The sequence below is a fragment of the Sminthopsis crassicaudata genome, chromosome 2 (assembly GCF_048593235.1).
Source record: "Sminthopsis crassicaudata isolate SCR6 chromosome 2, ASM4859323v1, whole genome shotgun sequence".
Taxonomy (NCBI): domain Eukaryota; kingdom Metazoa; phylum Chordata; class Mammalia; order Dasyuromorphia; family Dasyuridae; genus Sminthopsis; species Sminthopsis crassicaudata.
Window position 1 is genome coordinate 59832275 of NC_133618.1, and position 137530 is coordinate 59969804.

The window sequence follows — 137530 nt, forward strand, 5'->3', positions numbered from 1 at the left end:
TGTGTATAGTTCCATTTTTAAAATTAATTTTTATAATTATAACATTTTCTTTGACAGTACATATACATAGGTAATTTTTTTTTTACAACATTATCCCTTGTACTCCCTTCTGTTCCAAAATTTTCCCCTCCTTCCCTCCACTCCCTCCCCTAGATGGCAGGCATTCCCATACATATTAAATATCTTATAGTACATCCTAGGTACAACATATATGTGCAGAACCGAATTTTGTTGTTGTTGTTGCAAAGAAAGGATTGTATTCCCAAGGTAAAAATAATCTGGGAAGAGAAACAAAACAAAACAAAACAATGCTCACAGTTTACACTCATTTCCCAGTGTTCCTTTTCTGGATGTAGCTGATTCTGTCCAAGGAATGAGTTTTTTTTTTTTTGTTTTTTTTTTTTTTTTAAGGAAAACTGGCCAGGCAGCATCCCACACTCAGGCCAAGGGTCACCACTCTTGACCCTCTGATTTTTGGCCCCATCATCATGAAAAGGGGCTGATTCCATCCTACCACAAAACATCATGAATCTTCCAGAAATCTAGACAAAATCATACACCCTAAATATCTATACACAGATTGATAAACACGGATTCTAAACCAGCCCTTTTTTAGGACTGAAAAGGACCTTAGAGATCATCTACTCCAACCCTTTTATTTTAACGAGGAAGAAAACTGAAGTGACACAGGTAGACTGATGACATCGGAGACGAGATTTGAACTCCAGTACTTGGACATCAGCCAATGCTCTTCCACCTCCCGGTTAGCATCTGCAATTAGCTTGGTACTCAACATTTTTCTGCCCACAGCCTATATCTCCAATGAGACTGAGAATCCTTTAGAACAGATACTATAGCTAATGCTTCTTGATGATCCCTACCCTTAATACATTCTTCTGTACAATGCTCTATTGTAGTAGACCATCGGTAAAGTTTATGAACAAATTCCCCTTCTTCAGGAAGAGAGAGGTTACAATTCCTTTCTCCTATTACTCCACAGACTAAAAAGACAATCTGTTTGCTGTTCTGATACTCTCAGGATGCTAATCCCTCCCCAAATTCCAGGGAAGATTAGTACAAGGATCAGAAGCCCTAGATCTGGAAGACTGTTAGATCATCTCTCAACTCCCTATTTTACAGACAGAAAAACTGAGGCTCAGGAAGTGTTAGGTTGAAAGACATGTGGTAGTAACTGGTAGTGTCAGGATTCAAACTCAGGGCTTCTGACTCCAAACCCATCATCTTTTCTCTCTTCAATGCTATCTCTAAAAAGAGGGGAAGAAGAAACTAGGGATGTCTCTGCTTAGCCTGTGTGTCTGTCCCCAGTGGATAAACAGCGGTCTTTTGGATTAAGAACCCCATGATGGAAGGCAGATGTATGTCTGTGTTTCCTCAGAAGAAAGGCCTCTTTCTCCCATCTCCCATCATTTCTTCTAAGTGAGAAGCATCATGATTTATGGGGGAAACTGCAGAAATTTCAGAGCTTAAATTGTGCACCTAAAAGTGCCCCTGGCCACTCATTAGCAATACAGATTCTGGGCCATCGAATCCCAAGGGCATCTCCTGCTGCCTTCCTCTGCCTGCTTCTTGGCCCCGTCATAGCTCTTCCCACGTTGATTCTGACAGTCTGATAGATCAGCCTTCCCCTTACCTCTTTCCCCTCCTCCCACCTCCTCCCAGGCACCAGGCACTCCCCACCCCCCTACTTCTATCTGCCTCCCGTGACCCTGGATGCTCAGAGCTTCCCTTCCCAAAGACCAGAGCACTCCTACGTCCTGTGACAGGGAAATAATCCCTCTGATCTCCAGGGCCGTTTCTGAACCACTCTCCGTGGTTAGCCTGCTGCAGCAGAAGGGAACAGTCGTTTTCCACCTCTGGCAAAGTTCCAATCAGCCTGAGCTGTCTCCCTGGGTTTCCCTTGGATTCTAGGTTACAGAATTTATCCATGAAGGCTGCACAGTGCTGAGGTTAGGGTACAGGCAGTGCCAGTCAGCAGTCATGGGGAAAGAACAACAATTATCAGCTGTAATCAGCTACATACACACATCTTGTGGAGACACAAACACCACAGAGGGAAGGAAAGGGATCTCGAGTGTGTGTGTGTGTGTGTGTGTGTGTGTGTGTGAGGGGGGGGTAATGTATCACACTGGCTAATTTACTGAAAATGAAGAAGGGGCAGTGATATCTCAGGGAAGCAGCTGTAATTCAGAGGAATCAAATCGAGTAGTATCAGGAGGGGAGAAGAGACCAAGGATTCAATCCCAACAGCAATAAATATTTATTACATGTAAACTCCATGAAAGGTACAGTTCTGGGGGCAAGGGATGCAAAGACAGAAAACAAACAGTACAATCACCTGCCCTCAAGGGGCTTACATTCTAGGGGTGAGAAGCACGAGATTTGTACACACACACACACACATACACACACACACACACACACACACACACACACACACACACACTGTGATTTCATGAGTACAGGAGACTGTTTATAAGGAAATTTTCTCTACCAATGCATATTAGCAACTGCCTGGCAACTTATAGTTAGTATATAACTATAGCAACTTATAGTTGCTTAGAGCAGAAAGATTTTAAACCCAGGTCTTGGTGGATTCAAAGCCAGTTCTGCATCATACTACTGCCTCTCAGAGCTAAGGTTAAGTATGAGAGAGCAAAAGGAGAGGGTCAGAGAAAACCTGCTCAGAGACAATCGTTTCAGCTGAGGGGGGAAGGTTTTATGGGAGAGAGGGCTCCGTAGCTGAACCTTAGAGGACCAAGGATGCTGAAAGGCCCATGTCTGGGCTACCCACACATCTGGGAGCTTGCCTGGGAGAGGAACAGGTTACCGTGAGCTATACAGCACTGGGCAGCCAGCCAGCTTGGAAGCACCCAGAGTAGAGGACAGCAGGGGGAGAGCTGGGGGGGATACAAAGTAGACAGCTACCTAGGACGCCATGATGAAGGGTTGCAAGGAGAAGCACTTAAATGGTTTTTCTGATAGACATATTTAGGTATCAAAGTTTTTTGTTTTGTTTTGTTTTGTTTTTATTATTATTCTTTTTTGGCCAACAGGGATTTATACCGTGCTAAGCCAAATCAAATATGTTATAGTGAAGGCTAAAGGACCCCAGGGGGAGATGGTCTATGGAAGACTTGCTTAACTTGCCCGGGACTCGGTTAGGCAGAAACATCCAGTTAGCACGATGCCATCCCAGGTCCTGATTAGCTGAGTTCCAGAGGCGGCCCCACCGCTAAATCCCCACGGCACAGGGCTAACTCCGCTATCCCACTCCTAGTGCCTCACTGTCCCTGTTGTTGCAGAACGGGAAACTAAGTCTCTGCAAAGTGAGAGCCGAGACCTGGAGGGGCAAGGGTGTGGGGGGAGGGGGCATCGCCGTGGAAGCAGGCACAGGGGGAGCCTGAGAGACAGGGCGCTGAGGGGGGGGGGGAATGAGGCAGGATGGAGCTTGAGACAAGAGCCGGGGGGCTTGGCAGAGGAGGGGCCGGGGAGCCAGAGCCCTGAGAGAAACCAAGGCAGCAGAGAGGGAGAGGAAGTAAGGGGGGACAGGGAGGTGCCACTTTCAGGTGTCGCATGCAGGGGACAGAGGGGATGGGGGGGGGAGATGGACGACGGCGTGCGCTGCGGGGGCCGAAGGGGGCCAGGCGGGCCGACACTGAGCCTCGGGCTGGGACGGGCAAGCTCTGGCGCACTCACCGATCTTGGCCAAGCTGGCCACCAGGATCCACACGGCCACCAGGTAGGGCGCCTCCACCTCGTGCCACTGCCAGCGCAGCAGCGCCAAGCCCGCCGGGGGCAAGACGGACTCTCCGGAGCCCCCGTCCGCCACTCCCGCCCCTGCGCCGGGCAGGGGCATCCCCAGAAGGGGCAGCGTGACCGGCAGCATCTTCCCCCGGCCTGGCCCGGCCCGCTCGGCGGCCGACAGCCCCGTCCCCACGCCTGCCTCAGCCGCCGCCACAGCCGCTGCCGCCGCCTCCCGGGCGCCCCCGCGTCACAGGCACGTGGCGCTCGCTCCCCCCAATCCCAGTCCCGATCCCCCCCCAACCTTGAGCTCGCACCCCCAAACCAGCCCTACCCGACTTCGGCAATCCCGGCCCTCCTGGCTCACTCGGAACTCCCTCCCTCCAGTGCTGAACAGCTCCCCGCCTCACCCCATCCCTTTCTCCCCACATCCCAAGTCGGGGCTGACTCCTCGGAACCCACATGGTGACATTCGCCCAAACCCGGATGCTCAGACCCTCCCTCTCAGTTAAATGGTACCCCCCCCATCAAACTGTCAAACCTCTCCAGCCCTCCAACATCACCCCAACCCTCCTGTGCTCTTAAGCCCGTCTTCTCCCCAGGACGTTGAAGCCAGAGCATCTTCAGTGCTTCCCCCATAGGGGTCGGTAAAGGTAGAAACCAAAGGGAAAATTGAGGCAGAGTCAGACAGAGAGACAGACAGACACACACACACACACACAAACACACACACACACACACACACACACACCCTCCACACACAACTAGCATTCTGTGAAATTAGCATCCTTAAATCCTGAAGCTCTCTAGAGCTGCTACTAAACCAGGAGGGAGAAGGGTACTTCTCTGCAACAGAAGTACAGTAAGAGAGCCCAAGACTAGCCCAGATTTTAGTTCTTTTCCCATATCTTCGTGCTACTATGGGCAGAAAGGGCAGATTCTAATGCCTGCCCATTTGTAACATGAAGATGTGGACAACTGTTTTGAACATGATCTAGAAAGTCCTTCCTGGGGTAGTATCCCTCTAGTCAATCCTCAAGGGAGGAGTTAGATCCTTAAAATATATGCTTGGATTAACCACTTGGATGACTGGACGGCCCAGAGGGAGACGATTCTCACAGAAGGCAGCAGGGAGCAGCACAACACTAAATCTACTCCTCTCTGTCCACAATTCAATTCAAGTCCACTAACATTAAAGCACCCACATTGGGCAAGAGCCACTGCTTGATTATTTGGGACCAAATTAGCAACATAAAGGAGACCTGGATCCTATTTCCTCTCCCTTCTCCTCAGCCTTTCTTCTATGCCAGGTGCCAGTCACTAAACCCTGAAGGTCCTCAGTTTCCACACAGAAAATGATGGATAACTTTGCTGATTCTAGAGCCAGAGTTAAAGATTTTAGAGTTAAAGCACCCCCCAGATCTACCCACTTTCAATCTCATTTTGAGATGAGGACACTGGAGAACAGAGGTTAGGTGCTTTGATCTAGGTGGAATGCATGGGACAGAGAATATGAACCCAGGTTTAATTGACAAAATGTTTTTTGAGTTCTTACAAGTGCTTTACTTAGCAAATTGCTTCACATTCCTGTCAAAACAGCCTGGAGATATTTGTCCTGATCTCAATTCTAAAAACAGTGACAGGGATTTGACTGTTTTAGGAATCTGTCTTAGCTTCCTCCTCCTTTCAGACTCTCCTCAAATCAGTGGCATCCCCTTCCCCTATCTTTTCAATAGAGATCTCATCTTTTATAGGGAAAACAGGTCATTTGCCTGGAGCTCCCCCTTCTTTCCTTCCATTCATCGAACATGCCCGCTATTTCAACCACCAATTGTGATGTTCTCTTCTCTAAATTCTGATCGTTCTCTGGGAGCAGGTTTCTTGGGGAGCTTCTGGAGGCAGCCTTAGTTTCAGTTCAGTTCAATCATCCCAAAATGCATCCAGGAGTTAAAGTCCAGATCCTTTATTGTCTCTTCCAAAATCTTATTTCCTTCACTTGGGGCTCAGCTAGTTTTCTGGAGGCCTTCCTCTCTCCTTGGTTCCCGAGAGCTCTTATCAGAATATCTCCAGCCAGCACAAACATGGAAGTTGGAATGACTCTTCGCTCTGAATCTCCCCAGAAGTTTTCCCAAAGTCCTCTTTGACTCTGAGAGCTTCCTGCTTATATGGTGCACACTGAATATATACCAATCATTTCATCACTAGGAAACCATTATTTGTTGTAGGATTAAATCAATGTTAAATCAGATTTAATCATTGTCTCAATTCCACTCAGTACCTTGTTTCAAGTTCTGGCCCATAACATCTCCTTGTAGGGTCAATCATACTGAACCATTAAATAATTACATCCATTCCAGTGATTTAACACTTTGTAAGAATCCTAACAACCAATAGAGAGGTGAGCCCTCCATAGCCAGCCCCTCTATCTGTACCTTTCATCCCACTCAAATCTTCATATCTTTTCCAACAAATTGCTCCCGCTACCATCCCTCCTTCTATTCTTCAATCTCCCCCAAACTAATTATACCTTCCCTGTTGCCTACAAATATTTATCTTTCTTTCATTCTCTATGAAAGGTCCCATCCTGGGGCCACTCATCTACCCAGTTTTACTGACAGAATAGGTTCTCCAGTAGATAATATTGTTGCTCCCTTTACAATTCTAAGAGGTCTGGGGGTTTCTAATACTATTCTTGGCAGCCCCTATCTATCATCCACCACTATCAATAAACTAATTTTATGAAAGAATATTTGCTAAAAAGGAAAAGTAATAACAGAAATTGTAAAACAAAAAAACCCCATTCTACTCTTGTACACACATAAAGTACCTGGGGAGAGTGGATTTAAACTTAAAGTAACAAGCAGATAAGTGGATATTAGAACACTGGGCTTGGAGTCACGAAGATCTGAGTTCAAATCCAGCAGCAGATACTGGCTGTGTGACTCTGGGAGTCACTTTATCCCACTTGCCTCCGTTTTCTCGTTGTAAAGTGAGCCGGAGCAAAACTCTCCAGTGTCTTTGCCAAGAAAATTTCAAACAGGGTCCCGAAGAATGGGACACGGCTGAACATCAATACATGTACATACACATATGCTCTGTGTGCGTGTAAATGTGTGTACATACGTATCTACACACGTCTTACATTTATCTGTGAGTACGTAATCTTCCCCTAGAGAATATAAACTCCTGGAGGATGCTCGCGCACTCACCCTCTGGAAGAGGAACCTACCCGACTCCACCCATTATAGAGGGAGAATTAGTTCCCTTCTCCCTTCCCCCAAATTGAGAACCATCGCCCTCCTCACCCCCCCCCACGCCCCAGGCAGAGGAAGAAGATGCCCCGCCCCATCTCCGCGAGGAAACAGCCAATCCCAGAGCTGGCTGCCGAGCTCATTTTTCCGTACTCCGCCCCCTCTTCCCCTTCCAGCCCGGCTAGCTAACGGATCGTTAGTTTAGCGATGCTTGGGGGCTCCGGTTGGCAGAGACGTGGCCCCGCCCCTCAGCTCTGATCGTAGCCGCCGCGTTCCGGGACTTCGCCTCCTCGCCCCGCCCACTGCCCCGCCCCGCCCCCTTCTCGCCCCTCCCCTCTTCCCCTAGGCTCAGTCCAGTTCTGCCGGCCCCAGCTGCAGAGCGGATCCGCCACCCCGGGTCCGGGAGGGAGGTGCCGAGCCGAGCCGAGCCGATCGAGCTGGCGGCGGGGGCCATGGCGGGTGGGGACGGCCGGGAAGACGGCGAGGCGGCTGTAGTAACGGTGAGGGTGCAGTACTTGGAGGACGCTGACCCCTTCGCCTGTGCCAACTTCCCGGAGCCCCGCCGGGCCCCCACCTGCACCCTGGACGGGTCCCTGCCGCTGGGTGCCCAGATCCCCGCTCTGCACCGACTGCTGGCGGCGCCGCTCAAGGTGAGCAGGGTCCGGGAGGGCTCGGGACTGGGGCCGCCGGGAGCACCGTCGGAGGTGGAGGTTGGGGAAGCCCCCTTCGCCTGGGGCTGAGGACCCTGGAGCCCCCTGCAGGGTCGGGGACTGTGCACCTGTGCTCCAGGTGAGCGAGGCTGAGGGGCGGGACCAAAGGGAGGGGAGGGAGAAGCAGGGTTGGCGGACCGGGTTCCGAGACCGTCCCAGCCACGTTGCTTCTCCTGAAAAGCTGGGACTAGATGGTCCTGGGAGGCTGGAGAGGGCCACTCGGCCTCGGAAAGCCGAGCAGACTAGAACCGTAGGACTTTAGAGCTGGAAGGATGCTCTGTCCCGAGCCCGACGCTTTCGTTTTAAAGTTGGAAAAACGTGGCTCAGGGTGACTTAGTGCCCAAGGTCACCCGGGTACCTAAGAGCGGTGCTGGATAGCCAGGACTGGCCTGGGAGTCAGACGGGCTCAGACTTAGTCTCCGACTTTCGGCGGGACGGCCCGGGACAAGTCACTCCAACTCCAGGCTTCCGGGGACTGTCACGTTCGCACTTACCGCCTCCCGTAAGGGAGGACCTCGGGAAAGCAGAGCCGGGTAGAGGCTGAGCTCGCGCGCCCGAACGGGGTTATGAGTAAACAGTTAGCAAGCCTGGAAGCATTATGTAAATGAGCGATTATTATCATCAGTAGTATTCGGATTCCTAACCCGGGCTTTGGCCGCTTCCACGCGCAGCCCCCGGGAATGGGGCCGGGGCTTGCCTCGCTCTGTGGAAGGTCCTGACTAGTCCTCCCCGCCTCGCTGGGAGGGCCGGGACGGAGACCCGGGCTCGGCCGTGCCGGGAAGGGAAAAGCAGGCCCCGGGCTTTCCTGAGGGGGCGGACCTGCCTTGGAGTCCCAGGCCGAGCGGACCGCGGCGGGGGGACTTCCCCCAGGAAGGATGACAGGGATTGAGATGCTGGGGAGTGTGGAACCGAGCGAAGGGTGGAAAAGACCTGATGAGTCACCTCCTCCCTCCCCCCGCCCCCCACCTTTGGCTGGGAGCTCCGAGTTCCCTCCCTGCCCGCCCTGGGGGGACTCGGGCGGGGAGGGGGAGCAAAGGGGCGTGCTCGGGCTAATTTTAAAAGTCTAGAGTGATGGAGTTTGCTGAGCAACCGGGCCGGAGCCGGGGCGGGCACGAGGAAGGGACTTTTGCAGATGTCCAGCGCCTGCTTCCTCCCCTCCTCTCCGGGCCCCGGGTGAGCGGCCCCCGGCCGGGCTTCGCCTCTCTGTTTACGGCTCAGGAATGCCTGGCGCTGCGGCCAGGAGGCCGAGCCCAAGCAGCTTTTATCAGGACCTGGACAGTGGCTTGGCTCTGCCCCCAGCTCCCCTCCTTCCCTGCTGGGCTCCCCGCCCGCAGGCCCCCCCACCCCGGGAAGTAAAGGAAGAGGCAGCTGCATTTCCCCCTCCGCCCCTCGGCTGGGGGTGGGGGAGGATGGGTCGGCCAAGGCCTCCCGCGCAGCAGCATTGCACAAACTTGCCCCCGACCCCGGGGTCTCCCCTGGAATGTGCTTCCAGGCGCTAGCCTGCATTCCTAGTGGGCCCAGAGCCTGCCTGGCTCCGGTGAGGGGGAGGGGAGGGAGGAGGAGGACGATGGCCCTTTGGAAAAGGGAAAGAAGCTGGCCCTGATGGGCTAAGGGACTGAGAGAAGGTAGCGCCGCAGGGATCCCAGAGGCCGCCTCATTCACGGCTCTCTCCCCGGGAGAGACCCCAAATCCTACTGAGGGAAGCGGTGAATAGGGCAACTCCCCAATCTGTCCTCCAGGGGAGAGGAACCCTGGGCTTCTATAGAAAAGTCGCTCATCAAAATGCCAGTTTCTGTTGTGGCCGCCGCTTGCTAGCTGTGTGGCCTTGGGCAAGTTACATCTCCTCTAAGGGCCTCAGTTTTCCCATCTGTAATATGAGGGGTTGGAGCAGAAGGGATTGGATCCTACAAACCCTATGGAAGGAGTAAGCTTGATCCCCGCTCTGCTTTTTCATGCGGTTTCCCCCAAAATTCAGCGTTTCTTCAGCTTCTTCCCCAGATTGCCTCCCTGACAACCATCCCACCCCAAGGTGGTGTGGAAAACCCCTTTGTTCTGGTTGGAAGACATGCAAAAGCTAGATAAGATCTGGGTCCGGCTCTTATGGAAAACAATTTAGTAAAGGCAGTAAAATACACAATGTCACATGATAAATATATCAGTAGCAAAACCAGGTATTTGTGAGATGTATTGGAATACCAGGAAGATGGGCAGAGCTTCTTACTCTGTGGCCTCTTAGAATCCCCCTCCTGTCCTTCCTAAATGGGTCAGCCTTCTCCAATCTAAAAAGCAATTATTAAGTTACCTCATACTAGGCACTAGAGACATAAAGAAAAAAAAGAAAAAAAACAGCCTCTGCTTTCAAGGAACTTATTTTCTAGCAGCAGTTATAAGATTTGGAGGAGAGCCTCCATCTTCTTGTACAAGGAAAGTCCTGGAATATACTGAGGAGATTCTGGAATCAGAACAGCTCCTAGGGGTTGAGGTAGAAGAATAACCATCCTTGAGGGGGGAGGAGGGAGGCGCCACATAGCCAGTTCTCTGTGGTCACCTTTTCTTCCTGATGAAATTTTCTTCCTTGGGAGCTTTGCTGATTGCTTCTTCTCTGTCATCTCATATATGATGGCTCAGTTCCCTCCGTCCCCACTGAGTGGCTCCTGCCCTGTAGGAGGGATAAAGGCACATATTCCTGAGCATGACATTCCTACTTACACCTCCCCTCCAACACACACACACACACACACGCGCACACACACACACACACACACACACACACACACACACACACACACACACACCTAGCGGATTACAAAGTTCTGAATTTGAGTTGGGACCAGGGTTGAAATTCCAGCTTAATGATAACTATTGTCTAACCTGGAAAAAGACGTTTCTCTCTGGCACTCAGTTGCTGCCTAGGTCAGAGGAAGAGCATAGATGAATATATAAGGACTTTCCTGATCCAAGGTCCAGTTCTTAACATTATTCCTTTCGTGCTGCATCAGAAGAGGCCACTGGTGAATGGGAATTGAATCCTCCAGGAGAGGATGGGGCGCCCATAAAATGATGATCTGATTTTGTAATCTAGACTAAGTGGGTATGGACAGTCCTGACACATAACTGTCTAGGCAGCTGAGGCATTCAGGGCCACATAAAGAACTCTGAGTTTTCAGAGGATTTAGAGGTGAAAAGGCCTTTGGAAATCTATTATTTCTTTTTTTTTTTTTTAGCTTTTTATTTTCAAAATGCATATATAAGTCTTAATAGTCACCCTTGCAAAACCTTGTGATCCAAATTTCCCTCCCTTAGGCAGCAAGTAATCTAATATATGTTAAATATGTATAATTCCTCTATACACATTTCCACAATTATCAGATCAAAAAAGGAAAAAAAATTGAGAAAGAAAACAAAAAGCAAGTAAATAACAAAAAAGGTGAAAATACTATGTTGTGATCCACACAGTTCCCACAGTCCTCTCTCTGGATATAGATAGCTTTCTCCATCACAAGTCCTTGGAACTGGCTTGAATCACCTCATTGTTGAAAAGAGCCATATCCATCAGAATTGGAATCTTCTATTTAAATGTGGCCCTCATATTCTCATTTTACAGATGGGAAAACTGAGGCTTAGAGAGGTCAGGTTTGTTAAAGCCAGGGAACACCTCCAAATTTCTCTCCCCTCCCCCCTTTGAGCCGGAAGCACCCTAGGCTTAAGCTCTTTATGACAGGGACACTAGAACCTGAGGGTCTATCTCCCCAAACCCCACTCCAGTTCCCCAGCCTCCCCTCAGCAATGCCCCCGGGAATCTCAGTGCTAAGTGTGGCTGGGTTACCATAGTGATAGGCACAGGAGGCTGGCTCCCTGTGGCTGACAACTCTGCCAGGAATGGTCAGATGCACCAAGACATTCCCATCCCAAATATAAACCATGACCACAGCCCCAGAATAGAAGTCTGGAGGAAAAGTAGGACTGAAAACAGGCCCCTATGGCAGGGCTTGGGTTGCAAAGGGACAGTAGGTGGGTGGGAGGGAAGGGGGTTGCTCTCAAGCCCCCCAGACTCAGTGTTCCTTCTACAGCAGAGCTTTCTCTTGCCAATGGAGACTCTTCTAGGGTTGATCAGGGCACAGAGCATGGTTTAGGATAATCCGGTTGTGCAGTGATCCAAATTCTGGAGCCCCAACCCAGGGCTGTTTGTCATTGGCAAGGCCAAACAGATGGCATTGTTATCCTCTGCTTCCAAGAGACCCAGCTTAGCCTGGGACAGAGTTTATGCCCTGGGACCTTTAACTTGTCTATCCTAAAAGAAACCTGGTGCAGCCGCCAGGCTGATGGCCAGCAGCTCACTTCCTAGAGCCTCTTGGGGAAGGTGCCTGTGGGGAGGCTGGACCCTCCCCTTCCTTGGGGGCAATGAGCTTCCTCATGCAGCCTGCGAGGCCTCACTTCCCCTCCAGTCTGGGAGGAAGCTGCTGGGCCACAGTCTCTGACTCATCTCCTACTAGGAGGCCGGGCCTGGTACCCGGGGCTAGAACTTGGCCAGCCGGGGGGAGGCGTGCCATCTGGGGGCATCCAGAGTGAGCTTCCTGGGGGGGGGGTTGGACACCCAGACTTGGAGCTAGCTTCTGACCGATGCTTCTTGTCTACGGCACTGGGTCCTACTTCCCTACTTAATTGAACAAATTAATCTCAAAATCCTGTGACCAGTTATTTTCTCCCAAATGCTAGGATTTTCCTCCTTTCCTCCCCTCCTGCCTTAGCACTAGATGAATAAGGGACCAGATCCATGGGATCCAGAGCCCACCAAGCCCTCAGAGCTGGAGGGGAGCTAGAGCAATATCTGCAGGAGCCCAGAGAGCCACAAAGACGTGATTGTCATGGGACTCCCCTTTGCCAGTCACTACCGCCTCTCCACAATGCTAGGAGGTACCTTGGAAGCAGACCGAGGCCTAGGACTTGGTATATTGGAAGATGGCACTGGCTTCTCCCGGCCAGGGTGTGGGCCCTTTGCTGGCACAGATGAGGAGGTCGAAAGGCTCTCAGCCCAAGGACCTTTCCCCTCCCACCAGCCAGACCGGCAGTGAAGTGTTTTAGCAAAGTCATGGCTGGAAACTGTGAGCTGTACAGCTGAGATCAGGAGAGGCCTTCCGAGGCACTGGGCCCTCTCCAGAGCGGTTTATGAGCCTATGGCCTGCTTGCTCTGGCCTCAGTTTATCCACTCAGAGCAGGGTCATTGGAGGAAGGGAGAGGCCAGCCCAGGGCTTTGGGAAAAAGTGTGATCTGGGGCCTGAGACCCAGCATGAGGTCTGTCTTATTTACCTAAGTTATCTGTGAGCCTAAGGAGGAAATGAGAGCCCCATAGGAAACTGGAGCAGGGGAGGCCACAGGGTGTGGTGGGTCTGAAATCTGGGGACTTGATGGCTTGGGCTAGGTCCTTAATCTGGGCCTCCGTGTTCCCCTCTGTAAAATGTGAGGCTGGGTGATCTCTACAAGGTCTCCTGCAGGTCTCTGTCCTGTTACCCAGGCCCTCTGCAGGTCTCTCTGCACTAGGCCCAGGGTCCTCCACAAGGTCTCCTGCAGGTCTCTGTCCTGTTACCCAGGCCCTCTGTAAGGTCTCCTGCACTAGGCCCAGGGTCCTCCACAAGGTCTCCTGCAGGTCTCTGTCCTGTTACCCAGACCCTCTGTAAGGTCTCCTGCACTAGGCCCAGGGTCCTCCACAAGGTCTCCTGCAGGTCTCTGTCCTGTTACCCAGACCCTCTGTAAGGTCTCCTGCACTAGGCCTGGGGCCCAGGCTGGGGAGGCAGGGTGGAGCCCTCAGGGAGCCGGAGTGGGGTACAGGGAGCAGAGGATGACAAGGAGGTGAGGACTCATTTCCACAAGCCACATCTCAGCGAAGCTGGTCCTGAATCAGAGCAGGAGCTGCCTCCAGACCAGGGAGGGAGTGAGATTATGGAGCTATGACTCACTCCTCCCTCTTCTCTGCCCCAAGCTGCTTTTTCCCACAGAAGGCTTTGGGGGAGGGTTGGGTCGCCCATTCTATCTGCTGTCCTGGCCCCTGCTGGCCTCTCCATTTCTCTTCCCACAGCCCCTCTTAGGTCTAAGGGCCTGCTTTAAGGGCCTTGGGGAAGCCAGGCTTTGCTTTTTATGGAAGATGGAAGCTTAGATCTTGTATAGAGCCTGTTACCTTTTATTGAATCTGTCTTGACAAGGCCCTTCCTGGGACACCAGAAAAGTACAAAGCATTTCACAAATCCCTCCTTTGATCTCCACAACTGCTCTGGGAGGGAGGGTCCAGTCCCTGCTGCGGCCTTCTCCCCATCTTGGACCAGATTGCCCTGTCTTGGTCTCCCGTGTCACTGTGTGGCTCTGTGCCCCTGTACTCACTCTGTGTGCCTTCTGAAACTGGGAGGACCAGTTTGGGGTTATTTACAGAGACTAGAGGGCCTGCTTGTCCATAGGGGGATGGGGATGGGGGAGGCTGCTTGGAGTTGTGCTGGAGGAGCCAGACGATCCTAACCCTTGGTCCTTCTAAGAGAGTCCTAACTCTCAGATCTGCCCTGATCCTCAAACACAGCTCTGCAGTTGTCTCTTATGTGTTAGGTTCCTTTCCTGGGCAATCAATTTATCTACTCCTGTTAGTATTTACCAATCGCTATAGAGGCCTGACTTCATTAAGACTTTGCCAGAGGTAATAACCATTTCCACTTAGAAAGGCTTTCCTCCCCACCATTCTTGGAAGTAATGTACGCATCGCTGAGAGCCATTTTACTGGTGAAGTGAAGGGACTGGTAAGTGTCTGTAGCAGACTGTAAGTAGAGGACTCTTTCATTACCCCTAGTGAGTGGGAGATCCTGGAAGGAACCAGCTCACTGGGATTTCATTGTCCATGAGTTGTTACTATTTTTTTTTTGAAAGTTTGATGTATCAGATTTATTTTAAAGTCATTTTTTATAAAATATAAAGCTTTTGATTTTCATAACAGTCAGTTTTGAACATTCATCCTTGCAAAATTTTGTGTTCCAAATTTTTTCTCCCTTCCCTAGATAGCAAGTAATTCAATAAATGTTAAATATGTGCAATTCTTCTCTATATATTTCTACAATTATCTTGGAGCTGTCACTATTAATGAAGAGTTTAAGTTGCATTATCCTGAGGGTTTGAGGCCTAGTGGGGAAAAGGGAGGTCATATTGACTCTGAGATTCTTGCTATATGGCCAGGATTAGTCAGCTATGGATAGATAACCTTTCTGGGGTGGATCAAAGACCAAAAAAGAAGGAAAGGAGATGGCAGATTAGAATGGAGAGGAGGAAGCCCAGGAAGTGAATTAATTCAGCTACAGCTTGGTGATCCTGCCCACAGAGCTCTAGATTTGAACTCAAGATCAGGGTTAAAACTCTGCCTTGTTTAGACGCGTAGCCATGTGACTTGACCCTGGGCAAATTTCTGATCCTCGGTTCCTTCATCTGGAAAAGAGGTTGGACTTCTGAATTACAGAATTCTATTTCTAAGTCCATGACCCTATGCAATGACTTGCTGTGTACAGAGTCCAACGTTAAGTGCTAGAAAAGATGCAGATTAAATAAGACAGAGCTTACAGGGTAGTGAGAGCCGTGATCTTCCCTGATCACTGTAACACAATAGTATACGTGTAGAATGCACCCAAAATGGACATCCAAAGTGGTCCAAGAAGGGAAGATCAGTGAGAGCTTCACAGAGGGAGGAGGGCCAGTTGGAAGACCGAGGAGAAGGAGTGAGGATGGAAGGGCAGGATTTTGTTGGAACCAACCTCCAAGCTCCGGCTGAAGACCACCCCCACGGTCTGACAGTCGGAACCTACAATGATGAGGTCTTTCAGTACATAAAACAACAGGGAGAGAAAGGGGGAGCCTGGCGTGGCCCCAGGGTACTAGGAATGCAACCGGAGCCTTGGTTCAGGGCCAAGTGACCCAGAATGGAGAGCAGGTGACCCCAGGAAGGGGCCCTAGGACTAGAGCGGAAATATCTCAGGCTAGTTGGGGCCAGGGTGTGGGGAACAGGCACCATCCTGCTGTCCTGGAATTCACCCTGTCCAGCTGTTTTCCTGGCCCCGACAGCACCCCCATCAGCCAGCCAGACCACAGGAGTGGCGATCCGAGGGTGGGAGTCTGGGTGGGAGCTCCAGGAGAAACTAGCCCGGTAAAGCGCAGGGTGCTAATAATCCCAGCAACAAGGCTAATGGTTAGCATTTGTAGTTTTTAAACCATTTAGAAGTTTGTAGAGCACTTTATAGATCCTTGTAACAACCCCAGGAGGCTGGTGCTATTATCACCCCCACTTTACACTGAGGAAATTGAGATTAAGTGACTTGCCTAGGGTCACACAACTAGTAAGGATGAGGAAGGACTTGAATTCAGGTCTCCTTGACTCCCTTCAGTCTCTTCCTATAATTAAGGGTCTGGCTGCTGAATGAGTGGGTACCTTGAAGTTCATCCACTGGTAGCTCCTCACTCCCAGTCTAAAGAATCCATGAATCAGACAGAGATTGGTTCCTGGAGCGATCCCTCAGGCTAGGAAAGGGGTAACGGTATAAAGGACAGAACATTGGAGTCCGAAAGACCTAGTTTCAAATACCTGGTCACATTCTCGCTAGCTCTGACCAACCCCGATCAGCAAAATCACTTTAATCCCTCAAACCTCCGTTTCATCATCTGTAAAAAGGAGCCAGTAGCACCTTAGGAAACGTTTTGAGGCTATATAAAGTCATCTGCTGCTGCCTTACCTGAGTGGCAAGCATCTCCTAGAGATGTAGCTGGGGAAGAAGTCAGACCAAGAAGGCTGAGAAGGGAAGAGATTTGGGGTGGCTGCTGCTGCCGCCAGATAGAAGGGATGAATATTGCCTAAATGAGAAGGTTAGAGGTAGGATTGGAGGGGGAGGGGGAAGGCTTGGTCAAAGGTTAGAAAGGAAAAAGCCCTGAGCCTTGGCCAGCACAGTATTCTGATGCTCCAGATAAGATATCTCCAGATAAGCTCTGGTAGCCCCAGACATCTAGAATTCAAACTCCAGTCCTCCAACTGGAACCCTACTGTTCCTAACACAAAAGCGAGTCAGAGACCTAGAGCTTGAAAGCCCTTGAATACAACCCTTTCATCTTACAGAGGAGCCCAGGTGGCCCCAGATTAGGTGTGATTTACTCATGATAAAGTAGAAAAAAAAATTGGCTGTTTCTTGTGGCTCCAGAGCCAATGCCCTTTAGCTTAGGCTTGAATTCTGAGCCAGACTGGAAAGGAGCTTAGAAGTGAGAGAATTGAGACCCCAAGAGTGTGGGGTGACCTCCTCAAGCTCACCTAAAGAACTGGGGTGACTAGAATTTACTTCTTTTCCACTACTCCCTGAGATGAAACCTGGAGGAGTATGGGGTAAGAAGAGGTTAGAAGAGGTCTTGGGCTAGAGGGAGGGCAGTGAAAGTCCAGCCCCCTAGAGCCTATTTAACTGGGGAAAGTGAGATAGGTGGCCTTGCCCCTCTCTCATTTAAATCCACTTCGCTTACTGGGTCCTCTTGGAGAACAAAGGACCAACTTTAATGCCACTGGATGAGTTACAGGTTGGATCATTTGTAATATAGAAAACATGGAGGATTTTCCACTTCATTTTGCATTTATATATCAAAATTAGGATTCTGAGCTAGAAAGGACCTTTGTGTTTATCTCATCTAATCTCATCATTTTGAGATAAAGAAACTGGTCCCTGTTTTACATATAATGGAGTATCTAGGGGAGGGAGTGGGGGGAAGGGAGATAAAAAATCTGGAACACAAGGTTTTATAAGGGTGAATGTTGAAAATTATCTATCTATTTATTTTGAAAATAAAAAGCTTTAATTAAAAAAGAAAAACTATGGCATAGAGTATGACTCAGGGCCGCCTAGATTGTTTAAAAAAAAAAAAAAAACAAAAAAACAGGGATTTGAATGAGGTCTTTGAATTTGAGAGATAGTTTTGGTGGATCTGCATGGATGGGTCTCTGAAGGTCTGGGATACTGTGTGGGGAAGAGAGTTTGGTGTACCTCGCTGTGTCATTAGGAGTACTTGCTCAGTACTTTTAGTCATATCTGACTCATTATGACCCATTTTCTTGGCAAAGATACTGCAGTGGTTTACCATTTTCTCCAGCTCATTTGACAGGAGGAAACTGAGGCAAAGAGGATGAAGTGACTTGTCCGGAGTCACACAGCTAGGAAGTGTCTTTGACTGGATTTGAACTTCCTAACTCTGGATCTGGTATTCTATCCTCAGTGCCAACCAGCCGCCCAGGGGTGCTGGGGCATCTACTATAAATGAGTTGTTGGGAACTCAGGGGTGAGAGTGGGTGCAGGTGGCAGCTGGCTGGGCAGCTGCTTTGTCTGAGGCTTGGGAGGAAGAAGTTACCCTGGACAGGAAATGCTCAATGCCCTTGTCTTGTACAGAATATTAAAAATGGAAAGGACCTCAGAGATCCTCCAGATCCTCCTTTTTCAGAGCAGTGTGATTTGTCCAAGGTCACACTAGGGAAACCCCTCGGGGTGTAGTAGCAAGAGGGCAAGGGAAGACATACGAATTGATGCTGCATGAAGTGAGCAGAACCAAGGGAACATTGTACATAGTAACAACAGGATTATGTGACGATCAACTGGGATGGACTTGGCTCTCGTCAGGTGATTCCATGCAATTTCAGTAGATTTGGAGTAGAAAGTGCCATCCACATCCAGAAGGAGAACTATGGGGACTGAATGTGGGTCAAAGGATATTTTCACCTTTTTTTGTTGTTAGTGTTTGTTTTCCTTTTTTTTTTTTTTCCTTGTGTTTTTTTCTCTTTTAATCTGTTTTTGTTGTTGTTCAGCATGATGAATATGAAAATATGTTTAGAAGAATTGCACGTGTTTAACCTGTATTGAACTGCTTGCTGTCTTGGGGAAATAGGAGGGGAAAAGTGGAAAGAGGGAGAAAATTTTGGAACACAAAGTTTTGCAAGAGTGAATGTTGAAAACTATCTTCGCATGTATTTGGAAATGTGAAATATTATTAGAATAAAAGTTTTAAAAGACTAAAAATGTAAAAGAAAGAGAGGGTGGGGGGAGAAAGTGAGAGCTAGAAAGAGAGGAGAGGAGAGAGAAGGAGAAGGAGGGAAGGGGTTGGGTGCAGAATCCAGAAATCTGAATTTGAATCCTGAATCTGACTTTTGAGCCAATTTCTGAGCCTTAGCTTCCTCATCCATAAAATGAAGGTAATCATGAAAGACAGAGGGCACCTCAAAGGTTGGCCCCTGCATTTTACAGATGAGGCAACTGAGGCGGGAAAGGCTAAGTGGCTGGCCGAAAGTTCCCACAGAGCAGAGCTGGGCCTGGAACTCCCCGGGGTTTCTTATTCTAATTCAGTGCTGCACCAGAGTCTGTCAGATTATCCTCGGGCAGGAAACTGCCCGATCCCTGACTTCCCTTCCCTTCTGACTCTGTCCCTCTTCCTCCCTCCTTCCCCAGCTTTCCTTTGGGGGTGGGGGTGGAAGGGTCCCTGCCCCTCGCTCGGGACTGCTCCTAAAATAGCCCGAGAGAGAGGATGACTGTGTTCCTATTCCCTTCCCTTCCCTTCCCTAAGAAGGGAGGGCTAAGGGCTGGGAGCCAGGCAGGAAGTGGGACCGGGCTTTGAGTGTTTGTCCCAAGGGGGGAGGGAGGTGCATTACCTCAGACAACCCCTCCTTCTGGTGATGGACATGGCTCCTTGTCCATCCTCTACAAGAACCCTCTTTTACTGCTCCCCTGGAAATAACAGAACCCCTTGTACTTGGAGGGATCCATATGTCCATAAATATATTCACATATACTGTATAATACCCATGTATCATATATAGATGTGTTTATATATTACATTACGCATGTGTGTTAAGGTTCATATATACATAACCATCTGTACAGGAGGAGAGGGTGTGTGTGTGTTCCTTAAACACATAGAATATCAGGTTTAGAAGGGACCTCAGAGATTAACTAATCGAATCCCCTCACTTCATCAGTGAAAAAACTGAGAGCTCAAATCACTTTCATTTCTGCGCCTTGATTTCCCTATCTGTCAAATGACAAAGAGTTGATTTATAAGATCCCTTCCAGATCTAAATGTTATGATCTGGTGATCACAAGATCTTAAGAGGCAGAGACAGGATTTGAACCCGGGTCTCATTTTTCTAGCACTTTGCAGTTTGCAAAGCTCCCTCTCCTTAATATTCCCCTTTGAGCCTCACAACAAACCTGTGACTGTCCAGGAAAGTGTAGTAGACAAAAATCTGGAGCACAGAAGATCTGGTTTCAAATCCTGGCTCTGCCACTTATCTGTATGTCCTTGGACAAGTATCTTAACATCCTGAGTCTCAGTTTCCTGATCTGAAACAAGATTAGACAAAAGGATCTTTAATTCTCTTTCTAGCTCTATATCTATACTCTAGGATTTGGTGGGACCTTTCTGTTATGGTAACCCTTGGCTCAGAATTGGAAACTCAGATTTATTCTGGTAATTTATTCTGTTAACATCTGAATATAGCTCCTTGGAAGCCTTTCCCAAAGGGCCCTCAATTCCTAGACAAGCTTTATTCTTCTAAAGCATGAAGCAGAATAACTATCATGCAACAAAGAATGCAGAAGGGAGGGCTACCCTCGTCTTTAATAAAACGTTTCCCTTTTGTGGGCCCACATCCTTCAAGGATATTTACATACTCACACTGAGGTACCATCCTGAGGGTGAGGCTTTTTCTTACCAGAAAATAATTAATTAAAAGTTGTAAGGGAGTTAAATAGCTGATGCTTTTGGGAAACTCTGCTTTCCCTGGGGAAACTGTGTGTCCTTCCAGACTCATAACACAGCTCTGGAAGAGAAGCTTCCCAAAAGTAGGGGGGAAAGAAATAAGGGGGCAGAAAGGGGAGGCATCCAACTCCGGATGAAGAGGAAACCAGACTAGAGAGGAGACAGAGGCTGGATATGGGCCAAGAATCCATCAGCAGCTAAGTGCTACCTGGGAAACAGGTTGGGCTAATCTGAGAGAGGCTGAATGACCACTCGCTTGAGATGCCATGGGTTAAGAATAGTGTTTTGTAAGCCATAAAATAGTATATAAATCTGAGTTATTTACTGAGCTCCTACCTTGTGTGAGCAGCATAGAGAGAAACTCAATCATTGGGGAGTTCCCACATAAGGCCTTGAGAGGGAGGAAGAACGGTCTCTGAAAGCAGTTTTCTCTCTTTTTTTTTTTTTTTCACTTAAAAGTATTTTTCCAGTTACATGGAAAGATAGTTTTCAGCTTTCACTTTTGTAAGATTTTGAGTTGCAAATTTTTTTTTTCTCCCTCCCTCCATTCTCCCCTTCCCAAGATAGCAAGCAATCTGATATAAGTTATGCATATTAGTCATGCTGTGAAAGAAAATCAAAACAAAAAGGGAAAAACACAAGAAAGAAAAAAGTGAAAATAGTGGGACTGCATTCTCTGGATGCGGATGGCATTTTCTGTTGAGCTTCTCTTGGATCACCATATTGTTGAGAAGAGCTAAGTCCGTCACAGTTGATCTCACACAATCATGTTGTTGCTGTATACCTTGTTCTCTTGGTTCTGCTCACTTCATTCAGCAAGCATTCATGTAAGTCTTTCCAGGCTTTTCTGAAGTCAGTCTGATCATTATTTCTTATAGAACAATAGTATTCCATTACATTCGGGTACCACAGATTATTCAGTCATTCCCCAACTGATGGGCATCCACTCAATTGCCAATTCTCTGCCAGCACAAAAAGAGCTACTGCAAAGGATGCTTCTCCCTCTTTTACAATTTCTTTGGGATACAGGCCCAGTAGCTGGGTCCAAGGATATATACAGTTGTGTTTTTTTTTTTTTAAATCATGCCATTTTAAAAAATAGTATTGTATTTTTCGAAATACATGCAAAAATAGATTTCAACCTTCACTTTTGCCAAACCTTGTGTTCCAGATTTTTCTCCCTGTTCCCCAAGATAGCAAGCCATCCAATATGGGTTCAACATCTGTAATTCTTCTAAATATATTTCACATTTGTCTTTCTGCACAAGAAAAATCAGACCAAAGGGGGAAAAAACATGAGAAAGGAAAAAAAAAAAAGCAAACAACAAAAAAAGTTGGGAATAGTATGTTTGGATTTGTATTCAGCCTCCCTAGTCCTTTCTGTGGATGCAGATGGTTCTCTCCATCCCAAGTCTGTTGGAATTACCTTGAATCACCTCAATGCTAAAAAGAGCCAAGTCGTTACTGTTGATCATCACATAATCTTGTTACTATGTACAATGTTCTGTCGTCACAGTTTTATAGCCTTGGGGCGTAGTTCCAGATTGATCTCCTGGATCAGTTCACAACTCCACCACCAATGCAACTTTCTGTCTTAATATCTAGCTAGAAGATTGTGCCCTGCAAGTGTCCCCATCTGGATATTATCTGGACCCAGATTTGTCCCTAGAAGAGCAGCGTGAGATGCTGGAAGACTTCTACGAAGAGATTGGGTGGGTATTTATCCTTTCCCTTTGGTTGGGGGGAGAAGGAATGAGAGGCTTTGGAGAATATCAATCTCATCCCTGCTACTTGCTGCCTCCAAGATTACCCATCCTTTCTCAGCCTCTCCTCTCTATCTCCCACCCCAGACTCTCTCCCCTCTCTTCCCACTCCACTAATTCTCATCGTTCCCTTTCTCTCTGTTCTTCCCTGGGTGAAACTAGGGGCATGAGCTCTGCCTCCTAATCAGTGTGAGTTCTGGGAAGATATTTAAGATTTTCTCTCTCTTTCTCCCTCCATCCCTCTCTCTCCTCCCTTTCTCTCCATCCCTCCCTCTCCTCTCTCTCCCCCCCGCCCCTTTCTCTCGACTCTGTCTGTCTTTCTGTCTCTGTCTGTCACACACTCACATACACACCCCACTAAGCCAGGCTAAGGTTTCTTAGCCTGGACATCTGATCTCTCTGGCCTGTGGGCCTGCTCCTTCGCTCCTTCCTGAGGCCCAGGGAGAGGCTCATTCCTCTCCTCTCCTGCCCCCTCCTAAGGAAACAGTGCTTACCCACAAACATAAATACACAGATAAAGAGTAATGACTTCACATTTCTTAGCGCCTTGAAGTTTACAGAGCACCAAGGCGGTGGAAGTCGTCCCATTCCCATCTTAAGATGAAGAAACTAATTCCCAGTCATTAAGTGGTTTTCTTGGGATCACACAGCTAATGAATCAGAATCAGAAGAGTCTGTTAAACTAACTGGGTTCAAGCCCCTCCTTTTTACAGAAAAGGAAACAGGCCCAGGGAAGAGTGGCTCCCGTAGCAAGTTAATGGTAGAACTAGAAATCCATTCAGGATTCCACTCCCCCATTCCCCAGTACACACTAGGGCCTGAAATTCCCTCCCTGCTTCGTCCCCAGAGACTCTAGGGCCGGGAGAAGGGCCTGATTCATTCCTCAGGGATCCTTCACACCTCCTCCCCCCACCTGGGAACTGCCCTGAGCCCTAGACATTTCTCACCTGGCCGGCTCACCTTTCTGCTCACCCACCCCCTTCCTAACACTCTGGGTATATGGATAGATGGAGGGGGAGGGAGGGAAAGATAAAGGAGGCCGGAGGATGGGTGTCTTGGAGGCAGAGGGAGCTGGGGTGGAAGCCTAATATCCTGTCCCCACGGCTCTCTCCAAGTACAAGGCCCAGCCTGTCCAGGGCAGAGTTAATGTGCGGGGACCCTTGTTAGGGAGGGTCAGGGATTGGAATGCCTGGTATACCCGTGTTTACCCAAACCCTCCACCTTCCTCTGGGGATAAGGGGCCCTTATCTCTCATCCCACCTCTCCCCCAGAACAGGGGCATGAGGGGAGAAAGAGCTGAATAAGCCTTCTCCTTCCTGGGGTTTGGGTTGGAATGTGGAAGTCCTTGTGTGAGAATGTCGGGAGGGACAGGCGGGAATGTCTGTGATATGGTGAAAAGCCCTGCATTTATTCCGAGGCCCTAGCCCTGGCATAAGCCTCAGCTCCCCCATCCTTAACACGAGGTTGGCTCAAGGGACCTCTCGGGGCCCCTTGCAACTTTTCATTGACGCTCTTCACCTAGCAAAGGGAGGAAGCCCACCCTCATCCTTCGTACCCAGCTCTCCATCCGGGTCCATGCCATCCTAGGTAAGTTCCAGGCCTCACCTCTGGCCACCCCCTCAGTTCTCCTGGCTGCTCTCCCTTTCCCTGGAAGGGGGAGCGGGGAGCCTGCACCGCAGAGATAAGGGGCAGGATGTGTGGCCCCGGATCCCCAGCTATGGCTCTGTCCTTCCCCAGCATGGCTGACCTGAGTTGGGGGTAGAAGGCCAGTGCAGGAGTCAGTCAGAGAGAGTGAAGACAGTGGGTCTGGGGGGGATAGATACAGGGGTGGGGGAGTGTAACCCTGAGTGACTGTGCTCTGAGAGGGCCGGGGGGTCTGAGCCGGACTCCCTCTTCTCCTGGGAGGGGGCGGGCGTAGCTGAGCAGCATCCCGCTTGGCGGTCTGTCCCCACAGAGAAGCTCTACCGATCCAGCGGCCCCGAGCTCCGGCGCTCGCTCTTCTCCCTGAAGCAGATCTTTCAGGTGAGGGCTCCCGGGGGGCCCTGGGAGGGGAGAGGGAGGGGGGAGCTCCTGGAGGGGCTCCCCCTGAGCTCCTCCTCACGCCCCTGTAGGAGGACAAGGACCTGGTCCCCGAGTTTGTGCACTCCGAGGGCCTGAGCTGCCTGATCCGGGTGGGGGCCGCTGCGGACCACAACTACCAGAGCTACATCCTCCGAGGTCAGTCTGGTCCTCCCGGCCCTGTCCCTCCACGGCCCAGCCCATGCTGCATCTCCGGGCTTCCTGAGCCTTTAGGACTCGCCCCCTCCTCTGCTTCCGGCCTTCTCCCACTTTACCCTCCTCCTCACAGTCCTAGTCCAGCCCACCGACCTCCTGGCTGGCCCATCTCCCACCTCCAGGCCTTTGCCTTGTGCTCTGCCCTGGCTTTTTAATACTCAATGGCCCTTCTGCAGAAGGCCTTTCCTCCCCTCCCCATGCCTCAGGTGGTCACCTCCACTTTGCCTGTATGTATCACGTTCTCTCCCATTAGACTCCTTGGGGGCAGGGAATTTCCCCTTTCTTTGTGTCTCCAGGGCTCAGTGCCTGGCCCCTAGTAAATGCTTAACAAATCCTTGCTGGTGCCTGGCTGGCTGGCTCCGGGGACTGGCCCTTGTCAGGCTGACCAGCCCCCGCCCTCCCCCAGCCCTAGGCCAGGTGATGCTGTTCGTGGATGGGATGCTGGGAGTGGTGGAACACAGTGAGACCGTTCAGTGGCTCTACACGCTCTGTGCCAGCATGGTGAGTAACCTGCCTCCATCACTTCTGCTTGTACGGGCAGCCAACACTGAACACTGCAGTAAAAAAGAGAGGGAGGAGGTGGTGAGGGCCGTCAGGAGTTCTGAGTTCTAATTCAGCTTCTGGCACTAACTCTGGGACCTTGAACAACTCACTACTGCATCTCTGCCTCAGTTTCCTCATCAGTAAAGTCAGCCCACAAAGATTGAAGCAAAGATTATATATAAATAAAAGCAAAAAGAAAATCCCTCTTCCTCCAGAAGCTTAGTTTTCATGGGGGAAGAGGTACCAAAAGGGGGATGGTAGTGAAGGAAGAATGAGAAGCAGGTGGCCAGCTTTTCTGAGGACCTCCTCCCTTACATCCAAGGCGCTCCCCCTCCCTCCAGCCGATGAATGCCATCTGGTTTGGAAGTACTGGGCTTCTCCGTATCACATCCCTCCAGTCCTGCTCCCTCCGAGCATGGCCCAAGTACCCCAGAAGTCCACAAGCACATCCATGAGCATCACTGATTTGGGGGCAGGAAAGTGGTCCGAACAGGAGCCATTCCTTCCTCTTCACTCGTCCCCCAAAGGAGAGAAGGTCCTCATAAAGGCACGCCTCTGGCTCAGGTCCTGTCCGTGTAACTCCCCAGTGTTCCATGGAGTTCCCAGACTACCAGCCCCGACATCCCATCTTCAGTTTAAGACAGCAAAGATAATGTGAAATTAGTCACTCTGCTCACTTACAGGGAACATGTGGATTCCAGTCATTTGTGTAAAAGCAGAAGGTAACAGGAGAAAAAGAGAAGTCTAAGCAAAGGGCTGTAAAAATCTTTAGAGCAAATGACAAGCACTTTTAGGGGGGAAATGGAGGAAAACTTCCTGAGGCAGCACCCGACGGAGCCTCAGAGCAAGAGAAGGATTTCAGCAGGTGGAGAAGAGGAGGAGATATCCGGGCAGGCGATTGTGGAGCAGACGAGAGCAGGGGCAGCTAGCGGCCCAGGTGCAAGGAGTGTGTGAAGGAGAAGAGTAGGAAATAAAGCTGGGGTGGGTAATTGGGTCGGAGTTGTCAGGATGAAGAGCTCACATTTTATTCTGAAGGCAGTAGGAAGCTTCTCAGTCAGAGGAAGGACATGGCCATGCTTATAGATTAGGAAAGTTATTTTGGTTGTTGGGTGGAGGATTTCTGGCAAGGAGGGAAACACATCGGGAGACGAGTAATCCAGGAGAGAGATGGCGAGGGCCAGATCTAGGATGATGGGCGAAGGGAGGAGCGAAGGAGAAGTCTGCAAGGCTAGTGTGGAATCTCTCTGCTTACATTCCCAACTCCAAAAGTATTAGAATCACCCATGAACACCTAGAACACTGAGTACCCAGCGATTCTGTAGGGGACGTTGTCAGCCCTTTCTTCCAGCAACATTTAAATAGGTCCTGGCTAGTGGCAACATTAGACACAAACTGATTATAACTTTTGCGTGTGAATTTTTAAAAATCTCTCAGCATGAAGCAGAAATGCTAAAAGAAAAAAAAAAAGATACATTTTTAATCAACATCTTAGGTATTTGAATTCAAAAAACATTGTTGTAGTTCAGATATTTTTATTTTTATCTGACTCTTCATGAGCCCATTGGAGTTTTCTTGGCAAAGATAATAAAGTGGTTGGACATTTCCTTCTCCAGCTCATTTTATAGATGAGAAAACTGAGGCAAACTGGGTAAAGTGACTTGCCCAGGTCACACAGCTAGGAATTAGCTGGATTTGAACTCAGAAAGATGAGTTTCTACCCATTCTTCCACCTAGCGGCCTGAGGTCAAAATCTTAGTTTAAGAATAACAGTAGAAAAGACAGATGATAAATGGGAAAGGAGGAGATGACTAGGATTGAGGATTAGTAGTCCAAAACTAAGGGAGATGGGGAGTTCAAGGTGAAGGACAGTGAACTTTATTGAGCTGGTTAATTCTAAATGACAAATATAAAGGAAGGAAAATGAACAGTAGCCTGGGAATACAGAGAAAGATGGTGGGATTGAAGGTTGCAGGGAAGAGTATGAATCCAGGACGAGTGAGGAAAAGAGGTTAGGGTCAGAAGGGAATTTCAGGGATCAAAATCTTGGGATGTACAATCGTTTCAGATGCTGGCAACCCTTCTGCTGCGTACGACCTTGCTGTCTACCCTTTCCTGGATACTCTTTCCTTGTATTGTTTCCTCCTGGTTCTTTCCTTACCTGTCTAACTACCCCCTTCATTATTTTATTGTCCAGATCATCCCCCCTAAACATGAATGTTGCCGAGTCTCTATTCTAAACCCCTGGTTCTTTGTTTTGATTCCTCATCACTCCCACGACCTTGATTATTATCCTTATGCCAGTGGCTCCTGACGCTGCTTTTCCAGCCCCAAGCATCAGTCCAACATCATCAGCTGTCCCTTGGACAAACTCAGCCTTTCCAGCCCCTTACTCCCCCTCCTGCATTCTTCAATCCATCAAAGGGATTTTCTCGATGTTCCTCACATGGGACACTCCATGTCTTGCCTCTTTGCCTTTGCACTGGCTGTCCCCTGTGCCCAGCATGCCGTCCCTCTTTACCTTCAGCTCCTCCAAGACACCGCCTTTTATCTGAAGGCTTCCCTGACCCCACCAACTTCTTTTTGCGTCCATGAATTCTTCTACCTGCTCTTTCTGTTCCCAGCTAAGCCCAGCAGCTTCACAGATGCTTCTTGAGGCCTGATAATTCCCTCCTTGAGGGGGAAGTGCAGACTGAGACATTTTTATGGAGATGCCCAATGCAGGAGTTTGCTTTACTCGACTATAAGTATTTGCAATGAGGATTTTATTTTTCTTGTTTTCTCAGTTGGGGATAGGGAAATGCGTGGAGAGAAAATGTGGAACTGAAAACTCAATTAAATTTTAAAGAAATATATTAAAAAATTTCTTATAGCAAAAAATAAAGTGCTTCTTGGTGTGACATGAGTAAGGACTGCTTCTCTTATTGCATTTGTAGCCTTTGTACCTAACAACGGGTCTGGCCTGTAACCAGTGTTTAATAAATCCTTGTTGATTGATTGATCTGAGGTCTGATTACCACAATGAATGGCAGAGGCGAAGTGGAGCTAGATAACAAGAATTGTTCTAACATTCTAAGGTTCTTTCTGGTTCTGAGTGGTTTAGATTCTGAAAAACATGGAGCTGTCCTAATCCTGACTACTATTAACCATACTTTTCTTTCCTGCTCTGGGGGAAGAACAGAAACTTCTCCATGTGCTTTACCCAAAGACATCCCGCAAGGGACGTCCCCTGGAGACAAAGCGTCCCCCTTCCCAGGTTCCTCTTGTATGACCTTCCCTGCCTCATCCTCTGCTTCTACATGGGAAACTCCCTTCATCCCCAAGCCTATAACCCGGCCTGAATGATATGACCCTACTTACTGGACACCTCCTTCTCCCCAGTCCCGCCTGGTGGTGAAGACCTCCCTGAAGCTCCTTCTGGTGTTTGTGGAATATGCAGAGACTAATGCCCGGCTCTTCATCCACGCTGTCAACGCTGTTGCCAATGCCACTGGTCAGATACCCTTCCTCTGTCCTCTCCCTTCTCCTTGCTGCTGCCCCCGGGACTTCCCACAATCCTCTCCTCTCCCCCGTTCGCCAGGTGCCTACCCGTGGGCCACCTTTGTGTCTATCCTGGAAGAGAAGAACGGAGCCGACTCAGAGCTGCTGGTGTTCACCATGACGCTGATCAACAAGGTGCCTGGGGGCTCCTGGGGCTGGTGAAGACCCTCCCCTTCCACACCCCCCCACGTGTCAGCACCCCTCAGGGCCCCGAGGGCCTGCCTCACCGCCAGCTTGTCCCGCAGACGCTGGCAGCCCTTCCTGACCAGGACTCATTCTATGATGTGACGGATGCGCTGGAGCAGCAGGGCATGGAGGGCATTGTGCAGAAGCACCTGGGCAGCTCGGGCACAGATGCCGACCTCAGGGTACAGCTTGTCCTCTATGAGGTAAGGCTCACAGATCTGGGGCCCCGGGGGAACCAAGGCACCGGGGCTCCCAGATCACTTCTGCCTCTCCGCTTTCTCAGAGTGCCCTACGGCTAGAGGATGGGGACCCCGAAGAGGGGGTGCCAGGAGTGCGGCGGGAGCGCAGGAAGCCGGCGTCAGAGGAGGGGAAGAGGAGCCGGCGGTCTCTGGAGGGCGCGGGGCCTGGCAACATCGGCTCCCCTGCCAGGGCAAGCTGCCCAATCCTGCCTCTGCCCAAGTCTCCTGTGGAAGCTCCTCCTCGGTAAGTGGGGGTCAAGGCAGCAGCAATGAGGTTTATTAAGTGCCTACCGTGTGCCTAGAATACCCTGCTTCCTCAGGCTTTCTTTAAGTCCCAACCGAAATCTTCCACGAGAAGCCCTGCTCTAGGGCCTTCTCTCTTATTTCCTATTGAGTTTATATTTAGCCTGTTTGGGCATATTGTGTTTGCCCAGACTGTGAGCTCTCCAGAGGACAGAGACTGTCTTCTGCCTCTTGTATCTCCAGCGGCTGGCACACAGTGAGTGCCCAACAAACTTTTCTTGACTGACTGAGTGGATACAGAGAGACAAAAGAAAGCCCTCACTCACGATCTAATAGGAGAGAGAACATGCTCACACATACACAAATCAAGCTATGTGTGGGACAAATAATAATTAACAGAGGTTGGGAAGGCTTCTTATAAAAGACGGAGTTTTAGTTGAGACTTAAAGGAAGCCAGAAAGGAGAGATGAGGAGTGAGAACCTTGCAGGGATGGAGACCAAATGAGATCAAATGGAGGGTGGGTCAGAGCAAGGAGAGCTTGAGGCACGAAGCAGTCCAGGCACAGAAGGGTGAGGGCTTTTACCGGGGGCATCAGAGGAGAGAAGGGGGCGTACTTAAGAGAGGGTGCAGAGGCCTTGAGCTTAGAGGTGAGGGGTTAGGCCCAGGATAACTCCTGGGTGGGGGACTGGGAGGGTGTGTAGTGTCCTTAGCAGTAATAGGGAAATTTGAAAAGAGAGAGGTTTTAGAGGGAAGAAAAACAGGTTCAGTTTTGGACATATAGAGTTCAAGATGTCTCTTAGACATCCACTGCAAGATGAAGGCAGCTGTATTGGAGGTCAGCAGAGAGGAAGATCTGAGAATCAGTATCCTAAAAATGATAATGAAATTCAGGGAGCTAATGAGATCATCAAGTGAAGGAGTACGGAGGGAAAAGAGACAAGGAGAGGTCAAATATGGAGGAGGAGAACTAGGTGAGAGTCGTACCCTGAAAATCTAGAGGGAAAAAGGGGGATCGTGGAGGAGAGAATGCTCAACCAGGGCAGACTTCAGAGGGGTCAAGGAGGGTGAGGAATAAGAAAAAATGAATGGATTTGGAAATTAGAAAATCACCGATAACTTCAGTGGAATGATGAGATCAGATGGCAGTTTGCAGGGGGTGAAGAAGGGGAGGAAGTTGAGGCATTTGTGATAGATGTCCTTCAGGAGCTTAGCCACAAAACAGCAAAGGATGCTAGTTAGCAAAAAATCAAGGGAGGGGAAGAGTTAAAACAGATAAAGAAAATTACACACCAATCTCTCCAATAAATATTGATACAAGATTTTTGAATAAAAAATTAGCAAATAACTAAACAATATAAAATATTAGACTTAGAATTCTACCTATCAGGATAAACCTAGGAACTGTATGAACATAATTACAAAAATCAGGTGAGGGGATTTTTTTTTTTTAATTTATTTTTTTTTTATTTTTTTTTTATTATATATATATATATATTTTATAATATTATCCCTTGTATTCATTTTTCCAAATTACCCCCCCTCCCTTATTCCCTCCCCCCGACGACAGGCAATACCATACATTTTACATGTGTTACAATATAGTCTAGGTACAATACATGTGTGTGAATATCATTTTCTTGTTGCACAATAAACATTAGAATCCGAAGGTACATGCAACCTGGGCAGACAGATATTAGTGCTAACAATTTACATTCCCCAGGTGAGGGGATTTTTTGAAGGTGGGGGAGATACTGATATGTTTATAGACAGAAGCCAGTAGACAGTGAGGGAGTCAGGTGTGTGAGAGCACAGGGATTATAGAGGGGCCAGTATCCTGGAGGAAATGGGATGGAACGGGATCTCTTAAACAAGTAGACAGCCTAGCTAAGGAATAAGACCATCTCTTCATGGGATATAGGGGTGAAGGGAAAGGGTGCAGCGAAAGTGAATGAGAGAATAGAGAGAAGCTCACAGAGAATGGCTCCAGTATCAAGAAACGGGCTTGAGGAGGGATGAAAAGGTTGGGCAGAGTCGCTGTGGAGTGTGGGATGGTGAATTGATAAGGGAGGTCCAGTAGGATTGCCTTATGTAACAAATTTGGAAGGACCCAGTCAGATTGATTCCCCGTTCATTCATCAGCATGTGTGTGGAAGTGAAGGCGGCTGATGGGGGGCACAGTCCAAGGCTGAGTCTTGGTAGGGCACAGGCAGAAAAATGATGTGTGTGTGTGTGTGTGTGTGTGTGAGAGAGAGAGAGAGACAGAGAGACAGAGACAGAGAGACAGAGACAGAGAGACAGAGACAGACAGAGAGAGAGACAGAGAGACAGATACAGACAGAGAGACAGAGATAGAGAGACAGAGACAGACAGAGAGACAGAGACAGACAGACAGAGAGACAGAGAGAGACAGAGAGACAGACAGACAGAGAGAGAGAGAGAGAGACAGAGAGAGACAGACAGAGAGACAAACAGACAGAGACAGAGAGAGAGACAGAGCGACAGAGAGACAGAGAGAGACAGACAGACAGAGAGAGAGACAGAGAGACAGAGAGAGAGAGAGAGACAGAGAGACAGAGAGAGAGACAGACAGACAGAGAGACAGACAGAGAGACAGAGAGACAGAGACAGAGAGACAGAGAGAGACAGAGAGAGAGACAGAGAGACAGAGAGACAGAGACAGACAGAGAGACAGAGACAGACAGAGAGACAGAGAGACAAACAGACAGAGACAGAGAGAGAGACAGAGCGACAGAGAGACAGAGAGAGACAGAGAGAGAGAGAGATTTGTACTGGTTCACCAAAGGTTTGGGGGGGGGAGAAGGGAGAGTGGTCAGTGCAGGGGTGATGGCCTAGGAGAGAACTGAGAAGTCGCAGGATTGGGATGGGGGGCTCATGCTGGGAGGAGTCTGTTTGGGAAGGCAGAGGGAGAGGTAAAAAAGGAACAGGAGGGAAGCAACCAGCCCTTACTAACTAACGGTCCTGACTCCAGCCCTGTAGGCCCAGCCCCCTGCCACAGTTCCTCAGTGGTCCTGTTCCCCAGCCCCACTGTGGCCCCCCCTGCAGATGCACCGGGTGAAAGAAGCATCTATAAGTAAGTCAGGGATGGGACTCCAGCCTCTGTCCCCTTGGTTTCCCCTTCTCGTGGCCCATTGGCTCACAGCCAGCTCTCATCCTCTGGGGATGTACAAGCTGATAACCAAAGGGTCTGCTGCCCAGCCCTGGGCCCCTCTCTCTGCCTGTCCCTTTTGCTCTCTTCCTGTGCTAGCCCAGCTTTGTGCCCTCTCTGGGACACCTGCCCCCTCCCTGGGCACCTCCGGCCATCCCCTGCCCAACTTTTCTCTCTTTTTCCAGACTCCATCAAACTGTTCCTCTTTGGTAAGTGACTAAAGTGAGCAGAACCTCTGGCCCTCTTGGACCACGTGTCTCCTGCTCCCCTCTCTTTCCCCTCCATTTTCTCTCCCCTCTCCTTCTCTTCCCCCTTTCCCTCCTGTGATTTCCCTGCACTCCCAGATTTCAGCATCTTCCTCCCCATCTCTTTCCTCCTTCCCCCTCCCTCCTCCTCTCCTGGGAGCTGGGGATCCAGCAGTGGGGAGGAGGTGCTTGAAAAGTTGGGAGAGGCTCATGGGGATGAGAGCTTCCCGGGGATCAGTGTGTGTCTGAGAGAGACTAAGCTAGTTTGGAACGGGGCGGTGACAGGTGGACTCGGGGGTGAGTGCTGTAGGTGAACGACTCTCTTCCCCTAGGGCCCCTGAGAGCCCTGCCATGCCGGGGGTCCCGAGGGTTCCACCTGTGCTGAGCAGGTTGGAGTAAGTACAGAGTGGGGCCGGCTTGGCCTGGCCCTGCTCAGGACTTTGTGCTCACTGCTTCAGAACCGCTTCCTCATGTGCAGGAGCAGCCATTTCTCCCCCTCAATTCCACATCTAGTTCCTACCCTCACTCTTTAAAAAACAAAAATTGGACTGGCCCAGGAAAGGGCCCAGCAGACAGAAAAGTGTCCCCTTTGAACTGGAGGCTGTCCAGACCTAGCCTGGCACTGAGATGAGGAATACGGATGATGGGGAAGGCCCCAAGATGCCTCACTCGGCTCTCCAGCTGAATGGCTACCAGAGATCTGGGACAGCCTGGAGAGGGAAGAGGCCGAGGGATGAGGGGAGGCCGGACTCGGGAGGATGCCAGAGAGAGCCATAGAAGGACGGGCCTTCGGGCCCTGCCTCGACGGGATAAGGCTGAAGGAGGGAACTAAGGAGGGGTTACCTCAGAAGGCTAGTGGGGGCTTTGGTGGCCCTGATTCAGGTGGCCCAGGATTCAGGACCTCCAAGGTCCAAAGAAGAAGCTGTCTCAGAACAAAGAGAATGAAACCATTTCACAAGAAAATACAAAAATGTTTTAAACACGGTGTTAAAAAGGTCCTGGCTGGTTTCAGCAAGTCCAGACAAGCTGTCCCATTGTCCAGAGGAGTCAGTGGTGGTCCAGGTTTGGGGGCAGGGGCTCCCATAGTGGTCTAAGTCCTTGAGAAGAGGGCAGGGGGCCGGCCTTCCATTTAAGATCTGAAAGCCTGAGGCAGACTGGAGATTTCCTAGTTGGGTTCTGCATTTCACAGAGAAGAACAGGGAGGCCCAGTGCTAAATGACTCCTGAACATCAGTCAGGGAGTGGCAGAGGCTTCAGTCCCAGGCCCTGCGGGCCAGACCCGCGCTCCCCGCTCCGTGCATGGGCTGCTGCTTACACGGGCTGTGTGTGCCCGTGCAGGGGCCTGGGGCTGCGTGGTTGGGGAGAGCCCTGCCGGCGGAAGCCGGCCTCGGTCTGGGTAGCACAGTGGGCTTGCTGTTGGCCGGCGGGGTGGGCCCGAGCCCCACAGCCCTGAGGAAGGCAGGCTGCAGAGGGACCCAGGTACTGGGCACCAATGGGAGCTCTCCTGCAGAGCCCGTTTCCTGGAGAACGTGGCGGCAGCTGAAACCGAGAAGCAGGCTGCCTTGGCCCAGGGGCGGGCTGAGGCCCTCGCCGGGGCCGTGCCAGACGAGTCTGATGGGCACCCAGGTGAGGAGGTGCTGGGGACGGTGGGAGGTCACTGATACCCCCAGGTGAGGAGGTGCTGGGGATGGTGGGAGGTCACTGATGGCCCCCCAGGTGAGGAGGTGCTGGGGACGGTGGGAGGTCACTGATGGCCCCCCAGGTGAGGAGGGCTCGGTGGGAGGTCATTTCTCCAAACTATAGTGCTCTGAATACCCTCTGCCCCTCGAAGGAGGAGGTGGTTGTGCTGAGGAGAGCTTGACCTTTGACTTGTACAGTGACCATGGGAATGACCTTCTTCTCTCTTCACAGACCCCCGAGAGCTGTGGAGCAGCCCAGAGCCAGAGCCCCTGCCCCGCCCCCCAACCAGCCCGAGAAGCCCCCTGCCCCGGACCCTGAGTTTGGCCCAGCGGGGCCTGGAGTCGGAGGTCCTGGCTGCAGAGGCTAAGGCCCCCACAGAGCCGCTCAGCCCCCAACCTTCGCTCCGGATTGGAGACTTAGATTTCTCCGACCTAGGGGAGGATGAAGACCAGGACTTATTGGCCACTGAGGCACCTGCGGCTGGAGGAGATGTCCCAGCCCCGCCGCCCCTCCCTGGGAATCCTCCACCACCACCCCCTTTGCCCCCAGGATGCCCTCCCCCACCTCCGCCCCCACCCCCACTCCTGGGGGGGGCACCCCCTCCTCCCCCACCCCCTGGGCTACCCCCTCCTCCCCCAGGCCCTTCTGCCATCGATGGCCCTGCCCCCCCTCCCAAGAGGAAGACCCTGAAGCTGTTTTGGCGGGAGCTGAAGCCTGGAAAGGGGGTCAAAGGGACGGGCCGGTTTGGCCCCAGCCCCACCTTATGGGCCTCCCTGGAGCCTGTGACTGTGGACACGGCAAAGCTGGAGCACCTGTTTGAGACAAGAGCCAAGGACGTGATGTCCAACAAGGTACCTCCCTGAGCGCGGGGACGTAACAGCCACACGGCCTGGGCAGAGCCACCCCCTGGTCAGGGCCCATGCCCAGTTACCAGCCAAGGGAAGTGGCACGACACGGGTCACACAGAGTCTGGCAGAGCCCGGACTAAAGCCCAGGCCTTCAGACACAGAGCCAGCTTTCTTCCCCCGGCACAGCCTTGTTTCTGGGCCCTCGGGTTTACCAGGGCAAGGAATGCCCCTCAGCCCCCGTGCCAGGGCTGGCTCCCACCCCCGCCCTGCATGACCCTTACAGAAAGCTGCTGAAGGCCGAAGGACGATGACCACGGTGCTGGACCCCAAACGCAGCAACGCCATCAACATCGGCCTGACGACGCTGCCCCCCGTCCACGTCATCAAAGCCGCCCTGCTGGGCTTCGATGAGTTTGCTGTCAGCAAGGATGGCATCGAGGTGAGTTGGGGTGGTTGGGGGGGCTGTGAAGGGCAGAAGCGCCCCTCCATCCTAGCTCCCGACTTGTACCAGCAAAGCCCCCTTTCCTCTTAAATCAGCAGCGAAACTTGCATTAGGAAGCACAGCCTCGGGACTAATAGAGATTCACAGAACTGTACTTCAGCCCCCTAATGAATGGTTCCTGAACTGAATTTCTCAGGTCTGGGAGGAACCCCAGAGTCAGGAACCCCCTGAGGCCGTCCCTCGGGCCTGCTGGCGGGCACCTAGAGCTCCATGCACACTCGGAGCCTTCTCGTCTGTACAAGGGCTGGAAAACCAGCCCGAACGGCTCATTTCTGTACCCCCAGATGATCTCCTCCTGACTTCTGGGGGTCTCTGAAAACTACAAGAGAGGACCCCCCAGCGGGGTGGAGGTTCTCCCCTTCCTGTGTTCCGGTTTTTAGACCGAAAAGTGGCCACCCTGCTCCCCTCCGGGCTCCCTCCACAGCCCTCCTCCTCTCCCCTTTTTGTTCCAGCTTTATCTTCCTTCCTGTGTCTGTGTGGCATCCCTGCTCCAGGGTGACAGCGGTGACACCTGAATTAGGCAGGCCCCCCTAGCCTCAGGGTGTGCCCGTGCTTCCCTGGGCCTCCTGGGCTGAGGGAGTGTTTTCTCAGCCGCAGGCCTGGGGCCGGGAAGACCTCGTTCCCATGGCCTCCAGGGGCCCCTTCCTCACGGAGCTCCCTGGGACAGGGGACCCAGCCCTTGCTCTGACCCCCTCTCCCCCACACACCTGGTGCTCCTGCACAGTCACTTCCCTTGGGGATTCTCTTCCTGCCCAATGAGACGCTCCCAGCCCTCTGGCTCCTCTGAGCCCCTCCCCTGAGGCTGCGCTCTGGGCGAGTCCCCTCAGCCCGGCCGAGCCGACTGTTGACAGGCTAGTGGACGTTTGAAGTCTGCCTGCTCCTCCTGCTCGGGCTGGGGTGTCTGCCTTCCCTGTGTGACCCCAAGTTGGCCAGACCAACCGCGGGCCTTTCCGTTGCCTCTGGGGGTCCTTAACTCTTTGGAGGTGGGGCTCTTCTTACAGTCCTACAACAGCCTGTGGTGGAAAGAGCCGCTCTCAGGCCCGGACTTCTTCCGGGCCCTCCGCGCTCCGTTTCTGGGGCCGGCTCTCGGGCCGTCAGCGTTCCGGCCCTCGCACACTCCTCGGCACCCGGCGGCTCTCCCCCGGAGAGTTCGCCCGAGGCACATTTAAGCTGCATTTCAGGGTTACAAAGTGCGTTTCTGACTGACCTGTGAGGCAGGGGCGCAGGGGTAGCAGTAGTTTTAGGAACCGTGGAGGACGAGCCCACTGTGCACACCTTGCGTTTTCCCGGCAGGGAAACCGAGGCTTAGAGGAAGGGCTGGAGCTCAGACCCATTCCTAGGACACGTGCTTAGGACCCTTTAATCAGCTCTCGGGGTGGGCGAGTGGGCCGCCCGGACCTCAGTTTCTTCATCCACAGAATGGGAGGGCGGGGTGGTTGTCCCTTCCGCTCCAGCGGTCTGTGACGGCTCGGGCTGTCTGGAGGTCTCCGAGATCCCCCGCCCACCGGAGGGCCGAAGTCCAGAAGCTGACACGTTAATCGCCCCCCCCCCCCCCGGGATTTTCCAGGCTCCTACGGGAATAAATAAGGGGGTGTCAGCACACCCCTCCCCTCCCCCCGGAAACTGGGGGGCGCCCGAGCGCACAGACAGCGGGGGCTGCGTGTCTCCACAGAAACTGCTGACCATGGTGCCCACGGAGGAGGAGCGGCAGAAGATCCAGGAGGCCCAGGCGGCCAATCCGGACGTGCCCCTGGGCCCGGCCGAGAGCTTCCTGCTGACCCTCGCCTCGGTCGGCGGCCTGGCGGCCCGGCTGCAGCTGTGGGCCTTCAAGCTGGATTACGAGACCATGGAGCGGGTACGCGGAGCCGTGGGAATGGGCCCGCGGGGGAGGGCCACGGGAGGGCGCCTCCTACTGGTGTTTGGAGGCAAGAGGAGCCAGATGGGCAGAGGACCGATTCTTTGCAGAAAGTTGTCGGTAAAAGCGCTGCTTTAGTGGCACTTTTGGGGAGCTGGGGCAGCCGCTTCAGTGGGGTAACCTGGACTCCCTCCCCCGCCCACAGGAGATTGCGGAGCCCCTGTTTGACCTGAAGCTGGGGATGCAACAACTGGTCCAGAACCCCACGTTCCGCTGCATCCTGGCCACCCTCCTGGCCGTGGGCAACTTCCTCAACAACTCCCAGGTGAGTGGGCCCGGAAAGGGGCTTCCTGCCCCCACCTCAGTGTCCCCCCCCAAGGGCCCCATGGGGGGGGGGGAGGCGCCGAGCGCGGCAGGCTGAGCAGGTGACCTTGCAGAGCAGCGGATTTGAGCTGAGTTACCTGGAGAAGGTGTCCGAGGTGAAGGACACAGTGCGCAGGCAGTCCCTGCTCTACCATCTCTGCACCCTGGTGCTCCAGAGCCAGCCCGAGTCCTCCGACCTCTACTCGGAGATCCCAGCCCTCACCCGGTGTGCCAAGGTCAGTGGGGGGGGATAGGGGGGGAGGTGGAGGGCTGTGGGGGGGGCACGGCGCCTGGCCTGGGACACCTCCCTGCTTGCAGGTGGACTTTGAGGTGCTGGCCGAGAACCTGGAGCAGCTGGAGAAGCGGAGCCGGGCGGCCGAGGAGCACCTGAGGAGCCTGAGCAAGCACGACCTGACGCCGGCCCTGCGCGCCCGCCTCACCCACTTCCTCAGCCAGTGTGCCCGGCGCATCGCCATGCTCAAAGTGGTGCATCGGCGCACGTGCAACAGGTGCGGGGCCGGGAGGTAAGGTGGGGGCGGGGTCCAGCCCCGTGGCCCCGCCTCACGGCCCTTGCTCCCCCAGGTTCCGCGCCTTCCTGCTCTACTTGGGATACCCAGCAGAAGCAGCCCGGGAGGTGCGCGTGATGCCCTTCTGCCAGACGCTTCACGAGTTTGCCCTGGAGTACCGCACGTGCCGGGAGCGAGTCCTCCAGCAGCAGCGGAAGCGGGCCACCTACCGCGAGCGCAACAAGACTAGGGGGCGCATGATCACCGAGGTGAGCCTTCCGAGGCCCTCGCAGGACCCCTCCCCCCAAATCCCCTCATCCACGGGACTGAGACACCGCTGACCCTGCCCCTCTCCTGTCCAGACAGAGAAATTCTCTTCGGTGGCCGGGGAGACCTCGGGACTACTGCCTGTGCCGGTGGCCGTGGGCAGCGGGCCAGGTCAGGGGGACAAGGACACCGACGTCACCATGCGGAGCCTGCTGACCAGTGGGTCTGAAGCCCCCACCCACAGTCGAAGGAGCCGAGGTAAAGGGTGGGAATCGAGGCTTTCAGACCTTGCTTCTCCCCCTCCCTTTCCTGAACCCTCCGCCATCTCCCCAGGCATGGCCCCCAACTCCACAGCGGCCCCGGCGGCCCCCCCAGAGGAGCCCCCCGGCTCCAGCTCTCCCCCCGACGCCTCGGATGAGATCATGGACAGACTGGTACAGTCCGTGACCCGGAGCAGCCCGCGGGCCCTGGCTGCACGAGAGCGCAAGCGATCTCGGGGCAACAGGAAGTCCTGTAAGTCACAGTCTCTACTAAAAATGTCAATCCCTTAGAGCAATTCTGCTCACTTTACAAAAAAGCCAGCAGAGACCCTCAGAGGGAAGGGACACCGTTGCCCAGGTTCCAGTCTTTTTCACCAGTGCACTACCCTGGTCCCACTCCCTGTGGGCCTGCAGGGCCCTTACCCCCCCACACACACCCCAACCATCATCCCCATGGCTAACCTATGCTGTTTCCTCCCGCAGTGAGGAGGACTCTGAAAGGCGGCCTCGGCGATGACCTGGTGCAGGCATTGGGACTGAGCAAAGGGCCAGGTCTGGAGGTGTGAGAGGGGCGGTCCTCACTACCTCCCCCTCCAGGAACCTCCCAGAGCATGGCTTCCACTGTGGGGGAGGGCAGTGAGGGAGAAGAGGTGGAGAATTTGGGGGCCCAGGGGCCTGAACAGTATTACTTGTATATAAGCCTGTGTTGTGTGTGTGTGTCTGTGTGTGTGTGAGGTTGTGAGAGCCATTCCTAGCCTAGGAGAATAAAGATATTCCTTAACCAACCAACTGTGTTCTTTCCTGCTGGAAGGCATTTGAGCTTCTGGGGAAGGACAAAGGAGCCTGGGGCATCAGCCTCCAGCCCTGTTAGTCACTCAGTCTTGGCCAGTGCAGTAGGCTCTGTCCAGCAGGTGCCTCCCAGCACGTCAACACAGATACATGCAGCTCCCAGCTTTGGCTTTTTATTATAATAAGCCAGCCCCCTTCCCCTGCCCACCCTGACCCAGTTTGTCCAGACGTCCAGGTTCCACAGTCTCTCTCAGGAAGTCATGGGGCCGGACCCAGGTGCTGGATAGGTAGGGCCTGCCCAGACCGGGAGAGCCCCACTCAGTCCTGCTCAGTTCAGTGGCTGCGGCCGGCCCTCTGCCACCATGCTGGCTACAGCCGCTTCATTTGTCGGCGTTCCTGCCGTCGCTGGCGCTTCTCATTGGGCTCAACAATGGAGTTGGCTGACTCAGCTGTGAGCCAAGGGCTCAGGATGTTTACCCACAGGAGGTAGAGTGCTCGGCCAGGAGCCTGGGAGAAAACAAAGCCGGGAAGGACTTGGGCAGATGGGATGCAGTGGGTTACTAAGCAAGAAAGCAGAACTGAGCCATGAGGCACAATTGAGGGCAGGGAGCCAGATTTCAGCTCAGTCCAAGAGAGTGATCCCCCTGGGAGCTTCTGGAGCAGAAGCCCAGTGAGTGCCTATTAGGGCTGGGGCGCAGATGCAGGAGTCAGGAGAAGGGAACCACAAGGCTCATCTCTAGACTTTATAGAAGGGATCTGAGCCCCCACCCTGGAGGAGCACTCAGCATCAGGCACTTCTGTCCCTCCCCGCCCCAGCATCCTACTTACCAACAGCCAGAAGTACCACACATAGAGGGAGAAACAGCTGAGCACTTGGACAATGGCTGTTAACAGGATCACATCCTTCAGGTGCCTTGTGAGGGAAAGGACACGGTCAGAAGCAGAGGTGATCAAGGGTGCTCATGGGGACGCAGGAATGCAAAAGGCCAGGGAGGTCGCCCCCAGCTCTCCGCCCGACCCCTCCAGGGCAGCACGGATGGGTGTCCACACTGGGCTGCCCCCAGGCTTTCCCCCAGCCCCGGGAAAGAGTGAGCCGGCAGCAGGTCCCGCTCACCTGAGCTGGCGGGGGACACTCACTCTGCCATTCCCTGTTCCATGTTGAGGTCGATGCCGCTGTCCGCCAGGGCGCCGTCCTCTGAGAAGGCCGCCTTGGCCATGGAGCTCATGGAGCGGTAGCTGGCCCCATACACGACCAGGCTGAACACGAGGGCCGTCTGTGGGTTACACACAGGTTAGCACCCTCGGGGGATGGGGGCTTCAGTCTTGCTGGGGCCCCTGCCAGGGAGGTGTCACGAAACTTACCCAGGCCCAAAAAGATGCTGAAGAGTAGAAGATCACGAGCGTCACGAGGCTGTAAATAGCCTGGAATCAGAGACAAAGGCAGCCACTCAGGACAATGGACAGGATCCTCCGTCATCCACCCCTCTCCTTGCTGGGTGACCTTCCTAGGCGGACAGCCAGCCTCGGAACCAGCCGTCTTCCCCCCCCTCTGCTGGGGAGCGGGGACAGAAGGGGTAAAAAGCTCTGCACCCAGCCCAACACCGGGGGTAAGCTGGCCAAACAGGAAGCGGGGGCCATCCCTGGGAACCCCTCCTGGTGAAGACACTAATCTGGGCCCTGAGGCTGAGATGGCCCTGGTTTTCCCCAGCTGGGTTCTAATGAAGCCCAGCCACAGGACCCGCTTCATGCCCCCGCGACTCGGGATCCCGCAGAAACATGGTTCCCACCCCACCCCAGCACGGGAGGAAGGGAGCCCTCTATATCCCTGACACCTCAGCATGCAGAGGGCCGGGAAGCACTCACGGTGGCGCCCAGGATGATCCGAAAGTAGAACCTCAGGGTTTCCTTATTCTCTTCAAATATCTGCTTCTTCCCCTTCGTGCCCACCTTCCCTTTGGGCTATGGGCAAGTCAGCGAGAGTTGAAGGTCTAGAAGACTCAGCAGCCCCCCACCCCCAAGCTCTCGGTCCCTTCCATGCCCTCCCCCTCCTCCCTCAAAATATCGGTCTGATTCATTCCAAAAATCCGGGGGTGCTGCTGCTAGTCCCACTCTGAGACCGGCCCTACCATTCCCAGCCGGGGTGTATAAGGTCACAGTCCAGGGCTGGGAGGGCCTTCCGGGGTCACTCTGAGTGAGGAAACCAGCCCCAAAGGGAAGAAGTGTCCGGGTCACCGGGCAATGGCGCCAGCTCTTTGGTGTCCCCCTCCCCCCAGCCGTGGGCCAGGCTCCGGCACACACGCTCACAAGGCCGGGCTCGCACTCCGAGCCTCCGCACAGCTGAGTACCGCCCCCCCAAGAGAGCGCTCTTCCCGGGCATCATTTGCACCCGCTCTCCGACACGGGCACGTCTCTGCCGTTTCTCCTCAGCAGCCCGCCCGGCGCCTCCCTCCGAGCCAATGCCATCTTCGTGCCAGTGCTTCTCAGCCCTCCTCAGTCCCTTACCTCCCGCTGGCTACGGCCCCTCAGGCAGGACGCCCCGCAAACGTGCGCAGAGCTGAGACATCTCCCGCCAAGCCCTTCCTCGCCACTCACCACGCTGGGTCACTTCCCTCCTCCCCGCCCTCAGCTCAAACCTAGGGGGCACCCACAATTCTGTGCCCAGCCCCCACTCAACTGTACTCCCCGAACTGCCCAGATGTGGCTGCTTTCCCTCCCCCCCCAGCAGGCCATGCCTCAAACCTGCCCACTTTTGCCTATTCAAACCACCTGACCTTCCTAATGTGAAGACACCCCCAGCCCCGGCAGGCAGCGCTCCCTCCCACCTCCTGGACACCTCCGGGTCCCGGCTAAACGTCACCCTTTCCCAGCACCCCTTTCGTTATGAATTATCCCGAACTTATCCTGCTCCGGCCCGTCTGCACCTGGCTTGCTCCGTCAGCCCGCACGCTCCCCGAGAACGGGGGCTGCCCCCGCCTCTTGTACCCCAGGCCCTCAATAGATGCCTGCTGATCCTGCCTGTCCCTGCGCCCCCCGGACTTAGCCGTCCGGCAATGACTGGCGCTTAACAGCGCCGCTGCCCCCGCCGCCTCTGGTCTGCTTCTCCCCACCTCGGAACGTGCCATCTCATCCCTACTTCGCGACTTCCCTTTCGGCCTCCACCTTGGTACATTCCATATGCCCCTAGTTCCCTTTGAACCTTCCTGCCTCTTGCTCCCCTTGGGCTCTCATTTTGGTACATTCCATTATACCCCTTGTTCCCCTGGCCCTCACTTCGGCACGTTCCACTAGGCCCCTTGCTCCCCTTGGAGCCCCACTTTAATACATTTCACTAGGCTCCCCACCTTGGCACGTTCCACAATCCCCCCTCCAGGACTCTTGGTATATTCCGTTACCCCCGTCCCATGCTTTGGTAGATCCCGATCTCCCTTTGCGAGTCCGACCATTCCTACACTGGCGTTCCTTCTGATAAGCTTCCCCGGATTTCGGGCCTCGCCCTCCGCTCGTACGCCGCCTCATCCTTACCGCCATGGTGTCACCGAGCCGCCGGCTCCGGAGCGGAGAGGAAGACGAGCGGCGGCGATGGACGCCAGGCAGCACCAGCTCAGCAGAGAAAGCGCTCCGGGTGGGGGAAGGGGGAGGGGGTTAAGGGTCGGGTGTCAATGACATCAAGGCGGGCGACGGAAGTGCGCAGTGCACTTCCTCCCAACGACTCCGCCCGGAGCCCCGACTGGACTACGACATCCAGCTGCCCGTGCGCGGCGGGCGGAGGCCGGGCTGGGGGAGGACTAGTGGCCATGGCCGCGTCGCTTCCCCCTGAGGTGAGAGTGGAGTTCACGGCCCCGGGCCCGAGGCCTCCTAGAAAACGTCCAGCCTCCACCTTGGTCCTCAGGCTAACGGTCAGGCCCTCGGCGGCCTCGCGCCCAATCCGCTTTCCCACGCCCACCCCGCCCCCGCCCCGAAATTGCCCTCGTGGAAGGCGGGGGCAGCGCGGCGTGGGAGGACGGAAGGATGGGTTCAAATCCCATCTCGGCCCCGCCGCGAGTCGCTGCGCCGCTCTGTGCCCCACTCTACTCACTTCCCCTCCAACTCCGAACCGCGTGTCTCCCTCTGCAGGCCGCCTCCTCCCCAAAGGAGCCGCACCACCTGTCCCTCCCCCACCTCCCGCCCCTTCCAGTGCTTCATTCAAGGAGGCATCCCCTCCCCTACCTCGTTCGCGGGGGCGGCGGCGAGCCTGAGTAAAGAAGCTCAGAACCCCCACCACGCTCGTCTGCCAAACTGGGGTTTCTGGGTGGCCTCCCCTCCCATGATTTTCCAAAGCTCAAGCAGACTCGCGTGGGCGGCGGTCGGGGGTCCGGGTTCTAGAGAAGCCTGGCGGGTCATTGCCCGCTTTTTTGGAGCTGCTGTAAAAAGTATCTCAGGGAGGGAGGTGGCGCCATCCTCACTTTACAGATGAGGAAACTGAGGCCCGCCGGGGGGGGGGGGGGAGGGGCTACCCAGAATCCTCTGGACACTGCCCCCGCTGGACCGCCGGCTCCCCAGGACATGGAGGGTCAGGGCTAGAAGCGACCTCTGTACGGCGCTTTTCAAGGGAAGCATTCGGTCCCCCAGGTCTCTTCCCTGTAAAATGGGGAAGTGGCGGTTTGCAGGGAGCTGTGCCTTCAGGGAATAATCTACCTGGGAGGAACGAATGCACCTGGCCAGGCGCAGCCAGCTGCGTCCAAGTGGTGACGGGAACCCAGCTCCTCCTGGCTCAGGCCAGGCCTCTGTCCACCGCTGGCCGAAGTACGGGGATAGACAAATGCATGGGAGTCTGCTGCCTCCGGGGAGGCTTCCCCCTGGCAGTCACACCGCCCTGGCAGCAGGAAGCAGACCAGGAATGGGATTTAAGATTTAGAAAGGGATTTTTGGAACCCAGTTAAGTGTTACAAACGTTTATAAAGCTTGCACAATGGGCCAGATCCTGCACTAGGCACTGGAAACCCAAAAATGTGAAAAGGGTGCAGCCTTTCCCCTCGAGGACCTTCCACGGGATGGGGGCAATATGACAGGCTCACAGAGGGAAATTAGGGTACAAAATAAAGGAGCTGCTGCACTGCTTTTGGTCTTCTCTATCCTGTTCCCACCCCCCACTTCTTTTTCTCATTTCTCTATCAGATCTTCCACTTCCTTTGATATATTGTCTTCCCCCATTAGATTGTAAATTCCTTGAGAGCAGAAGCTGGCTTTGTTCTGGATTTGTGTCCCTGTGCATAGCATAGAGCCTGGCACACAATAGGCACATAATAAATGTTTATTGGAGGACTAAAGTGTGATGTGGCAAAGAAGAGATCCAGACAAAGAACTGCCAAAAAAAAAAAAAAAAAAAAGTCCTTAGTGAAGAGAAAATACTTTAAATCAGAGACAAGAACACACACACAGTATTTCAGGCAAAAGGAAAGCCCTTCATAAATGTCCTGAGAGAGGACAGGGCAAGAGCAAATAGAAATTAGAAAATCATTTTAGCCAGAAAAAGACTCCCATTAAGTGCTTTTTTTTTTTTCCCCCAAGGTGTGTGTGTGTGTGTGTGTGTGTGTGTGTGTGTGTGTGTGTGTGTGTGTGTGTGTGTGTGTGAACACAAGCAAGATTGTGCTTAGGAAGATTGTTTTGTGAGCTATATGAAGGAGTGCCTAGAGTGATGGGAAAATGAAGCAAGGAGACGGGGAATGAGGATGTGTGAGGGCCTGAATGACAGTTCTGATGATGTTAGCAGCCTGGGGTCAAGTTGAAAGAATAGAATTCTTGAGCCTAGTCAGCTTGGAGTGAGAGAGTGAGAAAAGAGTCAAAGATGACTATAAGTCTGAGGGTTGGGGGAGGGGTGTGCTGTTAGGGAGTACAGGCGAGTCAGGAGCCTGAGCAAGTAGAAGGGAAAAAATTGTTTTAGTTTTTCATCTGGGATAGCTGACTATTGAACTCAGAAAAGGGGGGGAAGGGTCAAGCTATCAATCCATACATAAGCATCCCTCCAGGCCACATATTTGCTCAGTTTTCAAATTTATTTTCAAAGGTAATCCTCTCTAGGATTTATCGCACTTTTATTTGTTTCTGTTAACACTCCCCAGTTACATTTTAATCTGTTGTGGCCTGGGTTCACTCTGTGGTGATGTAAGAACAATGACAGCCCACTCCTTGCCCTTGCTCTCAGCGCTTCCTAAAAGGCCGGCCGGCTTTCATCCAACCTGCAGAGAGATTAGTACCTAAATTAACCAGGAGGTGGTGCTGCCATTCGGTCCCCAAACTAACAGGTTCTTCAAAGACCTCAGTTTATTGACTTTCTCAAAAGCTGCAATCCCCTCCTGCTCACCAGAGAGTGCTCAACCTACACTCATCCAGCCGCCACCACCCAACCCTGCCATGCCCTCTGCTACCCAGAATAGCTCACACAGCCTGTGGCACTCAGGACTCTGATGTAGACTGTTCTAATATTACCCCACAAAAGAAATAGCTCTGCTCTAGGCCCTCCTCCTGCCTTTAGGAAATCTTTTTTCATTCTTCCAACTTCATAAGACTTCAAGGATTGATTAAAGTCACTATAAAAACATTGTACTAGAATAGGGGAAAAAATAATGAAACAATATCAAAACTATTAAAAAAAAAAAAAAAAAAAAAAAGCTTCTTTGCCCTAGCTATTTCCATTTCCCCACCTCTTCACCTTTGGTAAGTGGAGAGGAAGAAGGAAGGCAATGGGTTATACATTTGGAACTTACACAGTTCTGCTGGGAGATCTGGGGACTAGAGCTGCCTCCTGTTCAGTTTTAGGTAACCCTCAGTCAAGTTTAGTTTTGGTCCAATTCGGTTTCCACTTCAAAAGATCCCATTCTGCTGATCCTGCACTGCCCCAGATCTCTGCCAAGACCCTCACAGTTTTCCAGGTTCTGTCCCAGCTTTTCTTTTGCTATCTGCATCTTGGGCTACTATACCCTCCTCATCAAGAGTTTCCAATCTCAGAAACCTCCCTTCCAGCCCTAGGAAAGGAAAAGAATATTGGTAAACCAATCATCTCTTCATAGAGAAAGGAAAAAGAAAATTGGAGGATTTAGGGAATCCTTTGTGCCTACTTACAGCTGCTCCTTACTTTGTCAGGTAACTTCCCCCAAGTTGGTAGAGCTATTGGATGAGGAAGGGGGAGCCATATATATGCTGAGTTTGAAGTTCCCACTGGGCATCCAGATGGAAATTTTCAGCTTGTAGTTGGAAATGCCAGACTGGAGTTGTGGTGAGATATTAGAACTAGATAAATAGTTTGGGAATTGTCGGCAAGGCAATAATAATTCAGCTTTAAAACATTCTGGAGAAGATTCCTGCAGCCCCACCTTCCTCTAAAGTGTTGTTCAGTCAAGTCTAATTCTTCATTTGGGTTTTTCTTGGCAGAAATACTGGGGTTGTGTGCTATTTCCTTCTCCAGCTCTCTTAACAGATCAGGATACCAAGGCAAACAATAAAATGACTCACCTTGGGTCATAAGTGTTTTGAGACCATATCTGAATTTGGAAATCTGTCTTTCTGATTCTTATGCCCACCACTCTTTACCCACCTAGATGACCCCTTCTGTTATAATCCATGACTTTACCCTCAGCAAGGATATTTCTACTCTGTGATCCTGAGAAAGGCTCAGAGAAAAGGCAAGCTCAAGTAAACAAATATTTGTAGAACATCTACTATGTGCTGAAACTCAGAAAAGGGAACAGATCCATAGGAATTAGAGTAAATGATAGATCATGACCTGAGAACACAAAATGTTAGAACTGGGAAGAATGTAAAAATACAGAATATTATATCCTAGAATTCTTAGATCTGTTTAAATGCTAACTTGTTGGATCTGGAGAGAACCTTAGGAATCACTCCTAAAATTTATTATCTGTTATATTCAAGAGTGCCTTTTGCCAAAAGATTGAGTAACTTTACATTTCTCAATGATCCTAAACTTATCTCCTAAACAAAACCCCATCTTTTAAGTACTACTATCCTGCCATCTTTGTATAATTGTGAGTTATGGATCCAAAAACTAAAAATGAGTATCAGAGGCAATGAGAGGCAGAAGATGGATGTGGGCAAGTTGTAACCAAGGCATTACAAATAAGGGATTGCAGAGGAGAACTGGAATGAAGTATGGTCATCAAAGAAATGCATGTTTTAAAAAATGGAGGAGTAAGTAACTTATGGGCACTCTGGGGGCTTCACTATTTGCAATATTGAACAGGCTTCCTGTATCCTTATGAGAAGACATAGGCCAGAGCAGCCAACATGAATGAGTTGCAGTCTACATTATTGAAAGAGGAAAAAACACATCTATGAGACCATAAGCCCTTTTGAGAATTTTACTATATGCAAAGAAGGCTCTGTGCTAAGTGATAAAAATTCAGAGATGAAAAAATAGCATGATCTTTACCTACAAGAAACTTCCCAACTAATGGGCCAGGGAGAAGGCAGCAAGATTCATACCAGTAACTATGATAGAGTAGAATGTGATAAGGGAAAAGGAAGTATTTAAACAAAATACTGTAAGAATTGTGGCAGCCTTCATTCCTATTTTACAGAGGAGGAAAATGAGTCCCATTTGTTGTTTAGTTGTTGTTCAGTCCGGTCTGACTCTTCTGGACCCTATTTGGGTTTTCATTTGGCAGAAATACTGGAGTGATTTGCCATTTTTTTCTCTCCCATATTTTATAGATGAGAAACAGGTAAATAGGGTTAAGTGAATATTTGTGTGTGTGTGTGTATAGAGATATATAGAGTTCAAGGAGGACTAGTACCTCTGGTGTGAAAGCTTGCTGAGCCCTTTTCAGAGCTACTCATTCGCTTTGGTGTCTACCTGTCATTCAACTCTCAGGACTCTAAGAAGCTGAAGCATGTGTAGTGACCATATCTTGGTAAACCATCTTGGCAGTTGGGTCAAATTAGGTTGAGGATAACCAGTGTGTTTCATACCCATTGGTGAGTTAAGAGGAGTATCTTATCTGCTCTACAGGAAAAAACAATTGATTCTGATAGCCATAAATAGGCTCTGTTGGAGCATTTAGCATTTGATCAAACATCAAAGATGCATCTCAAGCCATCGACAGTCATTTTGACCTTTGTCTTACCAGTGAATTTCAGTGACTCTAGAAGAGAGTATGAGGCTAATGACTTTGGGCAACTCTCCCTCATTTAAATCCAATTCAGGCACATCGAGACATTACCCCCTTGATGTCATTGGTCCTAGGAAAACACACACACACACACACACACACACACACATCACACACAAGCTTTCCTAGATCCATAAAGCTACTTAGCAGCAGAACAAAGACTAATATCACCATAATTAAAGACTTGAGCAGAGACTTTGGGCAGATTTTAAAAGATAATGAAAAGTGGATGCCTTGTAGACATCTTAAATTAATCAGATCCCAAATTGAACACAGTATTTTTCCCCCTAAATCTTCCCCATTTTCTAACTTTTCCTGTTCCTGTGGAGGCCCTGCCATGCTCCTAGTCTCGAAACCCAAGTGTTATTCTCTACTTCTCTCTCTCTCCCCATATCTAGTCTGCCTCCAAATTCTTTCTGCTTTACTTTTGTGGCATTTCTCATCTATAATGCCCTCTCATCTCTGACTCTGCCACAGCTGTGGTGCAGACCCCAATCACCTCACACCTGGGCTGTTACCGTGGCTGGATCTCACTGCCTGCTGTCTATCCCCTCTACACTCCTTATCCACTCAGTGGCCAAAGTCATTTCCCAAAGCCTAAGTCATTCCACCCCCATTCAGTAAGCTTCCTTGGCCCTCTTTTTCCTCGAGGATCAAATATAACATCTTGTGTTTTACTGTTAAAGCCCTTTGTAACCTTTCCTTCTGTTCTACTCTTATTGCAACTCTCTGCACTCTGTCTAGTCCAATCCAATGATACTGGTGTCTTCTGTTCTTTGCACAAGACCTTCAATTTCCAACTTTTGAGTAATTTCAGTGGTTTTCCCTCATGGCCAGAATGCTTTTTTTCCTTATCTTTACCTTGTAGCTTCCTTTAAATCTTCAGTAAAATTCCTCTTCCGCAAGCTTTCCTCCAAACCCTTAATATTAATGCCTTCCCTCTGAAATTATTACCTCTTTGTTCTGTCCAAATTTTGTTTGTACCTTGTTGTTGGGTAGCTAGGTGGTACATACAGTACTGGGCTTGGAGTCAGGAAGACTCATCTTCCAGAGTTCAGATCTCACTCATACTATCTGTGTGACCCTGAGAAAGTCATTTCACCCTCATCTGTAAAATGAGCTGAAGAAGTAAATGGCAGACTACTCCAGTATTTTTGCCAAGAAATGTGGTCATGAAGAATCAGACATGATTGAAATGAGTGAATACCAACACCAAGTTGTTTGCATGTAGTTTCCCCCATTATATTGTGAGGTAGAGAATAAAGACTAGCCTGGTATATAGTAAGAGCTTCATAAATTTTTGCTGATTTCAGAAATGAACAGGGTATTCTAGGGAAGAGGAATAGCATGAACACAAGCATAGTATACTCATGGGACACTTTTTTCCTTTTGGTTTGGTTCTGTGTCTACCAAGCCATCTGTTAGGACTTGTAATTATCTTTTTTTTTTATTTTTTTAAATTAATTTTTATAATAACATTTTCTTTGACAATACATATGCATAGGTAATTTTTTTACAACATTATCCCTTGTACTCCCTTCTGTTCCGAGTTTTTCCCCTCCTTCCTTCCACCCCCTCCCCTAGATGGCAGGCATTCCCATACATATTAAATATCTTATAGTATATCCTAGGTACAATATATATGTGCAGAACCGAATTTTGTTGTTGTTGCAAAGGAAGGATTGTATTCGCAAGGTAAAAATAATCTGGGAACAGAAACAAAACAAAACAAAACAAAAAAAAAAAAAAACAATGCTCACAGTTTACACTCATTTCTCAGTGTTCCTTTTCTGGATGTAGCTGATTCTGTCCATCATTGATCAATTGGAATTGGATTACTTCTTCTCTATGTTGAAGATACCCACTTCCATCAGAATACATCCTCATACAGTATCATTGTTGAAGTGTATAATGATCCCCTAGTTCTGCTTGTTTCACTCAGCATCAGTTGATGTAAGTCTCTCCAAGCCTCTCTGTATTCCTCCTGTTGGTCATTTCTTACAGAACAATAATATTCCATAACATCCATATACCATAATTTACCCAACCATTCTCCAATTGATGGACATCCATTCATTTTCCAGTTTCTAGCCACTATGAAAAAGGCTGCCATAAGCATTTTGGCACGTACAGGTCCCTTTCCCTTTTTTAGTATTTCCTTGGGATATAAGCCCAGTAGTAGTATGGCTGGGTCAAAGGATATGCACATTTTGATAACTTTTTGGGCATAATTCCAGATTGCTCTCCAGAATGGTTGGATTTTTTCACAACTCCACCAACAATGCATCAGTGTCCCAGTTTTCCCACAGCCCCTCCAACATTCATCGTTATTTGTTCCTGTCATCTTAGCCAATCTGACAGGTGTGTAATGATATCTCAGAGTTGTCTTAATTTGCATTTCTCTGATCAATAGTGATTTGGAACACTCTTTCATGAGTGGAAATAGTTTTAATTTCATCGTCTGAAAATTGTCTATTCATATCATTTGACCATTTATCAATTGGAGAATGGCTTGATTTCTTATAAATTAAAATCAATTCTCTGTATATTTTGGAGATGAGGCCTTTATCAGAACCTTTAACTGTAAAAATGTTTTCCCAATTTGTTACTTCCCTTCTAATCTTGTTTGCATTAGTTTTGTTTGTGCAGAAACTTTTTAATTTTGTGTAATTAAAATTTTCTATTTTGTGATCAATAATGGTCTCTAGTTCTCCCTTGGACACAAACTCCTTCCTCCTCCACAAGTAGGACTTGTAATTGTCAATTTTTATTGAGAAAATTATGGAAATAGGGGTAGAATAGCTTACTAGAGGGAATGCTAGACTTAGAGACAATAAAGTCCTGGATTTGAATCTAATGACATTTACAGGCTCTGTATTATTATAGGCAAATATTTACATATCACATTCAGTTATGTGTAAAATGGGGAAAAGATTGTCTAGTGCTAAAGATGAAAGTGAGAGTAGGTAAGGTACTATATAAATGACAGCTATTATTAAATAAAAGGCTTTTCTTTTCAAATTCCTTAGTTGTGGGACACAGAATAGGGAGGAGATCTGACAGGTGTCAAAGGTTGGCTTTAAACAAGAGTGGGAGACACGGCTAGAGAATGCTCAGACCACATTAAAAGCCATCCTGAGTTAGGACTTTTTAAAGACAGAAGGAACTATTTCAGGTTTTTAGGGGGAAATGTGATACAATGAAAGAAAGATTAATCTTGTAGTAGTTACTATGACACAAGTCAGGGAGAAGGTAGTCTGGGAAACCAGAAAGTTATGAAGAAACAGGTGATAAGAACCAGGAAAGGAGGACTTTCTCAAGAATTCAGCTTAAGAAATAGACATTAATTAGGTATTTACTAGAGAGATCTGCATGGCAGAAGGGAGAAATAGAGTTAAAAAAAAAATCTTCCTAAGTGCAAATCCAGCCCCAGACACTTACTGGCTATATGACTCCAGACAAGTTATTTCACCCAGTTTCCTCATTTGTAAAATGAGCTGGAGAAAGAAATGGCAAACTGCTTTAGTAGTTTTTGACAAAAAGCAAAACAAAGCAAAAAAAAAATCCCAAATAGGGTCACAAAGAATTGTATACAACTGAAATGACTGAACAACAAAGGCATTTATTACATGTGAGGTACCATATTAAGTACTAGGAATATAAAAATGAGAAATTCTGCCCTCAAGCTTTCAAGTGAATGGAATAAGTGGACACAAGTTAAACATCAGATAGAATTAATAAAAGTAAAAGAAAAGTCTAACACTGGGAAATGAGTGTAAACTGTTATTTTTACCTTCTGAATCCAATTCTTCCTGTGCAACAAGAAATTTGGTTCTACACACATATATTGTATCTAGAATATATTGTAATATGTTTAACATGTATAAGACTGCCTGCCATCTGGGGGAGGGGGTTGGGGGAGGAAGGGAAAAAATCTGAACAGAAGTAAGTGCAAGGGATAATGTTATAAAAAATTACCCATGCATATGTACTGTCAAAAAAAAAAGTTATAATTATAAAATAAAATAAAAATTAAATAAAAAAAAAAGAAAAGTCTAGACAATGTTATAAGACATGACCGAATAGGAAATTGAGATATAGTATCAGTATTTGGATGTAAGAATTAAAACTCAAAAGAGTTTTCATGCTCTTGTTATCTTGTATTATTTTTTATACTTGTCTTGCTTCCTCAACTAAGTTGCAAACTAAAAAGACTGGGATCTTGTCTTAAATCTCTTCGTATCTTTCCCAAACAACGTAGTGTCTTACACAGAGTAGGCATTCAAAAGATATATTATTCAAGAGAAATTTGCTGATAAAATAGAGAAATAGAGACCTCTTCTGAGGAACAGGAGAGAGCTGAGGAATTCCATCTTCATTGATAAATTAAGTGTCAGAATCGAGCTAGCTTCTCAGCATTTGGACTCCCATGACATTCCATTTTCCCTTCTATGCCATTGCCAGGTCATTCCATGCAAGTTCTAAAACTAGAGAATGCTAGAATCTGAGTTAGAAGAGATCTTAGGAATCTGATCTCCTGATTGAGAAGAAATGCACTTCATAACAACATCCCCAACAAGATGTCCTTTAGTACTATGATTTCCCAGACGAGTCCACTCCCTTGTCTCATATTTTTGGATCTTTTTTATGATTAACCCTAATCTCTGTATGATACCATTTAAGTCTCATTCTTATTTTTTCTTTCTTTAGAGGAGTTGGAAAACAGTTGCTTATCAAGCTTCTCAAAATAGTCTTTCAGAGACCAAATAATTTATTCATTTGGTTATCTCTCCAATCCTCTCTAGCATCCTAAAAAACTTGTCTTCCCAGGGTATAGTAAACCCAGATTTTTTTTTAAACAACAACATTTTACTGATAAATTATTTTTATATCACCCATATTTCCCATTGTATCATTTTACCTTCTCCCAGAGAGTCATCCTTTAGAGTAAAGAATAAAAGGGGGAAAAAATCAGCAAAATTTATCAGCATGTTGAAAAGGTTACACACAATGTTCCACACCAATGATCCCTGACCTCTGCAAGGAAGGGAATAGGAACATATCTTCCATCCAGCTTTTAAAAAATTAAACGTTTACTAGGTAAAAAAAACACAGTTTGAGGAAACTATGGAGATAAGAAGCTAAGACAAGGAGCCCACATTTTAGTAAAGGACACAAAAGACAAGCAGATTTTATAATATGCTTTGTAAGGTGGTAAGAGGTTTAGAGAAGAGCTAGGGAAAGCTTTGAGGAGGGAAATAGATCTTTGAAAAAAAAAGGACATTTAAATTTGGGGAGATTCTTAAAGATCCCTTAGTTCAATTCTTATTTTATAGATGAGAAAAGTTATCCCAGCCCTTTTCAAGCCTTTCATTGGAATACCATTTTATAGCTCTCTTCTGTTGACTGGAAGAAAAAATTTATAGCCCTTGGCTGCTCTGCTCAACTAATTTAGTCTATGGTCATAGATTTCAAGCACTTCCTTCCCTTCCTCCCTTTTGTCCCTTAAAAAATATGCTCTACTGCTTTTTTGCCGATTCAGGCTCAGCTTGTGGTATTATGCTGCTCAACTGTCCTCTGTTCCACCTCCCATCTTATGGCAAAGGCTCTATGCATGGTCCTTTCGAATGAATTCAAATCAACAAATATTAAGGGCTTGTTGTGTGCAAGGAACTGTTGTCAGCTACTGATGGATACAAAAGCACACCCACAAAAAAGAAATAATCCCTTGATTTTAAGGTTTCATTCTAACTAGGGAAACAACATGAATATAGTCAAGTAAAAACAAAGTGATTTCAAGATTGAGAGAGTACTAATAACAACTGGAGGGATCTGTGGCTCCCACATGGAGGCTAGAGATGAAATATTTCATAAGGAAAAAAGCTAGCAGGCCAGTTTGCCTGGAATGAGGAATACGTGAAGGAGGGTAATAGAAAGTAAGCAACAGATATATTGGGAAGTATTAAATGTCAGACTATAAATTTTGCATTTTACACTAGAGGCAACAAAGTCACAGAAGGTTTTTATTTTTAATTGGAGATTGACATGTTCAGATCAGCATATTAGGAATGTCAATTTGGTAACTCTTCAGAAGCTGATTTAGAGAGGAGAAAATAGGGAATTGGGGTTAGAATTTGAGATAAAAGATAATGAGTTCAATTTTGAATATGTTGTATTGAAAATATCTAGAAGACATCTGGTCTATGATGTGGCAATAGGCAATATGCCCTAACTGGAGGTTAGGGCTGCATAAGTTGATCTAAGATTAATTAGCATAATGATGACAATGGAAGGTATGGGAACTGACAAGATCAGAGCGTGAAATATTACTGAGGGAGAAAAGAAGAGGGGCCCCTGAGAACACCTGCAGTTAGTGAGCATGACCTATATAAAGATCCAGCCAGGGAGATTGAGAATTGGAGAGAGTAGTGTTACAGAAACCTAGAAGAAGAGAGGATCAAGGAGAAGAAAGTGATTGACAATGGTAAAAGTTGCAGAGAATTCCAATATGTTTAGAAGGAAAATGCCATCCTCATCCAGAGAGAGAACTATAGAGATTGAATGTGTATCAAAGCATAGTATTTTCACTTTTTTTTTCTTGTGATTTTTCTCCCTCTTGTTTTGATTTTTTTTGCACAATATGACAAATATGGAAATGTGTTTAAAAGAATTGTACATATTTAACATTGTCAAATTGCTTGTCTTTATGGGGGGGGGGAGGTAAGGGAAGAAAAAAAATTGAAACACAAAAGTCTTCCAAAAATGAATGTTGAAAACTATCTTTACCTCTATTTGGAAAAATAAAATACCATTGAAAAAAAATTTAAACAGTTGAAGAGAAATCAAGAAAAATGAGAATTGAATAAAAGTCATTAGATTTAGTGACTAAGATCATTGGTAACTTTGGAGAAAGCAGTTTCAGTGAAATGATGAGGTCAGGAGTCAGATTATAGAGAATTAAAAAGAGTGGGAGGGAGGCATTATCTAGAGACAGCCTTTTTGAGTTCAGCGATAAAAGGGAGAAGAGATATGGGAAAGTAGTAAGGACAGATAAAGTGAGGGTTTTTTGAGGATAGGGGAGAGATGGAAATGTTTGTAAGCAGTTTGTAAGGCCTACAATTAACTCAGGAAGAAAGTTCAAGATTATATTCAGTTATTTCTCTCCCACACTATATATTATACCAGATTTTTTTCCCCTTGGAAGGAGTTGTTAGGAGAGAGAACAATGGTTTCCAACTTAGGGGCCACAGAGTTATTGCAATGTGTCTAATCCACCAGCAGGTATTTATAACTCTTATCATATGGGATGCTGCAACTATATGGCCAGTCATTGATCCCTCCCTCTGCCTTGTATCTGCATATCATGGGAGTTAACCAGGTCTTCTGAGTTCATTTCTTATGTAATGTAGTGTTGTAGTTAATTATGTTTGATTGTTTCCATTCAAATTCTGCATATCCTCTGTCACCAAAGATCCCCAGATCTAAACATCTGTTCCATTCCACTGTTGTTTTCCCCTAGATGCTGTCTTATATATTGAGCTTCCTCCCTCTGTCGGATCAGAAAGAGGCTTCTCTGGTGAATCGAGCCTGGTACTATGCAGCCCAGATTGCTATTCGGGAGGTAATGAATCTTTAAAGTTTGAAAGAGTCTCACAAGTCATTTAGTCCAACCTCTGTCTGAAACAGAAATAATCTCTATAACATCCCTACTAACTTGTCACCCAGGCTCTAATAACAAGGAACTCACCACTCCCAAAGAGACATAGAATGATCAAAGTAGTAGAAGGAAATATTGTTTAATTTTTTTTCATCTAATAAAAAAACCTATTTTTGCTTCCTTCTAAGTCCCTCTACTATTGAAAAAAGGAAGAAAAGCAAATCTCTTGTAGCAAACATACCTACTCAGGTAAAGCAGATTCCCTCAGTGGCCAAATCAAAAAAAAGTCATTCAGCATCCTTAATCCTTTACCTCTTGGACAGAAACATGCTTCCTCTGGAAATAATAGTTTTCGAATTGAAAGGAATTCTTAAATCTTTTTAACTGGTTAGTCTTTTCAATATTGTTACTCCTGGTTCTGCTCATTTCTCTGCATCATATTGTATTCGTCTTGCATTTCTCTGAAACCTTTTTTTTTTTTTTTTAACCATTTCTTATGGCAGAATAATATTTCATTACATTCATATTCCATTGTATATTTAGCCATTCCCCAGTTTATGGGTACTCTCAACTCTATAAATATTTTTGTACATATTGATTATTTTTCTTTTTTACTTGGATTCCTGAAGTTTAAGTCTCCTGGTGGTATCATTAGGTCAAAAGAACTGAAACCTTTAATAACCTTTTGGAGACATTTCTATCTTGCTTTCCAGAATGCCTACGCCACTTCACAGCCGGGGAAAGGAAATGTACAGATCGTCTGGTCCAATTTACTAATTTTACAGAATTAAAAAAAAAAAGAGACTCTGTTCTCAAGATCACACAGATAGTATTTGAGCTGGCTTCAAATCCAGAGCTCTCCCATTATGTTCTTTTATTTCCCTGTGTTTTCCTTTTCAGGACAGTTCTAATTGTTAGGAAATTCCTCATTATATTGAGCTGAAATCATTAATCCTTGTAGAGTCCCTTGGGACTAAAAATTAAATTTACTCTTTTTGAATGGCAATCCTTCAGCTATGTGGACAACATAATCTGTGCCCTCCTGAGGTTTGTCTTTTCCAGCTAAATATATCCCCAAGCAGTAGATTTGGTTTTGAGTCTTTACCAGAAAGGAGAACCTTTGGTCTTCATCATCCTCTTTACTATTGATCTCAGAATAAAAGGCTTGCACATGGGAGACCTGAAAATAGAACTTGTGGATCCTGTCTCCCCACCTGCTTCTTGGGGTCCCAGCCTATAAATATCCTAACCAAAGTTCCCCAGAGCAGAGGCCTGTGGGCTGTCAGTTAGTCCACAACTGTTACTTGGGGAGCAAACTCGGGTCACCTGGGTACATAGCTTACCCTAGCACCCAAGCTGGAAACTTTCGGGCACCTGGATGGGATTTCTGCTGAACTGAGCTGGCCCCTTTGATGATTCGCTTTATAGCCATAGGCTGCTTGCTGGTTTCAGATATGCCAACCTCGGATATCTAATGTTGTTATCACCTATATTTCTACTCAATTGTTTCCTCTTTGAACTGGGACAAGATAAGGATAGTACTGCTAGACAAGGGAAGGAAAGAGAAGCACTCAAACTCCAGCTAGGACCTTTCTAGAGACCAAGAGGTGTGATGGGACTGCTGGCTGAGCTGAAAGACTCTTCAGTAACACTTGTAGCACCAACATTTTATACACCCACACTTACCTAAAAATGTAATTACAAGGTCATGCAACTTGTCTGTGTCGTATTTAGTCTGGACTCTTCAAAATGAGCCATTTGTAGCTCTTTAAAAGATTATTTCTTGATTATTTTAGCTTCTTCATGCCTCATTTTGCTCCTCTTTATATTAAGTAACTTGTACTAGATTGAACTAAAAAAAAAAAACATCCCAGTTTTTAAATTCCACTTTCTAAGGTACTTTTTATTACTTCTCCCTGCCTCTCATCTCTTCACTAATCCCCACTGCAGGTGGAAGTAGGCTATCTCACCAAATAGTAAAGCCCCCGGCTGAGAGAGAGCACAGCTGGCTCATCCCCTTCTCAGAGTATTTGCTATTCTTCTTAGGCTTTGTAAGCTTCTTGGTATTCTTCTGCTGCTTTATTCAGGCCAAGGATGATGAGCCCATCCATGACCAGAGAGGCCTGTTGTGTGCCTTATCAACACTTATGACATTCAAAGATGACAAAAGGATTCAAGGTATAGAAGAAACCCTTCTCGAATTAAAAACTGGTAAACCACATATGGATAAAAGAAAGAATGAACTATTTTAAAAGGTTTTTTATTTTTCGGTTAATTTTAAAAATTAATTTTTTTCATCTGTTCTCACTATTGAGCAAAAAAAAAATTTTAGTGAAAAATAAAGACAGGGGCAGCTAGTGGCATAGTGGATAGAGTAGCAGCCCTGAAGTCAGGAGAACCTGAGTTCAAATTTGACCTCAGACACTTAACACTTCCTAGCTGTGTGACCCTATGCAAGTCACTTAACCCCAGTTGCCTCAGCAAAAAAGAAAAAGAAAGAGAGAGAGAGAGAGAGAGAGAGAGAGAGAGAGAGAGAGAGAGAGAGAGAGAGAGAGAGAGAGAGAGAGAGAGAGACCTCAATAATAACTGCATAGGCCAGCAAAATGAATTCCGACATTAGTCATATCCAAAAATCTATGTCTCTTTCTGCATTTTAAGTTCGTTACTTTTCTGTCAGGAGATGAATAGTCAGGAAGAGATTTCATCATCTTTCTTGATGACATGTGGCGGCTTCTCATTGTGTTAATCTAGTTCTAAAGTCTTTCAGGATTGTTTTTCTCTATAAAATTATCATCATAAAAATTGTTCTCCTAGTTCTCTTTAGTTTGTTCAGTATCTATACATGTAGGTTGTCCCAGTTTTTTCTGAAACTGCCCATTTTATCATTTATTTATACCATCTATTATTATAGAATAATAACATTCTATTATATTCATATATCACAAATTGTTTAGCCATTCCCCATTAGGACAACCTCTTAATTTCTCATTTTTGACTATAGTGAAAAGAGCTGCTATAAATGTTGTGTGTGTGTTTGAATTCTTTTCCTCTTTCTTTGATTAGGTATAAGCTCAATAGTGGCATAACTGGGTCAAAGGTAAGCACAGTTTGATGACTAACTTTCTGGGCATCTTTCCAAAATGCTTTTCAGAGTGACTGGGCCAATTTACAGCTCCACCAACAGTACCTTAATCTGTTTGCTTTTCTACAGCCCTTCCAACATTTTTTACTTTCTTCTTTTATCATCTTTGGGTATCATTGATGGGTGTGAAGTAGAACCTCAAAATTGCATTAGTTTGTATTTCTCTCACTTTTAGAGATTCAAGAATAAAGCATTTTTTTCCATGTGATTGTTGATAGCTTCAATTTCTTCCTTTGGAAAATCCAGTTTGTCTACTTTGACCAGTTATCTAATAGGGAATAGTTCTTATAAACTTGAATCAGTTCTTTATATATATTATAAATAAAACATTTATCAAAAAAATTGCTAAAGATTTTTTCCTAGTTACTTTTTCCCTTCCAATTTTACTACTTTAAATTAATCTATACAAAATTTCTTAAATTTTCTACAACCCAAACTCCATTTTCTATCATTTGTTTATTTATGAACTCTTTATCTATAAATCCAGAAGGTAATTTCTTTCTTACTCTTCTAATTTGTTTATGATGAGACCTTTATATTTAGTGCCTGTGCCCATTTGAAATTTGTCTTAGAATATGGCGAAAGGTATTGATTTACACCTAGTTACTCCAGACTGTAACTAGTTTTCCTAGAAGTTTTTATCAAATAGTTCTTAACATCAGGGTCGGTGGATTTATCAGAGACTATTTTATTGCCTTTGTTGGCTTATTGATGATATGTACCTAATATATTCCATTGATTGACTTATCATTTTCAAAGCCAGTTCCAAATTGTTTTTAATAATTGTTGCTTTATGTATATTTGAGATCTAGTATTGATAAGATCTTTTCTTACTACTTATTTTTTCACTATTATTCCTGAAATTTGTATTATTTTTCTAGGTCTTTAAAAAAGACCTAGCATAGTAACAAATAAGTAAATTGATTCAGGGAATATTGTCATTTTATTATATTGGTTTGAACTACCCATGAGCAAAGAATATTTCTCCAATTATTTATTTCAATCTTTATTTCTGAGATAATTGGCTATTACAAATTTAACAAAAACAAAACCTATAATACTCTTCTGAATTTTTTGAGGTGCCATTCCAAGGAATTTTTTTGATCATCAAATAAACATTTATTAAACATTAAACATTAACTGTGCAGAAAGCTGTGCTAGATTAATTAAAATACTAATAATTCACATTTTTATAGTTTTACTAAACAAGTCTGACAGAAGTAGTATAAGAAATGCCCCCTCTCCTATCCTCATTCCAATTCCTTACTAAATTGGATAGTTTTTCAATTTCCTGAAGACACTATCTCCCACAGTTCTCTTCTCTTCTAGGTAGCCTCTCCATAGCACCATGCTTGCTGCCAAGTTCTGCTGCCCTGGCTTCTTTGGAACCTTACTACTCTAGCTTCCTCCAAGAAGTATATGCCCTTCCTCCTTCCCTACAGTGACCTCTGTACTCCTAAGCAATGGACTGAGAAGCCAAGAATGTCTGTAGAGATATTCTGACCATCGGCTCAGGACCCCATTAGCCACTAAAATGGGTGTTCTGTGGGATTGATAAGTGCCAGCTTCGAGGTGCCCAAAGGAGACTGCCTTACTTAACCCCAACTGCCTCCCCCCCAATATAGATGATACTTTCTTGCCATTTTTCTCAGTATCTCCTGCCTAAGACATCTTGAAACTTTTCATTTATTTGTAATAAAGGGTTAGATGCTTTATGGCTCCAAGTCTTCTGGGTTTGAGGAGCTAGATTTATTGTCAGGGCCTCCATCTAAAACAGCTGGAATCTTTAGCAGTTGCTCATCCATTCCTCCTGCTAGAGACACTTGGCTACCCTTGGGTTTGGGGGCTGCCACTGGGGACTTGAGTTTCCTCTGGTGATTTCTGCCTGGCATCCTACCTACCCTAACCTCTCTTTATCTCAACACCAGTCCCTATGTGGCCCAGAACTGACTGGTAAGCCACATCCCCCTCCCCATTTTTAGGTTCTAAGCTATCTCTCTGTAGGTGTCAGGATCTCTCACTCAGTGCCACATTCCTGGTGTCTCAGGTTTCTTGACTTACCCTCTGTAGCTGCCCTTTTAGTACCCCTCTCTCCCGGGTCCCACTCTGAGGCAGGCCTTCTCCATACTTTCATCCTTAGTCCCTGCCTTTATTCTTTGGCCCTCACTTATCCCTGGATGTTCCATTCCTCACAGCTGCCCACAAGTGTGAGGCTAAGGTTAAGTAAGTGATGGGGCCCTTTATGTGTTCCCTCAGATAGATGTTCGGTATAACATCCCTGTGACAGCTGCCTCCCTCAGCTCCATCAAGAGCCTAAGCCGCAGGCACGTCTCCTGTGTGAGCCTTATCAACGTGGATGGTTCTTCAGATGCCAACAGCGTGCTGCAGTCCATATCCTATTACTTGGGCCCGCACCTACAAAGCCTATCTCTGGGTGGGGGCTCCTTGACAGAAGCTTCTTTTGTAAGGCTCATCATAAGCTGCCCTGGGCTCCAGGTCTTGGACCTCAGTGGCTGCAATAGCCTCTTCATGTCCGGGAAGCTGCTGGACCAACCGGAAACAGTCCAACAGGTGCAGAAGGCCCTGGCCAACCTCCGGGATCTCAACCTATCTAGCCTACGCCATTTGGCAGACAGCAGCTTCAACCGCCTAAGCAGCTGCACCCCAAAACTGGAGCGCCTCTCCCTGGCACGTTGCCACATCACCTTTGACCCTCACCGCAGTCAGTCAGGCCAACCAGGCTCTTCGGCCATCCTTTCCTTCCCCAACATACTCCACTTCCTGAAGGAGCGAGCCAGTTATCTGGTGGCCCTGGACCTAAGCGGCACAAATCTGACCCCCGCAGCTCTCCATGCACTGGGACAGGTGGTGGGACTTCACCTGCAGGAGCTGGTCCTGCGAGGCTGCCGGGACATCTCCACTGAGGCCGTGGGAGGCCTTTGCCGGCAGCAGCGGGGCCTGACCAGCCTGGACCTGAGTGGCTGCTCTGAGCTGGCTGACGGGGCCCTTCTGGTTGTGTCCAGGGGCTTAAAGGGCCTGCAGCATCTGCGCCTGGAGAAGCTGCAGCAGCTGACAGACTCTGGCTTCTCCTCCTTGCACTGGCTGCGGGAACTGAGAAGCCTCGACCTGGGCGAGTGCTGCCGCGTGAGTGGAAGGGAGTTGGCCAAGGCACTGGAGTTCCCCAGGGGGCCCCCACCCCACCTCACATCTCTCAGGCTAGCCTACTGCTCCTTGCTGAAGGTAAGTGAGCCTCTCCTGGCCTTCCCTGCTTTCTGGAGGTTCCAGGAGACCAAGTAGGACTTCAGAGAGCTTCCTCTTGAGTTCAGTGACCAAGGCCAACTGCTGAGGGTTTCTGGTCCAGCACCACAAGCAAAATCCTCGAGTTTTCTGGTTTTTTCCCCCTATTATGTTAATGCTGGTATCTTTTCTCTGTTGATGATGTCTAATTTATACTATTTCTCTTTTTTCTTCATAGCTTTTTTTAAAGTATCTTTTCTCTGTTGATGAGCTCTAATTTATATTTCTCTTTCTTCTTCCTTCATATTTCTCTTTTTTTTCCTAGTATCTTTTCTCTGTTGATGATCTCTAATTTATATTATTTCTCTTTCTTCCTTTATAGCTTTTTTTTGTCTGTTTGTTTTTTCAGAGGCAATTGGGATTAAATGACTTGTCCAGGGTCACACAACTAGGAAGTGTTTTAAGTGTCTCAGACTGAATTTGAACTGAGGTCCTCCTGACTTCAGGGCAGGTGCTTTATCCACTGCACCATCTAACTGCCCCTTGGGTTTTCTGTATTAGTTAAATCAAATGTAGATGAACTTCAACTCCATGAAGAGTTGACTCTTAGGATAATTAGCCCCCTTCCTCCACAGAAGTCTTCCCCCTTGTTATGCTGCTGCTGTGACACAGAGCCCTAAAAGTAGATGCCAGTGGATGGCCCTTCAGAGGGCTAGCCTCCGTGCCCCGATCCCAACTACAGTGGTTATGATAGTAACCACACACATGCTCAAATCTTGTTAAGGTCTACAAAGTCCTTTCTTTCCCAGTGTCTGTGAGGGAGGTGCAAACACTCTTATCCTCATATTGCAGATCAGAAAATTTGTCTCAGAAAGGTGAGATGAAGCTCATCCATGGTCACACAGCTAGTAAGTGATGGATCCAGATCTGGTTTTTCTCTGAAGTTCTGCTTGTTGAGATAAAAGAAAGTAGATCAAGGCCTTGGTAATCCTTAAAACCCTTTCTCTGTACATGCTACTTAGATTTATGACACCAGGTCCCAGCTGTCAGAAACCTACAGTCAGCTTGGGAAGCTAGGATAGAGCTATATAAAAAGGCCCAGAGCTTTATCAAGGATTTGAAATCTCACATGACCTCTGCCTCTAGGATTCTCTATAGGGGCTCTTCCTGGCCCCAGCCAGCATCCCACGTGCTCTCCTATACCTTCCCTTTCCTTTCCAGGATGCTTCTGTCATCTCCTTGGCCCAGGGGCTCGGCTCCAGCCTGAAGGTGCTCGACCTGTCATCCTGCATGTCCCTCACCAACAGCAGCCTGCTGGCCATCTCTGCCAACCTGCCCCAACTCACTGTCCTGCGGCTGGCATGGTGTAAGGAAATCACTGACTCGGGGCTCCTGGGGCTGGCAGATCCAGGCGAGGAGGTGAGGAGGGTGAGCTGGGAGAGGGGGCAGTGGGAAGTACAACTGGGAAAGTCTAAAGGGAAGGGCCGCAGCCTCTCCTTTTCCAGGATTGGCTTGGCTCTTTTTGTCCAAGACCTCAGTCTGTACAAAACAGTATGGAGTAGTGAGGAGCGCTCAGAAGACTCCAAAGGGCTCCTCATTCCTAACTGTACAGCCTTAAGCAAAGAACTGCTTATTTCAGAGCCTCAGTTTTCTCATTTGTAAAATGGGGATTAAATCTGTTCTCCTTGCCTCCCTGGATTGCTGTCAGGAAAGTGCTTTCTAAACTTTCAATCCCTCAAGAAATAGGAGCTATCCAGATGGTTCTGGTCCAACTCCATCCAAGTAGGAGGCCCCTAGCTGGACCTTCCCCACCTAGTCCCCCCAACATGAATAGGTACATCCTGCAGCCTCAGCAGCCTTCTAACTATCTCCCCACCCCTTCCCCTTGGCTCTTTTCGCCAGAAGGACAAAGGGACGAAGTTAAACAAGAACTTTGGAGACATGGGCTTCTTCCTCCCACAGTTGCCTCCAGAGCCCTTGGCCCACCTCGAGACCCCCTCCCAAGAGACTCCCAACAAGCAGTTCACACCCTCCCTGCTCCTGCTGAGGGCTTTGCAGGAGCTTGACCTCACTGCCTGCAGCAAGCTGACAGACAACAGCCTGGCCAAGGTGCAGGGCACATGAGGGCAGCACTGGGGAGGAAATGGGAATGGGGATGGTCAAGGGGTAGGGAGCATGAGGGGAACACTGGGGAGAGGAGGGCTGGCTCTCCTGAACAGGGATCCTGGGTTACTGCAGAAGAGAGGGTTAGGACAAGGACAGAATGAAGGGGTGGAAGGAGCCTTAGGGATGGTCTAAGCCCCTACTGCTCAGAAAACTAACCCAAAACAAAGAGAAGTGACTTGTCTGGGGGCTCTGGGTCAGACCCCTTGGATTCCCATCCCCCTCGAGCAGTAACTCTGACTCTTCGTCCTCTTCTGTGAAATGAGTCCGATAAGATGATCTCTCGGACCCTTTTTAGGCCCCCCTCCTCCCTTCCCCTCCAGACCCCACCACAGAGGACCAATTGAGCCTTCAGGCCAGAAGGGGCCTCAGTCCAGGCCACTGGCCTGGGACCCCTGGACGAGCCCGGCTGCCCTCTCCGCAGGTGCTGAAGTTTCCCAGACTGAGGCAGCTCTCCCTGAGCCTGCTCCTGGAGTTCTCGGACGTGGGGCTGGTGGCAGTGGCCCAAGGCTGCCCCGGCCTGGAGCATCTGGCCCTGAGTCACTGTGGCCGCCTGAGTGACAGGGGCTGGGCCCGGGCAGCCAGCTTCTGGAGGAGGCTCCAGCACCTCAACCTCTCCAACTGCAACCAGCTCACGGAGCAGTGAGTCACCTCAGGGCCAGGGGCACACAGGGCTCCGGACACAGGGGTGCGGGTGAGAGTGCGGCACTGACTCCGGCCCCCCACAGGACTCTGGCCACCATCCGAGAGGCCTGCCAGCAGCTGAAGGTGCTGGATGTGTCCATGTGCCAGGGCATCAGCATGGCCGCTGTGGAGCACTTCCAAGCCCAGCTGCCCCAGGTGACCTGCGTTCAGTCCCGTTTTGTGGGGGGGGCCGACCTGGCCATGACCCTCTGAATAAAAGTTGGTCCCTAAACCCTCTTCCTGGCCCACCTGCAACTTTACTCTCCCCTAGAACCTCGGTACCCAGCAGGGCTTGGGCACCTCACCACTGGCACCATCTTTCCTGGAGCAAGAGAAGGCCCGGCACAGCTCACCTACCCCTCCTCAGTCAAGGGCTCCCTTGCCAGGATTGAGGACCCGGAGGAATTGCTTCCTGGTGCTGCCCAAGTCGGGGAGCCCCAGGCTCCTCCCTAGCATTCCCCACTCTGGCTCCCTCAGAGCCTTTGGCTCCAACAGCCAAGCCCCAACAAGGATGAGGGGCTGCGGCTTTCTTAGGGGCCCGGCTGAGTCCTGGCGTAGAGCGGGTGGGCCCCAGGTTCCCACCTATTGCCTCCCACATCCCATTTGCCTTATTTTACAAATGGCTCCCTAGCTCCTCGGCACCGTGACCAGCCCTGTACAAAATTCTTTGTGGGGTATGCAAGAATTAAAAGTCTGTGATCTCATCTCTACCTTGTGGTGGTCACAGGCCTTCGAATTGGGAGGGGCCTTAGAGAGCACTCCCTAGATGAGGAAACTTCTGACCAGGCTGGACCCCAGCCCTAAGTGAGCACTGCCCTGGGGAAAGCCTTTTAGGAGCCCCAGATCTGTTGTCTGGAAGAGGCTTCAGAAGCAGGAAGAGCCCCACAAGGCTGGCTTTATTTCTCTAGCTGGCCCGGACCCCCCAAAATGATGCCAGGATTCACAGCCAGAGGAAACCGAAGCAAGTGACCTTTAAAGCCTGAAGAGTGAAAGCAACTTGGCCAGAATCACCAGGAGCAGAGTTGGCCTTTCACCCAGAGCCCAGCCTCCCAGCCCGGTGCTGTCCCCCTTCCCCACAACACCCTCTCCCACTCAGCTCAAGGACAGAGGCCTGAGGAATAGGGCTGGCTTTATTGGTTAGTAGTGACCACCCATCGGGTGTCCAGTCATGTGACCACCCCTCCCTCTACCCTAATAGCAGCAGATGTGACTTCTTTTTGGGCAGAGGGAGGTGGGGAAAGGGAGGTTCCACCTTGTTCCACTAATTTATCATCCTGAGACCCCCCAGGAGCCCCGTTGCCTTCCCTGAGAATGAGCTGAAGGAAGAAACCCTCCCCCACCCAGCCTCAAGGCTCAGCGATGCTGCAGTCATAGCAGAAGTTGTAGTTGGTGGGCGGGGGCGGCACAGGGGGAGGCTGGTCGGGGATGGGCACATTCTCCAGTTCCAGCAGGCGGAGCTTGGTCTCCATGGCCAGCAGCAGCTCCAGCTCCATCCGCGTCTGCTCGCTGCTCATGCTCCCTCCCAGCAGGGCGCTCAGCCCGTCGGTCCACAGGCAGAACTAGGAGTGGGCCACAGGGATTTGTCCTCTGTTGCTCGAGAGCCAGCCCTCAGCCCTCCCAGCCCGCCCCGGGCCTCCCCCCACTCACCTCCCGCTTAGAGGGGGCGATGAAGTTGAGATAGGCCTCTTCCTCCCCAGCATCGTAGCTGACAGAGAAGGCGAGTTCACAGACGTCCTGAAGGGAAGAGGGCTCCCATGAGGGCAGAGGGAGAGGGGGCCCGGAGGGGCTAGCCCCAGGATGGACCCACCATTCTCCTGCTGCTCTAAGGCACCCAAGGGCTTCACTCTCGGCAGCCCAGGAGACCAGCAGGGCGAGCAGTGTCTCCATTCTATAAATGAGAAAACTGAGGTGGAGGCTGTGAACTTGCGGGGTTTCCCTGTGCCCAGGGCCACCTCTCTGGTGACAGCCCACAATTCTGGAGCAGATCATAGCCCTCCCCCTTGCCCCAGCTAGAAGGAAAGGGGCCAGCGGAGCTGGGGGTCCCGCAAAGCAGCAAAAGCCAGGCTGCCCTGGCCCATCCTCACCTTATTTTGTTTCCCGGAGCCTTTCTCCCGAACATGGGGACAGTCCTTCCCCAGCAGTAGGGCCCTCATCTCAGCCACAGGGACTGTGTGGAGGGAGAGTCAGGGACAGTTACCACGGGTCACCCTGCAAGGGGAAGGGGAGGCTGGGGAGGGCTGGGGGCCAGAGCTGCTCGGGATCCCAACCCCAAGTGGCAGTCCCATGGGGATCCCTCCTGCGGGGTCTCGGGGCCCTCATACGCTTGTCAGGCAGGTTCTCTGGAGAAGGGTGGGCTGCTCCTTCTTCCACATCCCCATACTGCAGCATCTTGTGGTTAGGGGACAAACAGCAGAACCAGACCTTGTCTGCAGGGACAGAGGGAAGGAGAGGTGGATGAGGAAGCTAAGCTGAGACCCCTCCCCTCCTGTACTGACCCCCAGTTTACACACACTGACCTTGGCGACGGCGGCTACTGATCTTACGGAAAAGCGTCCCCTCACACAGCCGAAGCAGCCGCTGCTGACGGATCAGCTCCAAGAGCTCCGGCTTCAGCCTTTCCCGAAGCTCCCTGTGGGCAGGCAAGGCACGGAGCTGACAAAGGGGATGAGGGGCAGGGAGCTGGCAGCCCACAGGGCAGGGTTCCTAACCTGGGATCCACAGGAACCCCCAAGAATTTGTGGGGAGACTTCAGGGCATCTGTGAGCGTGGAAGGAAACAAAATATACCTTTGTTTTTATTAAAGATTGAGCCTTTCCTTCAATTATTTAAACATGATTCTGAGAAGGGATCCCTAGGTTTTTCCGGACTGCAGCCAGGGTGTCCATGACACCAAAAAGTCAGGACAAGGGGTTGCTGGAGACACATCAGACTGTGGCCCTGCCAGCAGGAGGCCAAAGGCCTGAGTCTGAAACTTGGGCCCCATCCCGGCAGCAGTGACTCCAGATATTCGTCTTCTCTGCTAAAACAGGATCCTAGTCTGCCTGCTCTCCTCCCAGAACTTGGAAAGTGCTTGCAAATCTTAACATGAGAAGGCTTGGGTTCAAATTCTGACTCTACGACTATCTCGGAGGTGGAAACTACCATTTAGGTGCCATCCCAGGTCCAGCCTCAGTGGCTGTGGGACCTCTCATCCTAACTACCCAAAGGAGTTCCCACATCTACAGGCCCCAGAGGTGGTACACGGTGACGTCCCTTCTGAGCCCCACGAGCTCTTGCTGGCAGGGATGGGCCTCTCAGACAGGGACTGGAGTGGGGGCAGAGTCTGAGAGGGGGAGGCTCCGGGCACTGCTTGCCCCCCACTCCTTCCCCAGGGGCTCACAGAATGGGTCTGGCCATGGTGCCCTCCTGATGCATCCTCTCCGTCTGCCGGAGCCTCAGCACCTCGCTGTAGCTGAGGGTGTTCACCTTGGTCCTGAACAGCTCTAGAGAGGTCGGCTTCAAGGCCAGGGTTCGAGTCAGTTGTTCCCGAACCACCTGCATTACCTGGGAACGAAGATCCCTCGGTGTCCACACGTCCCCCTGCTTCCAAACAACCCCTCCCCCCCAGCCCCAGCCCGCAGGTTTCCTCCCTCACTTTGTCAAAGTCCTCCTGCGTGGCCCGCATCTCCTTCCACGTCTTGTTGAGCAACTGGATGCAGACACAGAAGAGCTCCTGGAAGCTGTTGTCTTGCCCAAAGAACATTGGGGAGAAGTCCTGGGCGGTCTCAGAGCCTCAGAGGAGGCGAAGGAGGGAGAGGGGCTCAGTAAGACCACTGAAGCAGCTCCCAGCTCTCCCACCCCACCAGTTCTTCCGGGGGTGCCTATAGGGCCCTTGGCTAACACTGCCCAAGGCCAGGGCTGGCCCAGAGCCCCTTCCTGTGCCCCAGAGGGTCGGATGTGCCCTTGGCCACTAAGATAAGCTGCACTGGGACCGTTCTGCCCACCATCTCCCCCTGTCCTGTGGGCAACGCAAACCAGGAAAAGGGGGGTGCTGACTCACAGGGCTCCCCGATGTGCAACAGCTCGCACAGCAGCAGAGTGAGCTGGATGCTGCTCCGGGCAAAGGGACACTCGTGTTTGTCCTCTCGGCTGCTATTCTCCAGCACGAACTGGTGGGGCCGGCCGGAGAAGGAGGGGGGTCAGCCTCATCCAGGGAGGGGGCAGAGGGGACACGAGGCAAAGCCAGATAAAGAGAAGGGGGTGGGGCGGGGGTGGGGGAGAAGGAGAGCTCTGCAGGACCAGGGACCGGAGGGGGAGGTGCGGGCACTGAAAAAAGGGGTCACTAACCCGGCTGTAGGCACTGGGGGCGTGGCTGGAAAAGTAGAGCATGTTGTCAAGGGCCAGCAGCCCTGGGGGGGCTCGCTCCAAGTCCTGCGCAGGGTTGCTGTTCTAGGGAAGGGGACAGAGATACCTCATGGGAGAAGGATCTAGACAAGCAAGGGCGAGGCCGACCTTGGCAGCCCCAGGGGCGGGGAGAGAGGGGGGGCCGGGGCCAGCAGGGGGCACTCACAGAGAACCCGAGCTTCCGGAACTCCCGGGCGCAGAGCGAGCGGCGGCGGTCAGCACTCAGGCCGCTGCCCTGGGACTCCCCGTCCAGCTCGAAGGCCGCTTGGCGCAGGGCCTGCAGCTGCTCCCGCTGCTCCTGAGGACGGGAGGAAGAAGTCACCCCGGGCCTTCGCTCCCAGCGCCCGCTGCGAGGCTGACGCATTCCCAGACGGGGCACCTGGTTGTAGGGGTCCAGCGGGGTGCGCATCCGCGGCTCCAGAAGGCCCAGCGTGAGGGCCTGCAGCACGTACAGGTGGTGGGCCATCTCATCCCCGAGCGGCGTGGCGCTGTGAATGATGTTCTGGGGAGAGAGACAAGAGCGCTAGGGCCCCCGCCCCTCGTGGACCACCAGGGAAGAGGGAGAAGGGAGGGCGGGGCGCTGATACAGGCCCCTGTGTGCCGGGCCCCACAACGCTCAGCACTTTGGACCCTCAGCAGCCTTGGGAGGAAGGCGCTATCATCCCCATTTCACAGATGGGGAAACTGATACTAAGTGACTTGGCTAGGGTCCGACGGCTGAGAAGGACTGAACTCAGATCCTCCGGATTTCAGGCCTGGTGCGTTATCCACTAAGCGCCCCGCTGCCGAGAGAGGGAGGGAGGAAAAGAAATGGAAGAGTCGTCCTGGGACGGTTTGAGCCAGGACTGGGCGGAGGGAGAGGGTCCGCTGCAAGGCCTGGGGGGCGGGGGGAGGGGAGGGGACTCGGGTTGTCACAGCTTCAGCTCCCTGGTATGAAGCTGCCTGTCCCCACACTCGTGTCCCCTCGGACTCCTCCGCAAACAGCGAGCAGAGGGGCAGCGGCAGGACGGAGGCTGCGTGTGGGGCGGGGCGAGGCTTGAACCTGCGGCCATAAAACCGCCGCCTCTCTCATCCCGGAGAATGACCCCAACGGATAACCCTAAAGGGCTTTGAGCTCTCCGCTATCCTAACCTATTAGCTCTCCTAACCCTATCTCCCTTCTCTGTGGAGCCTCACCTTGTAAATGAACTGACGGAGGTTCTTCCGCCACAAGTAGTCCAGCATGGCCTGGGAGGGGAAGGGAAGGAATGAGCGCAGGAAGAGTCGCTGCCCCCCCCCAGGCCTCTGCGTCCCCCGCAGCCCCCCCTCTGCGGCCTCTGCGCCCCCCCCCCCCGTCCCCCGCGGCCCCTGCGCCCCCGCGGCCTCGCCCTCACCTGTCGATCTGCAGAGTTGGCGTTCTGCAGCAGGGCAGTAAGCAAAGCCATGGCTTTGGTCTGTAACGGCTGGTTCAGCCTGAGAGCGAGGAGACCAAGGAAGGCGTCAACGAGAGTCCGGACCCCAGCGGCCAGCCCCAAGCCCTCCGGTTCCCGCTCAGACCCTTACACTTGCAGATGCACCAGCAGCCGGTCCAGGGGCACTTCCTGCTTCACCAGCTGGCCCAGGGCGGGGCTGCTGAGGGCCAGGCTCTCCAGAAGGCCCAGGGCCAGTTGTGGCACCGAGGCGTCCATCAGGTTCATGTTGACATAAGACACCACCTGGGGTACAGGGAATAAAGTCAGCCCCGAACTGCAAGATAGCCCCAGCCCCCCCTTTGACTCCTTGTGTCCCCCGACCTTTGCCCTCTCCCGTCCCCACCTTCTTGACGAAGTTGCAGCTGAGAGTTTCCCAAGACACCACGCCATGCTCCATGAGCTCCGAGAAGGCCCTCAGTCCGTGGGCCAGGACCTCTCCTAGACTGGGGGGAAACATGGAAAACCACAGGAGTCTGCTCCAGTTCTCTCCTTTTACAAATCAGCTGAAGCCCAGGGGTGGAGACACCCCAAGACCAGATAGTTCAATGAGGGGCTGGGACTTTCCACTAAAACCTGCTATCTCACGCCCAGGGCCTTCTCATTTAACCGAAAAGAGGAGGATCACAGGAAAAAACAAAATCTCTTCTCCAGGTGGATGGAATCATGACAATTGGCAACTGGGAGAAGGTAGAACTACCCATCCCTTATTTGACTATGGCTTGTTGTTCCCAGAATGACCTTTGGATCACAAAGGAGAAAATAAAAATGGTTTCTAGGGATCCCAGATAAGCAGGGAAACAGATTAGCAAAGAACACAAAGCTGCTCTTTGTGAGGCCCTGATGTCCCAGGATCATCAGCCAGACTGAAGAAGGCTGAAAAGAGAGTGGAGCCCACAGACTAAGCTCCTGAGCTTTGATTCTTAGCAAAATTCAAGTTACGTGAAGGGAAGGCTGGTGAGTGAGCTTTTACAAAAGGGTACAGTAGTCACAAAAAGCCAGCTTGAGCACCAAGAAACAGGTCTTTCCAGTTGCAACTCATTTCCTTTATTTTGGGGGACAATTAAATCAGGGTGATAACTTCAGACATCATTTTAGCAAAGCACTTGACAAATTTTTTTTTTTTTTTGCATTCTAGGGAAAGGAGGGTATGAGAGGCCAGACAAGAGATGGATTCAGAATTTTCGGAATAGCTGGCCACAAAAGTGCTCATTGCAGTCTGACATTCCCTTGGAAAGAGGTCTCTAGAGGAGTTCCACAGGCATCTACTCTGCTCTTTCCCAGTCCCTTGGAAAAAGTCAGAAATGACACCCTTATCAAATCTTGGGGTAACATGTCGGTTGGCAGAGTCAGGAACTTTGAAGATTCTGGGCCCACTAGAACTTGGGTCCACATATAGGGAAGCAGAGTGGAACAAGCAAACTATGTACCAGGTTCTGAGCTAAGCTCTTTTTTGCAAATATTAACTTACTGGATCCTCACAATTCTGCAAGGTAGTTATTATTATGTCCACTTGACAGTTGAGGAAATAAAGCACACAAACTGAAGCACACATGTGTGATTGTCCAGGATCACAGCTAGAATCAAAGGCAAGGTCTGAACTCGGGAGGGCCTGACTCTAGGCCTAGTGCTCTAACCACTGTGCATCCCAGCTGCCTCTTAGTGTATAAGATACCCATTAACAGGGATAAGTGGTGAAAGGCAGTGAAGTAGATGGAAGCTGGGTCTTGTAGTCCAGAAAGTCTTGAACTCAGCAGACTATGTGGTCACATAGGCAAATCACCCAAACCTCAAAATGTCCCAGAAAATCTCTAAAACCATTAAGTCAAAGATGAGTTGATGACAATCCATGGAGGAACTCACAGATCCAGGACAGACGTACACATGGTTTAAAAATAACACCTTAGGGTGACTCAGGGGAGAGGGCAAGAAGAAGGGACAATGATGAGATAACAGTTCATATGAACAAGACCTAAGAGTTTTAGTAGACAAAAAAGCTCATGAGATTTTAGACACATTCCATCAAATGGCCACGGCTCAACCATCGCACATCAATGCAGAAAAGCATGGGAAGACATGATACAACGAAGTAAAGAGAACTAGAGAAATAATATAAACAAAGAGTACAGAACTATAAATGAGAGAACAACAAAAAACCAATGAAACTGAATGCTGTGTACTTCTAATGACCAAGTTTGTCTGGAAGATGACATAAGAAAAATGTATCCCCCTCCTTTTTTTTTGCAGAAGTGGGCTGGCAAATGGTTAGGAGACATTGAATATCCTCTCAGATTCAAATTTGGACCATTCCCCCCACTTTTAAATTCTTTTTGTAGTGACAGAATCACTCTAGAGTGGAAGGGGTAAGAGAACACATTCCAAAACTTAGGTTATATAAAGACAAAAAATATCAATGAGACAATATTTAAACAGGCAATACGCTTAAGATTTAGGAAGGTTTAAATCCTTCTGTCTTGTGTCCAGGTCAGGTACTGTTCTAAATTTCAGAAAGGGCACTGATTTAATGAACTGGACAGTGTCCAAAGGAGAAGGGCCTCTGGCCAAAGAAGGTTTGGTCAAAGGAACTGAGATTGGGAAAGAGAAAAATTAAGGGGAATGCTGTCTTTGAGTATGTATTTGGAGAATGAAAGAGCTTCTCGCTACATCAGAAGGCAGAAAAAAAGAGCAATGGATGGGAGCTGTCAAATCCCAGACTTGACATAAGGAAAGGCAGCCTAACAATTATCAGGGGAAAGAAGCACACCTGGAACGAGCTGAAGGCAGAATGTCCACCTGTTAGGCAGGGCACAGGGAAATCTCATCTCTGAGATTCATTTTTTCACAGGAAGAAACTGAGCCCCAGAGGGAAAAAAGCCCTGCCTGCGACCCCCAGCTACTGAGTAGGAGAAGCGAGGTGCAGGTGTCCCACAGGTGAAGAGACGCCAATCTCACCCACTGGCGGAACATTACAGGGACCCCGCGGTCCTGGCTGAGTAGGGCTAGCCCTGCCAGGGCTCCCGTTCCAGCACTCACTCGTCCCCATCCTCGATGATGGCCCCCAGACGCTGAAGCCCATCTCGGTTGATGACTTCTCCCGCAAAGGTCAGATCCGGAGCCAGCAGGGCCAGGCGGCTCAGAGCCTCCCTCTTCACTTCCCGGTTCCCACTCTGCAGGGCGCTCAGAAGTCTCTGTGCCTCTTTGTCCTGGCCAAGAAAAGGAGGAGACCTGACTTGGAGCTTGGGGCCCCAGACCGGGAAGGGGAGCAATTGCTTAAATGCTAGTCCGGAGAAGAGCGCCAGGGGCTTGACAAAGGGGGCTGGGAACGGGGATGGGGAGTCTGTACCGGTGCAATGCTGAGGGAAAGGATGCTCCCATTCTTAATTTCCGATCGGTTCTGGAAGAGACCAAAAAGAAGGCAGAAAGATGCTTTAAACGACGGGCGCGGGCGCAAAGAACCGGGCGTTAGTGGGTCGGTGATGGGGCCAGTCAGCGGGAAGTGCGTGAGACGTCGGCGGCCGGAGGGGGCTCAGTCAGGGGGCTCAGGGAAAGTGGCGGGTGAGGTGGTAAAGGAGCCATGGGGTGAGCTGAGGTGAGGTCAGGGAGGCAGGGGTGAGTCACGGACAGTTCCTGCGGGCACTCGGGCACTGCTGAGCTCCAGGCGGTGGCGTTGGGTAAGGAGCCTCAGCAGGGCGCCGGGAGGGCAGGAGGGCAACCGGTGAGCAGGGTCAGTCAGCGCTCACGCTCTCAGTGATGTACTTCCGATGGCCGTCCGCGTACTGCAGGGCGTAGTGCTCGGGGTCGTTCAGGTTCCAGCTGCAGGGAGGGAGCCGCCCTCAGCCTCCGACCCGCGACCCACCCACATCCCGAGCCCCAGCTCCCCGGCCGCCCATCCCACCCCGAGGCCCCGGCACTCACAAGTTGCAGACTTCCTTCAGCACTGCCGCCAGAGGCTTGGCCTGCGGGGGGAGGGGATGCGGTAGTGGGTCACCCACCCTGGCCACAGGTGGAGGGCTAGTGGTCAGCACCGCCGAGGACGGCGGGGTGTAGATTGAATACGCGAGCCGGGCTGAGAGAGCGAGGAGGGAAGAGCCGGAGGGCAATGGCCACGTTGACCCGCTCTGGGCTTCGGCAGCTCCAACTAGATGGTCTCTAGGGGGGCTCCCGTCCCCAAGTCCTATGGCCCTACGACTCGGGAGTGCCAGGGCTTGGGGCAAGCAAGGACACGAGTGGGGGTGGAGAAAAGGGAGGCATGTGGGGCGTGCCCGGGACCCGAGTCTGGGCCCAGGTGTAGAGGCTAGGTTACCTGGTCTAGCTCGATGAGCTGCGGGATGGCCCCCGGCATCTGGATAGCGATCTTGACCACGTTCTTAGGGGGGGCCATGGCCCCCACGCCGGCTCGGCTGCCTGCCGGACCACAGAGGAAAGGGGTCAGCGCGGGCGGGGCCGGGCGCATTCCAGAGACGCGCCGGGACAGGTCTGGTCTGTCCCCGTCCTGCCCGGCCCCGCCCCCGCCCCCGCCCCCGCCCGGTCCGGTCCGCGGCCAGCGGGGTTGAGCTGGGGGTCAGAGATCTCTCCATGGCCTGCCCAAGGTCCGGCTCGGGGGCTTCCAGAACTCACCCGGCCCACCCGCCGCGACTCCCCGGACGCCGCGTCCTTCCCTGGGGAGCGCCCCGCAGTTCCGGGTTGGAGTACCGGGGGTGGGACGCACAGGGTGCAGGAGAGCTCCTGGGTTGGGCTGGGCTGGTCCCAGCCCTGCCCCGCCCCCAGTCCCGACCGGTGAAGGCGGAGGCTCGGCCTGGGGAAGGAATGGGAAGACTACCCTATCCCAGGACACCCAGGTGGAAAGCCAAGCTCACAAAGTTCCAAGGGATAAAGTTTGTTGGCGGGGCCAGGGCAAGGAGAATCCCTGCCCCCCACCAGCCTTTCCCACAATCCCCCCCCCTCCCCGCACCATAAGCACAGCTGTGTCCATTGGACACAATTCCTGGGCCTCTGTTTCCCAGGGGGGGCTGAAATAAGGGATCACGACAGCCTTCGGCATGGTTTTTATTCATTCACTGTACAAATATTACAGGCAATTTCCTTACACTGCAAAAAGTATAAAAATAATCTTTATATAGGAATCTGTTCATTCCTGTAAATCTCTCTAAATCTCTTTCCAAACACTTTCTAACTGGAGGCAAGGGGTAGTACATGTCCCGGATGAGGAGGGCCTCCTTGCAGCCCTGGACTAGAGGGGGAGCCCCCCGGTGGGGGCTCAGGGATGAGGATCCATCCAGTTTGAGGAGTCACTCGGCCTGTCTCATGAATCTGTTTCAATCCGAGCAGCAAGTAGGACACGTGGGTGAAGGGGGTGTTGTTGGCAAGGGGACAGTGTGGCTTGGCTTGCTACAAGTATTCGGGCCTCTGGACTCCTGGGGAGCCTGCTTCAGACTCCGGAGATGGGCCTTGTGTGGTTGGTTTGTTACACCTGGCCTTGTGTCCTCACCCTGGCCCTGGGCTTGGCCTTTGGGGCCCTGGGGGGAGGAGCATGGACAGCAAAAGGAGAGAGAGGGGAAGAGTCTCTAGGGTAGCCTTGGTGATGGGAACTAAGGTACTGTATCACTCTGGGGCAGAGGGCCTGAGTTCTAAGACAAGGTCTGGGGTGCAAAAAAAGATGGGGGGACACGAGGGTTCTGGCCCTAGAAAGAGAGGCACGTGGCAAATGCTTTGGCTGCCTGTTGACAGGGAATAAAGACATTTGGGGAAAAGAGTCCCCTCTCCCCCTTTTGAAGGGTGGATGGATAAGCTGGCCAGAGGAAGAAACCTCTGACCCTAACTGTGCAATTTGGGGAGAGGGGATTGTACGGGCCTGGCGGTCAGTGTATCTGCGGCAATCCTCTGGACAGTGGGCAAAAGGGGAGAAGGGAAGACCAAAGCAACCCCGAGTCAAACAGTCTTGTCTGCACACGGCCCCAGGGTTGGCCGCAGTCAGAGGTTGAGGACTGGCACATCAAAGAGGTCACAGACGCCTTCGCTTTCATCCAGGTTGTAGATGTAGTCGTGATCTCCAGGGGGAGGAGAGAGGCGGAGCAGAGGGGCAAACACTGCAGGAGAGAAAGCAGCTCAGGCTCAGCCTGGGCCCGGGGTCTGGCTGCCCGCTCCCTAGGCTGGCAGGCATTGGGGGGACTGGCCAGAGCCCTGCCCCACCCCCACTAGGCTACCCACCTTCTGAGGACATCAACTCCTCCAGCAGCCCGGAATTCATGCACTCTGGAAGGGGAAAAGGCTTTTGGTACACACTCCTGCTCCCACTTCGGAAATCCTATTGAGAGCAGCAGGAACCAGGGCCACAGGGGAGCAGGGAGAGGGGTGGCCGGGATAAGGGAAGCTCTGGAAATGTGGGCAATGTTGGAGATGGGAGTCCCTGTCCCCTGTACCTCTGACCCACAGACTTTACCCCTAAAACCTCCCTTTGGTCAGCCAGCTGACTGAAAAGGCCATTAGGCTTAGACAAGCCCAATAAGCCGAAAGGAGTGGAATCTGGGCCCAGAACTGGAGAGCAAAGAGGCATATCTGAGAAGACTTCCTAGCCTGGGTGGGCAACTGTCTCCTTGGTCCTACTGAAATGCTCCCCCCACTAGAGATGCAAGACTGCCCCCATTGGGCCAAAGAATCACAGCCTTAGCACTCACAGGGACCTTCACTCCCTCAGTTCACAGATGAGGAAACAGTCCAAGAGAGATCCAGCAAGCTAGGCAAGTGTCTGAGGCAGGACTGAAACCCAGGCCCACCCAGGGTCCAAGTGCCACCCCACCCACTCTGCCCCAGCAGGACAGGAAGCATCCCAAGAGGAGGCAATAAGAGCGCCGGGAGAACAGTGCAGAGTCTGGCTGGGGCCCCTACCTCTCGTGGGATCGAACATTTCCGACAGCTCTTTGGGGAGTTCCAGTACTGAAATAAAAACCAGAGTCAGGACCTTCACACCCACATCCCACCAACCCCTCGCACTTTAATACCACAAGGGACCTGTAGGCCTGAGGCTGCTGTTCTATCTCACCTCTTCCCAGAACATCAGGAGGGCAGCTGCTGCCATCTTTCCTCCTTCCCCCAAGTCATGCTATTGCTGATTGTCTCAAAGCCACCAGCAAACAGCCCTCAAAGAGTCTACATAAATTCAAGGCTGACTCTAGTTCCAGTCCTGACCACTTCTTTCTCTAAGGAGTGTAGCTCACCTGAACAACTTGAAAACTAAGACCTGAGAGGAAAGAGGTGGGAGGGAAAAAGAAGCTTGTGCTCCCTCTATTCTCAATGGGCCCCTCCCTCCTCTTTCCCCCCACCCAGTGCAGATACACACAGACCCTTGTGTGAGCTTGTTCTCCTGCCCTGTTCCTCACAGTTCCCAAAGTCTAGATGTCTTCCGTGTCTATCCCCCTTCTGGGACATGCTTGGTTAGGATCTCACACAGCATTTTTGTCTTGCACCCCTCTAACAAGTTGCACTGTGTCACGGAGCTGGTGTTTCATTCCCACCCTAGACTATAAGATCCCTGCAGGCAGGGACTGAGTCTAAGAATAGCTTTATGGCGTTCTTCTGGTATTGAGCACAGGGTTCCCCATGTGGTAAGGTCTGAAGATTGGCTGTAAGCCTGGAGCCTAGTATGGTTCTGGGTGCACTGACTCAAGTCACCAAACCTGTTTCCTCATCTCTGCAAGGGGAAGGGAAGTCTATCTCCCCCACTGACGTTACTGGGATGCTGGAGAATTAGAGGAGGAAATTAATATGAAGGGTGCAAACTGTCACCGTGCAGAAGGCACTCTATCAGCACTGCGACTGACCCAGTCTGAGGCTCTGCTGCTGGGACCATGACTATAAAAGAGCATCTTTCTAGGACCCCTGGAAAAGCCTCTTGTGTTGCCTCCTGGGCCATCAGGAAGAAGGGGTTTTGAGGAGCTTACGCCCCCTTCTCCCGCCTAAGCACCAAAGACAAAATTTACATAGGGACAAATAGTGACAGACATCAGGCAGAGGTCCTTGCTCTGGCTCTGCCATAATGCATGGTCATTCTATGAGCTTCAGTTACCTCTTCTATCCAATGAAGGAGCTGGACTAGATCAGTCCAGATGGCTCTTTCTGCTCTGCTGTCTCTCACTAGGAGAGTGGAAGAAGCAGGAGACACAATGAGCCACTGCTCCTCCCCCTACCTGTCCAAGCAAATACTCACTGCCTGTAGGATCCGGCTTGATTGGCTCAAAAGAGGTAGAAGGGTTGGGCAAGATGGAGCTGCTGTCCAGTGAGGCCGAGGACTGGAGTGGCTGGGTGTCCAGAGCAGCAGTGGACACGGTGCCGAGAGTACTGAGGACACCGGCATCCTTGCTGTCGGTCCCAGGGCCGCTGCTGCTTCCTGCAACTATACCCCCATGTGCCACCCCACAGTTTAAGCCATAGGCTAATACATCTTCAAAGCAAGGAGTCCCCAAATTTCCTCCACCAGGCTGATTCAGCCACTACTTCCTTCCCACTATAAAGACCAAGGAAATACAACTGAGAATCTAGAAAGAAGCTAAGTCTCAGGGAGTTTGGGGTCAATGGTACGGATCAGAAAGAGGATGGCCCTGGAAGCTCTTCCATTATTGGTAAGTTTCCAGAACAAGAGAAGTACTAAAGTCTCTGAAAACAAAGGACTTTTTATTAACATGGACATTAATAGGATAAATTGCTGCATTGGGTTTCCAAAAATCAGCCATGGAAGTTAATGATGGGGAGGGCATGCTGAGAGGAGCCTAGAGGCAGTGAATCCCCAAGTCCTGATTTCAGGGCTGGACATGTTAGGAAGGATGGCCTTAGCTCAAGTCACAATTTGGCCACAGGAGCACAGCCAGCTGAGGGACCTTGAAACGAGGCCACTGCTGGATAACTGGAGGAGCTAAGGATCTTTATCAAGTTTAGAAAAGAGAGGGCACAATTCCTGCCTTTGAATGTCTGCAGGACTATCTCAGAAGGGTTGGGCTTATTCAATGTGGTGATTCCATCATGAGGTGTAGAAGACTTACAAGGAAGACCTTCTAACACTCAGGGATTGCTCAGAGTACAAATGGGCTGCTTCAGATGATCTCTGAACACAGGAAGTTTCTCCCAGCCTTAGGGGAGTTGGGGAACTTCTGCTCCTCTGATTAAGAGCCAGGACTCTGTGAATATGCTTTTCTTTTTTTTTTCTTTTTCTTTTTTTATATTTTGATAACATATAATTGGGGGGGAAATAAAATATATTTTGCTAACTGGATTTCAATCTAAGTGGTTTCCTTATTAATCACATATATTATTTTACATCCTAAAATCTTGATTCCAATACAAGGCTTATGGATCTCCCTAGACTACCTCCAAAGGAATCCAGGTCACACATAACATAGCTGAGACTCCCTGCTGTCCTGGAGAATTCTGCCTGAGGTGGGAGGCTAGACCCAAATTTTATCACCTGATGCAAACAGAGGCTCCAAGTCTCATCTGAGCTGACCTTCCATACTTCTGTCCTGTCTAAGCCAGCACAGGCTCCTTCCTCCCTCTAGACTCTTACCTGGGCTGGCTGAAGGCTGCCCAATGGCACTCTGGTCCTGGGTGGTGGTCGGAGTAGAGGGACGGGGGCTGCTGGGGATTGAGGTCTCCTGGTGTTGAGAGGGTGCTGGTCTTGGTTGTGGAGGGGAAGGAATGGCTGCCTGGCACTGAAGGAGATCCTCAGGAGGAGGCACAGGGACCACTACAGGGGGAGAGCTCCACGCGTCCTTGTTCACCAGCAACACGTCGATGGGACCACTTGTACTCCTCAAGTGGATCTGATACTTCTTCTGCCCATTTAGGCCCTAGGGAGCCAAAGAACTTGGCTCAGAGCTGACAGCAAGGGCAACTGGAGAGAAGAGCCTGGCCAAGAGGAGAGCCTCTGCCTCATGTGTCAAAGCTCAGAAACCCCCTTTCAGCCAGCCTCCCTTCTGCCACCAGGATCTCTCCAGATGTCAGTTCTCTCTCCATGCCCTCCCCTGCTCCACCCACCCTATTCCCGACTTATCAGCCTTAGCAGCTGGTGCTCTCTGCACGCTGTGCCCGCCTCCCCTCTCCAAAATGCACCCACCTCAGGGACTGGCACTTCCAGGCTGGTACCTGACGGGGCCCGAATAGCCAACAGAGTGTCCCCTGGAACACAGATAGCAAGTTGAAGTTGAAAACAGGACCTCTGGCTGCAAAGGCTGAGGGCAGACAAGGGTTTTAAAGCCACAGCAGGTAGATATGCTATGAGGGATTTTGTTTCACCTCAGCCCACCAAAATCAGTCTAGCTTCCTTTGTGGAAGGCTGGAATGTCTCAATCTCTTCAAGAAAAGAGTCCCAAGAATGATGAACAACACAAATCCTGAATCAAGGATGAAGATCTCCCCAGAAAGTTTCTGGTGTACTTCTGGTTCTGTTTTCCCCAAGCTCCTACCTGGGTATAAGCCTTCATTCTGTATTGCCTGGAACTTCAAACGCTGGTCCCCAGAATATGAGAAGAAAGGGCCTAACCCTGCCCAGAGACCCAACCAATCTGGATAAGCCAAAGCTAAATGATCCACATCACTCCCTAAGACAGCCAATACATCACCCCTAACAGAAGAAAACAAAGCCTTCACCCTCTGCCTCTCATGGCCAGGAATCCTCATATACTGAGATTCAGACCACACCAAGTCAGAGAGCCAACTGCCTCCCCAAACTCATTCCAACTCTGCAGAGAAGGCCCTTCTGCACACAGATGACAAAGGGATAAAAATCACACCAAGAATAAATGATAGGGAAGCAGTGAGAAAGTCAGAAGACCTCCCAGCTCTGGCCTCTTTGCTGGGGACTGCTTCCTTATCAAATACTTTAACATGCTACTCAGCAAGCAGGAGCGTCACAGATACAGCCATGGTCAAGGTCCAACTCCTAGGCCCCAAACCCCTGCAGGTCCAACAGCCCTGAGGTCAAGATTTTACTTTCTCTTTCCCATCTGCCTCAACATTCATCTACTTTGTCCTGATTAAGCTACAGTCATCCTCTATCACAAATGACATAGCATAATGAAAACAATAAATTGGAAGGTGAAGGGGCCCGGTTTTAAATCCTGTGCCTGCCCTGTCATTTAAGTTGACACATGACCTTAAAACAAATCAGTTCCTCTGCTGCAGATACCAGGTCGGTGTTGCAGTTGAGTCAGACCTATGTTTCAAATCTGGCCTTGGACGCTCCTGGTTGTGTGACTCTAAGCAAGTCACTTAATGTCTGCCTCAGTTTCCTCCCAGGATTGTTGTAAGAGTAAAATATTTGTAAAGTCTTACATAAATATCCACCATCATGACTAACATTGGGCTTCATTTTATTCATCTATAAAATGAGGTAGGGTTAGATAACTTCCTCTTCAATTTCAGTGTTTAATGTCCCTTCTGCCTCTGTTCTACTGATGAAGGAAAACCACAGGTAGTATTTCCCCCCATAGAACCCGAGCTATAAATGCACTGACTAGCAACAACCTCCATCTGACAGACACTCCTCCTCAGTCACCCATTACCCGGCAGGTGCTCACAGTGACCACCAGTTCTGTGGAGAACAATGACTTCTCTTAGGCGGGTCACGGTATCACCATGGAAGAATATTAAGGTCGCTTCAGCTTTCTCCAAGCTCCAGCCACCCACAACACCTACCCTGCTCACAGACATGTCACAGCTTTCATGGGCAACTGGTTGGAAGTCAGGGCATGGGGTGTCCAATAAATGGGAATCCCCAGGAACTCAAGACCAACCTCCCAGTTCCTTTCCCTAAGCAGAACAAAGAGGAACTTACTTAGGCAAGAGTAGCAAGCCTCCACCCCTAGTCCTAGCCCTACCACCTCTGCCAGATCACCACATTCTGAACTGCAGACCACAAAGTTGCCACAGCTGCCAGATCAGTCCTCTGATCTGTCACCACAGTAGTGACCCTTTCCCCTTGAAAACCTTCCACTTCTGCTTGGGTGAATGGAGGGGGGGAAGGGAATGTTGAAGAGGGAGCATTCAACCATCCAGGTTTGCTCACTCACCCGTAAAACATTTGCAGATATCCTCATGAGTCACATAAGCTAAAGTACCAGGAGTTAAGGAGAAGAGCCAAAAGTCTGCCGGGAGGGGTGGGGGGCCGCGCAGGTTAGACTACTAAGACAAATGAGGGAGAATGTCTGTACCTTCCTTCCAGCTCTGGAGCTCCACATGGTACAAAGGAGGGCAAATTCAGAAACCCTGCAACTACAGTCAAATCCACAGAAAGGGCAAATCCCCAAAGCAAAGACATCAGCTCCTTGCCTTTGCCTTCAATTCAAGCCAGACATGGGACAAGCACGAGAATAAATGCAGTGTCCAGACCAGGGTAGAGTCTCCAAGAAAGTACTGACAAGTTTAATCTGAGTGCACAGAGGGCTCAAGCAGGAGGGACAGTGACAAGCATCCATCCCAAAGGGGCTCGGGCCAGGGAGATGTGCTGTCAAATTAGCTTAGTGACAGGAACACAAAAGACTGAGGGAATGACAGGAAAGAGGTTGGTTCTGGGACCAATACGAAGAGCCAGCGTCACATTTGAACTGAGGGGTTCCCGAGTCATGGTGTCATAGAACGCACATGGCCCTGGAGTCAGGAGCCCTGGTTTTTAATCCCAGCTAAAGCTTTTAGTCACTTCCCCTCTCTGGAGCTATTTCTTGCTCAGTAAAATGGAGGTAATACTTATGCTACTTTCCTCATTGAGTTGTTGTAGGGAAAATATTTTGTAAACCCCAAAGCCCTAGAAAACAGGAACCCTTAGTACTGGCACTGTTCTTTTAGTCTACTTTTTAAAAACTATTCTGCAATTTTCTATCTTTGCTAACACCCAAAACTCTTCAGGGTGCGGCCTGACCGTATCTCTTCACTATCGAGACCAGCCCTTGCCTTGCCCAGCCTAAATGGCTGATTTCCTAATCCCGGGGCCTGGCAGCTCAACCCCACTGACCTGGCAGGGAAGTCCACTTTGGACACTTAAAGCCGTTTACTTTACCCAAGGTGGCTCAACTCCCCAAGCTTCAAAATCAGAGGCAGATGGTTCTCACAGGCTGTTTTAAGAAAAGCGCTCTGGGGGCAGCTAGGTGGCGCAGTGGATAGAGCACCAGCCCTGAATTCAGGAGGACCTGAGTTCAAATCTAATTTCATACACTTAACACTTCCTAGCTGTGTGACCCTGGGCAAGGCACTTAACCCCAGCCTCAGAAAGAAAAGAAAGGAAAAGAAAAGAATAGAAAAGAAAGAAAAGAAAAGCGCTGTGAATCCTGATCTAACCCAGGACGGTGAATGTGGAGAAAATCAGACAGAAAGAGCAGAGGGAGAGGGAGGCCCTGGAAGGATATCAGTTGTTCTGCACGTCCTCAGTGACGTTCCGGATGCTCTGCTGGACCCACACCTTGTGCTGGTCCAGCTCCTGCTCCCGCTGCTGAAGCTCCTCGATTTCAGCCTTCAGTTCGATGAGCTTGTCTGCTATTTCCCTAGTGTTACAGCCAGGTCCCACACCCCTACATCCAATCCCCGGGTGGGGAGAGAGGCGTGAGACCGGGCCTACCTCCCAAGCGCCTCTGCCCCAGGGCCGGCAACCCCCAGCCCCGCCCTCCCCCTCCCACCTGCCTCGCTCCCAGAGCTCTTCCCCAGACTCACTTCCACTGGATACTGTTCTTGGACTTCTTTTCAATCAGCCCGATCCCTTCCAGGACGTTCGTGATGTCATAGATTCTCCGCTTCTGCCGCACAGCCAAGGTGTCTGCTGCCTATTGGAAGGAAAGAGGAGATGCGGCCCAGAGCCCCTCAGAGCGTCTTCTTAGGAGGGTCATGGCCTCCAAGCCACTCCTGGAGGCCCCCTGCACCTGTGCTCCACAGGTGGCAAACACTCCTGCCCCGGGCTCCAAAACTGCTTCATGCCAGCCGGCTTCTCTTCTGGAGACCCTCCTTCACCTGCTTTCCCCCTTCCTGGAGCTGCTCCTCTCTCCAGGCGGTCACTGGTCCCAGCCCCGTCCGCTCCCCTCCGTGCCTCCCTCCCCCCTCTCCCCGACTGCGGCCCAGTGTCCGCTTCCAGGAGCGGAAGCACTTCTCTCCTAACAAGTGTCCATTAAGCTCCGACTATGTGTCGGGCGCTGTGCTAGGCTGGGGACACCCCCCCCATAAAAGAAGCAAAAGCACGCCCTGCCCTCAAAGAGCTCCGAAATAACGGGGCCCACATGCCAACGCCTGGGGACCAAGCTCTGTGAGCCCGGGGCGCTCGCCGCACAGCGTGAAAGGACTAAGAGGTGGGGGCGGGCAGGAGCGCTCGCTTCCACTGACGCCCCCTCGGCATCTCCCCCGGCCGCTTCCCGGGATGCGCTCCGGCCCTCGCTGCTCCCCGGGTCCCCACTTCGGAGCCGGGTTCGCACCAGTTTCAGGTCGAGGACTCCGTCCTTGGCCTCCTGCAGCAGCGACACAAATTTGGTCGTGAGCAGCCCCAGGCTCTTCTCGTGCCGACTCGGAGTCCCGGGAGGCGGCGGCGGCGGCGCCTGCGGCCCGGACTCCGCCATGGCAGCCTGCCTCCCTAAGCCCAGGCCAGGCCGGCGCCCGCCGCCTGCCGCCGCCACTTCCGCTTCCGCTCCTCAGTGCCCGGCCGGCAGCCGCCGCGACACTTCCGTTCTGCACTTCCGTTTGAGCGGAGCTCGAGGCCGCGCGTATGCGCATGCGCCCCTACCGACCAGCCTCCTAGAGTGCCTGGCGCCTTCAGGGACCTTATGCTATTCCCTTTCTCGTGGAGAGCCGCAGAATCCCAGGGATCATGGAGAAAAGCCCAGCGAAAACAAACCAGGCTTGGCAACTCGTGAATTTGGCGAGAAGCGCTGGGGGGTCGGGGCACGTGACGCCCTCGCGGAGCCCGCCTGGTCTCGCACGCGCCGGGGAGAAGAGCAGCTTATCTCTTTCCCTAGACAGTCGAATGCTGAGGCAGATAGGACGCAGGCTCTGGGACCTGCGAGGCCGCCAAGTGACGTTTATTAAGCACCTGCTCTGTCCCCGGCCCGTCGCGCTCAGGAAGGCCTGGGTTCAGATTCAGCTTCAGACTCCCCTGCCTCCGTTTCCGAAAGTGCAGAATGTATTATACCAGCCCCGCCTCCCGAGGCGGGGAGCAGCGGCTTCGTGTTTTAGCTCTTGTAAAGTTCCCGGATCTGTAGCTCGCGTGAGCCGCTTTCTCCCTAGTCCGGTCCTTTTCTGGGCCTTCTGTAAGGGCTGGAGCGGACTTCCCGTTGGAAGCGGGTGCCAGCCACGGCCCGCCCCCCGCACTGCGGGGCCCAGACCTCTCCCGCGCGCTCGGGCCTGCTGCTGGCGGGGGCTGCGCACGATGCCCCGCCCTCCCCCCCCCCCCCACGCTCGGATCTCTTGTTTGCGGGACGCCCCCCCATTAGAAAGAAAGCTCCCGGAGGTTTTCATCCCCGAGATGAGCTCCGAGCTGGCGCAGTCGTTAAGTGCTCAGCAATGGGGCAGACTGACCCATGCCCCCTGCGTGGGGACGTCCTCTCCTTTCCAGTCTCCTCCTCTGCCCAGGTGGAGGAGGAGGGGCCGGGGTCCCGGAGGAGGCCCCCTGAGTCTGAGGTGTCTGTGGGGCGGGATCCGGCCTATCCGAGCACACCTGCTGTGATGCCGGCCTCTGCTGGCTGGGGCTCTACCCTGCCCCCTCGTCCCGTCCCCCAGTGGCAGGGCAAGAGTCATTCCTAAGCCTCCCCCCCCCCCACGGTTAACAGCAGGCAGGAAGAGAAAGGAGGAGGGAGGGATGGAGACAAGTAATGTCGGCCCCCTCCTCTCCATTTCTCTTTTTACTCCCAGCTACTTCCTATAGCCCCAACTTCTATAAGCCCCAGGAAAAAGACAGAGTAAAGGAAGTGAGGTTGGCAGCTTGGGAAGGGGCGCCTAGGCCGTGGGTTGGGGGCCAGAAAGGCAGACTCTGAGGGCACAAGCTAAGTGGCTGACCGGGCACTTCCCTGGAGGGGCACAGGCAGCAGGCCGTGGCTGCAGAAGACACAAATGTTACACGAAAGCCTTACCTCCTGATGGGGGTGCCCAGGCTAAGGCTGGCACTCAGAGCTTTCCCCCACTGCCCTCGCCCATCTAGACATTATGGATCATCCACAGGGCATTTCCCAGCAGCTCCAGTGCCCACCCCTTCACCTTCAGTCCCTCCTCCACCCTCCCCCCCCCAACACACACTCCTCCCTCCATATCCTGAGTAGGCTGGGCAGGAACGGAGCTGCCCCAGAGGAGCCTGCCTGGAGAAGAATCCGCTTTGGCTTTTAAGCCGGGCTGAGCTTCCTCCGTATGCAAGCTGAAGCTATCTCCTCATCCCCTAAGATCTAGGCTCAGTTCCAATACCAGGCCTACCCCCCCCTTCCGTCACTGCTGCCTGAGCCATGGGCATGGATATGGAGGAGGAGCAGGAGTCGGCAGCCCCCCAAGGTAATGGGCGACCCCTCGGGGTTGGTGGGTGGATGGTCTCGGAGAAATTCCGAACATCCTGGAGTTGTTTTCCCAGGGACAGGCAATCAGCCACTTACCACCCAATCGAGGTGACAAAGCACAGTGGAGGAGCAACGGGGTCTGGAACTGGAGAGCCGAGGTTTTTGTGGGCCAGGTGATCTTGGACAAGTAACTTATGTGACCTCTCAGGAACTCAGTTCTCATCTTTGATCTAAATGATCTTTTAGCCCTAAATATACTTTGGTGTCCCCCTTTGTGGCCCTTAACTAGATGGCATTTAAAGATGTATAAAGTCCTACTAATCCAGAGTGGTTCCAGGAGTCAGGCTGACCAGTCTGGGGCCCAGCTTCTAGGATCCCAGCTTCAGTGACTTCCTGTCAGGAACAAGGGAGTGGGAAACAGCTGTGGCTGAATCCCCTTCCTGCCTCCCCCACTCCACCCCCTTCCACCCAAGCAGACTCGGAGTGGCCCGAGCTAGAGAAGGCAGAAAGGTTGGCCAGAGGGGCAGCTCTGAAGTGGGCCTCAGGCATCTTCTACAGCCCTAAGCAGCTGACCAGGCTGGACCGATACCGAAGCCGGGAAGCCCAGAGAATGTGCTCCATCGAGTCCCGAATCAAGGTGAGGCCAGGGAGAGGTATGAGGCGGGCTCCCTAAAAGTCATAGTCCATCCCTGGGCCATCTTTCCCATTCTGCCCATGCTCTGAGGGACCTTCTCTATCCCTCCACTGCAGGGTGAGACCTGCCACTGACCTCCCCAAGCTCTCTCCCCACAGTCTACTGTGCAGTCATACTTGGAAAGTGTGCAGACAGGCCTTGAACAGCTAGGCCTGGCGCTGAAGGAGGTCCAGGAGGCTCGGGAAGCCCTGGTTGAGGCGCAGGGGGCACTCAGGAGCCAGGCCGAGGCTGCCCACAACTTACAACCTCTCCGGGAGCTGGCCCATCAGCATGGACAGCTGCAGGCCGTGACACTCCTACTGCCCCAACTCTTGGCAGGTGAGTAAGCAAGAGAGTGCCATGCAGTACCCTTGGGCTCTTTCTGCCCAGGCTCATTGGATTAAGTAGAAGAGACTCCCCTGGGAGCTCACCCGAGTCAATATAGAAAAGAAAATGGAGGGGACAGCTAGGGGGCGCAGTGGATAGAGCACCAGCCTTGAATTCAGGAGGACCCGAGTTCAAATGTGGTCTCAGACACTTAACACTTCCTAGCTGTGTGACCCTGGGCAAGTCTCTTAACCCCAGCCTCAAAAAAAAAAAAAAAAAAAAAGAAAAAAGAAAAAGAAAGAAGAGGGAAAAGAAAATGGAAACCCAGAGAGCTTCAGAAAGCCTGGCTAAGATTGAAACCCCATCTTCTGAACTCAGAGCTGGTGTTCTTTCTACCAGACTATGTTGCCCTTGAGTACCAGCACTGGGGCTTACCCCTTACCCAGCTGGTTTTACAGACTGCATCTAACCCATGCTTGTTGGGGAGCTTGGGGACAGAGAACTCTGGGCCTTTCTAAAGTACGACTGAGCCACAGTGATATGTAAACCAGCACCAAAGGCCAGAAAATCCTGAGATTCTTTGGGATTTTTGTTTGTATCAATGCTTTCTAAATTTAAATTCTCACATAGAGGTTTAATAAATGTTTGCTAGACTGAATTTTACCAATGAGGAAACTGATGCACAGAGAAGTGCTATAAATGCCCCAAAGTCACCTAGCTGGTTCAGGAGAGATCTGAAGAAGTCCTGATGGCCAGCCCATTTCTAGGCTCCTTCGGGACTACTTCCTTATCTCCTACTTCTTCCTTCTTTCCACAGTACCCGAAGCTGTGGCCAGAACCCAGGCCCTGATCAAGGGCAATCAATTTCTGGAGGCCTATGCGGTGCTACGGGAGCTGGAGCAGCTGCGGGATGAGGTGTTAGACCCCACTGGGGGACCAGAGCTGTCCCTCTTTGAGGGCTTGGCCCCTCTGGGGGAGGAGCTGGGCCTCGCTGTGGGGAAAGTGGTGGGTTCTGCTCGGCAGCTGGCACGAGATGACCCAGCCCTGCTAGTAGCTGCAGTGCGAGTAGCAGAGTTTGAGGAGGAAAGGGATAGTCAGCTGCAGTCACCATCCCCTGGGCGGCCCAGAGCCTGGCGCCAGCGCTGCTTGGGGGCCCTTCAGAGGGCCCTGGAGGAAGCCTATTTTGAGGCACCAGCTCCTGCCCCTTCAGGCCTGGCAGGACACCTGGCAGCTCTTCGAGAAGCTCTGCCTGCTGAACTAGCCCTGGCTGAGGCCCTCGTAGCACCCTGCTGCCCTGGAGAATATGGGGTTGTGAAGCTGTGGGCCCACACCTTGCACCTGGGCCTCTGCCAGTACCTGCAGCGGCTTCTGGAGTCTGAGGACCTGGGCACTCAGGACATCTTCACTTTGTTGCACTGGGCCCTGCATATCTACCCAGGGTCAGTGCCAGGCAGAGGGTGGCGAGGACGACATTGAGGGTGGGCAGGACAAATCCAGGAGGCTGACCTGAGAATGGAGGGAACCCTAGTTTTTCACTGCTATATGCTTTCCCTCAGGCCTGATATGATGGGTCATCCTGACCTTAGTCCTGAGGCTGACATCTCTGAGCTAGAACCTTTGCTGTCCCCAGAGGCTGTAGACCTGCTGGAGAGAACATATACGGAAAAACTCAAGGTGAGGATGCAAAGAAACAGGTTCAGGCAAAAAAGACATGTACAGGTTCCATTCCATAGGGCCTACCTACTCTTCTTTCTCTAACTCCAGCCAGGACTGGCTATCTCTACATATTTCCTTGGTCTTCTGTGAGGGCTAATAAAATGTTTTAGAAAAATGCCACCTCTGTCTTTTTGGAAAAGACACACAGACAATTCAGCTAGATTAGGCAATAAGAGGAAACTCATTTTTTCTGTAAAAGGAGAGGATTGGTCTAGATGATTTTTCAGCTCTGGATGCTGGCCATGATCCCCAAACAAGCTCCTAGTATCTGACCATGAGGAAGGACCTTTAGGACCATTTAGGTCAGAGATGTCAACCACATACCCTGAGTAGCGTGCACGCTCCCCAGACACTCCCGAGTATGTTGGGAACCACATGAAAATGTCATCAGGAAATATTTTCACAAAATAAAATCTAGTTTTAGTTTGTGGTTTTCTAAGTCAAAATGCTACCACAGGTTTTAGTGGTCCCCATTTCTACTGCACACCATTGACAAGTGCAATTTCTCCCTGAAGAGAAATCCTGCAGATCTCGTGGCTAGGCAGTCAGCTTGCCTCTGCTTTGAAGACCCCCAGTGAGGGGAACCCTTCCAGGACAGCCCATTCCACTTCATGAGAGCGCTCACCTTGCTCAGATGTGCTAATTCTTAGGAAGTTGGGCTGGTCTCTTCTGGGGATATTGCTTCTTCACAGAGGGGATGTATGTGTGTGTGTGGGTGGATATATATGTATATCTAGAATCCTCTTTATTGTGCTGCTCCTTGTTTTTGTTTTCTAGAGGATGGGGTGGGAAGGAGGAGGCAATCAGGCTAAATGTCTAGCCCAGGGTCACACAGCTAATAAGTGTCTTGAATGAACTGAGATTCAAATCTGGACTCTGGACTCCAAGGCTAGTACTCTATCCACTGAGCCCCCTAACTATCCCCTAGGTCTTTTCTCTGTTTATGTGTTTCCTCCCACCTATCTTTACCTCAGTTAAGCATAGCAGAGTGGCTGCAGAAGGCCTTGGATGGAGAGATGGCTGAATGGTTCCGAGAACAGGAGCCTGACATTGACCCTGAAGGCTTCTATCATTCTTCCCTGCCTGCGGTTGTTCTGCAGGTGAGTGGGTGGCTGTCAAAGGTGGGGGAGGAATATTGGGGGAAAGGGGTGAAGAGCATTGCTTAAGGTAGGGGAAATGACATTTGTTCTGGGAAGTTCTGGCTAACAGTGTGCCCTTTCCCCCAGATCCTAGATGAAAATATCCGGGTGACAGCTGTGATCAGCGCTTCTTTGCAGGATAGAATATACAGCATGACCCTGAGGGAGCTGGGCACCTTCCTGAGGAGGTTTGTGCTACCCCTATCCCAAAGTGACTTATAAAATATGTATGATCACCAGAGAATCCACTGTAGACACTCCCATGATGGGAAAACGTGAGGGCACTCTGAGGCAAAAAAAAGGCAGCTGGACTTAGAACAAAGAAGGTAGTATGCCCTAGGAAGGAGAATACTGCCTCTGAACTCACCTTTGAAGCTTACTATATGACCTCAGGAAGGTCACTAAAATCTCTCTGGATCTCAGTTTCCTCTTTTGTAAAATGAGGGGATAGGGTAGACTAGATGGCCTTTGAAGTCTTTTCCATAATGATACAAGCAGGCCCCTGTTTTTGCTTAGAGTCCAGGGTTCCCTAATGGATGGTAATGGGAAGGAGGGCTCATCCCATTTAAGATGAGTTTCTTGCAGAGACACTGGCGCTAGCAGCTGGTCTTTTCAGGCTCTGGCTCCCCTGTGCCTTGTCCTCCTCTCCTAACCTCATTGCCCCCCAAGTTTGGATAGGGAGAGTGGATACTAAGGTGCTGGTCCTGCTCACCTATTATTCTTGGCCATAGCCTCATCGAAGCACTGGAACGTTTCTCCCAAGAACACCTGAGGGATGCGTCTAGGCCCCATCACTATGTGCCGTACCTGCTGGCCTGCCTCAATCACTACGCTGCCCTAAGGTATTCATTGTACAGAGAGATGAAAGAACTTTGGGAAAACAGGCTACCAGGGAGGGTGACAAGGCCATGGGACTGGGGACAAGACAACTCGGGCATCTTGGAAGTTGTAAACTTTCTGTATATGTAGTGACTGAGGCTAATTCAATTCAATTCAGCTCATGGAGTTTATGTTATGTACCTATGGTATGCTAGACTCTGGGCTACCAAGACACAAAAGGTCTCTGCCCTCAGGGAATTTTCATTCAACTAAGGGCAATATACTCTATAGGGCAATTCACTATAAAATCTCTTCAAGAAGTCTTCAGTTTTAAAGGTATCCCTGTTCTGGTGGCAAAACCACTGGATTTTGGAGTCAGGGGCCGTGGATTCAAATTCCATTAAGCAACTGACTAGCTGGGTGATCTTGGAAAAATCATGTTCTAGGATGTCCTAAGACCTGTGTCCTCATCTGCAAAATGAGGGGTTTGAATTCCACGGTCCTTTTAGCCTGGGAGAAGCTCTGTTTATTCTTAGTTTCTTCTGGGAATCAAACTATATAAGCTTTTCCACCTCATAACCCTTCAAAGTGGGTGAGCAAATATTTTCATCTCACAGAGAAGGAAGAGATGGGTTGGAAAGGATTTGAGTTCATTCCACTCATCAAACATGAAGCACCCTTTGTCACTGCTCTAGGTGATAGGGATACTGAGGGAAAATATTGTTATATGATCTCTTGTCTTTTAGGAACATACATTCCAATAAAAGAATCAAAATATACACAGAGAAGTAAATTCAAAATACAGATGAAGTGATTGAGAAAGAGCATTCAAGCTCTAGTTTGTGGAAACAGTATAAATTGTGAACTGACTGAGCTCATAATTAATGGCAATCAGAATTTAAATTCTGTGCTCTTTCCACTGCCTCAGGCTAAATAAGGATGAATGATCCAACATGTACACTTGGCTTTCTTTACACCTTCCTTGTCTCTGCCCTCTCCCACCATGCAGTTCTTCAGTCTCCCTCCTGCAGCCCGCTGGGGTGTCCACTGCCACTGGGGTCTCAGCCACCATTGATACAGCCCTTGGAGACTTCAAGAGGAAGATATGCAAACTAATCTTGGATGCCTTGCTAGAGGAGCTACAGGTCTGGACTGGGGCCATACCGTACTCATCCCCGCTTCCCCCCCACTGGGGTCAGAGTAGAGATGCTGGACCCGGGAAGGAGGAGGAAGAGATCTAACTTTGGCTCCTCTGCTCTCAGCCCATGTTCGTTGCCCTGCCTTCTCGTCAGTGGCTGTCCAGCCAGGTGATGCTGGACAACGTGTGTGAACAAATAGCCCGCTTCTGCTCAGGATTCTCCAGAGTGCGGAGTCCCATGGCTCAGGTGCGCTTTATTAGCTGCTGGATCTCCCGCAAATGATTTAACCCATCTGAACCTCACTTTCCCCATTTGTAAAATGAGGATCAGATTCACTGTAAGATTCCTTTCAGCTCTTAATACTATCTCCGCTTTCATGCCACCCCAAACCCAGACCCTCCGGCTCCTTTCACTCCATTTCCTTCACCATATGCGCACATGGTGTGTGTGTATGTGAGAGTGTGTGTGTGTGTGTGTGTGTGTGTGTGAGAGAGAGAGAGAGAGAGAGAGAAACACACACACACACACACACACACAGCTGTTCCTCCGTCCGTGACTATCCACCCCGTTCTCTGGGCTCAAAGATGCTGCTGGCTGAGAGCGAGCGCGCCGTCGTGCTGGAGTATCTTCGGGGCTTGATGCAGGGAAAGCTCGTGTGCCGGAACTCGGCGGAAAGGATGCAGGCGTCGGAGCGAATGTTGCAGGACTCAGCCCAGCTCCGGGAGCTCTTCCTTAGCTTGGTGAGAGCCTGGCTTGCTGAGGGCTGCTTGGGCCACGGGGTCGGAGATGAGTAGTGCCCCGTGCTCCCTCCCTGGGTCTCGGCTTCGCGGCCCATCCCCGGCCTTCAGACTGGGCCTCTTGTTCCAGGAGCTGGAGGAGAGCGCGCAGACCGGGGCAGTTTTGGGCGCCCTCCAGGAGCTGTTCCGCCTCCAGGACCCAGCGCTGCTCAGCCTCGAAGTGTCCAGCTTCTTACACAAATTCCCCGACGTGAGGTACTTGGAGGCTGGCTAGACCAATCTTCGGAAGGGGAGGGGAGGCCTATCTTCTTGGGCAAGGAGACCCAGCCCCACACACCTCTCTCTCCCCAGCGAGGAACATATCGGGGCGCTCCTGGACGTGCGCGGGGACGTATCCCGGGAGCAGCGTCAGGTCGTCTTGGAGACTATGCAGGCCAACCCTCCCCCGTCACCGCCGCCCGACGGCCACCGCCCGCTCTTCAGTCTGGTGCCAGTACCCTCTCCTCCGTTGGCCTTCTGCTTTTCCGCAGGGACCTGCTCCTGAGCGGGCGGCAGAGATGGAACCTCCCAATAAACGCCCAGAGCCGCGGCTCCCGAGTCTGTGCGTGGGAGGGAGCCGGACTGCTCCGCTAGCATCCTCCTTGCTCAGCCTAGGCCGATTGTAGCATACCCAGTGGGAGGGGCGGGGTTGGGGAAGGGGGAAGAGCCCGGGATGGGGATGGGGGGCCAGGGGTGAGGCCAGCCCTTATCTAGGGAGGAGAGATACCACGAACCTCGGTTTGAGGGCGGGATCACATTGCAAAGGGGCGGGGAGGGGCGGGACTGTGTAGGGGCCGGGCCGCCGGATTCGCCGCTCGTATGCTGATTGCTTTGCCCTGCACGGCGAGACAACGCGGCAGCTAGCGACTTAAACGAATCAGAAGGGCTCGTAGAAACCCCGCCCCTTGGTAGGCGGAGCCTAAGGCTTAGGGCCCCGGGCTGGAGCTATAGCACGGGGGTTCCTCTTCTTTACCACCTCCAGTCTCCTCGTCCTTGCCCCCAAAGAATAGTCCCCGAGGAAACCCCCGCTTCTCGCGCAGCCGCAAACGCTGACGCGAGCACGTCGCGTGCGTGCATGCGTGCCGGCGTCGGGCTCCGAGGAGCCGGCTTTCGGCTGCAGTGCGGACTCGGTGCTGTGGAGCCGGACGGAACCTAGCGGAGTAGGCAGGTGGGGCGGGGCTGGGGGGGCGGGTTCGGGGCAGGTCGGGCTGACGCCTAAAGCAGGCTCCTTGACATCCATACCCTCCCGTCTTTTTCATGCTACACGGAGCCCCTTCCCACCCTTTACTATTTGTTAGCGGGGCCGTCCTCTTCCCTGGGGGACTTAGGGGCTCGTTCTTTGTGAGCTGAGGGACCACCCATTGGCTCGTGGCCACGCCCCTATGTAGCTCCTCCCCCTCCCGGATCCTCGGTTTCTTATTGGTCCTCGGTCATTCTCCTTCTTGCCCCTCCCCGTCCCTCCCCCAGCTCCCATTGGTCTGGACCGCGCCTCCTCTTTCGTCACCAAGCCCAGCTTTCCTTTTGAGATTCCTTCCCTACCCCTTTAATTTACTGCCTTGGGGAACGTGGACGATGATGGATCCGCTGGGACTGGGCTTCGTGAGGGACACTGGAAAACCGGGCAGGACCCATCCCGCAGAGCGCTTCCAGTCCAGGGAGGACCTGGCACAGTTTTGGGAACCGTTCAATTTTGATGATCCTGAAAGAGAACAGTTAAATGAAGGAATTTTGAAGGAGGTGGGGTTGGAGGCCGGCCCCTTGACTGGTGGAAAGAGCCCTAGCGGTGAAGTTTGGGGGCATGTTTGAATCTCTTTACCTGCCTTGGGGTTTGGGGCGAGTCTGACCCACGGCTTCCATTCTGTAAAAATGAGGCACTTGGGCTAGACCTTTCCCACGGGCCTGTCCAGTCTTAAAGCATAGGCTTATGATACGTACGTACATAGATAAATGGGTGCGAAGGCTAGAGCCACTCCCAAATGTTTATATAATATAATGTACATTTATGGCTCCGCTTTTGGGCCAGGTTATTGAAAGACCTTATTTTAACACAACCATTTATCTCCAATACCACATCAAAGGACACTTGGAAATACATAGTAACGTACTTAATAAAATATACTTACTAGCTGGGTGTGACTCTAAGTCGCTTAGTTGCCTCTTTTGTAAAATGGGGATAATAACAGTACCTATCTCCTATGACTGTTGTGAAGACCAGATGAGAGAAGTTATGAGGTGCTTAGCATGGTGTCTGGCTCGAGTATAAGTACTCCTATACAATGGGCAATGTTGATTTCAAATTATTGAAGTTAAAAAACATAGCATTTATTAGCAAAAGGTAAACCATAAAAATAGGAAATAACGTATGGTTAAAATTTCTATGATTCTGTTAAACACTTTTTAAAAAAAGTTTTTAAATTAATTTTAAACTTAAATACAAAATAAGAAGAGAAAAAAATTGCCATGTACACAGCAGAAGATGAGAGGATTCAATACAAAGCAATACATTTCTGCTTCAAGAAAACCTATATAATAAATACTTCACATTGTTTTCAAAGCTGTCCAGGTTTTCTTTGCTTCCTTGCAGGTTTTCTTTTGTTCTCTGCTGCATACTTTTTATTTTGTTTTTTTTCTCTTCTCTCTCTCAATCCCCCAAAGAAGGCTACAATTAGGTTTGGATACACACACACACACACACATACACACACACACACACACACACAGAGTTATATAGACAAATATAAAGATAGATATGTACATGTGTAAAGATCCATACATACACCCAAGTATGTTTGTACATAAGTGTGTATACATGCATATATATCCAATATACATTCATATGTATGTAAGACCATATTGGTGCTTAATTCCACTTTACTTTCTCTAGAGGTAGACAATATCTTTTCTCATAAGGCCTAAGTCTTTCCACATTTTTCTAAATCATCCAGCTCCTCATTTCCTAGGTCAAAGCAATATTCCAATCCTTTCATATTCTGAGAGAATTGTAAAAATCCCCCCCCCCTTTCTTCATTCCTTCTATTCCTGGACACATAGGTTTTATTTATATAAATTTTAATTGGAAATTATCAAAATTATCCATTTTGTATTTCAACAATACTTTCATTTCATACTATGGTTTGAGGTCTGATGATACAGAATCTGCCTTTTTTACATCTTTTTTCTCCTGGTTTCTTCTAAATGAATTTTGTTATTTTTTCTAACTTAAGGTGATTTTTTAGTTTAATTAGGATGGTATTAGTTAAATGGAGTCGTTAGGTTAAATTGTCATTTTTTTTTTATTACGTGTATAACTTTTAAGATGGAGAAACACTGTGAAGATGAGCTGAGGGCCTCTTTGTTGGAAAAGCACTGATTGCTAAGATTGTGTGTGGGGGGGGTGTGGGTGTGGGTACACCAATGAGATCTCAGTCTCTGTCTCTATCTCTTGTTCGATCTATGTCTATCACTAATTTTGGAGTTATAGGATCAGGGTTTGAAGCCTTGTGGACCCTTGGCCAGATTTCATTCCTAGTCTATCAAATGGGAGATTTGGATTAGGTGATTTTTTTTTTTTAGGGCACTATATCAGTGGGCTTGTCTAGCTCTATAGCCTTTGATTCTGAAAGTGAGTGCAGAGCTGAAGTATTGAATTGGGAGTCTTCTGTTTGAATAGTAAAAGAGCAATAGTTCAGAGCTAGGGGAGTGGATGAGTTCTGTGTGGGAAGACACATGGAGAACATTTTGGGGAGAAGAAAAAGGGAGATTTTGCCTCCCTATTTTTCATTGGGACATGGCAACAAGGTAACACCAATAAAACATTTTGTTTCTTCAGAGATCCAGTAAAATAAACAGAGATAGAGCCAGAAAAGATACAATGGAAACCAAGAAAGTACAGTGTCAGAAAAACTGACAGAGAAGAAGCATTTAGATGTCCTGTGTTAGGATTCTTGGGATGCCAACTGAGCCTCTGACTCCTCGGGCTGGTTAAAAACATCCTTCTGCTCTTCCAACTCAGCCCTATTTCCTCATTTGATGAAATCTTGGCTTCTTCAGGCTCCTGAGAGGAGCTAAACTACTGGGTTCTGGATTGGTGGCTTCTCATTCCCAGAAGCGGCCAATTTTCCTGGGTCAGCATTCTGTCATGAAATCTTTCTGTTCATAGAACTACTGTCAGGGAGAGGTGTTTCTTGATATCTAAATCCAAACTGGGCATCAGTAAGAATGAGGAGTGACATGGTTTAGGGAGTCCCCCTTTAACAATTCCATTCAAATAAAAAAAAAAACAAAAAAAAACACAAACAAACAAAACATTTGTTACCATTACTGTGCATTATACAAGAACTGGGTGCTATAGAAAGTATAGATCACAGAATTCTAGTCTGGGAGGGACCTTAAGGATCACCTAGTCCATCTTTCTCATTTTGCAAAGGACAGGACTGAACCTCAGAGAGGCAGAAAGGAAAGGAAGTTGCTGGGTGAGCCTTGGTTTTAAAATCATCTGTATGCCAGTTTGTTTAAGTTTCCAATCCCAGCTGGACTATTGGGCCTTCACAGGACAGAACTGAACTTCAAAGAGGCAGGAAGGAGAGGACGTTTCCAGGTGAATCACGGCTTTCAAACTTTCAAATTAGCTTTATGCTAGTTTTTTTTTTTTTTTTTTTTTTTGTTTTGTTTTGTTTTGTTTTGCTTTGTTTTGTCTCCAGTCTCAGCTGGATGATATATTGGGCTTTCATAAGCCTCTAGAGCAGTGGTCCTGAAACTTTTTAAATAAGGGGCCAGTTCTCTGTCCCTTAGACTGTTGAAGGGCTGGGCTATAGTAAAAACAAAATCTCACACTCTATCTCCACCCCTTAACCCATTTGCCATAACCCAGCAGGCCTCATAAACGTCCTTAGCAGGCCTCAGTTTGAGAACCCCTGCTCTTGAGATTGGCTTGTCCATATTCCTTTTCTTGGGCAAGTCAGACACTCTGCCTCTGGGTCTCAGGCCTTTTTGGTTATGAGAGGTTGGTTGCAGATTTCTTCAGTGATTTTAATGCAAACACTGGGGACTTTTTCTATAGACAAAGAGAATAGATACTCCTTTGCTAATTCTTAGCAAGAGCAGAAAGTTATGAAGAGTCCCATCCTTTATTTTTTGTTATTTGCTGTTCCCTGGGGATCTCATTCTCAACCTTCTTCCATGATGATTTCTGTCCTTCTTAATAATGTCCCTTCCTCCAACCTTAAAAGGTTGATGAAATTCTTTCTTTTAACTTGTCCCTAGGCTCAAGAATGCCTGTAGGATCTTGGATATTTGGAGTCAAAAGACCTCAGAGATGATAACAACAACTAGCCAATATAGTGCCTACTGTATGCCCCTCCCCAATTTTATTTAGTTGTTTTTTTTTTTTTAACTAGATGAGGAGATTTTTTTTTTTTTTTTTTTTTTTTTTGCTTTGACACTTGGGGTTAAGTGACTTGGCCAGGGTCATAGTTAGAAGTGTTAAGTGTCTGAGATGAGATTTGAACTTAGATCTCCCTGACTTCAGGGCTGGTGCTCTATTCACTGCACCACCTAGCTGCCCCAGAAAGAGGAGATTTATTTTATTTTATTTTATTATTATTATTTTTTTTTTGGCCTCAATTGCTACTTAACCTTAATCACTGAATGGATATGACCTCAGTTACGCTGAGACCTGTTGAAAACTTTAGCTTAATAAGGCTGAAGTCTCCCATTCCATCCAGGGCCATCTCCAATCATCCTGATCTATGTCTTGTCACTGGACAGATGGTCCTGGCATTAACCTCCCCTATCTCATGGTCCTCTTCCAGAACAAACAACAATAACCATTGTGTGCCAGGCATTGTGTTAAGTACTTTACAATTTACATCTCATTAGACTTTTACAAAAAGGAACAACAACACCTTGGAAAATAAGTGCTATCATTAGCCCCAGTTTACTATTGGGGAAACTGAGGTAGTCAGAGGTTGAGTGATTTGCCCAGAGTCACACAGCTGGTAAGAGTCTGACTTTGAACTCAGGTCCTTCTGCTTCAAAGCCCAACCCTCTATCCACTGCACCACCAGCTGGTGCATCCTATCTCCTTACTAGTGCTGTAGCAGGGGGCAAGGCACACAATCCTCCCCAAATTTCCATTTCCTCCTCTGTGAATGGAGAGATTTGGATGAGGTTATCACTAAGGACATTTCCAGCATTTAATCATGGGTCTCAAGTCATGGTTGAAACTATGGGATGCTAGTATTACATAGTAGAAAGAACTCTGGTAAACTCAAAAGCTGAGAGTTTCAGTCCTACTGATATTTATGCTGGGCTACATACTTAGCCTGTCTGAGCCTCAGTTTCCCCATCTATAAATGGGCACTTTCATTGCATTACAAACCTCACAGGATTCTTGGGGAAAAAAGCAAACAACACTTTGTAAATTTGTATTAAGGTTACTGTTACTCTTGTCATTATTTTTTACCCTCATCATCAATCTGATGATCTCATCTTGTTCCATGAAATTCTTAGTGAAACAGGAGGAAGTGGGAAACAAGTTGCTAATCTGTTACACATCGTATTCTGCAAATGATCGAACAGTCGCAGGAAGGTAGCATTTATAAGATGCCCGCTCTGTGCCAGATGAAGAGTGAGAGCTAGAGAAAGGCCAGGAGACAACATATAAACATTTTGTCCAGATGATAGGGAACAAGATAAATTGGAGGTAGCTTCAGAGGAGAGACTCCAGATTTAAGGAGGATGAAGAAAGCCTTCCTATAGAATATGGATTTTAGCTGAGAAGGACGGGTGCCAGTGTCTTTTTTGAAGAGCAGCCAGGACACCAGTGTCGCTGAACTTCAGAGTGTAGGGAAGGAAGGAAGGTGCAAGGAGCTAGAGAGGGAGGAGGGCCCGGCTTTCCTGGGGCTTTGAAAGAGTTCGTGTTTGATTGGGGAGGTAATAGAAACCCATGGAGTTTACTGAAGAGGTGATTTGGTCAGCTCTGCATATTAGGAAGGTCATTTTGACAGTTGAATACAGGCTGGAACATAATAGGCAGAGACATGAAGCAGGGAACCTGTACCAGAAGCTCCCACAGGAGCCTAGGGTCTGCCTCCAGGTGCTGGCAGTAACAGAGGAGAGAAGGAGAGGTATTTGGGAGATCTCCCAAAGCTAGAAATGGCTGGATTTGCCCACAGTTGGGTATCAGGGGTGAGAGAGGATGTGAGCTTGGATGACAGAGGATAGCCAGTGGTACCCTTGACAGTGGAAGTGAGGAAGAGATGATCACCTTTTTTGTGATTGAATTAAAATTTGGATCATTGAAAGCATCTTTAGGCCAATGCCAATAGCTGAAAAGAAAGCAGGTTTGACGTACATAGTTCCATTTTTTTCTTTGAGATATTTATATTTTGAAAGCTTCCCATATTATTAATATTCCATAGACTGATTTCTATTAAAAGCATTTTTAAATCTCTGCAGTTCAGCATTCTATCTGGGCCCAGTCAATAGCAGTTATCATTTTTGTGATTATGCTGTAGTGCTATTTTAAATTCTGAAGAATCTATCCTAATTGAATTGGACCCAATAATACTGCACTTGCTTTCTCTACCTGACAGGGTTATGTGAAAAAAGCCCCTTGTGAGGCATTAGAGAAATGGACCACCAGATGCAAGCCCCCAATCCTGTAGTGCCTTTCTCCACCCAGCTGTCCTCCAGGGGTTCAGCATTCCTGCTCAGAGAAGCTACCTACACACTTTCTTGGGTACAAGATGCATTTGGTGGAGTCTCCAGCGGTTACAGTTTGGCTCATTTTTGGAGAAAAATTCTAACCTTTAATACACTTAATGACCCCCCCCAAAAAAAAAAGAATAACATAATGAGAGGTATTATGTTGCTGATATTGATAGTCTGGAGAGAGATTCAGCTAAACCACAACAACAACACTAATAATAATACTTATATGGCTTCCTTTTCTGAAGAATTTAGCAGATACATCATTTTGTCCTCATATGAACCCTAGAAAGTGGGTGCTGCTATTATCCCTATTTTACAATTGAGGAAACAGAGATTGAGTGACTTTGCCTGAGGCCACACAGCTAGTGGCTAAGGCAGAATTTGTATTCAGGTTTTCCTGACTCCATGCCTGGCACCTTACCTACTGTACCACCAGAAAGGCTAGGTGAGGAGGAAGAACTGAATCAGCCTAACGATGGAGTGGGAAGAACTTCCGAGAAGTCATGTAGTCCAGTTCTATACCCAGGCTCTGGAAATATTAGCATTTGTAATATCCACTGATTCTAAGTGATGGAGGGCCCGATTTTTTAAAAGTTAAAAGTGACTTTCCTTCTGAGATTTTTTGAAGTTGAACATTTCTTAACAACAACGTAAGAAGTAATGTGGTCTCAGGGCTGTTTTAAGAGTCAGAAAGGCCTGAATTCAAGTAGATGTCAACTGTGTGACCCCTGCATGCTTCCTTGACCTCTGTTCCCCTAGCAATTCCAGTAAATTGAAAAGAAAATGCCATTCTCCATTGGAGAGAGGATGTTCTTTACCAAGAGCTCACTGATAAAATCACAGTCTGATTTTTTGGAGTTTGGGGGAGGGGTGGAGACAACAGTGACTTAACCCAGAGAAACAGCTAGTAAGTATCTGAAGCTGTATTTGGATTTGAACTCAAGTCCTACAGACTCCAAGACTAATGCTTTATCTACTGCACCATCTAGCTGTCAAACAGATCTAATTTAAAAAAAAAATTAATGTCATGAGATGAAGATATTTCAGGGGAAGAAGGAAGTGTAGAAAATCATCTTCACCCTCTCCTTTTGCAGAGGAGGGCAATCCTTGGTCACCCTCCTAGTTAATGGCAAAATCCCTGGGACCTCATGCAGCCACACTGGCTGGCCTTCACAGACATCAGGGCCCAGGCTCCCAGCTGGAAATCTGGTAAATCCTCAAGGACAGCAAGCTATTTCTCCTTAGAAAGACTTAAGAGACAAAGATCCTATGCCTTGACCCTTCAGTAACTTGTTGTTTCTGTATGTGTTTTCTTGGCTTTAAGTCAGTTCAGATGAATGTGTCTTAAGCACCTACTATGTGCTAGGTGCTGTGAATACAGATATTAAATAGGATAGAAAATTATCACATCCATTTCAGTACCAAAGATAATGCTAATTAGACTATTGTTCCTTGAGTTCAAATAGACAGTTGGGAATAGGGAGGATTAGAAGTGGGAGGAGAGGGCGGATTGTTGGATGCCCATCCTGTGCTGTCTATATCCTGGTGTCTGAGGGGTTAGCGATAGAATGAAGAAGCATAGTTGGAATGTTTGCAGCTAGTCAAAAAGGAAGGAAGGAAGCAAGAAGGGAAGGAGGAAAAGGAGGGAAGGAATGGCAGAAAGGAAAGGTGGAAAGAAGGATCTACTAAGCAAATTTAGGTGCCAGGCATTGTTCTAAGCCCTTTACAAAATAGGATCTCTTTGATTCTCAGTTGTCCTGGGAGTTAGGTACTATAATTATTCCCATTTCATACTTAAGGAACTGAGGCAAACAGGTTAAGTGACTTGCTCAGGATCACTCAACTAGCAAGTGTCAGAGGCTGCATTTGAACCCAGCACTCTATTCCCTGAGCCACCAGTTGTCTCTGGAGGACTGGGCTGAGGTGCAGAATGACTTAGCCTCCATTCCCTCTCTCAGCCCTCTGGGTGCAGTACTGTACTCCTCTCAACTTTCCCTTTCTCAACATAAACACACGAGCTTCTCCTTTCCTTTCATCATCATCATCATCTTTGTCACATTCCCTGGCTCTATAGCCAGTGTGTTCTCCACTATACTGCATTAGATCCTGCCCTGTCATCTAAATGACCGTTCCCCCTTTGTCTCATACACCTCCTGTCATTTTGTGTCTCCACAGGCCAGGATTGAGGGCAGTGGGGAATCACACATCCAGATGTGACCCTTCTCAGAGGGCAGGATGGTGCTGGACTCGGGGACCCAGGCCTATGAGCAGGCACCCCCTTCCCTTTCTGTCAGCCCCCCCACTGTTTCTGGTGTGAGAAAGAGCTCAAACCAGAATGGGCCACAGCTGTACCCCTCTCTCCAGCCACCAATGTCAGCCCCCAGCTCCCGGAAACCCTCCCCAGTTGTCCCAGTACATCCTAGACCCTCTGTGTCCCAACCATCAGGCTTGGCTTCTTCCCGTCCCAAGGTCTCAAGTCCGAAGTCTGAAATAAGGCGACTCTCATCAGCTTCACTGGGTCGTGGTCGGATTCGGCGCAGTGAGAGTTCCTGCTCGATCCGAGGGTCCAGTGGAAAGGGGCGGCTCCGGCCTGCCTCCTCTCTACCCCACATTGCCAAAAGCAAAGTGGAGGAAAGTCGGGCAGCTGGCAAGAGCCCCTGCCTGCTGGTGGCCTTAAGACCCAACAACTTGGAGCAAGAGCGAGACCGGTTCTTTCAATCAAGGTACACCTACAACCCGCAGTTTGAGTACGAGGAGCCGGTTCCTGCCGCTGTGCTGGAAAAGTACAATGAGGCCTCGGACAAGTTCATCCCCCAGGTCAGGGAGCGAGGGACACCTCTCCCCGCTTAGTTTGTCCAGCCCCCCCTCCCCAGTGTAGTGGGTCACATGGGACCAGGAAGGAGCTCCTGCTTTTTCCCCCCACTCCTCAGCTCCTTCCCCGTAGCTCCTCAGCCCCTAGCAGTTTCTTTCCCCTCCAGTATTTTCCTTCTCTCTCCCTCCCCTCCCTCATGCTCTCAGCCTCAGCTTCATGCTGAATCATGGCAGCCCCTGGCCTAGGGATGAGCTCAGGCTGAGGCCGTGGCTGGGATAAGGGTGACAGCCCCTGGCGACGGGGTGTGTATGGCAGGCGGTGAGGATCATTGAAGCAGTCTTGGAGAAGTATGGCTCCTACGAGCAATTCGAAGCCATCACGGGAGGCCAGCTGCTGACTAAGTGCCAAATCTGGTCTATTGTGCGCAAGTACATGCAGAAGGAAGGCTGCTCTGGAGAGGTCAGTGTCAGGGGCAAGGGGCCCAGGGAGCAGAGCCCCAGGGAGTCTTGGAGCCCTGGGGAGGGGAGGCAGGCTCAGGCCTGGCCCTGCTTCCGCCTACAGGTGGTGGTGCAGCTGAGCGAGGACCTACTGTCCCAGGCCGTGATGATGGTGGAGAACAGCCGGCCCACCTTGGCCATCAACCTGACTGGGGCCCGCCAGTACTGGCTGGAGGGGATGTTGCGGCATGAGATAGGTCAGGATGAGGGGCTGAGCCTCGGGGCTGGCCGACATACTGGGTCATGGGATAGAGAAGGCCTGCGCCGGCTCAGGAAATGCGGGACGGGAGCCGAGGGGGTGGACACACAGGGGGACCTGGGGGGGGGACCACCTGCAAAGAAGGCAGAACGTGGGGGGAAGCGGGCTGGGGAGGGGCGGGGAGCAGCAGCCCAGTGATCTCACTCCCTTTATTTCTTCCCCTCCTTCCCTGAGGACGGTCCCCCCAGGAATGAGCGGCTTCCCTCATCCCTCTTACTCTCAGAGGTAGGCAGGCAGAGCCCCTCCTGGCGGGCCCCTCTTCTCCTCTGCCAGTCCCTTCTTGCCCTTCTCCTCACTAACTTTTTCTCTGGCTTCTTCCCCTCTCGTCTGGGTTGAGGCAGGGGGGACTGAGAGGTGGCCTGGAGCTAGAGGAGAGTCCAGTGTCCCACCTACCCAGTTTCTCTGTCCTCTTCCCCCCAGCCCCACCCCCAAGAGGTGAGGGTGGGGGGTGACCCCAAGGTTGGAATCTCCTGGCCAGTCTAGTCTTGTACCCAGAATTCTGTGGAGTGAGTAGAAAAGGAGGGCTGCTTCCTCCAGGGACCGGGTGGGGATGGGGGAGGTCTCTGCCCGGGTCCACTAATCACTTTTCCTTTCCTCTGTCTCTTTTCTTGAAGAATCCTGTTACTCTGAGCATGAGATGTCTGCAAAGAGGCTGGGGGGGGGGGGCAGGATGAGCATGTCTGTGAGGGGGGGAGGAGTGAGTGAGGGTTTGTCCTGAAGGCTTGGCAGTTGTGTCTTTTGTTGTATGTGCCCGTGCCTTTGTGTGAGAGTGAAGGAAGGATTGTTTATGTGCGTACGAGTGAAGGTATGGAGAGGGTGGTGACCCCCTGAAGCTTGACAGAGAGCGGGCTGTCTGCATTGCTTCTGGGGCAGCTGGGGAGGGGGCTCTCTCTGGGCTGTGGTCCTCAGCTCTTCTCCTCACCCCTTTGCAGGCACCCATTACCTTCGCTTTGTCAACAATACTCAGCAGCCCTGGAACACCTCTGATGGGCGGCGGCAGTATGGGCTCCGGCCTGCCAACCCCACCGAGGAGGGGCTGGCCAGCCTGCACAGCGTGCTTTTCCGGAAACAGCCCTTCCTGTGGCGGGCAGCCCTGCTGTACTACACCATCCAGCGGGCAGCCTTCATGTCCTTCCGCCAGCTCTTCCAGGACCTCGCTCAGTACGTGCAGGACACTTCAGTGCGCTGGGAGTACTGCGTGCGGGCCAAGCGAGGCCAGACGGACACGTCCAAGCCTGGTGAGGCTGCCCCTGGGTCGGGGCCTCTAAGCTAGTTAGCAGCAGGGCCCTATACAAGCGGGAAATGGGGCCCACAGGAGAAAGGGGGCCCCCAGGATGGCGGTTCAGTTCTCAAGCCACAGTCCCATCACCCAGCTGAGTGGTGTTCCCAACATTCATTTTATAAAGGGCTTTCTTAGAACTCGTGCCATCTTTTCTTAGGGGAAAATACTACAGCCAGGCCCAAATCCTGGTCTCTTCATTTGCAAAATGACCGTTATGGAGGACATAGCTCATTTCATTTGGCAGGGTGACTTGTAACCTTTGGGGAGGTTAGCATATAGATGTCATGGTTGTCGTTTTATAGAGAAGGAAACTGAGTCACAAAGTGGTGAGGATGGCCTTTTTCATAACTGTAAGGCTCTTCTGAGGGCACAGTCCAGTGCTCTTTGGAGTCAGGGGTCAGGGGATCTCTTAAGACTCCCTTCTAGCTCTAACATTCCGATGCCCTGGATCCATCTGTGATGAGGTAACTCCTTCAGGGTCCAAGAAGGAGGGTCCAGGAGTGGGCTGGAGGGAAGGAGGGTCCTGACTTCCCTAAGCATGTCCGAGATAGAGAGAGGAGCTGACACAAATGAGGGACAAGTGTAGCTGGGACAGCTGTACCCAAGGCATGTTTATAAGCTGGGAAATCAGGTTCTTGGTTGATTGATTGATAAACAGGCAGGGCCTTGACCCAGGATGGGTCCTTGGCCCCCAGAGCCCTTCTAGGTCTGGTGACAGCAAGACATGAGGCATTAGAGCCTAAAAAGGGAGTGCTTGCTGTGGATGGTGCATGGTGATCTGCCCAGAGGATGCCTAGCTACTGTCTACCACATCCGTTTTCTGGAGCCAGCAAAAGTCTCCAAAACTAGGAGGTTTGGGGTGGATAACTGCCTTTTCTAGACTCAGCCGGCCCACCTCGGTTGCCCTGGTTGCTCTGTGTGGTTAGTTACAGTTTCTTCGCAGTTTGTCTAAACATTTTTTAAACCTTTTTTATTTTTCTTGCTGAGATCACTTAGATGAATGAGCAGTTCCATCCACTGAGCGCTCTGTATATAAAGAACTGTCACACAGAGGAAAGGTCAGACGTTCTATTGGCCCCTCAGAGCAAGGAGTAGATGTTGCAGAGTCAGACTTTGGCTTATTGTAAAACAGTCAGAGGACAAGGACTGCCCATGAGTGGATGTGGGCTGCCCCAGGAGGTAGTGAATTCTCCATTGGTGAAGATCTTCAAGTGAAAACTGGATATGATCCTTTCTCAGAGATATTGTAGAGGGGGAGTTTTGCTCAGGTGGGAATTGGATTAGACTGCTGAAATCCCTTTCTCCTGAGATTCTGTGCTTGAGGGCCTTCTTTCTTCACTGAGGGGAGAGTCTCTGAGTCTCTTCACACCTTACAGGCTGCTTCAGTAAGGACCAGGTGTACTTAGATGGGATCCTGCGCATCCTGCGGCATCGCCAGGACATTGATTTCCATATGCTGACTGCTTTGGGCAAGGTGAGACTGGCCCCATTGGAAGGGGCTCTGTCTTCTCCCCTCAGGGCGAGCCCAAAGGCAGAATCCAGGCCAACCCTAGCATCAGTCCATTGGGTCTTGTAAGTGCTACTGGCCATCAAAGCAGACACTTCTGTATTGAGTGGAAAGAGTGCCAGCATTAGCTTTGGCATCAGAGGGCCACCTGCCAGCTGGGCTGTGGGCTGGCCATGCAGCAGGGGACAAGGTTCATAACCTCTCTCCTGATAGGGGATGGACGAGGTCCCTGTGATCCTCTCTGTTTCCTCCCTTTCTAGGTCTCCTACGAAGATGTAAATCAGCTTCGGCCCCATGGAAAGCTGGAAAAGACACGTATTCCTCACTTCATGCAGGATTTGACTCGCTACCACCAGCAGCTGGAGCACATCATAACCACCAACCGCTTGGACGATGCTCAGCTGGATATCCTGTTGCCGGACTGAAGGGCTGAGGGTGGGGGTTCAGGGGTTGCTGGGGTGGCTGGTCAGCTGGCTGGCCAGGGATCTGGGGAGAAAAGATCCTGAGTCAGCTCCATCGACAGTGAGCAGCAGCATGGTCAACACTTCCATGCTCTGTATATTGGGGAGTTTGGGGATTGGGCTGCTTAATATATATTTTACAGCCCCCTCTGGTAGGGGACTGTGAAATCTGTCTTTAAATCCAGAACAGAGGGGAATTCCTCTTAGAAGGCCAGAAAAATAGAAACTGAGGCTGCCCTGTCCACATAGAACGAAGAGATCCCAGCAGGGATGAAAAGGGGAGCTAGACTTGGTTTGGCTTGGTGGGGAGGAGGAAGGGACCTCTCTCTGTGAGCGTGCCAGGCCTGTAGGAAATGAGATGGTGGCGGTGGGCAGGGAGGGGTGTCTCCTTGTGCATGAGATTCTAGAGCTCACAGCTAGCCCTCCACCTTCAATCCTATGCTTCTCCCACCCTCTGCTGGCAAGAACTCACGCCCCCCCCCCCCAAAAAAAAAACAACTCTAGCTTCTTGGTGCTCTTAGACCCTTTGATGTCTACCTCTTGCTGGGCTTTCATGGAGGACAAAACATCCGTGTACCCCTTCCCCAGCCAAGGCCCTTGCATTTGCTGCTCTCCTCCTGGGTGGCTCCTCCTCAGACATCTGACCTTTCACACACGTGACGTCCAACTCCATATTTACTCTTCCTCCCGGTGCCCAGCATTTCAACTTCCCCAAACCCCTGCCCAAATACTCAGTGAAACAATTAAAAGGGACTGCGAGGAATGGAGTGGAAGGGGATGACGTGCTGGTCAACGGGCCTCAGCAATTCAAGCATTACTAAGCATCCACTATGGGCAGGGACCTGTGTCTGTCCCTGAAAGTAGAAAATGAGAAACAAGACCCCCTGTCCTTAGAGAGCTTGAAGCCTAATAAGGGACATATAGGACGCAGATAATTCTGATATGGGCTAGAAGGGAGGGGCACAGGATGGCTCCAGCAAAGGATCCCTGAGGACATTTGGGGAAGCCTGTGGTAGGAATGCAATGTCAGTCTGCCTATGGGGAGGGGGGGTTACAGGGAGAGCTGTAGTTGGAGGGGGTGGGGACACATCCTGATCTTTGTTCCTTTTCCTGTTGCTTCCCCTTCCCTTAGCACACAGTCCATTTTAGGGAAGAACTGGGTGAGTCCAGAGAGAATATTTTAGGGCAATGTCCTGAGTGCTGTGGAGAGACTAGGCTCTCTACTCGAGCCCTGGTCTGAGGAGAAGATGGCTCTTCCCCTCAGGGAGCTAGCTCCCCATTTCCCTAGGCCCCAAGCCTTGTCTTGTCTGTTCCTGGATTTTAGCAAGTCATTTCTCCAGCTCTCTGGTAGCACATTTGTAAGCTAAGTTAGGTTGACTTCTGAATGATTTGGATGCTGAATCCAAGAAGGAATTAATGGATCAATGCCAACTTGAAGGACATGTCCTTGGGCTACAGCAGGCCTTGGTCTTGGGCCCTGTTCTGATGTTTTTTTAATCACTGATGTCAAGGCACCAAATTTCTGAGTAATGGAAAGGAAGGAGAGTGAACTAATAAACAGGTGACAGAATCAGGATATAGAGTCCCAGACAGTTTGGGGCTAGTGATGAAATTTGTTAGGGATTCATTTCTGAGACCCTTCCAGCCTAATGGCAGCAGGGGATGAACAGAAAGTCTTTAGTGAGTTGTGTGTTTTTCTGTGCCATTGACGTCACAGGATGGCTGTGAGGATGAACTGGGCCTTGGCTTGTTGTACAGATGCATTGAGAAGAAGGCTCCAGTGCTGGGTTCTGGGGAGAAGTCGTTGCCATAGATCCCTGGCCCTGTTACTGACCATCTTTGATGCTGGGCTGTTTCCTCTTCCAGAGGCTCCAGCCAGGCCTCAGGGACCTGGCTGTGGCTTTGGAGGATGGAGGTGACCTGCCACCTCTCAATGTTTTGGGACACGTGCATATGTAATCCACCCACAGTGTTTATGGAGAGGAACGGAAATGAAAACAGAATCAGTTTTGTTTTACAGATTAGTATCTGGGCAGTGAGTAAAGTGCTGTCCCAGGTCACTGTGTCAGAGGCAGGACTAGAATCCTTCAGCCCTCACCAAAGCAAACAGTGCATGCTGCCTTTTTCATGACTTCTTTTCCAGTTCAGAGATTGGTATTTGTGTTGATCTGATTTCCTCTGAACACAAACCTTGGAAGATGGCAGGAGACCAATAAGTGTATTTTGCCTTCGACCCCATCTCCAAGATCCCAAGCTACCTTCAGCCTGGCCTGGCTGCTGATTTCAGCAGGGCCTCTCCTAGGTTTGGTGCTGCGAGGAGCAGAGTTACTGCTGGGAATTCTTGGCCCTGTGGAAATGAGCCTTGAGCCCATTACATTGCCTTCTGTCCTGTACCTCAGCAGGAAATGTTTTTGTTTGATCATTTCCACTCCCACCCCCCATCCCAGGAACCTAAAACAATGCTCAGGCTGTGCAGGAGCTTAGGTCACTACTGGTATCAACCCCATTGGAAAGAGGCCCTGACCTGTGGCTGTGGTAGGGGTCAGCTTTGTTCAAGAACTGCTAGGCTCAGGGGCTTGGACTTGGGAGCCTTTATTGTAATTCCTCAGAGAGTGTTCTCAGCACTTCTCAGCTTCCTTTTTCTCATCTACAGAATCAGGGGGTTGGACTAGATCCCTAAAGTCCCTTCTACCCCAGCCAGGGATTCTCCATTAGCAAAGAGGGAAGGGACTATGGATCAGGGTCAAGAGGAAGTTTCCCTGAAGGCTCATCTTTCTGGGCCCCTTGGATGCCTGCTCCCCAGGTGCCCAGCAGCTGCCCCATTAACGCCTTTGCCTGGAGACTCCTATTGTTTACTACTAGCCCAGCTGAGGAATGGAGGCTTGGGTGCTGTCATGAGATTCACTTTAGTGGAACATACATTTAGCGCCTTTGATACAGGTCAGGGTTGGAGGGGTCTCAACTCCTTGTATGTTGTCTGGAACTGGAAATGGTTTTTCTCTTCACTCCCAGAAAAGGAGAGGCAAGAGGAGCTTTGGAATAAAATTATTTTTATCTTATGTCATCACTTTGGCTTTTCTTTTCTTTTATTTTTTTTACGTTTCCTGATGCTTTGTGTTGTCATATCACAATCATTTTAACCCCACTTCTAGATCAAACCTGCTACCATTACCACTGACAGAGTGGTGGCAATGCATAAAATACGTTGTGCTGGTGATTCTCTGACTTTCTCCCCTGAAGGAGGTGCTCAGTTATTTCAAGTTCTCATCCTTTCACATTGTCTTCATTTACATTGTTGTAGTCATGGTGCATTTTGTTCTCTTCGTTTTGCTTATTTATCCTGCAATGATTTCTACAATTCTTTCCATGTTTCTGAATAGGAGGACTAGATTTCAGACACTTAACACTTCTTAGCTGTGTGACTCTGGGCAAGTCACTTAACCCCAATTGCTACAGAAGCAAAACAAAACAAAACAAAAACATTGTTTCCTGTGTGCCATTCACTGGGTCAAGCAATAAAAATACAAATGTAACCAGGAAGAGATAGTCTTTGCCCTCAAAGACATTTCCTTTTATTTGAATTTTTTTTCCAATTGCATATAAACAATTTTTAACATTGTTTTTTAAAGAATTTGCAATTCTAAATTCTCTTCCTTCCCTGCCCTATCCCTGAGAAGGTAAGCAATTTTATATAGGTTAGACATATGTAATTATATAAACTATTTCCATATTATGTTGTGAAAGAAGCAAAAATACAAAAATTTTTAAAGGATGCTTTGATCTGCATTCTAACTCCATGAGTTCTTTTCAGGAGATGGATAGCGCTTTTCATCATGAGTCCTTTGGAATTGTCTTAGATTATTGTATTTCTTGGGAAGATCTAAGTCATTCTCTGTTGATCATCATACAATATTTCTTTTACAGTGTATAATATTTTCCTGGTTCTGCTCACTTCACTTTGCATTAGTTCATGCAAATCTTTCCATTTTTTTCTGAAATTATCCTGGTCATCATTTCTTATAGTAGATTAGAATTCCATTACAGTTATATATATCATAGCTTGTTCAGCCATTCCCCAATAATGGACATCCTCTTAATTTCCAATTCTTTGCCATCACAAAAAGAACCTCTATAAATATTTTTATATAAATAGGTCCTTCCCCACTTTTTTTTAGTGGTACTGCTGGATCAAAGGAAATGCAGAGTTTTGAAGCTCTTTGGGCATACTTCCAAATTGTTCTCCAAAGTGATTCATAATTCCATGAACAATGTTTAATGAAAGGGTTGATATTTTAATGGTGGGGGACTGAAATGGGGCATGCCTCATGGAGAACATTAGAGTCGGGAGTGCAATCTAGAGAGGAATGAACGCATGGTGGACTTGGACATCCTTCTTAAAATGGATATTTTGGGAGAAATCGGCTCTCCGAGAAAGAGACCATCGGGCAGAGTGTGCTTCCATTGTGAGAAATCCAGAGGTGAATAAATTCTTTGGATGAAAATAAAAAACCCTTTTCTGTGTTACAGTAGAGAAAGTTTGGAAAGCTGGTACAGTCTGGAAATGAGTTCCAAAGTGACATCTAGAACAGCTGGTCTGCTTCCTAGACCTGCCATTGGTAATAATGTGCCTGTCTTCCCACACTCCCAATGTGATGGTTTCTATTTTGTATCATCTTTGCCAATTTCTGTGGGATGAGGTGAAACCTCAGTTGTTTCACAATGTGCATTTCTTTTATTAGTGATTTGGAACATGTTTTCCTGTGCTTCTTTATTTTTTGCAATTCTTCAGAAAACTTTGTCTTTTGATCACTTATCTTGGCTTTTTGATCTTAGAAATAAGAGGGATGGGGGAAGTCACTAAGTTGAGGAGGATTGGACAGTAGAGGAACTTGGATCATTAGGCCTGTATCAACAAGGAAAGTCCAAGTACTCTGGTACTACACCTTAGCAAGTTCCATCCACCTAGCCCATTTATATTTTAATGATACCTTAAAAAAAAAACTTTCTTAAGCCTTGCCAAAAGTTGGGAATTGAACTATTGACTTCTTCCCCTCATGAAAGACTTCAGATAGAGTTGTTCTTGGAATCAGGAAGTTTGGGGGAAATTACCTGGGCCACATATCATGTGTATCCCTAGGCAAGTTAGTCATTTACTCTAGTGTTCTAGGGAGCTCTAAGATAATATGTTGTAGAGAAGCAAGGGATCATAGACTTCATTTGACAGGACTTTCAAGACCATTGAGTCTAATCCTCTTCATTTCCCAGATGAGGAAACTGAGGCAAATAGCAATTAAATGACTTGCAGATGTTCACAAGAAATTGTCTAAGGCAGGATTTGAAATCTTCATCTTCTTGATTCTAATCCCAAAGTTCTATCCATTGAGTCACCTAACTTCCTAGGATGAATTTCCTTTGTTGGATGTTCTGTATATCCATGAAAGCAAAAATTCAATTCAGTGCAGATCCAGACCACCAAAGGCTTCCTATGTGGACTTTGCTAATTGCCCTTTAAATCTCAATTTAGCTGTATAATTTTAAGTGAATCATTTCCTTTCTCCAGGCCTCAGTTTCCCCCAATGTAGGATAGCAGAGTTAAACTTTTCTAGCTCAAGAGTCCATAAGCCTACTCAAATCCCTCTCTAACATTAGGAAGGACAGTGCTTTGTCTTACATTTAGGGTTGATGCTCGAGAGTCATGCTTTCTCCAATAGAGTTATTCTAACTAGTTGAACTACATGTTCTTTATATTTATAATTTTCTTAACCAGATCTAAGATTTCACTGATTGATATAGAAAATACTCCGGTGGAGAAAGTTCCTTTACCAGTGTGGATCTGGTAGCTGCTCAGTCACCCACACTTAGATATCATTGGTCCTTTTGGAGAATGGAGGTTGAACAATAGCAGTCTGAGAGAGTAATCTAGAACAATTACATACTTTGTTGAGGATCCCCAGCCAGAACCCTAGTTTGACCCTAGGTTTTCCTGACTCCAAGGCCATCATCACACTGTCCTTCTGTGACCATAGGATAATATATTTAGGGCTAAAAAGGATTGTAGAGATTATCTAGTCCAACACTATTATTCTAAGGATAAGAAAACACACCCAGAGAAGGATTTGGCCATGGTCACAGTAAATGACAAAGGGAGAACTTAAACCCAGTTCTCTTTCTGCTATGGCATGCCCTAGAGGTCCCTCTGGTTCTAGTTTCTGAAGTTCTTCCATCCTTGATATTTTGTTTTAAAGTCCTTTAGAAGAGGTTTAGAAAAGAGGAAATAGAATATAGATAGATATTTCTTAAATTAAATTTTTAAAAAATTCTGGAATTAATAAACACTAAATAAAAACATTTCTATCTACATTGTAACACAGGAGAAGAACTGCAAATATCTATTATATAGCATATTTTCCTTTTAAAATAGTTAAAGTTCTGTGTCCCAAGGACTCATTTAGCTCTAATAATGTATCACTTGTGTTCTAGCCTCCTCTGCTCAAGTCTCTTCCAGCTTAGTCTGGAGGCTACATTCTAACATTCTGCTCTAATGCCCTCTCTGGCTCTAACTCATCTTGTTCAAGTCACTAAGTGAGAGAACATAGAAAAAAGAAGAGAACCAGGGCAGAGCCCTGGGATACACCCAAAATTAGTGGTCTTGATGTGGATGGTAAATGGGCAAAAGAGACTAAGACCTGAAAGTGAACCAAAAGAGAGCAGTATTACAAAAACCCGTGGGGAAAAAAAGCATCCAGGAGAACACAGCATCAGAAGCTACAGAGTGATCAAAAGGGATGAAGACTGAGAAATGTTGGTAGATTTAACAACAGAGATAGAAACAGAGACTGAGAAAGAGAAAGAATGAGAGAGACAGAGATAGAGACAGACAAAGACAAAGAACAACAGAGACAGAGACAAAGAAAGAGAACAGAGAGCGACAAAGACAACAAAGGGGAGACAGAGGGAGACAAAGTCAGAGAGACAGAGAGAGAACAACAGAGATAAAGGCAGAGATTGAGAAAGAGAAAGAATGAGAGAGACAGAGAGACAGACAGAGAAAGACTGAAAGAACAGAGAGACAGACAGACAGAGAGGGGACAACACACAGAGAGACAGACAGACAGAAACAGAGAGACAAAGAACAATAGAGAGACAGAGAGACAGAAACAGAGAGAGTGAGAAAGAGAAAGAGAACAACAAAGGGAGAAAGACTGAAAGAACAACTGAGAGAGACAGAGAAAGACAGGACAACACAGAGAGAGGTAGAGTATGAGAGAGAGAACAAGAGAGTCAGAGACAGAGACAGAAAGGAGGGAGAGGGAAAGGGAGAAGGAGGAAGAGAGAAGGGAGACAGAGAAGTTTCAGTTAAGTGATGAGACTAGAGATCAAAATGCAGATGTTTTAGAGGGTGTAGAAGAGAGGAAGTAGAGTGCAAACAGTTTTTTCTTAAGCTATTTTTTTGTAATTTTTGGACTTTCCAAATACTATTTAGTGTTTTCATTTATTTATTTATTTACTTTTATTTAAAAGTAGCATTTCTGTACAGAAGGAAGGGTTTATTCATCAAACTGCAAATCTTTTATTATATAATAAGCTTTTAAAATATATATAATAAACACATGTAACTTTTAAAGCCATCTTGCTTTACTATGATTCCTCCTGCCTTTTATTCTATAATCTTATTTTGAGAGAGAAACATCATCTCTAAAATATTTTTCTCTCCCATTTAAACTCCCCACAACTGAAATGAAAGAAAAACAAAACTATTATAATGAATAGGAAGACAAATTACTACACTAAGTTCAGAATGCAACCTTACCTCATTCTTGTTAGGATTCTCACAAGGTGATAAGTCACTGGAATTGATAGAGACAATAATTATCTAATTTAGCATGGTATTTAACAATTCTCTAGTTCAGTAATGTACTTAGTACTTACTAGAGTTCTACAAGATTCACATCTTGAAGAGAGAATATATAAGCTAGGAGCCTCAACCAGGATTCAGTCTGAGAGATTCAGAAGCCAGAGAGGACAAGCCCACCCTAGGAGGAGACAGATTCATTCCATCTTCCACCTTTGTGCTGGCTGGAGACATTCCCAGAGAGCTAGAGGCAGAAGCTGGCAGAGGCAAAGGACTAGCGGCAGGAAGCAAGGAGAGAGATAGGCCTCTAAGAAAGCTGACTGGGCCCAAGAAAAAGAGACAAGACTTTGAAGGAAACAATAAAGAATTTGATCTTTAACTCCTGGCTGCATTTGGGGTGATTACACTGGCCTCCAGAAGCCCCCCAAGAAACCTGCTCCAGAGGACATTATATTTTAGAGAAGAACATTACACATTCTGCATCACTTCTCCCAGGGGGTGGATTGGTGTTACATTGACCAGTTTCATGTTTAAATTTATAATTATTTGGGGATTTCACTCCATCCTCTTCTTACACTGTAACTCTTTTTTTGACCCTTGACTCCTTTGAAGATGAGACAAAGAGCATAATTAGCATTAGTTATCTATGCTTGATGGAATGTGCTTCCCTTCCCCTTCCTCTCCCTTCTTCCCCTCTCAGAAAACAATCACAGGTTCTTCCTTTTTCTTTTCTTTCCTTCCTTCTTTTCTTTTTTCTTTCTTTCTTCCTTCCTTTTCTCTTCCTCCATCTCTCTCTCTCCCTTATCTCTCTCTCTCTCTCTCTCTCTCTCTCTCTCTCTCTCTCTCTCTCTCTCTCTCTCTCTCTCTCTCTCTCTCTCTCTTCTCCTCTCTCTCTCTCTCTCTCTCTCTCTCTCTCTCTCTCTCTCTCTCTCTCTCTCTCTCTCTCTCTCTCTCTCTCTCTCCCCCCCCCCATCTTCCCCTCCCCTCTTATCTCTTTCTTTCTCTCTGAGATTGGAGTTAATTTTGCTTGTAATATAATCTTCCTTGAGTCAATCTTTCCTCTTATTTCCTTTTCTCTCTCCTGTTTTTCTCCTATTCCTCTGTTGAACAAACTATTTTTCTTTGCCAAACTGTTTGTCTATTCTATCCTTCTTTGACTGGCTCAAATGCAAATGAGATTGAAGTGATACTTAGCTCCCCCTTCCTCCTCATTTGTAAAAGTTTTTCACTTGAATATCCAAAATCTGTGAGACAGAAAATTCCCCACTTCTTTCCCCTTTCTTCAAGATCCCCCAAATTATAAGATAACATTCCCGGAGAGGGTTGTCTTTATTTTTTTCCACTATAACCCTACCATAATGAGCTATTGTGGTGGCTGAGACGTTCAAGACACAAATGCAAAAGACAAGAATGATTCCAAAACATCTATAAGAGAAAAACACATCTTGGGCATAAAATTCAACTGGAATTCTTAGAAGAGATGAAGACTAAAGGAGGGATTAGTTCTAAACAAAACACACTTAGAATGTACAAAAATATTTATAGTTCTTTTTAGATGCCCATAAATTAATGAATAAATGAACAAGTTTGTTTGTTTGTTTTTATTTTGATGGTATTTTATTTTTTCCAATAACATGTCAAGATAGTTTTTAACATTCATTTTTGTAAGATTTTGAGTTCCAAATTTTTGCCCTCCTTCCTTTACCTCCCCTCTTCCCAAGATAGCAAAACAAGATATATGTTATGCCTGGGCAATCATTTTAAACATATTTCCATATTATTATTCATGTTGTGAAAAAAAATCAGGCCAAAAGGGGAAAACCATAAGGGAAAAACAAAACAAAAAAAGTGAAACCTTTTTGTATGCTTTGATTCTCATTCAGTTTCCATAATTCTCCCTCTTTTCTAACCCAAGTTAGAACTGTCTTAGATCACTGAATTGCTGAGAAAAGCTAAGTCCATCATAATTGATCCTCACATAATTTTTCTGTTACCGTGTACAATGTTCTCCTGGTCCTGCTCGCTTCATTCAGCATTAGTTCAAGTAAGTCGTTCCAGGTTTTTCTGAAACCAGTCTGCTGAAATGAACAAGTATTGGTATATAAATATGATGAAATATATTGTGATTATTTTGGAGAACTAATGATGAAACCCACCTCCTGATAGAAAGAAGAACTCAATGAGAAATATTTTTTTGGACATGACCCATGTGGAAATTTTATTTTATTATATATGTTTATAATGTGTATATATTGCAGTATATATACATGCATACTACACATATATATCTATATAAAAATTCATTAATATTCCAAGTAATCTTCCAGCTCTAAATCCTATGGTTCCATAATCTTTTGACAATTTTCTCTTTTCATATTTCCCTTTGAAAGGTTTGGATAGCTCCTCCCAATAGCATGAATAAACAAATTCTAAGAGAACTTAGAACTAAAAAGAATCTCAGAACGTGCTATTTACAACCCACTCATTTTATAGCTAAGAAAAGCAAGGCCCAGGGATATAAAATAATTTGCCCATTATATACCTAGGAAATTCCAATTTGGGAACTGAAAGATTTCTTTATCTTTTCTGTTGGATACTTGCTCTCTGGTAGAATGGAAGCTAGAAATTTCCAAACCTGGGGAAAATCCATTCCCCCAGGGGTGGGGGAATGATATTTGGTATAGTTCATGGTAGAAATATACTGAAGATAGAGCAAAGGTTATGGAAGATAGTAAAGTAACTGAGTGACTCACGTATTCAAAGGGTAAAGGGAGTTCAAGATGGAGAAGAAGCTTTTAAGATAGGTACAAATTTATTAGGCAGGAAGAAGTATTATTTCAAGCCTTATGGATGCCATTTACAAGGAACTGGATGGGAATGAACTGCAGATTAAAGAAGAAAATGGTTGCCAAGTGATGAGGGTAAAAAAGAATTGGAAGAGGCAGCGGGGAAACAAGAACTGTAGGAATTTCTTCTCCAGGATTTGTTGTGTCAGGGATGTGAAAGAAGGGGCAGCAAGCCTTGGAGAGAGTAGTGACTTCAAGAGAAAAACAAGGGTGTCAGAAAGCCACCAGATGATGAAAGGAAGGGGAGAGGAAGAGGGCTAAGTGGAGATTTTAAGAGTAAAGGAAAATTCCAGAGGATAAAATGAAAGGGAGGACAGAGGATGAGCTTATATATGAGGGAGGAGGCAGAATGGCTGTTGCTGAGTCCTGCCTTAGATTCTCATCCCAGTCCCCATCCCACATTGATCCTGACCCACATGGGCCATCTTGTTGGATGGCATGTCTGAGACGATTCTTCCTGGGTGAAATTCAAGACCTGATGGAGTTTGTATTCTGTCAAGGATGAAGAATGTGTGCTCCCCTCATTGTCCACATCTGGGCTGAAGCCCTGGTCATTTTAGCTCTTAACGGCTACATCGCACTGATGGTAAATTCTCCAACTTGAAAAGGCTACAAGCAAAAACTAAAGTTATGGGAGTATTGATGTGTGAATTTTTTTGTTTGCAGGTGATTGATTGTGCACTCAATGAAGCCTTCCAAGTTGAGATGCAACAGAGTATGGATCAATTCTCTGCTGTTTGTGCTAATTTTGGTCTAACAATGAATACCAAGAAATCACAGATATTCCATCAGCCAACACTACATCATTTGTATGTAGAACCATTGGTTAAAGTAAATGGAGAAAATTCGAACGCTGTGGATAAGTTCACCTACCTTCAGCATAATTTCCAGGGATACACACTTTGATAATGAGGTTGAAAAATGCACTGTCAGAGCTAGCTCCTTGTTTGGGAGGCTCCGAAGGAAAGTGTAGGAGAGAAGCAATATTAGACTATCAGACGATAACAGCTGTTGTGCTGATCTCATTGTTGTTTGCCTGTATAACATAAAGTATATAGTGTACCAGCTCCATGCCAGGAAGCGGAATCACTTCCATTTGAATTGTCTTAGGAAGATTCTGAAGATCACCTGCAGGATAACACAGTGAGGTCTTTTCTTGAACTAAACTGCCAAGCATTCCGACTCTACTGCAGAGAGCACAACTCTATTGGCTGGCCACATTGTTTGAATACCAAATGTATGCTTGCCAAAAAAAGAACAATGGAGAAATCACACAGGGCAAATGCTCACAAGATGGAAAAAGCAAGGACATTCTCAAGGTCTCTCTTAAAAACATTAGAATTGACTGTATGACATGGAGAAGAAATGCAAAATGTACACTTAGACAATCCTCTCCAAATCTGATCAGCCACATTTGGACACACTAACTTGACTCTAAAATAGTGATAACATTTTGGTCTTCTTCATGAGCAAAGGACAATGAAGGAAGGATATGTAATTCCATCCTTGAGAAACCACAACTGAGTCCATGAGAAATAGGGTGCTCTGTTTCTTCCTTCTCCCCTAAGGAGATCCTTCTACTCTGGACCCAGGCATAATGTCACACTGGGGCTCATTCCTGAGAGGAACCTGATCTTTAATGAAAGGGTTCTGCTTTTTTCCCCTCATATTCTTCATGTCTTGACATCTTACAGATAAATTTACTTCTATTTTAGATTAAAGCTATGGTACATTTCCAAATTCCCCTAAAACTGGAGCAGAAAAAAAAAAAAAAGATACTCAATGTATTATATGAATCAAGAATGTGATAAATAATATAATAATAAATAATATATTCTTATAAGAATACTCATGTCTTGGGGCAGCTAGGTGGTGCAGTGGATAGAGCACCAGCCCTGAATTCAGGAGGACCCGAGTTCAAATCTGGTCTCAGACACTTAACACTTCCTAGCTGTGTGACCCTGGGCAAGTCACTTAACCCCAGCCTTAGGTGGGGGGGGGGGAAGAATACTCATGTCTTGAGCTAACAAGACTTAAAATAGTATTCAATATTAACACATAATTACATAATATTCAGCAACTTAATATAATATATGACTGTGGCTATAGTTACAATGTATTCTTTGCCTAAGACCAAGGAAGAAAAAATACAAAAAAGTAGTCCAAATACAGGTCAAGCTTGCCTGGAAAGGACGTACGTTTTAGATATTGTTTGTGGCCACATGATGGTTGGAGTAGGGGTCAAGGCTTCTATCCTTACCATCTTAAGAAAAACCTTAAAACAGTCCTGACGTGACTTGCAGCTGCAAAAAGAAGAGAGGCTGAGGGGATGGATGGTGGCTTTCTTTTACACCTACTGAGTCACCAGTTCTTCTGGCCCCACAGCAAATAAGAAGATTCTCATCTCTATGTGAAGCTAGGAGTTTAGTGTTAGCCCTGACTCATACACGGCTAGAAACAGCCTCCACACTCCCATGTGCTCAATCAGAACCAGGAATGGAAAGCCCAATATGCTCCCCGGATTGGTCCCAATAAGCCAATTTGACATGGTGAAAAAAGCAGCTAGGCGGTGCAGTGGATGAAACATTGGACTTGGAATCAGAGCACTCTTTCCAGAATTCAAATTTGACCTTATATGCTTACTAGCTGTGTGCCCCTGGGCAAGTCACTTTACCCTGTTTGCCTCAGTTTCTACATCTGTAAAATACTCTAGTGAAAGAAATAGCAAGCCACTCCAGCGTCTTTGCCAAGAAAATGTCAAAAGAGGTCAAGAAGAGCCAGACAGGACTGAAAATAACTGAACAAAAATGAAAACAAAATGCAAAAGATCACTGAGTAGTTGAAAGAACACCGAATGAGAGTTCTGCTATAAACTAGCTAGGTGACCTCAAAGTGACTTGACTTCTCCCAACCTCAGCTTCCTTGTCTCTAAAATGGGAGTATTGATATTTGTACTATCCTCTTCACAGAGTTGTTGTATATCATCCCCAACCCCCATCCTAAATAGATGGAATTCTCCTTTGCATTTCTCTGGAACTTTCTAAAGTCAGGAATAAATTTACTCATAGCTTAGGTTACCGCTGTGGCGCAATTCCAGAGTTTCCCCAGAAATGGGGAGGAAAAAAATACACTCAAATGTATAATCTGAATCAAGAATGTGATGAATAAGTTATTCCAAAACACAAAAGAGTTAATATAATTTACTCATATCTTGAGATAACTGTATGACTTTAAAAAATAGTTACATTTTAAAAGTGGAATTAAGTAAAGAAATCTCAACCGTGGGGTGATGGCCAAATAGATTTCCATAATTTGAATATTTTAGAACAATATTATGTTTTCATTCTCTAGGTCTTAACTTGGTTCTTAAGTTGGGGTCCATTGATTACTTAGATAGATTTCATGAGGAATATATGTGTATTTGTATGTATATATTTATGTTTGTGTATATATATATTCATATACATATATGTTATATATACTAACCTCTGACAGAAATTTAGCATTTCCTTTAATTATGATTTTTAAAGAACCACAGCATTGATTTTTATCAGATTGCCAAACACACACACACACACACACACACACACACACACACGGAACCATGTACTGAACCAGTTCAAAGGGAAGGATTGAGTGTCATCTCGTGGTCAGTGGGGATATTGCAACCTTTGGAAGGCTGTCTCTGAAAGTATCATCCCCTGATGATCAAAATCTATATTCCATTCTTAAACTCGTAAATCAGTGAAGAGTTAAATGACAACTGGCTTTTCTGTGGGCCGCAAATAGCAGGGCTTTGCGCCAGGTGTGGCTGTTTTTGAATCCACAGCCATACAACTGTCCTACCTTATGAAAGAGAGGGCTCTGCTCTGAAGTCAGCCTGTCCGATATTTATTGCCTTCCTTTCTCCCTCATTGACTTGTGGGGTCCCCCTGAGCCAGTGAGATGCGAAGGCCCCTCGTCTGAGCACAGCGAGGACAGAAGCAGCTGAGTCTGCTCAGCGCTGGAGTCTGGGGGTTTCTGGGTTCCTCTGCAATCAGCTGAGGATCCACACGCTTCCCTCGGGGAGTGACAGTTCTCATTTGCCAGGGGCTTCTGGCTCTTTTTTCAATAGTCCAGACGATGAAGCCCCAGCACTTTCTCCAGGGAACAGTAATGTGTGAACTCAGACTTCAACACTGCTTCTGTTGCTGGCAACATTTACAGCCATCTGGTCCTTCACTTAAACACTGAACAGACACATGGGGGTAGTCTCAATACTGTGTTTATTATTCTTTTATTTCTTATGGTAAATGGACCTAAACTGTAATAGCAATGTGTTTTCCTTTTGGGTAACATAAACTCGGGATGGAGATAAGAATCTTCATTCATTCATTCATTACTCGCTCATTCCTGCATTCGTTCAATAAGTTTTTATCAAGTCCCTACTTTGTCCCAGACACTGAACTAAGTGAAATGTGACGTGGAGGCAGGTAAGTAATATAGTTGTATTTTTATATAATACTTGTAATAATACTTATATAAATGATATATTGGTAGTTGAGTCTGAAGTCAGGGAGACATCTTCTGGAGTTCAAATCAGGCTTCAGATAAATTCTTAGCTGTGTGACCCTGTGCAAGTAATTTCACCCTTGTTGCCTCAGTTTCCTCATCTGTAAAATCCTGGAGAAGGAAATGGCAAACCACTCCAATATACTCTGTTTACCTCAGTTCCTCATGTGTAAAATGAACTAACAAAGAATGGCAAACTACTCCAATATACCCTGTTTACCTCAGTTTCCTCATCTATAAAATGAACTGGAGAAGGAAATGGCAAACCATTTCAGTGTCTTTGCAGAGAAAACCCCAAATGGGGCCATGAAGAGTTGGTCCAGACTGAAAAAGTACTAAACACTCTTGTGACTTGTCCTTTCATATTTGTAAAATCTTAGACCAAACCTTAGGAAAACCTGGGACCGATAGAAATGAGCAGGGTGGATGGGATATTGTTAGAGATAGAACAATTATCTAACCTGAAATCTCCTCTATCTACCCTTAGCGGTAGTGAGTAAAACCTCATTTTCCATCTCTACACAAAGATTTAATGAGATAATGGGTATGAAAATATAGAAATGAGAACTATTATTAGGACAATGGCTTTTTCTTTTGACCTTAGCTCCTGAAAGAATTCTCTCAGGTATTGAGTAAAGATAGTTTGAAGAGACAAGAAAGAAATATTTCTAAGACAGAGAATTTGGGACTAAAAGGACCATCTAGACCAGCCTTTCAACAGCTCTGCTCTCCTCCAGACCTGGAATGTTCATCTTCCTTGTGTCTTTCTCTTGAAAGCTCTAGCTCCTTTCCAAAGTTCAATTCAATTATTGCCACCCCAGGTGGAGGTGGCTGGTAGAATTCTTAGCTGAATTCTTTTCATTGGCAAAACCATCATTACTCCACAGTTACCATATCCAAAGTCAATTTATGATGTCAAACCCCTGCGGTTAAATTTCCCCTACTGTAATTCCCTTGTTAACTCTTTTTAGGGTACTAAATTCCCTCTAAAGTTACTAGTCAATAGCATAATCTAGCTTCATGGCATCTTTCTCCTTGTTATAGCCAATTCCTTTTTGGGGTTAGTTTGCTAACTATCGAAATTTAGCTTTCCAGTCAATAGTTTAATCCTTCACTTGCTATGCTAATGATGTCTTCCCTCTTAATGGTGTAAAACGCCCCCTTTCCTTGCTAAAAATCCTTATGCATTTATTCCACTATTAGAGTAATCAAATCTTTATCCTTTGATTTGGGGGAGGAAGGGAAAATGGATTATCACTTTTATGTTACTATTCTCAACATCTGTCACCTATCATAGACATTTAATGCATGCTTGGTTGATTATCTAGTCCAATTCCCTTCACTTTTCAGAAGAGGAAATTGAGTTTCAGAGAAGATCTGACTTTCTGTCTGTCCTTAGGTAAAGTCCTTAAGAAGGAAGCTTCTCTGTCTTCTTATGTTCTTTGCTCAGCCCCCACCAGTCCCATCCCAACTGTGATTGTGTAATATATATTAAAATCTTCTCTAGTGATACAACCTAATTCCAAGGACCTTACATTCTACTAACTAGGGGGATACAACAGATATTACTGAGAAGTGGCTAGAAAAGGGAGCTTTGAATTAGCCATTTATAGCAATTAGGAGTTGACCCAAAGAGTGGGACTTTCATGTTCTTTCCAAGTACCTGTGATAAAACTGATTTGATGATTGTTCCCTGAAAAAGAGGTGGTAAGTTGGATATGAAGGGAGCAGTACTTTCTTTGGAGTTTGAATGCATAGACTTGACCTCTGACTTTTGTTCTCCCACTAGACTTCAGTGACTCAAGAAGAGAGAGTTAGCCTGATGACTTTGTGTAACTCTACCTCACTTCAATTCATGCACAAGACATCATCTATGATATCACTGGTTCTCTTAGAAAACCAAAGTCCTCCCTTCACTGGGGGTCTATCGCAGCCTTCTCCCTCTCTAACTTCTGTTCTAAGAAGTTGACAGTTTCTTCCTCTGTAAAATGGAATTAAGACTACTTCTCTCAACATCATGGAACTACTATAGAGAATATGCTTTTTTAAGCTTATAGAAATGGAAGCTATGACTTTTATCATTAACAATATTTTTAATCCAGTGCTTCTCTAGATCCTTTATTGAATTTATTCAAGATAAACAGGAACAACTCCATGCTCCAAGTCTTAGCTGGACAGGAATTCAGGGGGCTGGGTGCCCCAGCCTGAGTATTCTCCTACCCCAATGATGACCTCATTCCCTGGTACAGCAGGTAGGATGGGGCAGTGGTCATTTCAGTTGACTCCATCAGGAATCTGGAGGAGACAAGGTAAGAAATAAGTTGAGAGGAAAGAGGTTCCAGAGATGGAGCAGGAACTGTCCTATACTCCCCCTTCATCCTTTCCTCTCTCCCCTTTCCATCCCTTCTTTGGACCTCCCTTTCTCCACTGTAGTACCTTCTTCATTATCTTCTACTACTTCTTCATGCTCTGCTTCTGGCTCTGCTTCTGGCTCTGGTTCTGGCTCCGATTCCGGAAGGTCGTTGTTTTCTGGGGTTTCTGACTCTGGCTCTTCTAGAACCTCATTTACCGACTCATCATTTTCTGAGGTTTGTGAGCCTGGTTCTGGATCTTTTGAAGATTCTTGGTCCTCAATAGCATCCAATTCTGCTGCCTCTGAGAGCTCTGATCCTTCTACACCATCAGTCTTATCCTCGTCTATAAAGGTAGGAACCCCAACGCACATACCCCCACATGAAATCTTCCTTCCGTCATCCACACAGCTTGAGTCATGGCTTCGGTGTTGATGATGTGCTACATAGGAAAGGTGATGGAAAAAGAGAAAAAGGAGATGAGGGGATTCTAGTCTATCAGTTCCCTACCTGTGCAAGAATTTTTCTTCAGTTGTTCCTCTTCCTCTTGACCCAGTCCTTTCCCTTTTCTACTCTTGCCTACTTTGGAAAATCTACCCCTATTCCCTTCTCCTAGCACCTCCTTGGAAAATCTAGCACTGCTTCCTTCTCCCAGGACCTCCTTACTCTCTGTTGAGGAAGATAGAAGAAAATGAAAGTCTCCTTCACTATAAAATATCAGAGTAATTCCATATTCATTGGATAGAGTTTCTAGAAGCTGGATAACTTGAGAACAAGGCATACCTCAGAAATTTACCAGCTATGTGACCCTAGACACTTAACCTCTCTGCCTCTGTTTTCTCATCTGCAGAATGGGAGTAAGAATAGCACCCAAATGAGGCAACATTTGTAAAATGCTATGTAGACCTTAAAATTCTATGGAAATGTTAGTTATTTTTGTATCACAGAATCAAAAAGTTAAGAGATTCTTTGGAAACTAAAATGTTAGAGCTGTTCTGGCTTTAAATGTCAGAAAATAGGACACAATGTTAGAGGTGGAAAGGGTTTGAGAATCTGCATAGTTTGAAGAGGAAAGGCCCTTAGAACAAAATGAAAGAACAGAACATGGAGAATGTATCGGGTGGAAGATTCCCTGATTTTACAAATAAGACCAGAGAAGGGAGGGAGTTGCTTCAGGAAAATTCATAGAAGAATGAGGAGTAGAGTTCAAGTCTCACAGGACTGTGGAATTTTGAATGAGCTGGGACTACAGGGGTGACATCTAATCTACAATCTTCATTTTAGAAATGAGGAAATTGAGCTCCAGAGAGGTCAGACAATGAGGAAGTTAGCAGAGCTAGCATTTGAATCCAGATTTTTTGACTACAAATCAAGAGTGCTTTCCATTGCTTATTTATCTGCATCTTTTTTTCACTGTTAAAATATAAGAACTTTGAAAGCAAGGTCTCTATTTTTTTATGTCCTCCAGAGCACAGCACCCAGTAGGCACGCAGTTGAAAACCTTTTCTTATTTGTTGAATGAATAAATGTTGGATGGTAGATATTCTATTTGATCTTCAGGTCTTTGTATGACCTCCAGCCCCTCCAATGGGGAACTTCTACTCTGAAAGAAATCCTTCCACGAAGAGAAAACATAAATACCAACAACCCTGAGAAGCAAAACAACATTAAAATAATTTACTCCTAACTACTGTTTTTCCTCTAACCTCTAACTGAAATTTAGCACTTCCTTGAATTATGAATGTAGGTGACAAACATTCTGTGCAAGGGGTCCACTGCCAAAGGAGTCTGGTTAAGAACCCCATTTCTTTACTGTGAGGGAGGCTAAAAAGTACAAAAAGATGCTTATTTGTGAAATAAAACTAGGAAGATACAAGACAATGACATAAGCAATCAGGCTAGGTTGGGCTGGCTAGTAAACAGGCTTGTCTGCAAGCCTAGCTCATGGTGTGAGGAGAAGGAAGTCCAGGCTATTTTCTCTGATCTGCCCTCCTACCATAACTCTGTGTTCCCTGACTGCATACTCAAGTCTCCTGGAGAATAGTCTCTCTTTCTCCATTTCTCATCCCTTTCATCCCACTTCCTTTCTCTTCCTTCTATGTTCTTGCATACTGTGTACTCTTGTGACATTGCTTACCCGTTGGTGTAAGCTTCCAATTCCAGTAGGGGTCTCTGGAGTCGTAAGGGCGGATCTCAGATGCACACTTCAGCAGTTCTTGGCAAGCAAACTCACCCTTCTTTTGGACTATTAGAAGCACCTTGCGCACTATGCGTTCAGGGTCATCCATGGCATCCAGGGACTCATATTCACTCACTGTGAGGATACCTCGAGCCAGAAGCCCATCCAGTAGGATTCCCGAATCATTTTTGAGGCCCTCTATCAGCTGCCTCCGCTCCCGTTGAATCAACTCTGAAGGTCTTTGTTGGATATTGCCCATCCTTGAGTGAGGAGGAATGGAGAGGGAGATCTAGAATGGACCATTTCATACTTCTAGAACAGTCCATGCTCCAGCCACCTGAACACTTGGTTCCTCATTCCATTATAACTTTCCATTTTCACACATAACCTACTACTTCCCGAGGCTCAGTTTCTTTGTCTGTAAAGGAGGGCTCTACTTATCTCAGGCTTACTATGAGAATCAAATAGAATAAGATGGATTTTTGTATGTGTATATTGTACTAAATGTATAAAATGTACTAGAAGTACAATATTCATGTAATTTGTGAATATTATCAACCCCTCACTTGGCAACCACACCCTTCCTACCACAAACCTTCCCAATGAAGAAAGAGCAAAGATTGTACACATAGATCCTACCCAAATTACTTTTTCTGCTATCAACCTTTCCCAAGCCCTGGGAAGTGGGACTTCCTTTCCAGTCTTTGACTTCCTAGGGTAATCCTCCTTCCTTAATTCATCTCAGGTGGGATTAACCAACAATGTCTCTGAGTCTTTATAAACTTAGAATTATAGGATTTTAAATGAGAAGGGGCCTTGGAAGCCATTTAATTTAACTTTTATATTTTACAGATGAGGAAACTGAGGTCCAGATTTATGTTAAATTTCTCTACTTCAATATGTTGAGGATCCCCATGTGATTTCACAGCTGTGGCCATTTTCTCTTCTGATAGGTCCTATCCCCACAAAGACTTCAATTCTTTTTGACTTTCTGTAGCCAAAGAAATGCATCATGTACAGGATTCTACCTTTTGTAGGAGGTAGTTTCCCGAATCCCTAGTAGCCAGAGCCTTCCCTTTCCATCTACTCTGTATGTAGGTGCCTCACCCAGGTCTCATGGTCCTTCATCAGCCTTCCCTCATCAGATCCCGATATCTAACATCCCCTTGGTCTCATCACTACTACTACGACGCTCCGCTAAGGACTAAAGCTTTAGAGGTCATTGGTTACATATTCTCTCAGTGGGTAGCATGACTTCATCCAACCACAGAGGCTTGTTTCTCGTGCCCTGTGTTAGAATACTAGATGTGGGGACCAGTGGGAGGGGACAAACCAGGCACATCATGGGAGAGCCCCAGGATCTAACAGAGCTGTCCAGACATATCCATGTAGGTGAGATCACGAGGCTTTTTGGCACCCTAGCTCTGCCTTGTCCTTTCCAAGCCTTCACAACAGAGGTGTCCCAAGGTATCGTGTTCTGCAAGGTCCAAATCTTACCAGGTCTGTCCCCTTCTTCCCCCCAAATTTGACAGGCACCAAAATTTCCAGTTTCCAACTCAAATGTAATTCTAAAAGGTAACGGGTTTTTGCCTGGCATCTGCCTCGGTTTCTCTTCTGTTGATATCTAAGAAACCCACCCTCCTCACACTGAGCCAGCTTCGCTGGGAGGAAAGGAGAAAGGAAAGGGAGAATGTCCCACAGCTCACTCACCCGGGTTGATGTCTCTGGCTCTGAAGGGAGATGACTGTGCAGAAAGTCTGAAGAGAATGCAATGGAGGGGGAAAGGGAGAAGCTGTACAGGGAGTGCAGGATGAGGGAGCGGCTTCTGCAGCTGCCCTGGGAGGAGGGAGGGGCTGGCTGCCGGCCAGGCGCTGGCATCGGCCCCAGAACTGCCGGGAACCAAAATGGGTCAGCTCGCCCTCTCTTCTGGACAATGGCAAGGAAGGCAGATGGGGCAGGCTTGGATTTACAGAAACCTCCTCCCTCGATCTCATCAAAAATACAGTCTTCATGTTTACTCACTGGGGCGGTGAGGGAGGGCAGCCCCAGAAATACCCCCAATTTATTAGCTTTGAGTATTCTTTTCAATGCCACACCTCAGAGATGGCCTTCCTGTGTCCAAACTCATTCAGCACTTTGTAGCCAACTTTTTGGTGATGGGACAGGTGACAAATAATATGGCCAAGTGTGTATCAGGGTTGGGGATATAGACACCTAGAGACATACACATGCCCTCCCTAGCTGAGTGGCCCTGGGCCAGGTTAGTTTACCTCATTGAGCCTCAGTTTCCTCATCTGTAGGATGGAGGAGGGCCTGTGACTTCCTGCTGGATCCCCCTCTAATGCCCTTACATTCTTTTTTTTTTTTAATTAAAGCTTTTTATTTTCAAAATATATACATGGATAATTTTCAACATTCACCTTTACAAAACCTTGTGTTCTAATTTTTTCCCTCACTTCTCCCTATCCCCTCTCCTGGATGGCAAGTGAACCAAAATATATTAAGCATATCTTCTAAACTTATTTCCATAAATATCATGCTGCACTAGAAATTCAGATCAAACAGGGAAAGAAATGAGAAAGAAAATAAAATGCAAGCAAACAACAACAAAAAGAGTGAGATGCTGTGTTGTGGTCCACACTCAGTTCCCACAGGCATTTCTCTGGGTACAGACGGCTTTCTTCATCCCAAGACCATCGGAACTCAATGCCCTCACATTCCATCATAGTCGTAACTTGGAACTGTGTTCCACTCTGACGGACGGTGACGGAACAAGGGTGGGCGATCAGGAAACTCCTGATTTTCAGGCAAAGTGGACGTTTATCCTGGCTCCCTGTCGAAGGACATGTTTCAAAAAATAATAGGAAACTGAGAATTGGGGATTAGAGGAGATGAAGGAAAATGGATTTGCTTTTCTCCTTGGCATCATCCCTAATCCTTTCTGTCCATCAGTCTTCCAGAAAAGGTATAGGGGCTGGGAGGATGTCTCCCTTCTCAGAGGTTCCCCAGCTGTGGCTGTCAAAAGACTGCTTCTCAAAAAAGATCAGGATCATCCCATGGCTAAAAGAATGAGAGGAAGCCCAGCCTGATTGTCCAGACTTCTGGGTGTTCCTTGCATCCTGTATTCCATCTCCCACCTCTTTGCCTTTGTACTGCTTGAGGTGTCCAACCTCCTCACGTCCACCTCTTGGTTTCTCTGACTCAGTTTGAATTCTATTCTGCAGGAGGCATTTCCCAGGCCCAGTTGCTAATGCTGTCCTTATGAGATAACCTCCACTTTACCCCGTATATTGCTTATATTCACAAAGTTGCTTGGGTAGCTGGGTGATGCAGTGGATAGAGCTTAGAATCAGGAAGATTCATCCTCATGATTTAAATCCTATCTCAGACACTTACTAGCTGTATGACCCTGGGCAAGTGACTTTATCCTGTCTGCCTCAATTTCCCTATCTATAAAATGAGCAGAAGAAGGAAATGGCAAACTACTCCAGTATCTTTGCCAAGAAAATTCCAAATGGGATCACAAAGAGTCAGACAGACATGACTCAACTTCAAGAAAAAAGAAATTAGAACATAAATGTTTTATGTGGCAAAGATTGACAGCGCTGCCTCTCAAGTTCAAAGTTTTATCTCTTATCCCATAATAGCAAAGCAATATGATGGATTTGAGACTCACAAGAAAATTAGACAAATTTGCAGAAGAGTCAGTTTCGATGGAGAAAAAAAAAAGGAAACTGGATCTGAAAACAAAATTTGAAACTTGAGAAGTATCAAGGTAACAAATGAGCAATGTTAGAAATAAGTTGAAATGTTGAATCAATGTAAAGAGAATAAAATCATATTATTTGCAAGGATCAGTCAAGATTCATCTATAAGTGATTGAAAATAGAGAAAATTTTAAAAGGAAATTAGAGCTTTTACATTGGCATGGAGTAGACTCAAAGTTTAATTAAAACATAGTAAGAAACACATGAAGATGCTCTAGTCAGTCCAAAAAAATATTTAAATGCAACTCTGCATACAACACCACCAACTCATCTGGAGTCCAGATGGATGAGTGTATTCAAAGATTCCTAAACAACAGGAAAAATTAAATCAGTGACTTTTCACTCAACTAGCAACTGATTTGAGATCTTTATTTTCACCAGTTACCAGAATTTTCAGCATAAGAAACTTTTAAAAAGGCAGGGGAAAACGTCTAAAATTGTAAAAAGTGGCAAGTCAAATAAAAATAAATATTTATTTATTTAAGATTAAGTATTTTGACATTTTTTTAAAGGGCGAATAGCAAGCTAGCCAGCAAATTAATTCTTCCCACAAAACTATGAACTCCTTGGAGAAATATTTCTTTTCTCTTTAGGGAGATGAAGTTAGATACTTCTTATGATTTCCAAGCTTAACGCCGCAAGAACTTAGTGTTCTTGTGGATTTGGGAAAGCTACTGGAATCCTGTAGCAATACTGAGAATTGAGCAATTTAAAATTTGTATTTATATCATGTGCAAGAAATTTATTGGGGACAATTATATTTCATGGCCCAGTTGATCTATGTAATTGTAGGATACAATGAGTATCTGGATAGTAATGATAGTAATTGAGGATAGCCTGCATTTGCCTCTAGGAGATCAGAAGAAACAACTATTCTCCACTGGCTTTTCTTTGCAACCAATATGGAATACCCAAACTGGTAGATGAATGGAATAAGTTTACATGTATCTGATCTGGAGATGCATTTAACTAAATTAATGTTATTAGATGGGCAATAGGTTTTATTTCATATTTACAAGATGACTTTGTGTTGGTGCTATGTTTATAAGTTTGGGATTTGATTTTAAATTTGGAATTTAAATTTTTGGAAATTGATCTCTAGAAGGATAGTTTATTTTTGGAATGATAACTAATGGAATGTATTTGTAACATGAGGAGGTTAGAATTTCTTAGGCTTGGAGAGACTTGCATGAATTGATGCTGAGTGAAATGAGCAGAACCAGAAGATCACTGTACACTTCAACAACAATACTGTATGAGGATGTATTCTGATGGAGGTGGAAATCTTCAACATAAAGAAGAGCCAACTCACTTCCAGTTGATCAATGATGGACAGAAATAACTATACCCAGAGAAGGAACACTGGGAAGTGAATGTAAAGTGTTAGCACTACTGTCTATCTACCCAGGTTACTTATACCTTCAGAATCCAATATTTAACGTGCAACAAGAAAATTAGATTTACACACATATATTGTATCTAGGTTATACTGTAACACATGTAAAATATATGGGATTGCCTGTCATCTAGGAGAGGGAGTAGAGGGAGGAGGGGATAATCTGGAAAAATGAATACAAGGGATAATGTTATAAAAAAATTACTCATGCATATATACTGTCAAAAATGTATAATTATAAAATTAATTTAAAAATATTTTTATCAATAAAAAAAAGAATTTCTTCCATCTTAATTCTGTAACTGATTTGTGAATTAGAGTTATTGCACAGTAGAAAGAATTGTCTTGAAGGCAGTGTTATTTGTCTTGTTAATGATGGTCCTGAGTGTTGATATATGTGTGTCTGTGTGTACACACAAGCTATATGGACTCTTGATTTGTCAAAGTATCAATTTAAATTTAGTATACAAATGTGTGTGTGTGTGTGTGTGTGTGTGTGTGTGTGTGTACACATATTTATACTTCTGGTTTGTCAAGGTATCAATTTGAGTTTAGTAAACAATATGGAAAGCTGGCAATTCTATCTAAGAATATAATTCGAAAAAAGCAGAGTTTAAATAATTAGAATAATTAGAACCCTAAATAGAGTAATTCTAAATAATTGGGATAATTCTAAATAACTAAAACCCTAAATAATTAAAATTAGGATAATTAGAATTTGTAGTTAAATGTGAAACACATTGATTTATACTTGTATTTCAGGGTAGCTAGGGGGCACAGTGGCCTTGGGAGTCAGGAGGCCCTGCATTCAAAATTGGCCTCTAGACATTTGACAGTTCCTAGTTTTGTGACCCTGGGTAAGTCACTTTAACCTCCAATTGCTTCACCATACACATGCGCGCGTGCACACACACACACACACACACACACACAAAGCTGCATCTCCCCTATCTCCCCAAACCTCCCAAATCTGATCTCTCCTAACTATGCAACTTTGAACAAGTCACTTTACCCTGTTTGCCTCAGTTCTCTCACCTCTCAAATGAGTTAGGGAGGGAAATGGTAACTCTCTCCAGCATTTTTGCCAAGGAAACCCCAAATGAGGTCACAAAAAGTCAGATGCAAGTGAAAATGACATCAGTTCAGACCAATGACATAGTCATGATTATTGTGCCCTGTGTTACTCTCTATCAGAGAGTATTAAAAATATACTTAAAAATAATTTTTTAAAAAAATGATCAATTTGTTGACTCAAGCAAGAGCAGCCCCAGAAGGATTGGCATTCATCCTGCAGCATTCCTTCCATCTGTGTATCCTGGATATCACGTTTCTCAAATGTGTCTGTTCTTCCCCTGATGAATCACTTGGAGAGATTGAGAAGGAGTCTCTACTCTAGGTCAGAGTTGGCGCTAGCTAGAGGAAGAAGAATCTGGCCGAGAGAATGAGCGGAGACAGCAGATCTCCTCCCAGAGAGCGATCGGCAGTTTCTGGAGACAACAGAACATTTACAATGTTTATGGGAGAGTGTACTCTGGATTTATAATTTTCTTACTAGGCCATTTCATTAATTACCTTTGCATTGGAAAAAAAAATAAATTTGTTGATTATTCAATAGGAATCCAAACCATGGTGCTATAGGTTATTCAAATGAACTCTGTCTTATCTTTTAGACTGTTGAACTTAAATCAACTAATGTTTGTAATAAGGTTCAGTATAACTCTAATCAATTGTCTTCTTATTGCTGTGGAACATTCCAATATATGAAGCTCTAAGAGTACTCTCCCTGAGTAGATGTCTTAAATGAAAGATAAATGAAACATTCAGGCCATGAAGGACTTTTGTTTGTTTTTACAGATTGCATAAAGCCAATTTAGAAGGTCTATTCAGAATCTGATTCAGGATGAAGAATAAAGCCTATATTTTTGGACATGGACCAAGTCAAAATCTGTTTTCCTTTATTTTTCATATTTGTGACAAATGTTTGGTTTTTCTTTTTTAAAGGTGAGGGGGGATGTGCAAAAATGTTTGTGGCACCCTTTTGTAGTGGCAAGAAGCTGGAAACTGAGTAGATGCCCATCAGTTGAAGAATGGCTTAATAAATTATGGTATATGAAGGTTATGGAATATTATTGCTCTGTAAGAAATGACCAGCAGGAGGAATACAGAGAGGCCTGGAGAGACTTACATGAACTGATGCTGAGTGAAATGAGCAGAATCAGATCATTGTACATGGCAATTACAAGATTATGCAATAATCAATTCTCATGGACGAGTCTCTTTTCAACAATGAGATGATTCAGGCCAGTTGCCATGGAGTGTTGATGCAGAAAGCTGTCTGCATCCAGAGAGAGTAATGTGGGAACTGAGTACAGAACACAACATAGGATTCTCACTCTTTCTGTTATTGTTTGCTTGCATTTTATTTTCTTTCTCATTTCTCCCCTTTTTAATCTGGTTTTTCTTGTGCTGCATGATAATTATGGGAATGTGTATAGAAGAATTGCACATGTTTAATATATAGTGGATTACTTGATTCTAGAGAAGGGTGTGGAGGGAAGGGAGGGAAAAATTTGGAACACAAGGTTTTGCAAGAGTGAATGTTGAAAATTATCTGTGCATATGTTTTGAAAACAAAAAGCTTTAAATATTAAAAATAAAAAACTATTGAATTTTTTTAAAAAAGAAAAAAAGGTGAGGAAGAAAAAATAAATACTTGTTGACTGAAAAAAAAAAGTTCAATTTTGTGTCATTCTGGAAATAGACAGACAATAGAAAAAGGAAATCTAGGGTGACTCCCTAGGCAAAATCTGAAGTCTTTCTTGTTGCCTCTCAGACAAAACAATTGGGTCCTTGCTTTTCTACCTTGCTTTTGCCTAAAGTGACTCATGCTGTTCTAGTGTTCTGGTGACCAGAAGCAAGGATAATGATCATTGGTATTGCTATAGTAAAAAACTGATTGAAAATTTTCTTGAATAGCTCACCAATATTATTGAAGCTGCTTCATCATTCAGACGGTCAGGAAAGCAAACCAATGCAAAAAGAATTGCATATGTGACAGCTTTTTCTTTTATTATCCCACGAGTTGATTTTATTCAAATGACTAAATGTTGGGGCAGCTAGGTGGCACCAGCCTTGAATTCAGGAGGACCCGAGTTCAAATCTGATCTCAGACACTTATCACTTCCTAGCTGTGTGACCCTGGGCAAGTCACTTAACCCCAGCCTTAGGGAAAAAAAAATGACTAAATGCTACTAAAACACTGGGACTAGTCAAGAAGCCCAGACCCTACTAGTGTGGAAAAATCCCACTAATACAATTC

General features: G+C 48.2%; 9 protein-coding genes across 24 annotated transcripts in view; 4 read left to right on the forward strand and 5 right to left on the reverse strand.

The window, feature by feature from the left end:
• SLC9A5 (solute carrier family 9 member A5) overlaps positions 1-3923 on the reverse strand; it is a 32565-nt gene extending 28642 nt beyond the window's left edge. For both annotated transcript variants that reach the window (XM_074286465.1, XM_074286466.1), the window contains exon 1: positions 3718-3923. In XM_074286465.1, the coding sequence (XP_074142566.1) occupies positions 3718-3907 (190 nt within the window). In that variant the 5' untranslated portion in view covers positions 3908-3923. The remainder of the gene's footprint in view (positions 1-3717) is intronic.
• A 3428-nt stretch (positions 3924-7351) lies between these two features.
• FHOD1 (formin homology 2 domain containing 1) lies at positions 7352-39772 on the forward strand. Of its 2 annotated transcripts, XM_074286468.1 has the most exons (22): positions 7352-7663; positions 22118-22224; positions 23798-23862; positions 24230-24297; positions 24387-24492; positions 24956-25050; positions 28471-28582; positions 28670-28764; positions 28875-29018; positions 29099-29298; positions 32288-32389; positions 34219-34334; positions 34620-35239; positions 35520-35675; positions 37411-37593; positions 37799-37918; positions 38031-38192; positions 38275-38465; positions 38539-38731; positions 38825-38987; positions 39063-39242; positions 39473-39772. In XM_074286468.1, the coding sequence occupies exons 1-22, from the start codon at positions 7466-7468 to the stop codon at positions 39553-39555; spliced, it is 3459 nt and encodes a 1152-aa protein (XP_074142569.1). In that variant the 5' UTR covers positions 7352-7465; the 3' UTR covers positions 39556-39772. The 2 variants fall into 2 exon arrangements, with proteins under 2 accessions (XP_074142569.1, XP_074142568.1); XM_074286467.1 differs by having other exon boundaries at positions 38825-39242.
• A 163-nt stretch (positions 39773-39935) lies between these two features.
• TMEM208 (transmembrane protein 208) lies at positions 39936-43420 on the reverse strand. Its single transcript, XM_074286481.1, has 6 exons — positions 43301-43420; positions 41642-41737; positions 41141-41200; positions 40916-41052; positions 40607-40691; positions 39936-40285 (listed from the first exon to the last, which is right to left on the reverse strand). Exons 1-6 carry the CDS (start codon positions 43304-43306, stop codon positions 40148-40150), a joined length of 522 nt encoding a protein of 173 aa, XP_074142582.1. The 5' UTR covers positions 43307-43420; the 3' UTR covers positions 39936-40147.
• LOC141554510 (uncharacterized) lies at positions 43237-66853 on the forward strand. 8 transcript variants are annotated; one of them, XM_074286472.1, is made up of 9 exons: positions 43469-43596; positions 56462-56563; positions 59663-59696; positions 61998-62981; positions 64200-64397; positions 64881-65087; positions 65566-65783; positions 65870-65981; positions 66097-66691. In XM_074286472.1, exons 2-9 carry the CDS (start codon positions 56538-56540, stop codon positions 66454-66456), a joined length of 2139 nt encoding a protein of 712 aa, XP_074142573.1. In that variant the 5' UTR covers positions 43469-43596; positions 56462-56537; the 3' UTR covers positions 66457-66691. The 8 variants fall into 8 exon arrangements, with proteins under 8 accessions (XP_074142575.1, XP_074142574.1, XP_074142571.1 ...); XM_074286473.1 differs by lacking the exons at positions 59663-59696; positions 66097-66691 and adding an exon at positions 66734-66853 and having other exon boundaries at positions 43270-43596; XM_074286470.1 differs by lacking the exon at positions 59663-59696 and having other exon boundaries at positions 43388-43596; positions 64884-65087; positions 66097-66696.
• Positions 66854-66937: 84 nt separating this feature from the next.
• Positions 66938-76426, reverse strand: ELMO3 (engulfment and cell motility 3). 3 transcript variants are annotated; one of them, XM_074286478.1, is made up of 21 exons: positions 76274-76426; positions 75960-76060; positions 75572-75612; positions 75397-75469; positions 75000-75050; positions 74690-74859; positions 72003-72102; positions 71751-71902; positions 71582-71660; positions 71385-71435; positions 70588-70710; positions 70375-70506; positions 70152-70253; positions 69865-69973; positions 69460-69596; positions 69205-69368; positions 68342-68454; positions 68147-68251; positions 67910-67992; positions 67473-67559; positions 66938-67384 (listed from the first exon to the last, which is right to left on the reverse strand). In XM_074286478.1, exons 2-21 carry the CDS (start codon positions 76035-76037, stop codon positions 67172-67174), a joined length of 2163 nt encoding a protein of 720 aa, XP_074142579.1. In that variant the 5' UTR covers positions 76038-76060; positions 76274-76426; the 3' UTR covers positions 66938-67171. The 3 variants fall into 3 exon arrangements, with proteins under 3 accessions (XP_074142579.1, XP_074142580.1, XP_074142581.1); XM_074286479.1 differs by lacking the exon at positions 70152-70253 and having other exon boundaries at positions 76274-76424; XM_074286480.1 differs by lacking the exons at positions 66938-67384; positions 67473-67559 and adding an exon at positions 67566-67713.
• A 260-nt stretch (positions 76427-76686) lies between these two features.
• Positions 76687-86361, reverse strand: E2F4 (E2F transcription factor 4). The gene is made up of 10 exons (XM_074286488.1): positions 86092-86361; positions 85343-85452; positions 85042-85203; positions 83713-83756; positions 81759-81820; positions 81210-81492; positions 79860-80045; positions 78542-78589; positions 77864-77908; positions 76687-77742 (listed from the first exon to the last, which is right to left on the reverse strand). The coding sequence occupies exons 1-10, from the start codon at positions 86230-86232 to the stop codon at positions 77627-77629; spliced, it is 1197 nt and encodes a 398-aa protein (XP_074142589.1). The 5' UTR covers positions 86233-86361; the 3' UTR covers positions 76687-77626.
• Positions 86362-86477: 116 nt separating this feature from the next.
• On the forward strand, positions 86478-95462 carry EXOC3L1 (exocyst complex component 3 like 1). 2 transcript variants are annotated; one of them, XM_074286482.1, is made up of 13 exons: positions 86478-88147; positions 88623-88786; positions 88942-89161; positions 89967-90588; positions 90706-90823; positions 91840-91965; positions 92092-92192; positions 92736-92846; positions 93833-93968; positions 94086-94208; positions 94547-94702; positions 94830-94954; positions 95051-95462. In XM_074286482.1, the coding sequence occupies exons 1-13, from the start codon at positions 88102-88104 to the stop codon at positions 95241-95243; spliced, it is 2241 nt and encodes a 746-aa protein (XP_074142583.1). In that variant the 5' UTR covers positions 86478-88101; the 3' UTR covers positions 95244-95462. The 2 variants fall into 2 exon arrangements, with proteins under 2 accessions (XP_074142583.1, XP_074142584.1); XM_074286483.1 differs by having other exon boundaries at positions 88626-88786.
• A 307-nt stretch (positions 95463-95769) lies between these two features.
• On the forward strand, positions 95770-109449 carry MATCAP1 (microtubule associated tyrosine carboxypeptidase 1). Of its 3 annotated transcripts, none has more exons than XM_074286486.1 (7): positions 95770-95906; positions 104627-105268; positions 105579-105722; positions 105825-105957; positions 106952-107257; positions 108678-108775; positions 109069-109449. In XM_074286486.1, exons 2-7 carry the CDS (start codon positions 104687-104689, stop codon positions 109231-109233), a joined length of 1428 nt encoding a protein of 475 aa, XP_074142587.1. In that variant the 5' UTR covers positions 95770-95906; positions 104627-104686; the 3' UTR covers positions 109234-109449. The 3 variants fall into 3 exon arrangements, with proteins under 3 accessions (XP_074142587.1, XP_074142588.1, XP_074142586.1); XM_074286487.1 differs by having other exon boundaries at positions 95786-95902; XM_074286485.1 differs by lacking the exon at positions 95770-95906 and adding an exon at positions 95931-96475.
• A 17174-nt stretch (positions 109450-126623) lies between these two features.
• Positions 126624-130881, reverse strand: NOL3 (nucleolar protein 3). Of its 2 annotated transcripts, none has more exons than XM_074286490.1 (4): positions 130759-130881; positions 129007-129308; positions 126955-127311; positions 126624-126813 (listed from the first exon to the last, which is right to left on the reverse strand). In XM_074286490.1, the coding sequence occupies exons 2-4, from the start codon at positions 129305-129307 to the stop codon at positions 126806-126808; spliced, it is 666 nt and encodes a 221-aa protein (XP_074142591.1). In that variant the 5' UTR covers position 129308; positions 130759-130881; the 3' UTR covers positions 126624-126805. The 2 variants fall into 2 exon arrangements, with proteins under 2 accessions (XP_074142591.1, XP_074142590.1); XM_074286489.1 differs by having other exon boundaries at positions 129007-129337; positions 130759-130869.
• Positions 130882-137530: the final 6649 nt, after the last annotated feature.

Coding starts and splice junctions, on each gene's coding strand:
- FHOD1 (XM_074286467.1), top strand. CDS start 7,466: ATGGCGGGTGGGGACGGCCGGGAAGACGGCGAGGCGGCTGTAGTAACG. Junction 35,240..35,519: donor AGGACGTGATGTCCAACAAG/GTACCTCCCTGA, acceptor TGACCCTTACAG/AAAGCTGCTGAAGGCCGAAG. Junction 37,594..37,798: donor ATTACGAGACCATGGAGCGG/GTACGCGGAGCC, acceptor CCCCGCCCACAG/GAGATTGCGGAGCCCCTGTT.
- TMEM208 (XM_074286481.1), bottom strand. Junction 41,201..41,641: donor GGATCATCCTGGGCGCCACC/GTGAGTGCTTCC, acceptor CTCTGATTCCAG/GCTATTTACAGCCTCGTGAC. Junction 40,286..40,606: donor TGTGGTACTTCTGGCTGTTG/GTAAGTAGGATG, acceptor GTTTTCTCCCAG/GCTCCTGGCCGAGCACTCTA.
- LOC141554510 (XM_074286470.1), top strand. CDS start 43,438: ATGACATCAAGGCGGGCGACGGAAGTGCGCAGTGCACTTCCTCCCAAC. Junction 65,088..65,565: donor CAGACAACAGCCTGGCCAAG/GTGCAGGGCACA, acceptor CCCTCTCCGCAG/GTGCTGAAGTTTCCCAGACT. Junction 65,982..66,096: donor TCCAAGCCCAGCTGCCCCAG/GTGACCTGCGTT, acceptor ACTCTCCCCTAG/AACCTCGGTACCCAGCAGGG.
- ELMO3 (XM_074286478.1), bottom strand. CDS start 76,037: ATGGCCCCCCCTAAGAACGTGGTCAAGATCGCTATCCAGATGCCGGGG. Junction 70,507..70,587: donor CGCTGGACCCCTACAACCAG/GTGCCCCGTCTG, acceptor TCCCGTCCTCAG/GAGCAGCGGGAGCAGCTGCA. Junction 67,993..68,146: donor AGAGAACCTGCCTGACAAGC/GTATGAGGGCCC, acceptor CCCTCCACACAG/TCCCTGTGGCTGAGATGAGG.
- E2F4 (XM_074286488.1), bottom strand. CDS start 86,232: ATGGCGGAGTCCGGGCCGCAGGCGCCGCCGCCGCCGCCTCCCGGGACT. Junction 80,046..81,209: donor GCAGCCTTCAGCCAGCCCAG/GTAAGAGTCTAG, acceptor ATGGGGGTATAG/TTGCAGGAAGCAGCAGCGGC. Junction 77,743..77,863: donor GGAGTTGATGTCCTCAGAAG/GTGGGTAGCCTA, acceptor TCTCTCCTGCAG/TGTTTGCCCCTCTGCTCCGC.
- EXOC3L1 (XM_074286482.1), top strand. CDS start 88,102: ATGGGCATGGATATGGAGGAGGAGCAGGAGTCGGCAGCCCCCCAAG. Junction 90,589..90,705: donor GCCCTGCATATCTACCCAGG/GTCAGTGCCAGG, acceptor GCTTTCCCTCAG/GCCTGATATGATGGGTCATC. Junction 92,193..92,735: donor CTGGGCACCTTCCTGAGGAG/GTTTGTGCTACC, acceptor TCTTGGCCATAG/CCTCATCGAAGCACTGGAAC.
- MATCAP1 (XM_074286486.1), top strand. CDS start 104,687: ATGGTGCTGGACTCGGGGACCCAGGCCTATGAGCAGGCACCCCCTTCC. Junction 107,258..108,677: donor GACGGACACGTCCAAGCCTG/GTGAGGCTGCCC, acceptor CACACCTTACAG/GCTGCTTCAGTAAGGACCAG. Junction 108,776..109,068: donor TGCTGACTGCTTTGGGCAAG/GTGAGACTGGCC, acceptor CTCCCTTTCTAG/GTCTCCTACGAAGATGTAAA.
- NOL3 (XM_074286490.1), bottom strand. CDS start 129,307: ATGGGCAATATCCAACAAAGACCTTCAGAGTTGATTCAACGGGAGCGG. Junction 127,312..129,006: donor TTGGAAGCTTACACCAACGG/GTAAGCAATGTC, acceptor TTTCCTATGTAG/CACATCATCAACACCGAAGC.